This window comes from Trichosurus vulpecula, chromosome 3 (genome assembly GCF_011100635.1).
Source record: "Trichosurus vulpecula isolate mTriVul1 chromosome 3, mTriVul1.pri, whole genome shotgun sequence".
Classification (NCBI taxonomy): Eukaryota; Metazoa; Chordata; class Mammalia; order Diprotodontia; family Phalangeridae; genus Trichosurus; species Trichosurus vulpecula.
In genome coordinates this window covers 208,225,889-208,370,067 of record NC_050575.1, presented here as the reverse complement: position 1 = coordinate 208,370,067, position 144,179 = coordinate 208,225,889, and the positions used below count along the sequence as shown (strand labels likewise).

Genomic DNA, 144,179 nt, shown 5'->3' with positions numbered 1-144,179 from the left:
ATGGAGGTGACTCTGGGTTCTTGAAAGCTATGCTCATGAAGCATAAACCTTTTGGGTCTGCCAAACTGGAGAGACATTCAGTGCAGGTCCCAGTGACAGTCTGTGTATATCATCCAAGGAAGAGTGGAATCCAATTGAGGAAGTCTTCCCACCAGAAAGCTGACTACCCAGTACTGATTTCTTGGTAAGACAATCAGAGAGACCATCTACTAAAGCTCATAGATGTCATCAAGGTTTTATTTTGTTTTGTTTTTTAGAAAAGTCATATTGAGAGAAAGAGGAAAACCAAAGAAAGTATAGAATTTGCTCAGGGTTATTTTGAAATAGGCCGGGTGCCACAATGGGAAGTGAATAGCAACAACAATAACTCATTTATATAGTACTTTCAGGTTGGCAAAACACTTTAAAAATATTCTATCATTTGACTTTCAAAATAACCCTGGGAGGTAGGTCCTATCATTACTTCCATTTTGCAGATGAGGAAGCTGAGGCTGATAGGTTAAGTGACTTGCTCTGAACCACAGAACCAGTAAGTATCTGAGGCAAGATTTGAACTCAGCTCTGTTCTGACTCGATTCAATTCAACAAACATTTGTTAAGCACCTGTTAAGGCACTGTGTTAAGCCCTGGGGATATAAAAAAAGGCAAAAGATTTTCTTCCTTCAAGGAGCTTACAATCTAATGGACTCTAAGTCCAATGCTCTATTCATGACTACACCACCCAGCTGCCTTAAATGGATCTAGAATCTGAGGACTTGAGTTCAAATTCCATTTCTTCTACATACTCTCTGTATGACTTTAAGTAAGTCACATGACCTCCCATGGAACTCAGTTTCCCCGTCTATAAAGTGAAGGTCAGTCTAGATGGCTTCTGAGATACTTTCTAGCTCTAAATTTCTGATCTCTAATCCTGTAGTGGATGGACCAATGACCATGGGTGATGTAGAGAATTTATAGGATAAGAATTTATAGAATCATAGATTTAGAGCTGGAAAAGAATGTTAGAGGGCATAGAACCCAGCCCCCTCATTGTACAAATGGGGAAACTTTGCTTCTGTTTTCTCAACGAAGGAAAATGATTCCAAGACATAGAAGATTAGAACAAGATTAGTTAATAGGGAAATGAGGCTTAAGGCAAGCTAGGAACCGATGGTCCCACCAGATTTTCCCCTGGTGAGACTATATCTACAGCCCTGTTTTCAGTTCTGGGCCCCACATCTCAAGGAGAAGAGGAGCAACCTGGATCATATCCAGCGGATGACCAGTAAAGTGAGGGACTTCAACGTTATGCTATATGAATTAGGCAGCTAGTGTCTGGAGTGCTGGGCTTGGAGTCAAGAAGACCTCCCTTTGAATCTCTGCCTCAGATACTTACTAGCTGGGTGACCCTGGACAAATTATTCAGCCTCTCTCATTTTTTATTTGCTCATCTATAAAATGGGGATAATAGTAGTACCTACCTCACAGGGTTGTTGTAATAATAATAATTTTAAAAGACAGCATATGTAAAACACAATGTAAATGTTTATTATTAATAGAGTAGTAACAATGTTACTACTAATATTAGCAGCTAGGTAGCACAGTAGATAGAGTGTCAGGCCTGGAGTCAGGAAGACTCATCTTCTTGAGTTCAAATCTGTCCTCCGACATTTACTGGCTATGTGACCCTGGGCAAGTCACTGAACCCTGTTTGCCTCAGTTTCCTCATCTGTTGAATGAACTGAAGAAGGAAATAGCAAACCACTCCAATATCTTTGCCAAGAAAACCCTAAAGGGGGTTATGAAGTTAGACATGACTGAAAAATAAAAGTAATAATATTATTACTATCATGATATTACTATGAGAATGATTTTAACATCATTTCTAAAATTATTGCTATGTAATATAATTATAATATTAGTAGTCAGTAATAATAATAAAGGAAAAGAATGCTTGCCTTGGGGTAAAAAAAACTAAGGGTGAGATATAAAAGCTGTTTTCAAATATTTGAAGGGCTGTCTTATAGAAAAGAGATTGAATTATTCTGCTTGGCCCCAGATGGCAGAACTAGTAGTGGTAGGTGGAAGTTACAGGGAGGCAGAATTTAGCTTGACTTATAGATAAGCTTTGGCATATCCAGAGCTGTTCAGAAGGGGAAGGGGTTGCTTTGGGAGTTCAGTGAGTTCCCCATCACAGAAACTCCACTTGAAGTGGAGACTAGATGGCCATTTATCAAGAGTGTTGCAAAGGAGAATATTGGCAGGCATGGGTTAGCCTAGATGGCTTCTGAGGTTCTTTCCAATGCCATGATTCCAAGATCCTACAAATACCCAGACTGATGTAATCATGGATGTTTTGAAGTATGGGGGTGCTAGTGTTCTAAACTCCCCCACTCTCACAGCAGGGAGCTCTTAGGTAAGGCTGCAGATGAAACCTAAGCTAATGTATTAGGTGAATTGCTTTTTAGATGTTGTCATCAGTGGTTTTGGGAATTAATTTATTGGGTGCATGTTGTAAGAGCACAGAATTTTCCTGTGGCCCTTTCTTTGGCAATGAGATAGGGGGGTGAGTTTCAAGAATGTGCTCAACTCCCTAATCCTTACCTTTTCAATCAGGTAGAGATTTAATTTGGAAAGTAAGTGGCACTTAGGTGTGAACAGGTTTTGGAGCCAGGTGCAAAGCCTGCCTTTTGAGTCAGAGCTGGAGAGGAGAATAATGAAAACAGTAGTGAGGTCATTAACACTGAGAACCTAGGGCAAAGTGACCCCGGGGCTTTTTTCCCAGAACCCTCTGGAGTCTTGCCTTGGATCCCCTTTAGGCAATTTCATCATCTTCAGCTGGAGAACTCGGCAAGTTTAGTCTGTGAAAGCAAAGACTTGGGGGAAATGGGGTTGGGTGGAAGGGACGAGACATGGGAATTTTCAAGTCTTAAGTTGTGTAGATATTCAGCTGTCAAACCGATTTTCCTAAACATTACATGTCTGACCATATCACACAAACAAACCACCCTATTCGATAAATTCCATTGGCTCTCTACTACCTCCAAGATCAAATATAAAATCTTCTTCTTGGTTCTTAAAGCTTTTATAACTTGCACTTTTCCTACCTTTCCAGTCTTCTTATACTTTACTACTCATTATGTACTCTGTGATCCAGTAACAATGGCCTGCTGTTCCTCAAACAAGGTACACTATCTCCACAATCTTGTTCATTTTCACAGGCTGTCCTCATGCCTAGAATTCTCTTGCTCTTCATCTTCACCTCTTGAATTCCCTGGCTTTCTTCAGGTCTCAGCTAATTTCTAACTTCCTGCAAAAAGCCTTTTCCAGTTTTCCCAAGAAACCAATTCTCCTTAATCTTAATGCTTTCCCTCTGAGACTATTCCCAGTTTGTCCTATATATGTCTCATTTAGGGATATAAAATTTCCCCGAAGTATTGCTTTGGCTGCATCCCATAAATGTTGGGATGTTGTCTCACTGTTGTCATTTTAGTCGATGAAATTATTTATTGTTCCGATGATTTGTTCATTCACCCACTCATTCTTTAGGATTAGATTATTTAGTTTCCAATTAATTTTTAGTCTATGTCTCCATGACCTTTTATCAAATGTAATTTTTACTGCATTATCACCTGAAAAGGATGAATTTAATATTTTTGCTTCTCTACATTTTGTCATAAGGTTTTATGCCCTTGTACATGGTCAATTTTTGTGAAGATGCCATATATAGCTGAGAAAAAGGTATACTTTTTTCTATTTCTATTCAGTATTCTCTAGAAGCCTACCATATCTAGCTTTTCTAAAATTCCATCTATCTTAACTTCTTTCTTGTTTATTTTTTGGTTAGATTTATCTAGTTCTGAGAGGGGAAAGTTGAGGTTATATATATCTTGTTGATACATTATTGTTTACATGTTCTCTCCCTTGTTAAACTGTGAGCAGGAACTATTTTTTTTGTTTGGTTGGCTGTTTTTGTTTTTTGCCATTCCTTGTATCCTCACCATTTTTCACAGTGCTTGGCACACAGTAGGCTCTATATAAAGCTTATTCCTTCTTTTGTTGATTTGTGATTCCATCAGGGTTGGAATTCCCTCTACCAACCTCGGATGGAAACTCTTCAAAAATTTATAATTTTAGAGAATTGCCTGAAGTTCACAGAGGTTAAATAATTTGCCAGTGATCACACTGCTAGTAAATTTCAGAGGCAAAAATAGAATAGGTCTTCTTGAGTCCAAATCTAGCACCCTATTCATGACTATACCGTTTTGCCTATTAGCTGACAGAGAATAAGACATGCTCACACACACTTCTAACATGAAATAGAACATGACCAATGTGTATTCATTTGAAGGAGAAATTCCTGATTTTCACTGAAATGGATGGCGTTTGGGGGTTTTGTTGGTGATAGGTCCTGGTTCTGATTCTTTTGCTCTCCTTTATTTTTCTTCCTTCTTTCAAGCCTCTTACCTCTTACACCAGAGTAGCTTTTTGTTTATTTGTTTGTTTTTTGTAGGGGAGAAGGGAAGGCAATTGGGGTTAAGTGACTTGCCCAAGGTCATACAGCTAGCAAGTGTGTCAAGTGTCTGAGGCTGGATTTGAACTCAGGTCCTCCTGACTCCAGGGCCAGTGCTCTACTTACTGCACCACCGAGCTGCCCCCAGAGTAGCTTTAATGTTAGCATTTGACAAGGACATTTAACCCATAAGGGGGATTCTTGTGGGCAGGTTGCCTGTGAGATCTAGCATTATCACCAGTGAATTATCTTGTATTCCAGGTGTTTAGGGAGGTAGATTTAGCCAGACTGAAGGCCTCTGGAAATGCTCATGTGAGGTGATGGGATTAGAAACATGGCTTCCTGTGAACCAGTAGGGCAGGGTTCCTCTGATCACAATTGGTCTTGAGAAGGACACTAGAATGTACTCCTTCCATCCAAACAAACAGCCACCTGATGATAATCCATACTCTTACCCTTGAACTCTATCAATGGAGGAATTACACCAAACAGTTCCTCTATTGGATTCAGTTTTAGAAGCATTACTCCACCTCTCCAGGCATGGCTCATCTTTACTTCCTTTGGTCTTGGCAATTCTTTCTGATCTATGACAAAGACCCAGTTCTTGTGGACCCACAGAATCATAGAATATTAGCTTTAGAAAGGATTTTAGAGGTCATTTAATCTACCTCATAGGTGACCTATGCAAGAATTCCCACTGTGATACTTCCTATCAGATGGCTTTACCCTATCCTCAGCCCAGTCAGCTGAATTGAGTGCGCAGCCCCCTTATAACTACACAGAAAATGTATCTCACCCTTTGCTCTCACCTAATAAATTGTCAGTTGGAGGACACACCTGTGGTTTTCATGGAGGAGGGAGAAATGGATTATAGCCACGAGTCCTTTGCCTCTCATTTCTCTCCCATGTCTCCTCCTTCTTTCAGTCTCTTAGCCCCTAAGTCATAATTACCCCACGACCAGAATTCCATGTGAAGATTTCGCTTGGAAACCTAACTACCAGGGCCTCCTCATGTTTTGAAAAGTGTCTGTATAAGAGAATTCCCCTCTTTACCACCTCACAATTCTGGCCTTCCTCAGCCTGAGGAATCTTAGAATCATACAATCTGAGACTTGGGAAGGACCTTGGAGGCAGTCTAGTCCAACCTGCTCAATACAGAGCCCAGAGCATCTTTGATCCTTTCCCTTCTTGTCCTTCAATTCCCCTCTCTTAGACTATTATTATCTTGCTTCCCTCCTTTGAAGTACCCAGTATCCCCATGCAGCTTCACCATCCTGTATCCTGGGCTTCCTTCACCCACTTTCTTGTCTGCCAAATTCTTCCCCATCTCCTTCAACCATACCCTCCAGCCCTACGATTCTAGACATTACACTGACCTACTATATCTCCTTTATAACTTCACAGCATTGATTTCTATGGCAAAAGAGAAGAATGAAAATTAACACATATCTGAATAGATAAATAATCTGGCCTCTGATGGGACTATTTTCACCATAAATCACAAATTGCCCTCAGAGGAGGTTGGACATTCTTTCATAGTTCACACTAATGTGCCTTCCTGGTGGGACATAGGTCTGAGGGTTGTTATAGTAGCTCTATAGGGGAGAATCAAATGAAGGTGTTAGAGGGAGAAGAGAAGAGAGGGTGAAGAAGATTATGAGGAGAAAAATGCCACTTGTAATGAGGAGGCTGTAGAATGATCATTAGAGGAAGAATTCACTTTTCTAATTTTTAATTTTTTTGGCTATATGTGTGCAATCATAGTAAACATATTTCCAAATTAGCCATGTTGTGAAAGAAGAACCAGAACAAAAGGGAAAAACCATGAGAAATAAAAAAAGAGAGAAAATGGTAGGCTTCAATCTGCATTCAGACTCCATAGTTCTTTCTCTGGATATAGATAGTATATTCCAACTTGAATCTTTTGCAATTGTCTTGGGTCATTGTATTGCTAAGAAGAGCTAAATCAATCATAGTTGATCATCACACAGTGTTACTGTTACTGTGTACAATGTTCTCCTGGTTCTCCTCACTTGACTCAGCATCATTTTATGTAAATCTTTCTAGGTTTTTTCTGAAAGCATGTTTTATAACACAATAGTATTCTATTACATCCATATACCACAACTTGTTCAGCCGTTCCCCAATTGATGGGCACCCCTCAATGTCTAATTTTTTGCCACCACAAAAAGAGCTGCTATAAATATTTTTGTACATGTGAGTCCTATTCCCTTTTTTAATGGTCTCTTTGGGATACAGACCTAGTAGTGGTATTGCTGGATCAAAGGGTATGCATGGCTCTATAGCTCTTTGGGCATTGTTCCAAACTGCACATTTAAAAAAAGTTTAGGCTACAAACTTTTCACTTGCTTTTTTAAAATGCTAAATAGGAACAGAGATTGAGAGTGAAAAGATTCTTCTGATCCAACCCCCTCCAATTTACAGATGTAGACAATGAAGTCCAGAGAGGAATACCCAAAGTCACACAGGTGGCAGAAATCTAGCAGCCCAGATTTCCTGGATGCCTTTCATTTCTAAGACCACTGTCACTTCCTATCTCTCCTACTTTTAAAGCTCTCTCCAACCTTCTTTCAGATCTCAAAGACTGTTAGAACAGGATATCTCACATTCTCAAAATAAGTCAGAAGGTGAGACACATTCACAATGCATCATGCCATAAACTAGCTCCCGGTTTCACATCAGGCAGTCTTGGAGTAGTACTTGGGCTCCCTAACAGTCAACAAGATCCTCTTTTTGGAGAACTCAGAATAACAGTAGGTTCTATTGGTTGCTCTACTTGCTTGGGGCTAACTGTTTGATTCCTAAAGCTTCCTGGATTAGGATGTAGGAAGTGAGCTAAAGGTCTGGATCAGGAACCATTCAGCAGCAAGCTCCATCTGACTCACTAAGCTCTTTCTTCCTCAATGGCTAATCACTGGAGATTCAGCCCTGGTCCATGAGGAGATTCTGATGGGCTGGAGTAGTTGCCCACATCTCATACAGGGAGGCTGAGGCTTAATTCACAACTGCCTTGGTTGTTTCTCCCACCAAATCTTTTCTCAAACTCCAAATCTTAATTCCTTCCATGGTAAAGCAGGACAAAAGTTTTCTTTTTTTCTTTAATATTAATTTTTTCTGAACTTGAAAAAACAATCAAATATAAACATTTCTATATTCTTAAGGAACAGAAAAAGAAGAAACACATGTATATTATATATGTATACAAAATCACAAATTTCAATTATATGCACCTTATTTTTTAAAGTATATAATAGATTTATCACAAAGATGTTCTGCTTGTCTGTTCTGCCCCCCCACTTCCTTCTGTTCTCTACTATGCACTTTTTAAAAAACGCTTTATCAAATTTAAGTACATAATTCTTAATTCTTTTTTTGTAACCTTCCCTTTCCTCCAAATTCTCTCACTCCTCAAACTGAAAAACTCTCCCTTGAAACAAATAAATGTAGTCAGGCAAAACAAATACACCCACTGACCATGTCTGAAAATATATGACATTCTGCAACTCTTTTCCATCACTTCTCTGTAAAGAGTAAGGAAGCATTCTTTGTCATGGTTGGCTTTTGCATTGATGAAAGTCCCTTAAAGTTGTTTTTCTTTCCAATGTTGTAGTAACTGTGCAAATTATTGTCTTAGTTCTGTTCACTTCATCTTGTATCAGCTTGTAAGATTCCCCTCAATTTTCTCTGAGTCTTTTCTTTTGCATCTCTTTTCATACAATAATAGTCCATTGAATTAATATAGGTTGTTTGGCCATTTATGAATTGATGGGCATCACTTCAGTTTCCGAGTTCTTTTCTACAACAAAGAGTGCTATTATGAATGTTTTTGTACATCTGGGTCTTTTATCCCTTTCTTTTATCTCTTTTGGGGGATAGCCCCAACAGTGTTAGGTTAACAGTGTGCACTGTTAGTAATTTTTTTAGTATGGTTCCAAATTTCTTTCTAGAACAGCCGTACCAATTCATAGTTTCATAAACAATATATTAGAATGCCTTTCCTTACATATCATATCCAATAAATTTTCTTTTGATAAATTTCTTTTCTTCTTTTGAGAATTAACTGTCCCTATCCTTTTGTTATTTATCTATTGGAGAATGACTCTTGGTCTTTTATATTTGAATAAATTCCCTATACTTGAATTAGTTCTTCAATATCTGACCTTTATCAGAGAAGATTGATGAAAGATTTTTCCTACTTTACTGTTTTTCCTTTTAATTTAAACTCATTGATTTTGTTTGTGCAAAACCTTTTCAATTTTATGTAATCAAAATTTGATCTCCTGTGATCAAGAACTCTACCCATATTTGCAAAAGGAGCTTCTTCTCTGCTCTTCTAATTTATTAAATGATCTTTTACGTTGCAGTCATGTATCCATTTAGAGTTTATTGTTGAATAGAGTGTGAAATGCTAGTCTAAACTTAATTTCCGCCAGATTCCTTTCCAGTTTTCCCAGGAGATTTTGTAGGATAGCGAGTTCTTACCCCAGTAAAATGTCCTATAGATATCTCAAATTCAACATGTCCAAAACTGAGCTCATCATTTTCCCCTTCAAACCCTTGCCCTTCCAAACTTTGCTATTACTGTCAAGGGCACCATCATCCTAGACTCTTCACTATCTCTTGTCCCATCCCAACTCATATCCAATCTGTTGCCAAGGCCTTTTGATTACCCCTTTGTAACATCTCTCAAATATTCTCCCTTCTCTCCTCTGATACTACTACCACTCTGATGGAAGCTCACATGTCCTCATGCTGGACTATTGCAATAGCTTGCTGGTTGGTCTTCCTGCTTCAAGGCTCCACCCTAGTCCATCTTCTATTCATCCATCAAATATTAATATGCAGTGGTAAAGCAAGAAAAACATTTTCTCAATTTTTCTCCTAAATTTCTAGATCTGACCATCTGTGTCTCTGTGTCTTTCTCCCTCTCCCCCCTCTCTTTCCCTCCCTCTCTCTCTCTCTCTCTCTCTCTCACACACACACACACACACACACACACACACACCCCTCTCCATTCAATATACTCCAATGGCTCCTTGTCACCTCAAGGATCAAATATGAAATCCTCCATTTGGCTTTTAAAGCCCTTCATAATCTAGCCCCCATCTTTATTTCCAGTCTTCTTATACCTTATACTCCCCACCCCTGCCACACACTCTTCAATTCAATGACACTCATCTCCTTGCTATTCCTTGAACAAGGCACTCCACCTCTTGACTGGGCATTTTTGCTGACTGTCCTCCATGTCTGGGATGCTCTTGCTTCTCATCTTCATTTCTTGGCATCCCTAGGCTTCCTTCAGCTCCCAACTTAAATTCCACCTTCTACAGGAAGGCTTTCCCAATCCCTTGTTTTTCTAGTGCTTTCCCTCTGGTGGTTATTTCCTATTTATCGTGCATATAACTTATTTGCACAGTTATGGATATGTTTTACTTATTAGATTATGAGCTCCTCAAGGTCAAAGACTGCCTTTTGCCTTTCTTTTAATCCCCAAAGCTTACTTAGCACAGTGTTTGGCACACTGAAGGTATTTAATAAATGTTTCTTGAGAATAGTTGTGTTCTTTGCTTTTATTGAAGACTACTATGTTGATTTGCTTCTCAATATGTTTCACTGACAATTTTTTTTCTATTTTTTAACTAGTAACAATATTTTTACTGATTAAAAAATAGAAATACCTCTAGGAGAGAAGTTTTTAAGGGAAGGAACCTGTGCCTCCCTTCTCTCCATTGATTTTAAGGCTAATTCTTTTTTCTTTTTTTTGACAGGATCTGTGAACAGGCATAATGTCCGGGTATAGCGTATGAATAATAAGTTCTTGTTGAAGTGAAACAAATTGATGAATATTTTAATCCTTCCATGAAAGTTTGAAGAGGAACAGAAACATCACGAAGAGCTCCTATCTCTAGCGTCATCAGAGAATGAGCTGTCCCACATTAGTGAATTTTCTACATTAGTGGAGATCATTTATCCCTTTAAGCATTGGAACTTTTTATATTAAGCATTTTGGATGGGCATGTTTCTAAAAATGCACTTTCCTGTTTGTTTTTTAAACAGAAAATGCTGAGTATGATTTAACCTTTTCTGGATGACTCAGGGTCATCAGTATAAGTATAATTATAGCTCACATTTATATACTGCTTTATTATGTTTGAGCTACTTTCCTCACAACAGTCCTGTAAGGTAAGCAGTGCTAGTATTATGGTCCTCATTTTATGGATCAGTAAACTGAGGCTCCAAGAAATTAGGCCATGAGGTGTAGTGAAAGACCATGGGGCCTGGAGTCAAAGGCCACATGGCAAAACATTCCAGAACCCTGGGAGTCACCTCCACATCATATTGAGGCATCAGAGTAAGAGTGGGTAGAGTGTTCATAAATAAAAGAAGGCAAATAATAGTTTAGGCTCATCCCAGGACTGAAGGAAGCCTGTAAGATTTTGTCTATATGCTAATCCCAAGCTGAAGATTTCTAGGTGATGTGGAAAGTATTAATAACTGTAATGCGGGGCAGTGGAAGAATACTCCGTTGGGAGTCAGAGGACATGGGTTCAAGTCCTGGCTCTCCCACTTACTATTCACCTCTCTAGGCTTCAGTTTCTCATCTATAAAATGAGAGGGTTGAAGTAGATGGCCTCTGAGGTCCCTCTCAATTCTCAATCTAGGATCCTGTGACCTGGTCTCAAATCCTGGCTCTGCTGCTGATTCCTCGTATGACCTTGAGCACACCATTGAACCTTTTTAAATGTTTATATCCTTGCCTACAAAATGAAGGGGTTGCACCAGATGGTCTTTAAGGTCTCTTAAATCCTATGAGCTTAAGTTGGTTGGGCAATAAACATATATTATAGCAGGCCCTGTGCTAAGAGCTGAACTAAGAGCTGAAGATACAGAGATAAACAAAAGAAAGGTTCTGCTCTTAAGGAAATAACAGAATAACAGGGAAGATAACATTTAAAGGACTATGTATAAACAAGATACATACAAGATAAAACAGAAATAACCAACAGAGAAACAGCACTAGAAAAAAGGGGATTTAGGAAAGGCTTCCCAAACAGGGCGAGATTTTAGCTGAGAATTGAAGGAAGCCAGGAGTGGCTTCCCCACAGGTTACAATGGTAGAACTGGGATTCGAGCCCAGCTCTTAAGACCACAATGCCATGTGGTCTTGTGCCATGTTCTAGTATGGTGATGCTTCTAAGGGGCTATTGCTGTATAAGTACTGGTTTTGGTACCTATGCTACCTTCTTCACTGTAATTTGCTGTCACTTCTAGTATTCAAGTTTTTGAGATCCCCACTCCCCTGTCACCTATAATACATTGTTCCCAGTTTTTAAAATGTATAAACTAAATTTTATTTGCAATTTCAAGCCTTTCTCTGGGTTGAAAGTAGTCAGTCAATAAGTCAAGTTTACCAGAATTTATTAAGCATGTGTCAGGGATTGTGCTAAGTGCTAGAATACAAAGAAAGGCAAAAACAGGCCTTGACCTTAGGAGCTCGTATTCTAATGGGGGAGACCAACATGACAACAACTGGCTTAAGACAAGACGTGTAAGCAGAAGGTAACCTTTAGAAGCAAGGGTCTAAGATGAGAGAAGGGTGGAGAGAGACTAGGAAAGGTTAACAGAAGGTAGAATTTGTGGTGAGTCTTGAAGGAAGCTGGGGAAACTGAGAGATAGAAATGAGGAGGGAGAGTATTCACAGCATGGAAATGGGAAATGGAATGGAATGTGTGAGGAAGAGCAAGAATCCCCATTTTTTTTTCTGGAATAGAGATGGGAAGTAAAGTGTAAAATAAGTGGAAATGCAGGAAGGGTCCAGGTTGTAAAGAGCTTTAAATGCCAAACAGAGGAATTTTTAATTGGATCTTGGAGACTATCTGGAGCCATTGGAGTTGGGGAGAGGAGAGAAATGGGTAAACCTATGCTTTTGGCAGCTGAATGGAGACTGGATTGGAATGAGGAGGAAACTGGTTAGGTTATTGAAATAGTCCAGAAAAGAAGAGATGAGGGCCTGAAGGAGAGTGGTGCCTGTGTAAATGGAGAGAAAGGGAAATATACCAGAGATGTTGTCCACTCACATGCAAAGTGACTTTCAATTGCCTCCTATGAGACATTCATTTCCAATATTTTGACAACCGTAGTGTCCCAGGTCATGCTTTTTTTTAATAGTCAAGAAACAAGAAGCACAGTAGGATCATGAATTCTCTACATCTTTCAGTAAATTGTGTGATGGTAAAGATGTAGCAGACTGGGTAATATTACTTGCCAAAGTCTGTTTGTTTCCTACTAATATCCTCAAGGGTGCCTATGATCCAACTATTTTTTTGAAATAAAGTTATCAAAATATTTTTACTATTTAAAAAAATTTTGACTTAAGAAATAAAACAAGCATTTCCATAACATAGTAGAATAAATGAAAAGATTGCACATGAAATTGCAAATTGATTCTGTATAACTTACTATTCCTATACAGTAACATTGGAAGAATGTTGAAGTTCATAAAAGGACCTATTATTTCAGGGGAAAGTTTGGGGTCAATGAATGAATTTTTAAATTTTCCAAAGATAATCCAGTCTACTTTCCTTCTCTTGTTAAATTCTAGAATCAACACATTACTCATTTAAAGTTTTTGTTGAAAAAATACACAAACACATATGTATGTATATAGATGTGTGTGTGTGTGTGTGTGTGTGTGTGTGTGTGCACAGTGAGACAAACTGCATAGGTTGTGCATCTAACTGCATGTCATACTCTCAACAATAGGTATTCCTCAACACTTTGGATTTTTCTGGGTAGATGGTGAGATCAAACTTTTTTGAGTGGTTATATATCTCCTCTAGGAGGTCCTGTAGAGTTTCAGAGGTTGAAACACAACACAAGGTAATCTGCAAACTGGATCTCACCATCCATAGAGAATTCCTCTTCCACTTGGAGTCTGTTCTTACTCTCTTCTATGATAGTGATGAAAATCTTTAACATACTTTATTTGATAGGGTCACTAACAAAGTGATCTCTGTTGTTATATCTTTCAAAGGATCTCATAACATTTTAATTTATGCATGGGAGACATCTTATTGGAAGAGACCTTTTAAGGCAAAATTTTACTCTACTGAACCATATGCTTTTTTTTTAATAGTCAAGAAACAAGAAGCACAGTAGGATCATGAATTCTCTACATCTTTTAGTAAATTGTGTGATGGTAAAGATGTAGCAGACTGGGTAATATTACTTGCCAAAGTCTGTTTCCTACTAATATCCTCATCAAGGATGCCCATGATTCATCTATTATTTTTTTGAAATAAAGTTATCAAAACATTTTTATTATTTAAAAAAATTTTAACTTAAGAAATAAAACAAGCATTTCCATAACATAGTAGAGTAAATAAAAAGATGTTTGCACATAAACTATAAATTATGTACAACTTACTATTCCTTTTAAATATATAAGAAAGTTATCATGTACCTTCCTTTTTTTTCTTTCCCTCCCCCCATCCCTACCCTAGAGATGCTACCATTAGACACAAATATATATAATATGCATATATACACACATACATATATGTATATATAAATACATACATAATTTACATAAATATTTATATATTATATATCATATAAATAAAAGAATGAATGTAATTTATATAAATATTAAAAACATATGTAATATATATAAAATAAAAATATAATACATATTTCCATGTATCAGGTCTTTCTCTGGATGCAGATAGCATCTTCCTTCACAGGTCATTTGTAGTTAATTTGGGTATTAATAATGCATCTATTATTTAAATTTTTTATAAAGATGAAAAAGTAGGAATACAGGTTGGTGGTTATGTTGTTTCAGTTGCCTTATTTTGAGAGTAATAAACTTTGAGGTTTTTTTCCACCCACATCTTTGGTGTGGACACCTTGAGGATAAATCCTTTTAATTCCTTTACAACTCTATCACCTTCGGAATGGATCTCCTCTGTGAACCTGGTCTAGTCCAGATGATTTTCCCATTAGAGGTAACTAGGTGGTGCATTAGCTAGTACAGTGGATAGACTGCCCTGCCTGGAGAAGGAAGACCTGAATTCAAATCCAACCTCTGACACTTACTGGCTGTGTGACCCTGGGCAAGTCACTTAACCCTGTTTGCCTCAGTTTCCTCATCCGTAAAATGAGCTGGAGAAGGAAATGGAAAAATCACTTCTATATCATTGCCAAGAAAACCCCAACTGGGGTCAGTAAGAATTGGACATGACTGAACAACAAAAGATGGTGCATTGGCTAGAGCACTGGCCCCAGAGTCAGGAATACCTGACTTCAAATCCAGCCTCAGACCCTCAGTAGCCGTGCCACCCTGGGCAAGTCACTTAACCTCTACTTCCATTTCCCCAACTTTAAAATGGGAATAAATAATAGCACCTACATTCTGGGGTTGTTGTGAGGATCAAATGAAATATTTGTAAAATGCTTAGCACAGTACCTGGCACATAGTAGTCACTTAAAAACCATTTCTTTCCTGTCTCCTTCTTTCCCATTTTTGTCCTCTTCAATACCTTCTCTTTCTACTCTATAAGCATATGTGGAATTGTGGTTAGAAACCAAGTGTGGTAGCTCCTCTGTCCTTGGCAGTCAAGCGAATTCATTATAAAAAAATTCTACAAATATTTTCTATCTTTTATCAGCTTGTAGTCCTCCTTCCAGTTGTACCCTAAAATGTCATCAGAGTGGCTTTGCTTAATTGGGTCTCTTGCCAAGCTTTCTTTTAATTGGTTTTTACCATCCACTGCTTTTCTCTGTGTTTTAAGCTCATGCTCTTCATAATCTTTGACAATCTTTCCCTATAAATTTTGAAAATGAGTTTATGTTCTAAAACAGCATTATCTTTGGCTGCCATATCTCTCTGTGTAGCAAGTAAGTCAAAATTTCCTAAGGCAGTTTTACAAGTCTTTGGTTCTCCTCATTATGACTGATTTACATTGGCTGAACTTCCATATAAAAACATACAGAATTATCATAACTCATATAGCTGTCCTTTCCTCTATCCATTTCCCATTTTTATCAATAACTGACTTCAATAAGTCAGGTTGGAGTTATTTTAATAACATATCTTTATCTTTAAAATTAAAAGAATCTTCTAGTTTTGTATTAATTTTGATCTCTTCTCCAACAGGTTAAAGGTCTAACTTTACACAGACAGTTGATTCAGGAATGAATCATTAAGAAGTTGTTTCTTGCCTGTGAAAGTACAATCAGTTTCATTTTCTACGGTTTTGTGTTGTACTCACTATGGCCACCATCTCACAATTCTTTTCTCAAACAAAACATTCTCGCTGAATAGGTGTGAGGCTTCTGTGTAATCTAAAAATTTTTGTCCTTTCTCACTCCTCACTGCTGATCCACATTTCCTAACTTTTGCTATTCTTGCCTCTTCCCACCTTTGCATTAAAGTCATTGATTACCAAAGTATATGCTGATTTAATTTGGTGGGGATCTTACTGGATTCTTTAGCTGATTTCTCTAACTCTTCATTCTCTACAATAATACATGTTCATGCATGAAGTATAACTATTTTCACATAGTCTTTTTGCAAATGTTTATCATGAGCAACCAAATGGTCTATGAAATGAGTTTTCTCGTTGCCTTTAGACACACAACAAAACCCAAGTCTTCCAACTCTTTTATTTGCCTCTTCAAGGAGAACTTACGATCCATTATTCCATTAAGCTACAACTTCATAGTCTCACCTGATTTTTTTTTTATGGTAAGAATGTCAAGGTCAATAGGATTTAGTTACTTCAGTAATATATTCCCTCATTGGTCATTGGACAAAGATCTCACATTGAGAGGGCAAATAAATAAATGTTTATAGAAGGGCTAAAATAGTGTGATTCTTAACATTTTCTGCTTTTTCTACCACTCTGTCCCTGTCACTGTAGAAGTAGAACAGGGTGACACAGGACTAAGGGCCATTTTGTAGTTCTCTTTGTTACATGAGTTGTCATGGTCAAAGAATACATCATAAAGAGGCCAACATACTGGTGGTGGGGGCAGCTAGGTGGCACAGTGGATAGAGCAATGGGCTTGAAATCAGGAAGATGAGTCTTCCTGAGTTCAACTCTGGCCTCAGACACTAGCGTGTGACCGTGGGCAAGTTGCTTAACCCTGTTTGCCTCAGTTTCCTCATCTGTAAAATGAGCTGGAGAAAGAAATGGCAATTTATGGCACTGAAGGAAATGGCACTCTAGTATCTCTGCCAAGAGAACCCCAAATAGGGTCATGAAGAGTCAGACACAACTGAAAATGACTGAACACTTATTGGTGGTGAGCCTTTCTATCTCTACACAGGCTGATCCCAGGAAAGCAGACTGGTTATTGCTGGGAACACCCTTGGAACCTTTCCAACATGATAGAAACTTCCAAGGCTTGTGTTAAAATGATCTGGAGAAGAAAATGGCAAATCATTCTGGTATCTCTACCAAGAAATCCCCAAATAGGGTCACAAAGAGTCGGACACAACTGAGTATGACTGAATGCAATCTGGTGGTAAGCCTTTCTGTACCTGGAGAGGCTGGTACTAGGAAAGCAGGCTGGTTATTGCTGGGATCACCTTTGGAAACTTTTCATATGATAGAAACTTTCAAGGCTTGTGTTCCACAAACAGGGCTACCTGCACACCAAGCTGAGGCACCAGAGGAGGACTTTGTGGAGGAATCTCAAATAAAAGGAGGGAAATGGTTGCTTGTTTGTTCTAGGTCTTAGGAAATGTGTCAAAACTTTTTTTCTGTTTTAACCTCAAGTTCAAGGCTGCTAGACTTTGATATGGTATGTGGGGATAGATCAGAAACATAGAGTGATGCAGAAAAAGGAAGGAAGGAAATAAGCATTTATTAAGTACCTATTGTGTGCCAGGCACTGAACTAAGCACTTAACAATTATTACCTAATTTGATACTGGCAACAACCCCAGGGGGTAGGTGCTATCATAATCCCCACTTTATGTTTATGGAAACAGAGGCAGGCAGCCATTAAGTGACTTGCCAGGATCACACATCTAATAAGTGTCTGAGGCTGGATTTGAACTTAGATCTTCCTGACTCCAAGTCCAGTGTTCTAGCCATTGCACTATCCAGCTACCTCAGAAGAAAGAATACTGGATGGAGAGCCAGATGACATGTCTGCATTTAAGCGTTGGCTCTGCCACCATGCTGCATGTGTGATGTGGGCAAGTCACTTCCTTCCTCTGGGACTCAGTGATTTATCTGTAAAATGAGGGAGTTGGACTAGTCAGACTCTCCTCTTATGATCAATCTATCAATATATATCTTATCCATCACTAAGCTATCTTTAATCAGGATATCTGACTGCATTCAGTGGACAGAAAATGAAAAAAAGAAGGGGGTGGTAATGGTATTAGGAAGAACCTTGAATTATTGGAAATCAGAAGCCCTTTTTTGATGTACAGGGTGTTCTTAAAGTCTGGACACATGGGCAAAAATACATATTTTCAAGAAATGAAATGAATGAAATTTTATTAACATTTTATTTAATTGGAGTATTAACAAATAACATCTTCAATATGATTTCCATCATTTGTGATGCAAAGGTTGATGTGCTTTGCAAGATTCACATGAACTTGATGCAATAACTCCACACTGCTGTCAACTTTAGCACATTCACTCTTTATGCATTCAATCAAGTGTGTTGCATCTGTGATTTTCATTGAGTATACCTTCTCCTTTAGCATACCCCAGAAAAATAAGTCAAGGGGGCTAAGGTCTGTTAATATTCCAAATATTTCAAAAATATGCATTTTTTCCTATGTGTCCGGACTTTAGGGACACCCTGCAGCTTGTCCTGACTCTGTAATCTTGGGCAAATGATTTCACCTTTTAGGGTTTGGGTTCTTTATGCATAAAATGAAGGGAGTGGGATAAATGCTCTAGAATTTTTTTCCAGCTCTAGAATTCCATTTATCTATGAATATGCGGTATCCCCATTTTTTTTTTACCTCTGATGGCCAAAATAAGCAAGACAGACTCAGGTTAGCGGTAATCAAGTCCTACTGTGTTTTGAAGCCTGAAACCTGAAAGAATTCTCTTGTTATGAATAGGCAATATGAGGAACCATAGAAATCTAAAAGAGGCACCAAGAACTCCATCCAGTGTCTAGTTGTGGTACCAGTCACTGCAAAACACAAGGTATGTAGTTAGGTCCCCCACCCCTATGCCCCCAGAGCAACTAGGTGGTATAGTGGATAGGCACTATGCTAAGCACTTTTAAACAAATATTCTCTCATTTGATCCTCACAACACCCCTGGGAAGTAGGTGTTGTTATCTCTGTTTTACAGTTAAGGAAACTGAGGCAGAGGTGAAGTGATCTGTCCAAGGTTACATAGCTAGTAAATATGGATTTGAACTCAGGCCTTCCTGCCTCTAGATCCAGAGGTCTATCCATTTTACCACTGTCTCCCCTAGAAAGAAGACATTACACAAATAACTAAGCCTGTGGTAAGAACCATGAGATTTAATTGAACAAACGTTTGTTTGCTTAGAGTATCAAAGTATTTCCTTAACCTTGGTGACCCAAACTGAACATAATTCTCTAGATGTGGTTTTACTAGTGATGAATTCAGAGGAACAGGAACCTTCTTAATCCTGTAGATTATATATCTGTCAATCCAGACTAGCATTTTTTTTGGCACTGCCACATTCACTCTTTAATCTTTTCCAGATGGACTGATGCCTAGTCATACTTTCCCCATCTTGCATGTAGGAAGTAGACTTTTTGTACCCAATACATAAAACTTTACATTTACGCCTCTCGAATTTCATCTCATCAGATCTGGCCCAGCATTCTAGCCTGCTAAGATTCTTGGATCCTGTCATTCCCCATGGTCATCATTTTTTTCTAGCTTTGTGCCATCCACATATTTGATAGGCATGTTCTTTATGCTTCTATCCACAATATTGACAAAAATGTTAGCTAGCACAGGACCAATTATACATCCCTGAGGCATCGCACTAGGGATTTCCTTCTACCGTCTATCCCCAGGATTTAACACAGTGCCTGGCACAGAGAAGGTTCTTAACAAATGCTTGTTGACTGATCCTTTGCAGAGCCTGGGAGAGATACAAATCTTAGATAATATGTAGTGTCTGTTCTGTAGCTTATAGTCTGGTAGGAGTAGCATACACACAGATAGCCATAATAATAATAAGGGCTAAGGTTTATATAGTGCCTATTAGGTACCAGACACCATGCTAAGCACTTTACATATATTATCTCATTTGAGCCTCAGAACAACACCAGAAAGTAAATATTATCATTATCCCCATTTTAAAGCTGAGAAAACTGAGGCAAACAGAGGTTAAGTGACTTGTCCAGGGTCACACAGTAGTAAGTGTCTGAGGGTAAAGGTGACCTCATGCCTTCCTGTTTTTAGGCAAGGCCGTCTATCTATCTATCTATCTATCTATCAATCTATCTATTTTACCACCTATGATATAGAAGAGACACTACAAATGTGGTGTCTGAGAGGGTTGGCACATATGCATCACGGTTTTTGTATTGTAACAGAGTAATTCTTATGAAGCAAAAGCTGAGTTTGGAGTCATATGTGCTATTTACTACTTATACGATAGCAGCTAGGTGGCACAGCGGATATAGAGTGCTGGGGCAAGGAGTCAGGAAGACACATCTTCCTGAGTTCACATCTGGCATCATAAATAAATAGATTAATTTTCAAAAATTATTGTACATGTATGGTTTATATCAGACTTGCATACCGTTTTGGAGAAGGGGAAGGTAGGCGGGGGGAGGGGGAAATTTTAGAACTCAAAATCTTATAGAAGTGAATGTTGAAAACTAAAAATTAATTAATCATATCTGGCCTCAGACACTTACTAGCTGTGTGACCCTTGTCAAGTCACTTCACCCTGTTTGCCTCAATTTCCTCATCTGTAAAATGAGTTGGAAAAGGAAGTGGCAGACCACCCCAGCATTTTTGCTAAGAAAACCCCAAATGAGGTCATGAAAAGTCAGACTGAACAAAACCACAAAACTACTTTATGACCTTGGACAAAATCATTTAGCCTCCCTAGGTCTCAGTTTCCTCATCTGTAAAATGGACTAGGTGACCTTAGAGGTCCTTTATATCTCTAATGTTTGATCTAATGACTTGAGTTAGGGCCTTGGGTAGACCTGGACTGGGAGAGGGTTGGTGTTGAATAGTGCTGAATAGTGTTGAATAGGTGAACAGATCCATGTGACAGAGGAGGAAGACAGTGCAGAGATACCAACTCCACACTTTCCTCCCAACAATTTCTGTGGTTTGATAGAGGGTCACCTTTTTTTCATTGATGTTAGGGCACTCCTTACTCTTTTCTGTGCCTTACTTTCCCCAGCTGGGATACTGGGATTATATCATCAAATGAGGAATACCAATAATAACTGACGTTTATGTATTACTTTAGACTTCACAAAGTGCTTTGCAATCACTATTTCATTTGATCCTCACAACCACCCTGCAATGTGGGCATGACAGGTGTTATCATCATCCCTATTTTATAAGCAAGGAAATGGAGACACAAAAAGCTGAAGTGACTTGGGCAAGGTCGGGCACTAGCAAAAGGGCCAGGATTTAAGCCAGGGTCTTCTGACTCCAAACTTGATCAGTGTTCTTTTGATTACACCACAGACCTGTATTTCAAAAGATTTGGAAAATATGAAGAATCACAGAAGCACATTCACTGCTGTGACATTCACTTTGGAAAAACAAAGGAAATTAAATCTGCTCAGTCTTCATGAGTGACCTACAACGTGATCCTCAAACATGGACAGGTGATGAGTAACCCTGATCAACACTAAGGTGTTAAGCCATCTTCGGAGCCAGGAAAGTTGAAAGGCAGCTACCTGACACCCATGTCTTTAATTAAGTTAAGCAGACAGTCCAGGGATGCAAGCAGGTGTTAAACTTACCCTGGAAAGTGTTAATCTTCTAGTTAGCGGAAAGAGATCAAGTCTTCTTTCAGGCATTGTTTGCCCTTTCGTTCTGCTTTTTTACCTGGAACACTCCTCCTCCTTCTCTTCCTCCGTTCCTCCCAACTTAATCAAACTCATCTCCCCCCTCACTTCCCATGGATGGTTCTTTTGTTGTGGTTTGAAAAGGTCTGTCAGGGAGATTGCTGCAAACAAATCTCACCCTCTCCCCACAGCTATAAAAGGACCAAGGACGGGAAGGAAGAGAGAAGAGGAAGATCGAGAGAGAGAGAGAGAGAGAGAGAGAGAGAGAGAGAGAGAGAGAGAGAAACAGGTGAAGAAGAGAAGAAAGACGGAGCAAAGGGATCACACAGCCCACAAACATTTGTGCACACACGCACCCTGACCGCAAGAGACGGAAGGCAAGACCACACTTCAGAGCAACAGGTAAGGAGGGGAAAACAATGTATAAACTAACCTTTTCAGTCTGATCCCTGTCACCAAAAAGCCTTGTCCTTAAGGTTTCCTATCACTTTTTCCCCACTGAGGTCAGAGGATCTACAAAACATTTAAGGTTCTCCATGATCCTAAGGGTTCAGATGAACCAGTTATGGTGTCAAACCTGACAATATCAGTCCTTGGTCTTTAAAATTTTTTAAACCCTTTAGAGTTAAGAGACAAATGTTTCAAAGTGAGAGGTTGAGAGTACTAGCCATTTCTTTAGAAATAGGAACTTTATCATCTTTTAGAGACAGGGATAATAACCACACCAGTTTACATTTCTTGAGACTTTTCCTTCCAAGCCCAAATTACTCTGTAGACAATGTCTCTTCATTTGCCTGCACAACACCGCTTTGAAGAAGAGCACCCAGGATTGCTAGGGATTGACTGAAAGAGTGGGATATGACAGAGATACTCCCATCTGTTTGCCTGCCTCCCTTCATATTGTCAGTCCTTCATTATTTTTTTCCTTTAATTTTTCTTTCTTTCCTCTCTCCCTCTTCATCTCTCTCTCTCTCTCTCTCTCTCTCTCTCTCTCTCTCTGTCTCTCTCTCTCTCTCTTTCCTTTTCAAAATCTTAACCATTCCGTCTTCTATCCACTAAGAATTAAAAAAAAGCAATATTGTGTCTCTACTTAAAATTCTTTTTGCTTTGATGATACATCGTATTTTGCTGTTACTTCTTAAATTCAATATGAATTCAATTTGAACAATAATGTACTATGTACATTAGTGAAGACAGTTAAAGTCATCACTAATGTTTCATTCGGACCAGATTTTTCCCCTTAGTCTTCATTTTCCTGTTTGCTCACATCATTTAATACAATTGAGTTACTAACATTAACTGAGTAGCCTATTATTTATAAATCAGGACCAAATGACAGAATTACAGACACTTAGTTTCCCTTTCCCATAATGTTTGGTTTTAACAGGTTTTGATGATTATGAAGTTGTCCATGGTTCTGAAATCTTCCTTTTCTGTTCCACTCCACAGAATTGTAAACTTTACATTGTAGGCTTTTCTAGTTTACAGAAAGAGAGAAGGTTTAGGACTAGACACTCAGGCCAAGGCTCTTTCTGTTTCCTAAGCTTTTGTGAAAGAAAAAGATACTTTGACGCAATGATAAAACATTTCATTTTCATTCAGTCAGGTTTTTTTTAACAAGACAAGTGCTGTTTGAGATGCTGTAATATACCTATAACCTATTCAGTTATGGGTAGGGATGTATTCATTCAATTCTATTCAACTCTCTTTCAGGTCAATGAGAATCAGGTACCTACTGTGTGCTAGGCATTATCCTAGATGGCCTCAGAGTTCCTTTCCAACTCTGAGATTCAGTGATTCTCTGGTCAGCTTTGCTCTCATCCCCACTAGTCAGTTTTTCTTGTCTGTCTTACTGTTGCTAAGTTTCCTGACTTGACTTGAGCCACCAACTTCAGTCAGCCAATGAACCAAATAGGTCTGGGAAACTCTACTTTTCCAGCTGAAGTTTATCAATTAAAAAAAGGATTCCTTACAAATGCTGTTGAAACTGCTCTATAGAAGGTCATCGTTGACCTTTTCTTCCTCCATTCCCCTTTACCTCCCTGCAGCATCTGATACGAAAAGAATTCTAAAAGAAACAGAAAATCTGGATGATAGTGATACCTGCATACAAGTGACCTACAGGACTTATCCCTGCTCCAGCACCTGCTCTTTGATAATGCTGATGATTTTTTCTCTAGAGTTAAGGCTAGTTTGCAGCAAAATTGTAATCAGGATGAAGTTTCTGTTTAGCCCCTCCATATCCCTTCAACGCCCCTTGATGAGGGATGCTGTCATTAGAGCTGCAAAGAGTCTCTCATTTTGCAAATGCGGAAACTGAAGCTCAGAAAGAGGAATTGAATTGTCCAAGATTGCTGAGATGGTTTCACAGGCAGGACTAGAATGCTGGTCTCCTGACTCCTGGTTTAGAGCTGTTCCCTCATTCATCTCCCCAGGTTTCCAGGGCCCTGCCCTGTGTTATACCACCAGGGACTGTGTACTAGGGAGCTCTAGACTTTTCCTAAGCCATTCCTTGTGACTCCCCCTTTAAACTTTCCCTGTGATGTCCTATTCCTTCAGGACTGCACTTTGCCTTGGGATAATCTGAGAAACAACACAGTTTAATCCTCTATAAAATGAAAGTGTTGGATTAGATGATTACAAACTAGATTCTGTCCTGCTGTAAAAGTGAAAAAAATTCCACACCAGCTTAACAAATCAGGAAACATTGGCTCTTTCTGGAGAATCAAGGTAAATGTTCAATATTGTGAAGACTAATCAGAAAGACCCCATACTTAGACTTAGATAGGTGTCAATAATATGGTTGAGTATTAACAAGCATAGCTCTTTTAAGATCCTGGTTTTATAGCCCATATGTTGCAGATTTCTTCTGCCACCATTTCAGATATTGACATTAGCTGGAAATCTAGATATTATAAGTCATCGTTAGTAGCAGCAGAAACAAACACCCATTTTGCAGCTGCTCTGTGTAGGGCATTGGGACAGGTATTTAGAATATCAAGAGATATAAGACTAGACTCAGTTCCACCCTCAAGGAGCTGACCCCCGTGAGCAGACATAAAAGCTAACTAAAAATACCAGAAAGGCAATATGGTGTGGTGGATAGATGGCCAGGCAATAGGGTCCAAAATAAAAATAACTCAATTTTGTTTAGCATTTTGTACTTTACAAAGATTTTTTTACATGTTGTCATATTTGATCTTCCTGATAATTCTGTGAGGTTGACACTATTATCATTCCCGTTTTACAGATGGGGAAACTGAGACATAAAGATGTTATAGCTTGCCCAGCATCACACAACTAGTAAAAGTCAAAGGCAGGAGTCAAACCCAGATCCCCTTGACTACAAGTTCAGTACTCTAATCATTATGATATGTTGCTTTTGACCTGAGTGTAAATTCTGCCTCTGATGAAGCTCTCAGTGTACCCAGGCAATTCTATTAGTTTTACTTAACTGCTTTACTTTGTTACAAGAGACCTCTTACAAAATGGAAGTAATATATAAATGTTTGTAAAAAAAATACAAGGTATCCCAACAGTCACTGTGCAGCCTTAAGTTTGAACAGTTAAAGACTATATTAAGACTTTTAGGACACATTATAATAGGCAGCAGATACTAAGTGCCAAGTGATGGTTCTGAAGGTGTGTGTGTGTGTGTGCATTTGCTGTGTTGTCAGTGTGTTAGTCAATTAATATTTATCAAGCTTCTACTGTGTGTCAGGCACTGTTCTAAGCTTGTGCGTGTGATGAGTTGTGTATGTGCTAGGGTATGGGGAGTTCAGGGGATAGGGCTGAAAGCTCAAGTATTCAGAGAAGGTTTCATAAAGGATGGAGGGCTTCAGCTGGCCTTCGAAGGGAAACTAGCGTTTAAACAAGTGGAGAGAGAAACAAGTGGAAGGAGAATGGGCATAAGACAGGAACATGTGCTCTATTGGAAAGTGGGGAAGGAATAAGACCAGTTTGGTTAAAGTGAATGGTCTGTGTAGGAGGAACAGTAAGAAATAAAGTTAAAGAGGTAAATCAATCATTAATGGTCTTTAATGCCAAACTGGAGAGTTGGGACTTTATCCTGTAGGTAGGTAATGTGAGAATAATATATAGACGTATCATGGGTGACCTTGGCGAGAGCATTATTGAAGTATTATTATGTTATATATAACATGATATATATAACATATATTATTATATTATATATTAGGAAATAAGCAGACTTTGGTAAGTAATGTTACCATAGATATCTCCACCATCAAACAATTGATGTAAAGATGTAAAGAATGTATGATCTCATTGTACTTACTGTTTGTAGACTAAGAAAGAATTTGATTTGATTGAGCAAAGCTCTGGCTTGAAGGCTTTCCTCATGTCCCCTGGGTGTGTTGGTATTTTATGAAATTCCTTGAAAGATGTAACAGAGATGGCCTTGCTAGACATCCCTCTGATCATTAATACCAGGGGAGGCAAGAGATATACCACCTAAAATTTTCACCCCTCTGCACTTGTCTCTTTTGATCCTGAATAATAAATACCCAATAACTGGTACAGTAAGAGTAAAGGATTCCAGATGTGGGAAAGATCAGTTCCTTCCATGCTTCAGCAACATTTTAGAATAGTCCAGGGGAGGTTCCATGGAGGCCAGATTTGAGTTAGGACTTGAAGGATAGATCCTAGGGTCATAGATTTCAAACTGGGAAGGAATTAGAGGTCATCTAGCTCAACTCTTCATTTTACAGATGAGGGAGCTGAAGCCCAGAGAAATTAAGTGACTTGCCCAAGGCCACATAAGTAGGCTGGGCTAATATAAGCAGAGAGGTGTGTGGAGGACATTGTAGATGGGCCGAACGGTAAAGGTGAAGATGTTGGAATAGCTAATCTGGGTTTGGGAAGCACTTGAGTTAACCAGTAACATAAAAACTGCCTGAGGCTTCGTTGATAGGCACTGCTGTCGATCACACTTATTGCTACCCAGAGACATCTTAATAACTAGTTTATTAAATGCTGAGCATAGTTTCAAGGTTCACCAAAACCCAGGGGTGTGATTCAGCAACATTTTATAGGTATTTGTTACAAGGTGAGATGGATACAATAGAATTTTCTAGAGGACAGAAAGGGAAGGCAAACATTTGCACATCAAAGAACAGAGAGCAGAAGTGGGAGAACTATATCAGGTGAAACTATAAATTAGCCAATAAACACTAGGGATAAATTTAGAATTTTTAAACTAACCATTAACCCCAGTGCTATACCTAGCTACTCAACATGCTCATCTTAAGTCACTAAAAGTAATAAAAATGAGCCAGAAAGTTCTTATCACTAATCAGTTAATTATCTAAGCTAAAGTTCGGGGTCTCAGCTAAATTCTTTTCAAGCAAATTTGGCAATACTAAAATTCTCTTACCTCACCAATATGGCCTGAACAGAAGCTTTGTGTAAGGTAGTCGTAGAGGATATATCTAGAAAGGGAGGTTGGGGCCAGATAGTAAAATAGGGCAGAGTGAAAGGAGCATTGGTTTCAGAGTTAGGGGACCTGGGGGACAGCTAGGTGGCCTAGCAGTCAGAGCAGTGGGCCTGGAGTCAAGAATACCTAAGTTCAAATCTAGCCTCAGGCATTTCATAGCTGGGTGACCTTGGGCAAGTCACTTAACCCTGTTTGCCTCAGTTTCCTCATCTGTAAAATGAGCTGGAGGAAGAAAACTTCAAATGGGGTCATGAAGAGTAGGAAACAACTGAACAACAACAAGGGACTTGGCCTCAACCTTGCCCCTTTCTTACTACCCGTGTGATCTTGAGCAAGCATTATTTCACTTCCCTCTCTGAGGTCTACATCTTTGATTCTATGAGGATATATAGAGAGAAAAGAGCAGAGGCTAAGTCTCTCTCCTTAAAGATCTCGTAAGATGGGTAATTCATCAAAGAACATAAAATTTCAAGGAGGTAACAAAGCTTGGAAATGGGCAGGGGAAGGATCGTGTTCAAATTTATGGAAAGATTTTAAGGCCCAGTTCAGATGCCATACCCTCCTGATATATTCTTTGATTCTCTCACCTGAGGGTTTCAGGTTATTTCCTCCCCGCTACCCTTCAATTTTTCCTGGAGCACTTTGGCTCTCTCCTTGGCCACAGTCCAACCTACCTTGCACCAAACATCTTGTGCAGTTAGCATTCTCCCTATTAGATTGGAAGCTCTTTGAGGAAAGGGACTATGAGTTTTCCTTCTATCTTTGTATTTCTCTCTCCTCCAGGCTTAGCACGGTGCCTTAGACATTTTTCTTAGATTGGGTCTGTGGTTTCATTAGTATAATTAAACTCCCAGTGAGGAAATTCTCTCCACCAATTCAGATATGCGCCACCTAGCAGCCCCAAGCCAGAATTATTTTAAAGTTTCTATGTTACTTTGCCCTCAGCCTCTATCCCAGGCTGTTGTGCCTTGTCGCACAAATCCTTTCCTTCCTAGATCTTTTAGTCCCTTTCCTTTATTTCCTGTCACCCCTGGATTATGTAGTCGAAGGGCTTTGGGACCTCCAAGTTATTAGTATTGGCACATGGTCCTTCCTGGCGATTTGTCAATATCACCCTACTCCCTGTGGGCAAGCCTCCAACCATGTTTTGTGTCTGCAGAGCTCCATCCTGAAAGATGCCGAAGCCTTCTTGGAGCTGTCTTGGGGCCCTGCTGGTGGCCCTGCTGTTTCAGACCTCAGAGTCAGTTTATCCTCGGTGCCAACTGAGCACCCGGTGTAGAAAGGACAAGACACAAGAGGTAAGTGAGAACGGGGGGTGGGAGGAAATGATTGTCTCGGTTTGGGAAAGAGGAGCAGCATATATTATTAGGAAGAAAGGATCTAAGTAAAGGGACTCAGAGCCGGGGGGGGCACTCGGCTACCTAGCCTGGGGTTAAAGTGAAAATACAGCAGACTGAGGGAAGTTGCTATGGGAAGGGGGGTGGGGTTTGAAGTTAGGGAGCCCACCTTCTTCATGACCCTCCATGCTTCCTATAGGATATCTCCCACTTTAAACTACTTGGAAACAGTGACTCTCTAAGAGGTCATATCGTATCTCATCTATCATATTGTTATTTTAAGATCATTAGAGTCATCTTAATTGTGGGTGGAGGGGAAAGGGTTCCCATATCCCATTTCTCAGTTTAATAATTATTTCTTTTCAACTGACCTCATGTCACCTGCCCTGTCTCCCTAAGCAACTTCTCCAGAGGAAGGAAAAACCAAGATGTCATTTCCTTTCCTTTGAAAAGAGACCAGGCAGTCATAATGGCTGGCATAATTGCTAGTCTTTTTATAAAGCACTTTACAAGTCATCTTATTTGACCCTTACAGATTAGGAAGCTGAGGCCAAGTGAGCTGAAAGGACTTGCCCAGGATCACTGAATCAGAGGCAGGATTCAAACTCAGGATGGACTCCATGTCCTGGATTTGGAATCAAAGGACCTGGGTTCAAATCTTGCCTCCATCACTTAGTATCTCTGTGACCTTGGACAAGCTATTTAACCTCTCTAGACCTCAGTTTCCTCCTCTGTAAATGAGGGGGCTGAATGAGATCCCTCTAAGCTCTCTTCCATCTGTACATCTATTTAGTCCTGTGATCTTATGACTTCCAGTGAGAACAGCTCACACGTCTGAAGTGATTTACAAAAAGATAAAGTGGGGGCAGCTAGGTAGTGCAGTGAGTAGCGCACCAGCCCCAGAGTCAGAAGGAGCTAAGTTCAAATGTGGCCTCTGACACTAGACACATTTACTAGCTGTGTGACCTTGGGCAAGTTACTTAACCCCAATTGCCCTGCCTTACGCCCTCCAAAAAAAAGAAAAAAAAAGATTAAGTGACTTGTCCATAGTCACACAGCTAACATCAGAGTCCCAAATTAATCCCAGATTCTCTTGACTCCAAGCCTGGTACTCCTACTAACATAGCTCTCCTTCAAGCACATCCTCCACTTTTGGGGAGTCTGTAACCATGAATGGCTCTGGACTAGACTCTAGGAGACCTGGGTTCTAGTCTTCACTATCACTACTTAGCCATATGACCTTAAACATGACATTTAATATTTCAGGTCCTCAGTTTTCTTATCTGTTGAATGAGGGGACTGGACTAGTCTCTAAGACCTTTGCCAATTCTAAAATTCTAGGACTCTAAATTGTTAGCCTGGGATATCCCCTACTAAGCTGGATTGGGTTGGGCTCTTCCTTTTCCCCCTCTGTAGTGAGTAGACAGATTCTCTCTGCTTCATGGCTCTGGCTGTTTCCTCTATGAAACAGATGACTCGAGAATACAGCATCATACCTCCCAGTCAGTGAGTGGGTCTAGAAAGGGGTCCTTATTCTCTGTACCCCTCCTAAGATTAGAACTAAGTGGTATGGTGGCTTCACAGTTTCTCTTAGTCTGCTCATCCCAACCTACGGTGGGATTGCCAGGAAGCCTATCTCTTAGCAATAGTTTGGACTGGAGGAGAGTGAAATGCAAAATCTCCTACAGGGGGAATGCAAAGTAAGTGGGGAATGGTCTCAGACATCTTGAGCAAACTGGGTCGTGTGTTTGGTGAAGACTGTAAAGGCATAATGTGGGTACACAGTGAAGTGGTGTGGGTGGTTATGGGAACACAGCAAGGGAAAAAGGTCAGGTCCAGATATTATAAGATCAGGGCTGAGGCATGAAGCAGAGGGTCTAGAATTAGGAATTTTTCTTTTCTTTTTGAATCTGGAGGAATGGTCACCCCAGTATACCAACCTATTTCACCAACTCAGGTTTGAAGTTCAATTCCAGTCAAATCAAGACTTGGACTATTTCTTTTTTTTCTTTTTCTTTTCTTTCTTTTTTCTTTTCTTTTCTTTTTCTTTTTTTTTTTTTGCTTTATATCTTCAGAACCTGCCTAACACACTGTTGGCACTTAATTAATGTATTTTGATCTTTTCATATTCAGCACTGGATTGAGCTCAGTTGAATTGTTAAGTGTCTATTGTGTACTATGGGCCTCACTCCCCTCTCTTCTCTACCCCAGCAATGCCTCAGATCCTGCAGTCCAGCTGTTGCACTCGCTGGAGCACATGAGCCAAAAGATCTCATAAAGCGAAGAGATATCTATAGTGGCAGCCTCAGCAGTGATGGAGAGAATGTAGAGAAAAAGAGACAGGAGCTAATGCAGGGGGATCTCCCGGACCTGCTCTCTCTAGGAGTTTGGGGAGAGGACAAAGAAGTGCAAGAAGAGGGTCTGCCACTCATGCGAAAAGCTAGAGAATTAGATAACAAAAGGTCCTATTCCATGGAGCACTTCCGCTGGGGGAAGCCAGTGGGTAAAAAGAGGCGCCCTGTGAAGGTCTTTCCCAATGGGGTGGAAGAAGAATCTACAGAGTCCTATTCTGTGGAATTCAAAAGGGACATCCCCAATAAGGAATACATTGAGGTTCCTGACGTAGCTGATGATGAAGCGGAGGATTCCCCGGGACCAAATGGAGAGAACAAAAAGAAAAAAAAGCGTTATGAGATGCAGCACTTCCGGTGGGGTACCCCTCCTAAGGTTAGAACTAAGCGGTATGGTGGCTTCATGGTTTCTGAGAAGAGTCATACCCCTCTCATGACACTGTTCAAAAATGCCATCATCAAGAGTGCTCATGAGAAGGGGCAGTGAGGGGAGAGCTAGGGGGAGGGCTAACCATAGGTTTCCCATGAGGGAGGCAGCCTGTGAGTCCCTTCTGCCCCCTCTCCTTCCCCTTGCATTCCTATCTCCCATTTCTCAGGCTTGGGGTGCTACATAATCAAACCCTCAGCAGCCATGCCTCCAGCCGCTAAAGCTATCTGTCTGTCTTAAGGAAATAAAGCTCACTTGATTTCGCATTTGACTTCTGACTTTGAATGTGTGTAAAGAAAAAAAATTGTAAATACTCATCAAAGCAAATATATTGCTATAGATAGGAAGGGAAAAACAGTGGAAAGATGGCCTGGGAGGGAAGGGCTAGTTTCCGGACTGCCAGGTGACAATTTTTTCATATTTAGTGAGACATAAGGTAATGAAAATGAATGGGGGAGAAAAATTTTTGTGAGCCAAGTAGACTTCTAGAATATCGATTGGCATAACAGCTGGCATATCAGAGAAGAACTGTAATCTTGGCATCCAGAACCATTAACTAGTACTTCTGGCAACCAGGATAAACCAGTTGCTCTTATATAAAACATTTTAAGAAATATTCAGTTGAGCAAATGTTAGTGGAGGAACTTCAGATCTCAAAACATTAAGGGACAACTCCCTGGAAAGGGAGTAGGGCAGGACCAGGCCAGGTAGGGGAGAGAACACCTGGCAAATTCTATCAGTGCCCTCCAATTATCAATGTCCTGGGAAAAAGTCTTTATCTCCTCACCTTGGTTACAACTCTGCCATCACCTTACATTAACTCACTTTTCTTCTGAGGGCCTCAAAGATCCTTTGCAAATATCGTACTATACCTAATCTGAGAAAGGCAGTCTGATTACTGAGAAAGGAAAATTAAAGTCCAGAGAAGGGAATGAATGAATGTGTATTAGGTACTTGCTATATGACAATCATTATGCTAAGGTTGGGGCTACAAATACAAAAAAGAGACAGTCTGCTATTAAGGTCTTTACATTTTGAGAGAAGGAGACAACATATAGAAAGGGGTGGTGGAGAGGGAGGGATGTTTAGTTCTGGCAAGTCACAGGGATGATGAACTATTAGATGGAATGGGAAGTCATAGGGACGAGAAGTGATGGAGCAATTAAAGTCAGAGCTAAGAAGAGACCATGAGGTATCCTGACATCCAGGTTGGTCTTATATCAGTCAATCACTGACCAATCATGTGGGAAAGACCACAATAAGAGAAACTTACATTCTCCATGAGAAGACAGGGCTGATCCTCGAAACAATAAGCAATCAATTCAAGTCCAAATATAAATAAATTCTAAATCCTACATCTCTTCTGTGGATCTTGTTAACTCTTGGCCTCAGTACCCCTTATCTCTGAATTGGAGCATTTCCAAAATTACTGGTCACAATACAATGAGGGGTGAAGCAAGGGTGCCCATTATCACCTCTATTACTAGAAATGTTAGCTATAGCAATAAGACGAAAAAGAAATTGAAGGAATTAATATAGGCAATGAGAAAACAAACTATCACTCTTTGAAGATAGGATGTTATATTTAGAGAATCATGGAGAATCAACTAAAAAATTACTTGAAATTATTAACAACTTTAGCAAAGTTGCAGGAATACAAAACCCCCACATAAATCATCAGCATTTCTATATATTACCAACAAAGCCTAGCAGCAAGAGATAGAAAGAGAAATTCCATTTAAAATAACAGTAGACAATATAAAATACCTGGGAGCCTACCTGCCAAGAGAGACCCAGGAACTATACGAACACAACTACAAAACACTTTTCACACAAATAAAATCAGATCTAAACAATTGGAAAAATATCAGTTGCTCATGGGTAGGCTGAGCCAATATAATAAAAATGACAATTCTACCTAAATTAATCTATCTATTCAGAGCCATACCAATAAAACTATCAAAAATTATTTTATAGAGCTAGAAAAAACAATAACAAAATTCATCCAGAAGAACAAAAGGTCAAGGATATCAAGGTAATCAATGAAAAAAATGTGAAGGAAGAAGGTCTAGCCATACCAGATCTCAGACTGTGTTATAAAACAGTAATGATCAAACTGATCTAGTACCAACTAAGAAATAGAGTGGTGGATCAGTGGAATAGATCAGGTACAAATTACATTACGGTAAATGAGCACAGTAATCTGGTAAATGATGAATCCAAAGATCCAAACTTTTGGAACAAAAACTCATTATTTCACAAAAACTTCTGGGAAAACTGGAAAACAGTAGAGCTGCACAACATATACCATATACCGAGATAAGGTCAAAATGGGTTCATGAATTACACATAAGGGAGGATACCATAAGCAAATTAGGAGAGCATGCAATAGCTTATCTGTTAGATTGATGGATGAGGGAAAGAATTTATGACCAAACAAGAGATAGAGAGAATTACAAAATGTAAAATAGATCATTTTGATCATATAAAATTAAATTTTTTTGCACAAACAAAATCAATGCAACCATGTTGATAATTAATCAACAAACATTTATTAAGCACCTTTATCAAGCATTTATTAAGCATGCTGAGCACTGTCTTAAACAATAATAGAAAGGTTGTGGAAGAAGAGACCATTGCAACCTAGGAGCAGCTTGGCCTGGAATCAGGAGAGATTTGGGTTCACATCTTGCCTCTGAAAATTATTGGCTAGATGACCATGGGCAAGTTACTTAATTTCCCCAGTCCCAATTCCTTATCTGTGAGATTCAGGTAGTGATAGCTAAGATGCCTATTGTCTTATCTATAGAAATGAAGGGTTAGTGTGAAGTTCAAATGGGATAATGGGTATAACCGGGGGTGTGCTGGGAAATATTTGATGACTGGCTCTCTCTGGGGAAAACTGTTTGTAAGATACACTTTTAAGTTTTATCTCCAATATTAAAATTTTCTTTATCACTTTCTTACGTCTAGAATGACAATCAACAAAATAACAAATTAAACCTTGATTTGCAGCATTTGCCAATTTCCACGGTGTAAATGCTCACACTGAACATTTTAACAATGGGAAGCTTCAAGTTGACTCTAGAAAACCTTTGGATATAAAGTGCTTTCCAAATTTTAAATGTTAACTATGATTATTCTCCTGATATCATCTTGCCCCAGAACCTCAATTGCCAAGTTCCTAATACTGAGACTTTTGTGCACAAAATGGTATAACAGTTGTATCACACTATGATGCACACTAGGTTCTAAAGTCAAGACTTTACTCAAATATCTCAAACCACAGGGTAGCCAGACGCTCAACAGATTTTTTTTTCTTGACAACACGCATACATACATACACTTTACACACTTATACACATACATTCATATACGCACACCCCACAAAAGGCAGGGTGGGGCAGGCAGTGGGAAGAGTGCTGGATTTTTAGTCAGAGGACCTGAATTCAAATCTCACTGCTACTTATTAGCTGTGTGAGCCTGGGCAAGACTCTTCCCCCTCTCTGGACCTATGTTTCCTCATCTGTTCAATAAGGGTATTGGACCAGAACTCAAAAGACCCATATAGTGCTAAATCTTTGATCTCATGATCTATAGACACACATACACACACCTACCCATAACTGACCAAATGTGTAATGGAAAAAGTCCTGGATCTGAAGTCAGAAAATATAGGTTCACACTCTGGGCTCTGTCCCTTACTAGCTGGGTGACTTTGGGCAAGCCATTTTGCTCATGAGCTTCAGTTTTTTTCATCTGCAAAATGAAAGGATTGGACAAGATAATCGCCCTCCAGTCCCTTCTGGTTCTAAATCTATGTTACCATGACCTACATAGAAATAAAATCACAAATAGAAAGAAATTGGTACAATGGCCAGTCCACACAGGATTGGTTCTCTGGACACCAATGGCTGGATTTAAGCTTAGAGGATCTGAGTTCAAAGCCTAACTCTGCCCCTTCTTTCCTGTGTTGCTTTGGGTTATTTCCCTTCTGGGTCTCAGTTTCCTCATCTGTAAAAAAAAAGGGGGGGTGGAATTGAACCACTATAGTCTCTGAGGTGTCTTCTAGCTCTAAACCTATAATGCTACTATATTAACTATTCCCCTCTTCTAGGTCCTTCCTTGGACTCTAAATCTTGGGATCCTTTGCCACATCATATTGTACAATCATTGATAAAGAGTTGGAAAGGGCCTTAGAGGGCATCAAGTTAAACTATTTAAAAAAGAAATTTCTTTATTCTGAATTTCACACAAAAAAGAGCGCTTCCATATACACAAGATCGTACATGAAACCATGAATCTGTATTCCATACAACTTGCTTTTTTTTAAAAGCACATAATAAATTCAGCACATTACTTTCAAAATTGTCCCATTTGTCTGCTTCCTTCTAAACTTCTCTTCCACGCATTTAAGAATATTTCAATGTCCCTTTTTTGACATCAGTATTGCAACTCCCTCATCTTTACAGATGAGAAAACCAAGGCTCATAGAGGTTAAGTGACTTGCCCAAGGGCATGTGAGTGGTAAATATCAGAGGTGGAATTTGAGTCCAGGTCATCTGACTTTGGAATTAATGCTCTTTCCTTTATTCCTTTAGCCAGTCACCAAATCTCCTTGATTCTTCTATCTCTGATTCCCAGTGCCACAACCTCATTCCTAGAGTATCTTCTGATCTCCTCCACCACCCATTTCCCCCTTCTTTAAACCCATCCTAGACAACCCTGTTAGAGTCTTCTCCCTAATGCCCCTCCTTCCTCAAGCAGAAAAAGCATTGGTTTAGATAGAAGACACATGGCCCTAGTTCTGCCACTAGGCATGAATATGATGTTCTGGATCAGGTCTGACTCAAGCCAATTCTCTGGTAGCTTGTTTGATACTGGAAAAAAAATTAGACAACTCATAGGTTATTCAATTGTTAATAGATGAATATCAGGGTAGAACATTCAACAAGGATATTATCCATTGAGGACACCATGAGTTGATTCCTTAAGAGAAGCTGTCTTGTCTCTGAGTTGTCCATGACTGTCCACCAGTCAAAGATCCAGATACCTGGAACTCTTGGATGTTTGGTAGTTAGGTTACCAGGAAGAGATGTCAGTAGCTTGGGCCTTCAGTCCCCTGAGCCAATTAAATATGGAGAATGGTTTCAATACCTTTTGTGGAAAAACTAACCTTACTTGTCTGGGGTAGGGGAGGAGGTTGGGATATTGCTCCCACTACATATAACCTTAGGTAAGGAGTCACTTCATCTCTCTAGGCCTGTTTTCTCACCTGTGAGATAAAGAGGTTGGACTAAATAGTCTCTTCCCACTCTAGAATTCTATTATTTTACTGTCACTCCCCAACCCCAAACCAAAAATGGTTACTTACCAAACAGATCAAGGCCCTGAGAGATCCACACTCTACCTCTCCAATCTCATCTCCCACTACTCCTGCAAACAAGCTCCTCCCTTCAGTAAATAGACTCCTCATTACCCTGACACCCAACATACTGGCATTTGGATCTTGTCTCATGAAGAACCCACCACTTCTTGTGCACAGATACTTTTCAAAGTCTAGTTTGAGTCTCACCTTTTTGGTACAACTTCTTCTGTTGACATCAGTCCATAATGATCTTTGGTGGTACAAGAGAAATCACGCTGAATTTGGAGCCAGAAGACCTGGGTTCAAGTCTTTTCTCTGTCACTTATTACCTATAGGACCTAAGACACACTTCACTTGGTTTGGCCTCCATTTCCTCATCTAGATGGCCTCTGAGAGCTCTTCTAGATCTAAATCTGTGATCTGCTACTTCATCTGTCATGACCTGTTTCTTTATCTGTAAAACGGGTCTGTTGGACTGATGAGCTGCAGTTTGTAAGGTTCCTTCAGGTTCTAAATCTATAATTCTAGGATCCTTCTCTGAAGTCCGATAATGGCACTTAGTATGTTATACAATCTGGCCCTCAATAATACACCATTTGGTATGGTTATCAAGACATATAGATATATATGTGCAGACTTGCTCACCTAGCTAGACTACAAACTCCCCGAGGTCAAGGACTAAGTCCTATGTCTTCCTTCATCTCCATAGTGTATAAACAGTATAGAGAAATGATATTTGACTGGTTCAGGGCATCAGTGGTTCTAAGATCTGTGATTTTGTCAGGATGGGTATTCCCTTGATTGTACACATCCCAACTGGTGGGTCAAAAATAAGATTTATCAGCTTTCAGTCAATCTGACAATGATTGTCTCTTGAGTTAGACTGTATGGTGTTGGGATAATAGTCTCTCCATTGGCCATTATCTGACTTCCTTCCATCCTGGTAGATAACATGCCCGAGTTTACACTTCATTGCAGAGTTTTCAAGAGTCCCAGGACAGCCTCCAAGGCATGAGGACTTTAGTTGGAGATAAAGGTGAATAAAGAAATATTTCTATAGATACTCATTAGTATGTGCCCACATGCACAAGAATACTCAGATATGCCCACAGAAGGAGATATCCTTGCAGAGATTCACACACATAGACACTGATACCTCGTACAAACAAACTTTCAGCTCTAGAATGAGAAAATACTACAACTAATCCTCAGAGGAAGATGTGAGATGCCTTTGGAGCAGCCCTTACATTTGCACACAGGCATTCAACAATTTAACCCTAAATTTCTGCTATGTGTCAGTCACTGTGCCAGGCAGGTTGAGATACAAAGACAAGAGGAAAGTCATCCCTGCCTGCCCTCAAGGACCTTCCATTCTACTGCTGATTTTCATGGGTGTTCTTAACCCTTCAAACAAAACAAGGAAGCTGCACTGTGACATCTAGACATGGGGGAGTTGGAAAGTGGCCTAGTTTCTTTTTTTATTTTTTTTTCTGTTTTTTTAATTTAATTTAATTTTTTTTAGTTTCTTAAGAATAAGATAAAACTCCTTCCCTGTCTAGGAGGGTAATGCCCTGGTATGCAGCCTGGTAATGCCCAGACCCGAAGTCAGGAAGACCCAAGCTCAAATCCAGACTCAGACCCTTACTAGTTGTATGACTCTCGGTAAGTCACATCTGCCTGTCTCAGTTTTTTTCAACTATGAAATGCAGATAATATTATATACCTCCCAGGGTTGTTGGGGAATCAAATGAAATCATACTTGTAAAGCATTTAGTAGAGTGCCTAGTACACAGTAGGCATTTAATAAATGCTTGTTCCTTTCCCTTTCTAGAATGGGTTAAATGTAATCCTGCAAACAAAGAGCCTTGAGGCTAGATGGCCTTCAGGGTCCCAACTTCCGTTGCTGCACTCTTGGAATCCAGCTCTGGGCCCCAGATTTCCATCCCGATAGCATCCCTTTCCATCTGCCTCCTGGAGCCAAGGCAAAGAGAAGGGAGTCTTCTGGGGGTGTCAAAATGTCAACAGGAAAGCCATTGGTATTTCCAGACTCAAGTTTGCATCTCAAACAACCATTCACTTTCAAGAAACCAAGCAGGCAGTGATGTGGAGACAACATTAACATTTATTTGAAAAGGGCATCATAAAGACATATTGGAAAATATCCACAAACATTCCCTAAAGAATTATCTTCTTAAGTATCACCCCCCTCCCACAGTTACCTCCTCCTCCTCCTCCCTCAAGTCCACTATCTTTTCCTCCGCTCACAAATGAAGCCAATGGGCTCCAATGAATTTGAAATACAGAAACTATCACAGGAACTAATTCTGCATCCATGTATAAATACACCTATCAGTTATTATGTACACATATTAGAAACTGTGTGGCACTTGCACACCCCTACCCACCCCCGCCCATATCCACCCAGGGCCACAAAGGTCTAGATATGACATACACACACACACACACATACACACACAAACACAAACACGTTGCAATCTGAGGACAGAAGCATTTACAGGTTTTCCAGCTGGGAGTGCCTCTTGTCCCCTTTAGCTAATTAAGTGCTTTTCAGAAATCGAGAGGAGATGGAGGGAGAGCATTTCCCCCATCCCCAGATCTCTCAGAAAAAGAGATGAACTCAGTCAGCTTCTTTGGTCCTCAGGTAGAGTGAAAATTCAAGGCCAAATTCCAATTCAGCAACATACTTCTATTCTACAGTTCATTCTAGCAATCAGTCTATAGGCATTTAAGGGCCTACCATGTGCCAAATGAGAGAGGCAATATGGTGGCAGAGTGGCAGAGATGGCCTCTAATCCAGAAAGACCTGGGTCCCAGTCCTGCTTTTGACATATATGACTATGTAACCCCAGGTCAGTCGCAGCCTCGTTGTTCTCTGGATAATTCACCAAGACTAATTGCAGAAAAATTGCACAGGGAGGAGGTCTTATCACAGGTTCAGACACTGTGCCAAAAACTGTTGGGTACTAGGGATATAAAGGTAAATACAAATAACCCCTGCCTTCCAAGAGCTTACCTTCTAGTTAAGTACTGCTCAATCTTTTCTCCTTGCAGCAAATGGTTCATTGTTACTTTGAGGGTTCCTGGGATAGGGGGAAGACAAGTGACCCTAAATTGCTTGTACTTCCCAGGGTAACTCAGGCATCTTGTTTTAGCTCAACTTGTCTGGGCTACCCTGGAAAGGCCCAGTAAGAGCATGGACTCTGAGCTGGGCTCAGACTGCCCAGTTACATGGGAGTCCAGATGTAATTCAGTTTTGTAGAGGGGATTTATCTATCAGGGACAGTGGGATTGGGATTAGACAGAGACCTCAGAGAAGCTCAGGCATCCTGATCCTTGAGCTATTTCAGTTTTCCGGAAGTTCCAAGTCTTAAGCTCTACTGTATATCTGGGTTCTAGGCAACTATCTAAGAATATAAATTATAGTTGTTGAGTCATATTTCAGTTGTGCGACTCTTCGTTACCCTAATTAGGGTTTTCTTGGCAAAGATACTGGAGTGGTTTGCCTTTTCCTTCTCCATCTCATTTTATGGATGAGGAAACTGAGGCAAACAGGGTTAAGTGACTTACCCAGGGTCACACAGCTGCTGAGTATCTGAGGATGGATTTGAACTCAAGAAGATGAGTCTTCCTGACTTCAGGCCTGCCACTCTATCCACTGTGCCACCTAGCCATTCACAAATTATAGATAAGGTGCCAAATCACTTTGGTGCAAGGAGTTTCCCCATACCCATGAAATCAGAGGTTTAGCCCCCATTCCTATTGAACATTCTCTTCAAATATTAACTGCCTGGGAGCAGCTACTATAGTTTTTACCCTCTTCTTGCAGCCTGGTTTTGTTTGACCCTATCTTGGCACTACAAGTCTTCCAACCTCACTTTCTATTAAGAGAGAATTATTTTAAGGGGAATTATTGGATTTATATTCTCAAATGGGAAGAGGAAGAAGGGAGTAGAACCACAGGTCCCTGAGGTCCCTACTTGGAGGAAAACTCAGCTTACTTAAGAGAAATCAGGAGTTTCAAATATATTCATGTCTGATTAAGCCTTCCCAGGAAAGCTCTAGCTATATCCATCCTTCTCTCAATGCAGAAGCTCATCTTCTGTCCATCAAGAGTATAAGGGGCAGGGTTTCCAGCTGAGCATGATCAGACAAAATATAAGCTTCTTGAGAGCAAAGACTGGGGTTTTTTTGGTCTTAATATAACTGGCACCTAGTACTGAGTTTCATATATAGCAGACGCTTAATAAATGTTTGCTGTATGGTGAAGGATAGTTTTCCGACTGCCTCTACTCAGGAGAGGAAAAAGGCCTCATCACATGGAACGACACAGCAAAAGGGGATTGGCAAGAAAGAAGGGATTTTCCTCTCATATCCTGGGGCCAGTGGTAGGATGAGAATATAATGGCATGAAACCATCTTAAGTCCCAATTGCCACCCCAATGCTTTGTTCTAAGGCACACTGTCTGACGGTGAGGCAGGACTTTTACAGGTTCCTATGATCGAGAACTGGAAGAAACCTCAGACCACCTGTTTCCTCACTTGTAACTCGAGGACACTGGACTACCTTATTTTTAAGGTCTCTTTCAGCTCTCAACCATAGAATCCTATGATCCAACACCTTCATTTTACAGATGAGGAAACTGAGGTACAGAAGAGAAGTGTTTTGCCCCTAGTCGCACAAGTGACTAGCAGAGCCAAGATCCATATCTATCTAGCCCCTTTGAGTCAAAATTCAATGTTCTATTACAGCTTGTTGCTAATTTTTGTTAGGGTAATTTGGTCTACCTTGCTGATTAAATTAGACAATAGACAGTGTTTAACTCAGATACCAGAAGAGTCAGAAGTTGCTTCTTCACAAGGAAAAAATAAAAGTACAGAAAAGCTGCCCTTGATTTGGAGGGGGCATAGAATTGATGCCCTAAGTCAGAGGCATCAAAGCCCCATGTTGCTGGCCACAATCAGATTAAAGTGTAATTGGGAAATATTTAACAAAATAAATACAAGGACAGCAGAACAAAAATGATGCTAATGTGTGGTTTTCTAAGTCAAAATGCAGTCCCCGCCAGGGATCCTTACGTATGGGTTAGTGGCCCAGTTTCTATTTGAGTTTGACACCACTGATTTAAATCATGTATCTAGAGATACACTTTGATTTTTTCCCCCTCATAATGGTGACAACCAAGGCTAGCAATCATCTTCTAGGGGAATTAACCTCATCTGTAGGCTTTTTAGAAAAGTGTCATGGAACTATTATTATATAAGCCTGAGCTTCAGTATCCTTATCTGTAAAATAGAATGGGGATGGGGGGAGGAGGTTGACTAGATGGCCCATAAACCCCTTTCTGGCTCTAGATCTTATGATCCCCACCCCTCAGTGCCACAGATATGAGAAACATCGCTAGAGGGAGCGGGGAGGACAACTGAAGTCAAGTAAGAAAGAAACCGAGGGTCTTCTTTTAAAACTTAGTTTAGGGTTAAGAGACACAGTGCTCAGAATAATCACAAAGAACTAGTTAGTGGAAGACTAGTTTGGCCCTCAGGATTCCTATCTTGTCTTCAAAGTTTCCTCTAAGAAACTGTGTGCTTTGATGTTCACTCAAAGTTTAAGTTGCTATTTTAATAAGAAATGTTTTATTATACAAAATGGAGAGGAATTTCACGCTTATAAGTCTGGATGTCCTCCATCTTGGATTTCAGGGAACACGTGCAACCTAAAATTATATTAGGTGAGGCAGAGGGCACAGAACCAGGAGGGAATAATCCTGCTGTCATCAGAGGACATTCTTCTAGCTGGAGTGTTTTATTTGTTGTGATTAATATCTTGGGAAGCACATTGATAAGCCAGAGGAAAATAGCCAGCGTAGTAACTGGCCTTGAGATCATGCCTTAGAAGGATCAAATGAATGAACCAAGGGGGCTTGGCATAGGAAAGGAGGCACCTTGGAGGGGGGCCACATGATCATTTTCTCCAAGTATTTGAAGCTCTCTTACATGAAAAGAGAATCAGATACGTTTTGCTTGACCACAGAGGGCAGAACGAGGTACAGTGAATTGAAGGGATAAATTTAGGTTTTATGGAGTGAAAAATATCTTCAGAGTTGGAGGTTATTGAAAAATGGAATGGGTTGCCTTAAACACTAGTGGGTTCCCTTTATTCAAAGTCTTTAAGTAAAGACTAATGAATAGTTATCAGGTATGTCACATGGGAGATCCTTTTCCTGGTAGGAACCACACAACGTGATCTCTGAGAGTCCTTCCAACTCTGGAGGTGTGATTTACACCACCTCGCCTACCCACAGTACAATAACAGAGACAGAGTTGAAGGTGGGCTGCACTTTTTCCCCCAACATATCCTGGGCTTGCATAAAACTTTAGAATGGCCAAGGAGTGCTGCCTTTCATTGTACAACTTGATTTTGCAATTTTTTTTAAAAAGGGATCTTGTTTTAGAAACATACCCTATATTTCCTGATGTTTTATATTCGGACCAATATGATGAGTCCTGAAACAATAAAAACAAAGGTCTGAGGTGACAACATTATGATAGTTGGGCTCAATTTTCCCTTTTCTTCCCCAAGAAACTTCACTTAGGATGGGAGAAAATAGATCTGAATCAAATTCTCTCTTGCCTAGAACAAGATCAAATTCCTTTTTTTTTCTTCCCTTTTCTCTCCCATTCTCTCTCTTTCTCTCTCTCTCTCCTTTTTCTCTCTTTCTCTCCTCCTAGAAGGGGACAAATCACTAACCAACCTACAATTCACTCACAGCCCCAGGCTAATTATCTCAGCTATACTAATAAATGAAAATTTTGGGGTAGAGTTTAGAGGGTTGGGGGAGGAAGGAAGGTTATTTTAGAAGGGTTATTCCGAGGGAGATGTGCCTGTAGGAATCTGCCATCTGGGGCTCTAGATAAGCCATAGTCCATATGAGAGTGGTTGACCCTAGGGAGGATCAGCAAGGACAGAATGGGGCACAGAAAGGGCATTAAGACAAACTCTCGTCCCCACGTTCCCATATTTCTTGGGGACATGTGTGTATTGGTTCTGATTGGACTTTTGCAACAACTTGTTGTCACCATCATTCATAAAAGTTTGTTGGGTACATACAAGGTGCAGGGTGCATAGGGCACCTGGAAATCTAGAATTCAAAGAAGCTTCTGTTGCACTCTGGAGTCTAGAGGCATCACCTCATTTGGATAAAATATACGTATAGATTTTCTCCAAAAGACACACATACACTTCCCCTCCCCTATCCCACCCCACCCCCCCACACATACACAGGCTTGCACACTGCACTCCCAAAGCATACAACTAGCCCACTCATTCCTTGGTGGATACATCCAATATTCTCAGTGCTGGCAGGTAAACTCCTGTTGTAGGAATGGTAGTCCCAAGGACCCTCTGCCTAGGGCAGGGCAAATAACTTTCCCTATGAGGGAATGATTTAGGGCAGGGCATTGGGGCAGCCTGTCATTCCCTGCTTTTTTGGACGGTGTCTGTTGTCTTGAGCTACCTCTTGTCCTGCCCTCAAGCCTAGAACCTCTAGCAATAGGCCTATGTATGCCCCACGAGAAGAGAGACCAAGGAGATACCATAATGCAGTGTCTCAGGCAGGGCAGAGACGGTAAGAGGGCCAAGAGGGCCCACAAGCAGTGGCAGGGCTAGGTAGAGATGTTTTTCCCATCTCTGCCTACTATGAGAAGGGATCATTAGGGAATATTCTCTGGTATAACTTCTCATGATGCAGGACCCCCAGGATGCAATGTATTTGCCTCCCTGGCAATGTCAAGGCTGAAGATGGCCTCTCTTTCTCCCCAATCTTGCTAGATGTTATATCCCTTTATCAGATTAGACTTTGCCCTTAATTTCATTTTAGGTTCCCGCAATGCTTCTAAACCCTGGTCCCAAGGGTCCTATGCCATTTGAGAGGAGATAAGCCCAGGCTAACTCTTACGGATAAACTAGAACAAGAAAAAATTGCTGGTGTCAACTACTTGTGGAGCGCTGGCATCCCTGGAAAGGATGTTCCATGCTTCCTTTCAGAATCCTGGTCTTAGAGCTGCCATGGTCCCAACTCTCCCTCCACATTCCTAAGGCATCCTATTCCCTTCTACTAGCCCCTGGACCCAATTGCACAGTGACTCTTCACATCAGGTAGAGGGGACTTCAGTCTGTTGCTCAGTGAGTTTGAAGCTCTCAGTATACCTCACCCCTTCTGAAGCAGCTCTGTTAGCTGGGGATTCAGACTTCAACTTGGTAGCTGGGAAATTCCTGGAGAGAGATGCCAACATTTTCCTTTTTCCAAGCAATGCTGCCCAAGAGGTCTGACACCTCCCTTCCGTATTTCCATTTTCTGTCCAATCCTAGGCGTTAAATTGGCCTCAAAGGCCACTGAGGTCCTTGGCAGGGCCCCTCCTCTGAAACATGGTGAGCCTGTCCATGGATGGATGGTTCATAGGCTCTGCCCCAAGGAAAAAACTCCTCCAACTCATTAACCAAATGCTCACAAAGGCTCTCTGACCCTTATTGGGAGAGAACCCTAAAATCTCTCCTCATGAAGGATCCCAGATGAAACAGAAGGCAAGGCAGAGTGGGCAGGGTAGACTCCTACTGGCACAGAGGGCCTGAAAGAGAGTGTGGCGAAGCTGGGATGGTGGAGCAGGAGGAAGAGAAGGGTTGAGGGAACTTGTTCCGTCATGAAGGTGCCCACCATTTGGAAGTTATATTTCTCCCCTGAGATCTCAGTTAGGATTCCATGCTGTAGGGGATGGGGGTGGGGATTGCCTCCCCCATACCCATTCTCCACAGGGCCTCTGACTCTTGGCACTCAGTATACGCACAGATCAGGGAACTTCATCTCATAGACGGGGATAGAATGGTTCTGTGGCTGGCCGTAGGCTGCTGTGATGGTACCAGATGGGCTTGGGGGAGGTCTAAAGACAGCAAGAAGAGATTGAAGGGAAAAGTCATGACGGGTTGCAAACAGGTAAGCTAGAATCATCCTTCATCTAGGGTAAATGTGGGAGAAGACTCAGATCCCTAATCACAGAGACCACATCCATGAAGATGAAGCCTTCCTGATGCATAAATTCAATTGAGGACTTTAATCAGAGAAAGGACTTGGGATCTAGGGGAAAGCAGACTAACTCTGCAGTCAGAGGGTCTGGGTTTAAATTTTGCCTCTGATGCTTACCTGTGTGGCTTCGGGCAAGTAGTGCCTACTACTTTCTCTCCTTGAGCCTCAGTTTCCTTATCTATAAAATGAATGGGTTGGACTAGATGGCCCCTGAGGCCTCTTCTAACTCTAGCTCTATGATCCTATGATTTCATGGGCAACCATGTTTTTATGTTGTGTTCCAGGACTTTTCATGTAAGGTTAAATTCACTATGAAGTCCATAATCATAGAGCCATTCTGGGTTCTTTTCCTGAAACCATCTCCTAATTCACTGCCATCTTTCCTTCCCCAATAGTCACTCAGTATAGATTAAGGCCCTCAGCTCCAGATTATGAAAAGGAACAAGTTCTAGGCCTTCCAGAGAACAGAAGCAACACATGACAATCCCAGAGGGAAGGGTCCTGTGAAAGATCAGAGGGCAAACTCTCCTGCCCACAGTCACTTACCGGATGGTGATTTCAAAGATCTGGTTGAGCTTGCTCTGCAGCAGGGATGCCTGTACACCAAAGAAATGGATGGAAGGTGAGCTTGAGGGCCCTGACCATATCACTACACCACAGGTTCCTGTGGCCAGCTTAAGGCTAGAGGGTCAAGGGAGGGACACTTTTCCCTTTGATGTTGGATTCTGGCTCTGCTAGTTGTGATGAATGAAAACCCCAAGAGACAGTTTCTGAGTAATTAACAATCAATTTATCAGTTAGGCTAGCTAATAAATAAATTATCAGTGGTTTCTCTTGATAACCAAAGACAAAAGACACAGAGAGCCTGAAAGTCTTAAATAATGCTTGGAAGGAGATCCCCTTGACAACTGAAAATCAACTGATTGGTGGACATTTAATGAGGAAGCAGGTTAGAAGTCTTCAGCTTCTCCTGCTGAGGCTTGGTCATGAGATTCAGCCACCTCCGGCAATTTGGACAGGGTAATCCTTCTCCACCTGGACCACTCTGGCTAGCCTTCTCCTTCATGAGCTGGGTCATCCTAAATTCTAATGGAGGGGTACAAGGACAGGAGCTCATTTCCTCAGGATAAGAACTTGCCTAGACTGGGTTCTGTTTACATTTTGAACAGAATTAAGGTCCCCAGTTGGGTGGGGTCCAGCCCAAGATCTAAGAGCATGTTCCCAGAGGGTTAGGGTTAATCTCAATCAGTCATGTCCTTCAGAGGTTGGCCTTCCACAGGAGCTAGGCCTCAATGAAGAAACACAGGAGAAAAACCCTGGATCCTAATTTAATAATTGGTTATTAATAAATAGAAAAAAATGATTTCTCTTGTAGCCTATAAGAGGTAGCAATCTGTTTGGGCTTTGGTCTGCATGGGGACATGGGGAAAGGCATACCAGAGAGATCTTTGGTACCTACCTCTTTAAAAGCCAACTAGAGAGAGACAACATGGTGTAGAGGATAGGGGGGCTGGCCTCAGAGTCAGCAAAACTTAGACTCAAGTCCTACCTCTGACACATACTGGCTATGTGAGCCTAGGTAAGTCTCAGGGCCCTCAGGCAACTCTCAACGACTATAAATTGAGGAGAAGTTGCTTATATGCAGTGGTAGAGGGGATTTCCTCAATGGGAGATGTCTATGTCAAAGAAAATAGAGGTTCCAACCAAAAAATTCTTTTAAAGGAGCCAAGTAAGTCATTCAAAGGTGACGGCATGGAATCATTGACCAAGAGAAAGAAGAATGGAGTCAATACAACTTAACAAATATTTATAAAGCACCTACTGTGTGCCAGGCATTATGCTAGGTGCTGGGTATATGTAGAGAAAGAATGAAATAGTTCCTGTCCTCAAGGAGCTTATCTTCTTGGGACTGACTGATCTTGTTCAGTGACCTAGGGAAAAACCTCTTCCCACCTTCCTGCCCCATTCCCTTTCTGCTTCAGGAAAATAGTTATCCTCTGCCTCCCAGGATGAGGATAAAAAGACTAGGGTAACATGGGCTAAGAGAACACTGGTTGAAAGAGGAGGAGAGAAATGCGAGATTTTTTGCATTTAATTTGGAATTAGAGGACAACATTCCAAACCTGACTTTGCCATTAACGAGCTGTACATTGTTTTTGTTACTGACGGCCCCTCAAATTTTGGCCATACCAGTTCATGAAGGCCATCCATGGTGGCATAAAGCGTTTCAATCTGCTTTGGGGGAGAGGGTACCCATAGCCATGAAATCAGGAAAGCATGAAGTATTAAAAAAAATAAACTATCTTCTCTCTTCTCCCTCTGAAACATCTTCCCACTGATTGCTTTCTCTTAAAAAACTTCAGTATATTTATTCACCAAGCCACTTTGTTTTTTCCTTCAAATCTTTCCTCCATGATCCCTGTTTCTAAGAAAACCAGTCTCAATTCCTAGATATTCCTGACATGGTCAGTTTTGCCAATCATCATAGAACTTGGCAGTCTCAGTCATTTGTCTCCTGAGGTGCCCATATTATTTCACCATGGCTGCCTTCTTGAGAGAAGGAGCTACTGGTTAAGGTTTCTCTACCTTGTAACTCCATATCCAAATTAATTGACCCAAAAGACTGAACAATGATGGGGCTCTCTTGGTACTTTGGGGGATGGTACTCAACTCAAATACTCCAAGAAAGCTATGATTCCATTACTGAGAGTATTCCTTTTAACAATGGTGATCTCAAGCCATCCACATCTGCCTAAGGTCATACATGTGCATCTCTTGGCAAGTGAGTAGCGTTTTTTGTTCCAACGTGTCTAATGATGTTCTTTACTTCACTGATACCAGATGATGACGAGTTACGAATATCAGAAAAAATACTAGTGTTGATCCATCCCTGATGGGTCACCCTGTTCCTATGAGGAATGGGGTTGGGGGCAGGGGAGGGCACAGGAGAAGCCGAGCAAGCTTCTGTTTGGTATTAAAGTTCAGTGCTGATCCTTGCTAGCCCTAAGGGCTAGACACCAATCTCCTCTTGGCTTCCACACTCACCCGGGCCCCACAGTGGGCAGCAATCTCCTCAAAAGGTGCCTTCTGGAACTTCTCAACCACCTGCCGCCGTCGCTCACGCTCTTGTTCCTCCACGGCCACACTATCCACTGGAGTACAGGAAGCTTAAGTTAGTACCTTGGGAATGGGCAGCTAGGTGGCACAGTGCATAGAGCACTGCCCATGGAGTCAGGAAGACTCATCTTCCTGAGTTCAAATCTGACCTCAGAAACTTACTGACTGTAGCAAGTCACTCAATTCTGTTTGCCTCAGTTTCTTCCTCTGTCAAATGAGCTGGAGAAGGAAATGACAAACCACTCTAGTATTTTTGCCAAGAAAACCCCCAATGCGGTCACGAAGAGATGGATATGACTAAAAAACAACTGAACTCAGCCAGTGATTCACACCATATTGAATAGGTATCATGAGGTAGAAAGAACCCCGAATTTGGAGTTAAAGAACAAAAATTCCAAACCTAACTTTGCCATTAATGAGCTGTATCATCCTGGGCAAGTCATGGCTTCAGTTTAGTTTCTTTCTCTATAAAATGGGAACACTATATGGCATTTGCCCTGTCACTTCAAACTGTTGCAATTCTCAAGTGTGAAAATATGTGTGAAATAAATTTGTAGACAATCGAGTGTTACAAAAAAGGCAAAGTATATTATTATTACCTAGAAAATTCTGAGAGAATGAGATAGGGGGAAAAAGTAGGGAACACCTAGAACATGGGGCCCTGAGCCATGGCACAACATGAGGACATCTGGAAGAAAGAGCAGAGGCAAAAGGGAGAAAGGAGAGAGTCAGGAGATCAGAGCTCTAGTCCTGAGTCTGTCACTAACTCACTGTATGACCGTAAGCAAATCACATGACTTCTTTGGTCCTCAGTTTCCTCATCTATAAAGTGAAGGGATGGAATAGGTACCTTCCATCCTACATGTTCTATTAGTCTGTAGTTTTATAATAGGAGGCTAGAGATCAGTGACACCTCCTTTCCAATTCTGCCCAGCACCAGCCCATAGTGTACAAATACAGGTAGGTTTCCAAGGAACTACAATGGAAAGCCACCCACCATAAATGCTGGTAGATACTTCCTCATCCGCAAACATAGATCTGTATGCCTAAGCCTCGACCCATTAAGTGTGGACAGATCTATCCGGGCTGACAGAGCTCACAAATGGCTTTTTGGACGTACAGACATTTGAATCCCACAGTCACTGAACTGTCTTGATGGAATGCTGCCATCGACACAGCACCCGCTCAGCATCTCCGTCTCAGGACCATGGATTTGACTGTCAATGCACATCGACTGCCATCAATTCCCTCACCCTATCCTCTTTGCCACCATATAGCAGAAACCCCAACGGCAGGATTAAGGGCTGGAATGGAAAACTCACCAACATGACTCAATGTGAACAGTATAACTCAATTATTTCTACAGAAAATATATTTTCTGAATCAAAAATCTGACAAATATATTCATTATGAAGCTTTAATGAAAGGGCACTTTTGAACACCATATAATTAATTACAAAGACCAAACCTGCCCCCAGTAAAGAGAGGAAAAAACATATCTGCTTCCCTTCTTTGCAGAAGTTGAGGACTGTGGGTGTAGAACATTACATATGCTATTAGAATCAATGGGTATATTTGTTAGTTATGTTGAATTGTTCCCCCACAGACACACTTTTAAAAAATTCTTCATAACAAGATATGGCTCTACGAGTAGGGGAAGAGAAAGGGATATATTTGGCAATGAAGGTGATAGGAAGAAAGAAGGAAAGAAAAAAAGTACTTTTCTATTCTTGAAATTGGAACTATACAGGAAAAATATAAGACATTTGATCACCATATACATATCTCCCATTAACCTCAGTGGTCCTAACTTACCAATGGCCTTCTTTAGGGTCTCATAGGTAATCTCCTCAGCGGGCACTCTCTGTAGAGAAAAGAGATGATGTTTTTGAAGCTTAGCTTTCTTAGGAAAGGTGAAAGGAGGAAGGAGATGCCCAAGGATACTGGGGTCTTCCTGGCTTTGGAATTCCCTAGTGCCCTCATCTACCTAAGTCCCAGGCTAGGACAGTAAAAGCCACTTAATTTGGCAGGAGGGCATCCCTAATATGAGATACTCTTCTAGAGTGGTGAGACACCTACCAGGGACCAGGCAGCCCCATTGTATGCAACGCTAGCCAGCTGTCTACAAACACACACACACACACACACACACACACACACACATTACCCTTTGACCCAGCAATAACACTTGTAGGTCTATATCCCAAAAAGATCATAAAAATGGGAAGAAGGGCCCACTTGTACAAAAATATTTATAGCAGCGCTTTTTGTGGTGGCCAAGATATTGGATATTGAGGGGATGCCCATCAATTGGGGAATGGCTGAACAATTTGTAGTCTATGAATATGATGGAATACTTTGTTCCATAAGAAATGATGAGCAGGAGGACTTCAGAAAAACCTGGAAAGACTAACACAAACTGCATGTAAACTTGAACTTAACATGAGTGAAGTGAGCAGAACCAAGAGAACATTGTACACAGTGAGAACAACATTGTGCAATAACCAACTTTGATAGACTTAGCTTCTTCTCAGCAGTGCAAGGGTCTAAGACAGCCCCAAAAGGCTCATGATGGAAAATTCTATCTATATTCAGAGAAAGAACTATGGAGGCTGAATGCAGATTGAAGCAGACTATATGCTCTCTCTCTTTTTTTTGTTTCTTCTTTCTTGTGGTTCCTCCCATTGGTTTTAATTCTTCTTTACAAAATGACTAATGTGAAAATATATTTAATATGAATGCATATGTAGAGCCTATATCAGATTACACACTGTATTGGGAAGGGGGAGGGAGGCAAGGGGGAGAAAATTAGAACTCGAAATCTTATGAAAGTGAATGTTGAAAATTAAAAATAATCAATAAAAAAATAAAATATCAGTCCTCAGGGAAAAAATTTCAGAGATTGGCTAGGAGGGAGCAGTTTGATTAGACCTTGACTTAGATCAGAAAGCTTAGCTAAGAAAGTGAGTCACTATGAGTCACTGACCCTCAAAAGAAAGAAGCAAGTTCCCGCCTCTAGATCTATGATAATGGCATTTGGCTCCCCATTAATAGGAAAGATTTGTCATCAATTCCCTCACCCTATCCTCTTTGCCACCATATAGCAGAAAGCCTAACAGCAGGATTAAGGGCTGGCTTAGAATTCTATTTCAGAAAGACCCCCACAAAGAATCTGTCTTTTGTATTCATTACCAACCCAGTTTTATCAAACTTTATGTGAGGAGACCACTATGTTATCTGTTTTTAAAATCTGTTTGAGTCAGTTTAAGATATTTAGAACAGAAAAAAAGGATTAGGTACCTTTAAGAAATATGTTGGCATGACCACCATTCTGAAAATTATAGGCTTAGCAAAGAAGTGATCCAAGGCTAATTAAGCATTTTAAAAGAATGTAGAAAGGGGCAAAAGACAAGAGATAAAGGATAAGAAACTTTCCCCTATCGACTATTCCCCCATATGGATTGTCTCCCTCCATTAAAATGCAAGAGCTCTCTCTTTGCTTAGTAACGTGGTTGCTAAGGTAACTTTTTGTGATTGAAAGGAAATCACTATGGGCTTTGATGTAGGATATATTTGGACAGAGAGAAGCATGTGATATTTTCTTCATCTTCTGTTTCTGACCTGGAAAAGGAAAGAACAGGGAATGGGGAACAAGGGAACTGAGACTCGGTTGTCCTTCAGTCAAAAAATTGTTAGTTTTGGAATAAGTGATAAATTTATCATACATAATGAGGTATATGTGTTTATTTTGAGACTAACAGTAGCAGCAGTGGCCCACATGCTGCACTTCAGGAATGGCTTAAAGCCAATCATAAATTTATTGATCTTTCATTTCTTTTTGGCTTTCCTTTTGAGTTGACTTTTCATGTTATGGAAGGTACTTATCACTTGGAGAGATACTGATGTTCTGTTAGCCTCCTTGATGGGGGTGGGGGAGAAGAAAAAGAGAGGAAGAGGAGTTGGGCCTAGCAAGTGGGGAGGACCTGAGGTAAATTCTGTAAACTGATCAGAATCCCTAAAGACTCATGGTCTTAAATTACATGCAGAACTGGTCTGAGAAGTTTATAAAGATCAGACTACATGGCCTAAAATTGAGGAGACCAAGAGGTTGCCTAGGTTGGCCAAAGACCCTTAAATAATCAATTAATTAATAAGCATTTATTTTTGCTGTTACTATTGTTATCATGTCACAGAGTCTTGGTTCTTTGCAGAATCTGACACAGGGCAGAAGGAAATAATTCCATGTCCTCATCTGTAAAAAGGGGGAGCTGGATGAAATGGTCTCTGAGGTTCCCTTATAGCTTGAAACCTCTCATTTTAAAGTATGATTTTAAAAATGAAATCCTACAGCAAATAATCTTTCAAATAGACTGCAAGTTTGTGGGCAGTACTCTTACACTTTTATAGTTACATACCTGGCATCTAGCACAGTGCGTGGCACAAGGGGGGTCCTTAATAAATGTTCACTGAACTGAACCCAATTGGTAGCACATATCACTGATTTTATAATAGGGATCAGTAGGAAAACAGGATTCACTTAACAGAAATTTGTTTTACATACATAAATTAATGAATAAAAAGTATTTACTAAGCAGTTACTCCGTGTCAAGTACTGTGCTACTAAGCAATATGGATTTAAGAGGACACAGAAATAAAGTCCAAAAACAGTATATAGTTGAATGTGAAGAGAAAAGGTAAACTAGCTCCCTCTCCTGGTCAGGATGGTACATAAGAAAAGAAAGTAATTTACCTCTTCCTTTTCTGGGCTGTTCCTTGATTCTACCTCCACCTGAAGGGAAATGGTTTCACCAATGCTCTTCCTCTTGGACAAACGATCTTCATCTGGAAAAGAAGGATATCCCAAAACTCAAAGCATCTGGAGGAAGCCATGAGAACTAGGCACTGAGATCCCCAAGGATTGTTCTCCCTGCCCTCTTAAAACTTCTCCCTCCTTCCCCCTTAAACCTTTACTGATTCATTCTCTCTCTCTCTCTCTCTCTCTCTCTCTCTCACACACACACACACACACACACACACACACACACACACACACAAATGCTAATAGAGAGAATAGCCCAGCCAGGGAGCACTCCAGGGTGAGGCACAGATTTTGAAGTGTAATGGGAGTTTGTTGGAACTTGGGCTCTGCTCCAGATTTTCTGAGCCCATCTGGGACGGGGACTTGACTCTCTAGGGCTTGGATTTCCCTTCTGTTTAATGGAAACAGGAAACCCAAGAGGTCTGGTTAGAGATCTTTAGGAGATTCCATCCTCTGACTGGGGAAGGTTTAGCAAATCTCAGTTGGTATGAGATTTGTTAACCATAGGCCAGGTTATTCCTCGAACATGTTACCCCTAAAGATGCTGGACTGATGGGTAAACCCCCAATGTAGTCAGCAGATTTCTTACTATGGATTTCCTCAGGTCTTTACAAGCTCTGAGTGTCAGGAAGGGTTGCCAAGGAAGGCAACCTGTGGACCAAGCCCTAGCTGGGAAAAGTGAGGGGGATGAGAATGGAAGTCCTTGTACTCCAATTCCTACCTGTCAGCTGAGGGATGTAAGGTGTGCAGAGCCTGTCAGAATTGTAGCCACTACCCCCCAGGACTTCACTGATCTTACTCTGACGGAAGAGGAGCTCAATCACCACTTGGTCGAGGCTCTGGGACAACCTGAAAGAAACAAATGGGAAAGAGGAGAGGAAGAAAGAAGGCAGAAACATGGACAAATGGGAGAGCCGTACACTCCCACTATGTCCTTCTGGTCTTCTTTATCCAAAAAAGGAAGCCAGATCTTTTGAACTTTTGTGCTCTAGGCCACTAGTCTAGGATTCCAGGACCAGATGAGTAGCCAGATGATTGATAAGGCATAAACTAAGGTGATGCTTCCCTTAAGCATCTGTAAGAGATGAAAGTAATATTACTCTGCAGGCAATATAGCACCCTTTAGGCAATAACATCACCCTGTAGGCAAAGGGTCCCCTATGTAGTGCTGATATGGTACATGGATAATGTCTTACCAAGGGTGATCCTTCCAGAATTCACTCCCCTACGAGTATGGTCGATGTTCTTAAGACTGTCTCACCCATTATGGCACATAAAAGGATGGCAAGCCACCTGGTGCTTGAGGCTTGTGTAAGAATAAGAGACCAGGAAACTCAACCTGGGACCCCTACACTAAAGTGTGTGTGTGTGTGTGCGTGCGCGCGCGCGCGCATGCGCTCCAATGCACGTATGGTGGAGGAGGGAGTTATCCTACTTTGTTCTCCTTTCTGTCAATTATCTGGGTATCTGTAGGGCTGGATGTTCTCCCTTGCACTTAGGGCGCCTTCTCTCATTTTAATAGGTACCTCCATCATCTCTGAATCCAACAGAGGCCACCTTCTCACCTGGGTCTCTCCACAAACACGTCTTCTGGGAGCAAGTATGGGGCTTCCTTCTGCCTGGTCTCTATAACCTGGAATGTGGGAAGCAATCGATAAACAGAGCTGGGTCTAAGAAAGAGAATGAGCTCAGAAGACACAGGTGACATCAGGGTCTCTTGTTTCTTTTTTTGCCATTTCCTACCACAATTTCCTCAAAAGAGTGGACTGCAAAGCATCGGTGTGAAATTCAGAGAAATGCCGATGTTCCAAGCGGCCTAAGAAATGTTAAGTGGCCTCTAGTATCATCGATGACATTTCAGTCATCTTAAATCCTCGAGGGCCAGTTTCTACTTTGCCCTATCTCCTTCAACTATGAAAAAACCACTATGAATGTCATTTAGCAACCAGTTGTATTGTGACACAGTGAACTGTTAAGGCACCTCTGGTATCACTGGGCAGTGACATATGACCCTGTGTTTGCTCATTCCTTTCTGCCAGTTTTTTTTTTTTTGCCATGGAACTGAAAGGTGGTTAGGTTACAGAGGATGGAACATGCTGGGTATCAGTATATAGGGATGCTTTACTAGACTATTTGTGATTAGCAAGGGGAATACACTACAATGATCTACTTACAGGACCATGGATTTTGAACTTAGAGAGTATCTCATTCAACCTATTCATTTTACTGATGTGAAAACTCGGACTTGGCTGAAATGACGTGTCCAAGGTCACACAGTATAATAAGGAGAGCTAGGATTTGAACTCAGGTCCTCTGACTCAAAATGCAGGGCTTCACCAAGCTGTTTCTCTCTTTTATTATTAGGAATTAGATTTATTCCTGGCAGAAATAATAGAAGAGGCCATCCAGCATACTGATTCCTTAACAATTGTGCTTTCCCCAGGTACACTCCTTCCCCCCTCTTCCAATCTAGGCAGGGAAAAGTACAAAATCTTTGGTCTAGTAACACAGAAGATCTTTCATGATCCGGCTCTCCATCAGCCAGTGTTACCCCCACTTCACGGCCTCGCTGCTCCAATCAAACTGGCTTGCTGACTCTTCCCCCTACGTGACATGTCATCTCTCACCTCTGCACTTTTGCTAACACAGTGCCCCCTCATTTAGAATGTTCTCTTTCTTCATATTCACTTCTTAGCATCCATAAATTTCCTTCTGCTGGCATGGGAGATATAGTGCTGGGCGTGGAGTCAGAAGATCCTAGTTCAAATATGGCCTTAGACACTTATTGGCTATGTGACACGGGCAAGTCACTAAACTTCTCTGCCTCAGTTTCCTCGACTATAAAATGGGGATGGTAACAGCACCAACCTCCCAGGGTTGTTGTCAGGATCAAAGGAGATCATGTTTGTAAAGTGCTTAGCACAAGTGCTTAGCTGTTATAAGTGCATGTTATCTATTCCCCCTCCCCCTTCTAGGTACCACTCAGGTACCACCTCTTCACAAAAGGCTTTTCCCGATTTCCCAATTATTAAAGCTCTCTCCCTCTAATAAATTTCTTCGTATGCGTTTATACATAATTTAAGTGTGTACATGTTCTATCCCTGCCAAAAAAGTCAGCTTCATGACAGCCAGAACTACTTCGGTGTTGCCTTTGTATCCCCTGGAACCAGGTACGTAGTAGGTGCTTAATAAATGCTTGTGAAATTGTGTGTGATCCTGGGAGATTCACAAAGCCAAGGGTCTCCTGAGCGCTCAGAAGCACGAGGGAAAGGGCAGCTAGGTGGGGCAGTGAATAGCACACAGGCCCTGGAATCAGAAGAACCCAAGTTCAAATCTGGCCTCAGACACTTAGTTGCTGTGTGACCCTGGGCAAATCACTTAACTCCATTGCCTCAAAAAAAAACACGTGGGAAAAGGAAAAAAAAGGCTTAGCAAATTCTTAGACAGGGCTACCAACCTCATGGATGTGCTGGCAGAAAGCAGGCACAGCAGTAAGCTGACTGATGAGGTTCAAGTAGGCAGCTCCTAGAGCATAGAGGGCACAGCGGTTGTACACAGGCAGATTTTCTTCATTGATATGGGCCACTTCCTATGCCAACACAAAGACAAACCCACAAGGATATTTAGTCCACACCTTCTACCAAATCCTGCCACACACCATCCAATTTACCTTACCATTTTCTGGAAAGTTTACTTTTTCCAGGATTCATCCCTGAATCATAACTAGCAATTTTTTATGTCAGGGACAACCAGCATAAAACACAACCTTGATCGACTAGGAAAGGGAAATATAAGACCTTGGGACATTGCCCCACTGTGGGAAGCCAGAGACTCTAGGATATTATTAAGTCAGCAGACTATTTGTTAAACTTTATCGTTTCTAAATTTTTTTTTATCATTTTACTGAAAGATTGTGTCTTCAGCACCCTCAAGTATGTTACCCTGTGGCAAAGCCACAGCCACTCCATCCTAGTTTTAGCTCTGAAGTCCTTCCCGGTTTATAAACTATAACTTGTAAGAGGATGGGGGAAACGGCCACTTGAATCACTGTAGAGTATCCAAAACAAAGCAGGTGCATGAAGGTTTCATCATTTTTTGGTAACAAGAGCCTCATTCGGCTAGAGCATCTTGAGGTCAGTGACTTTCCCAACTTTTCAATGCTGCCTTCAACCTCCTTCCTACTTTTCTGCATCCTCGACAGCCCTCTTCGTCATCATCTTCTTGCTATTCTTCATGCTACATTGACAACATTCATTCTATTAGATAGGACGCTGTCCAATTCATTTAAAAGGCCATCAGTCCCTTTGTGGGGGCTGAGATTCCCTCCCTCCTTAAACTGAGATAGCCCGCCACTTATCAGAATAAGAACAGCTGACTGAGGAAGGGAAAGACACCCCTCTCCCATCCTACCTTCTACCCTCTGCTGATTCTGGCTTTGAAAGGTATGTAGATTAGGAAACTGGAAGCTAAGTAGGACCTTATCAGCAATGATAAGCTAGGCAGTCTCTTGTTCACATATAAATTACTAAGGTTTAACCACACTTGCAGAGAAGAGAACATCATGGAAGCTTGTCATGGAACACACTGTGCCACAGAAATCCCATTTTTACCTCACAATGAGAGATAAGCCAGGCTAGAAGGAGTGGATGATGGAGAATTGGTTGTTTGGGGGGCTGTTTGGGGGATGCCACTGAGTGCAAGGGTAGATCCTAGGGTACAACCTAGATCTTTGGGCCTATGCATAAGTGGGCTTAAGGAACCCTTCCTAGTCTGTAGCTGTCTCAAAGGTTATATTCCAGGTCTAGGCTAGTTTAGGAAGTCTAAGTCATCCTCTCAAGGAAGTAAATTGGTTTTAAGGTCCCCTAGGATTCATAAAAAACTCTGAAAGATTTCTAAGAGGCCCAGATTCATCCCTTTGGAGGAGTTTGGGACAAGGGCAGATAGATGTGTGCATGCGTGTGTGTGTGTGTGTGTGTGTGTGTGTGTGTGTGTGTGTGTGTGTGTGTGTATGTGTGTGTGTGTGTGTGTATGGACGAGGGTCTCTTGGTAGCCTTTCACTGAAGAAACTTGCCCAGGTCTTGAAGAGGAAAATCCATGGATTTTTCTCAACCCACATCTCTAGAACAGACTAGTGGACCTTGGAACGTCCAAAGCTGTCCCACAAATAAGGAGGTAACCCAATGGCAGCCTCTGCGGGATGGCAAAACAAAGGGGAATGTTAAAACCACAGATTGGTGGGTGGCAGGAAGTGGAGACTCAGCCTCCATAATATCTCTTGAATCCATTCTGTCTTCCCCACTCTCACAGCTACCATCCTACTGCAGGGCATCCTCATTTCTCACTAGGATTACTGTCACAGCATCTTCATTGCTTCCCCATACACAGCCTCTTTCTTCTCTAACCCATCCCCCTCATGGCTGCCAAAGGCATATTCCTAAAGCACAGGTCTAACTATGCCATTTTCCTGCTGAAGAAGCTTCAGTGGCTTCCTCTAGGATCAAAATATAAACTCCTCTGTCATTTCAAGTCCTATACAATCTGGCTCACTTCATATCACCCTCCTTGTGATGAGAAACATCATCTCGGTCTTCTTATGCTCTAGCCAAACTGGCCTCCCTGCTATCTCCAGGACAGGACAAGCAATCTCCCATCACCATGCTTTTGCATTGCCTGGAATGCTCTCTCTCCTCATCTCTACCTTCAAGAATCCCTTTAAGATTCAGTTCAAGTACCACCTCTTTCAAGAGGCCTTTCCTAATTTCCTTAGTTGTTAGTCCAGCCCCTTAGTGGCCCCTCAACCACTGAAATTAATCCTTTCAAATTTGCTTTACATCTATATTTTATATCTGCTAATCTATGTAAATGTTTCCTCCCAAGGGAACATAAGCTCCTTGAGGGCAGGGATAGTTGTCATTTTCATCTTTGTATTCCCAGCGCCAAGCACATAGTAGGCACTTAATAAGTGTTTAAATGAACCAAATGTCATTTTCGTCATGACTTCCCTGGAAACTCACTGGTGCTTTCCCCAAAGAGGTCCTCCCTGTCATCCCAATTCCAGACTTTGCGCAGCACTTTCTCTCCCTTTGGCTCTTTACCAATATGGCCTCACCTGGACAGCCAGCACCAGGCGAATGAGGTCCACCACCACTTCCTCATTGGCCAGCTCGATGCTGATGAGCGCCAGCATGCTGTAAAGAGCCTCGTAGTGTTTCTGAACATTCGTCTCCTCCTTGCAGCTCATGTAGATGTGTCTGTAGAGCTGCTGAGAGTGCTGCCAGTGGGGCAATGAGACACAAAGAGCAGGATGGGAGATTTGCCTTCAGCCTGGAGGGTGCCCCAAGGCAGTCGGTGCTCTCCAGGAGAAGGCAGCGAGAACATATCACTCAAGGGAGTCAGTGCCTCCAAGAGAAGGCACCAAGAACTGAGCTTGGAAGCTTGATTGTACGGACAGGCTCAAAGCAGACATGGGTTGGGTTATTCCCTATTTTCCCCCAGAGACAAATTCTAGGGAAGGACTAGAGGGCCTGGTTCAGAGGTGGGTCCACCAGAGGTGTCCTTCAGTCTGAAGCTCAGTGCTAAGGCTAACCTTCTGCTAGGTCCTTCTTGAAAGTCACACAAAGAAGGAAAAGCTGGCCATGTGAGTTAGGCACTTCTAAGGAGGTGACAAGAGTGAGGAGAACTCACAAGGGGTGAAGGAGAAAAAGAAAGGCAGGATTCTTGAGTAAGGAGAAAAGTCAATAAGTGAACTTAGGGATCTGGAAGTTTGGGGAGGGAGAGAGGTCATTTATAGATACTGCCTTAAGACCTGACCTAAGTCTTGGGGAGGGAGGGGGAGAAAATTTAAAACTTATGGAAATGAATGTTGAAAACTAAAAATAAACTACTAATAAAAGACCTGACCTAGGTTAGGAAGCCAGATGTGGAAGTAGGGATGGGCAGGGGTTACAACAGCCTTGGGAGGGGGGGGGCAGGTTTGCATACCTTCTTCATGAACACAGTGTCTTGCCGTGAGCACTTGTCCACCTTCAGTTTTAGGACTGAGATGTCACTGAGGGTGCTGCGAGGAGAGGAAATGAGGGGTAGAGTACTACTTGGATGCTAGATGACTCATAAGTAACTGTCCTCTCCTCTCCACTTTCTGGGTTCCAAAGCCCTAGCAATTTCTACCTCACTCCAAACATCACCTTCATTTGACTGGAGGAAAGAGGGAGGCTGAGAACTTTGCACAGCTCTGCTTCACTTCTATCCAATTCACACGAGTCAAGATATCTCCCTCATGATGCCATTGGTCCTCTTCGAAAATGAAGGTCGAACAGCAATGTGATGATATGATTCCATGATCCTGGTTCTTAGGTTCATAGGAAGTTTAAAGGGACCGTAGAAGACATCTAGTCCAGGGGTGGGGAACCTGTGGCCTTGAGGCCACACGTAGCCCTCTAGGTCCTCAAGTGAGGCCCTTTGACTGAATCCAAACTTCACAGAGCAAATTCCCTTAATAAAAAGATTTGTTCTGTAAAACTTGAGGACCTAGAGGGCCACATGTGGCCTCAAGGCCGCAGATTCCCCACCCTTGATTCTAGTCCATCCCTGTCATCATCCAGACAAGAAAACCAGGGCCCTGGAAGTACGGTGACTTGATCAAAGTCACATTGGCAGCAAGGATTAAAGCGGGGATGCGGACCAAGGTTTGAGCCAAACCCAGCACTTTTCCCACTGTACCCCAGCTGTCTTCATTTTCCTTGGCCCATCTTCTCCCAGATTTCTCTTCCATTCTCTTTACCTACCGCCTCCCAGTGCTTTTCCACATTCACCGCCTCCTCTTTTCCCTTCTGACCCCCTGAGGCAAGGGAAGCTCTCCAGCCTTGACTTTGCTCTTTCCTCCCAGCTCTCCCATGTTTTAGCCTTCGCCCCTTTCCTTCAATCCCTCAGCCCCCCATACTCATGGCAATCTCTCCTGTTTTCCCTTCCCGTCTACCCATCTGGCCCAATCCCAGGGTCACTGACTATTCCTATCCCTCACGCAGCCTCTGCCCATGAGAAATGACCATGATGACAGTAACAGTAACACTAGCCAGAATTGACACAGCACCTAATGTGCGCCAGGCATCGTCTGAGTCCTTTACAAACCTTTTATTTCATCTTCACAGTGACCCTGGGAAGTAGGTGCCATTATTATAGCCACTTTGTAGCTGCCCCAGGTCACACAGCTAATAAGTGTATGAGGGTGGGTTTGAATTCAGGGCTTCCAGGACTCCAGGCCCACCACTCTATCCACTGCACCACCTTTCTGCTATGACATTCTATTGTCTTTACAGAGGTGTGTCCAGGCTTCCTCGGTGGACAAGCCTCTTCAAATTTCACAGGTGTGTTCTGCCAGAGTGTGAAACCCCTAGGATCAGGTGGAGAGGGGCCCTTGACCCCTCATTCCCAAAGGACATCCCATTCACCTGATGGTGGAGAACTTGTGGCGGTTGCCATGACGATCGATGAAGCTGATGAGGATTTCCAGGACAAAGAGGCGGATCTCAGCATCCTCCATGAGAGCGGCCGAAAGAAGCCGGTCCAGGAAGGAGCTGGGCAGGGCGGTCAGCATGTTGCTGCACTGGAAGCCGGTGGATACCTGCCAGGTGGCCAAGAAAGGAAACGTTGAAGGATACTTTCTTTTTGGAAGGGGGAAATGGAAAGGAAGGGAATAAAAGTTTCCATAGCACCTACTAGGTGCCAGGCGCTACGTGAAGCACTTTTATTTGACCCTCACAACAATCCTGGGCAGTAGGTACTGTTATCATCCCCATTTTATAGTTGAAGAAACTGAGGCAGACAGAGTTTACCAGTTTGCCCAGCATCACACAGCTAGTCTGAGGAGGGATTTGAACCCAGGTCATCCTGACTCCAGGCCCAGCACTCTAACAGCTGATGTGGAACAAGCAATGGGAATTAAACTTAAAAACTCTTTTCTGAGTCCCATCCCACCCATTCCCGGAGCTTGGGGTGGGGGCAGCCGTGTGTCTCCTCCCATGCAGTGCTACGATCCTCAACATTTTTGGCAGTTGGGTGGCACAGTGAAAGATCTGACTTCAAATCCGGCCTCAGATACTTCCTAGCTGTGTGACCCTGGGCAAGTCACTTAACCCTGTTTGCCTCAGTTCCCTCATCTGTAAAATGAGCTGGAGAAGGGAATGGCAAAACCACTGCAGTATCTTTACCAAGGAAACCCTAAATGGGGTCACGAAGAGTTGGATACAATGCAACAACAACCACAACCACGACAACGTGCCCGTACCTGGGCAGTGAACATACAAAAATACAAGTACTTCCTGTCCTCAAGGAGCTTATACTCTATTTGAAAGCAGTAAGTGGAGGCCTTCACTGTCCCAGAGGAAGAACTTGTTTTGAAACAATAGATTTAATAGGGAGGCTTTAAGGCAGGGCAGTGAAATGAGGGAAATTGTGTTTACCAGAAAGTTGTCATAGAGGTTCATGTGTAGAATGAATTGGAATGCGTCAAGATAATAAGAGCAAGTGATCTAGTACTTCATTGGTGAGGTGATCAAGGCCTGGGCTGAGCTGAGAGCTTTAGCAATAAAAAGGAGGGGGTATATCTGAGAACTAAAGACAGGAGCTGGGAAGAAGACAGGCCAAAGGAAAAAGACCTATATGCTGGGGAGAGAGAAGCAGGGGTAAGGAGGGCAAGTATTCTGAGGAAAAATCAAAAGGGATCATGGAAAAGCAAATGTTATTTTTGAGCTCTTAGAAGGAAGATCTTACTTACAACATGAGGACAGAGACCTCATGTTGTAAGACCTTACTTACAACATGGGGACAGGGCAGTCTTACCTGAAGGAGGGATTTCAGCAGCATGATCTGGGTCAGCCGGTTCCTGTTCTCCCTATGGACCAGAGACACAAACACCAGAATGTCGACATAGGAGCACTCGCTGAATTTGGCAGCATTCCCTTCTGCTAGCCCAACTCCCACCCCTTAGAGCTCAGCTCTCAACAAAGGTCATCTAGCAGAGTTAGAGCCGTGAGGCCCAGATCAGGAAGCAGCTAGGATCCTCCCAGACCTGAAGAAACATCCTTTGAGATCCCTTAGCAAAAGGTGAAGGGAGAGGGGAGGGGAGGGGAGGGGAGGGGAGGGGAGCAAAACAGCAGCTGTGTTGAATGAAGCCACAACAACAACAGGAGGCCCCAAACAGCTGAGTGATTCCAAAAGCAAGAGTGAGGAGCAGAGGACAAGAAAGAAAAGAGAAAGGGGAAGGACGGGAGGAAGAGAGGGAGGGAGGAAGGGAGAGAAAAAGGGAGGGAGGAAGGGAGAGAAAAAGGGAGAGAGGGAGGAAGGGAGAGAAAAAGGCAGGGAGGGAGGAAGGGAGAGAAAAAGGCAGGGAGGGAGGAAGGGAGAGAAAAAGGGAGGGAGGGAGGAAGGGAGAGAAAAAGGCAGGGAGGGAGGAAGGGAGAGAAAAAGGCAGGGAGGGAGGAAGGGAGAGAAAAAGGCAGGGAGGGAGGAAGGGAGAGAAAAAGGGAGGGAGGGAGGAAGGGAGAGAAAAAGGCAGGGAGGGAGGAAGGGAGAGAAAAAGGGAGGGAGGGAGGAAGGGAGAGAAAAAGGCAGGGAGGGAGGAAGGGAGAGGAAAAGGGAGGGAGGGAGGAAGGAAGAGAAATCAAGCCAGAGCTAAAGAAGGAAAGATCAGAAGAAGGGTGGTCAGGAGGAGAGGAGAATCTAGTCAAGTTAAATCCGGAAAATTAGAAACTGAGGGATGAAGGGAAAAAAAGAGAGGTTTTGATGAACTCACCCGGTCTTTCCAGTCTCCACGGGGTGATGGAGAGAGGGCAATGGGACCTTGCTCATGATGAAAAGCATTACTTCAGAGCGTTGATAGGTGGGCAGTGTGCTGGCAAAGGATCCTAGATGGGGATGCAGGGCAGAGAGGGTGAACTCTAGCTGGGCTGTAAAGATGGGAGGCTTCACATGGTGAGGCCCTTCTACACAGAATATTGCTCAGCAATGTTGTGAAACTTTGGAGAACGAGCAAGAAAAACAATTCTTTGGAAGGGGTTAGAAACCTTACTGCCTTGAGGGAGGAGGGAATGTACTAGATGACTGAAGAGCTTTTTCCATCTCGGGATTCTCAAGGTATAACCGCTGTAATTGTGTTAAAATCAGGGCTAAAGGTCTGGGGAGCAATGTTCTCCTTTAATTCTACTCCCACACGTCTGAATAGCTGGAAACTCAGTGTTCAAGCGCTGTCACCCTCTTTTTTCTTCTTTTCCCTTCCTCCCTCTCCCCCTTCTTTCTCCCCCTTCACCCCTCCCTCCTACCTATTGAAACCAGAAGTCACTGGTAGTGCTCTCTCTCCCTCTCCCTTGAAATTAATTTGCATAACTTTGCATTTCTGTTTACTTGTTCATGGGTTCCCAGACTTAAGAGATAGAAGGACCTCAGAAATCACTGAGTCTAACTCCCTCGTTTTACGATGAGGAAACTGAGGTGCAGAGAGGAATGGCCTCCCTAAACTACCTCACATTCATTTTGTATCTATGCTGCATATACTTGTTAGATTTGCATGTTGTCTCCTCTAGGAAGCAGGGATTGTTTCATTTCTGGCAGGCACTAATTGCTTGTTGATTGTTCAAGGACTTACAGGTACTAAGGGGCAGAGAGAGGGAATGTATTGTTTCCAAACAGAACATAAGCTCCTTGAGGGCAGAGACTGTTACAGTTTGGTCTATGCATCCTCCAGTGCCTAGCATACAGCAGGTACTTAATAAATTCTTGTGTTAAAATCAGGTATGGGGAGGGTGACTTTTTGTTTTCTTACCTCAAGCCCTGTTTAAGATCTATATTAAGACAGCCTGCCTCTCTCTCTCTCTCTCTGTTCCTCTCTGTGTGTGTCTGTCTGTCTGTTTCTCCATGCCTATAGAAAACTTTCCAGGTTTTTATCAACATTACTCCAGAACAAAAAAAAATAGCTAGATTCATTAAACAAGCTGTGGAAGGTATAGGGCCTGCCCCTCCTCCCCTGACACAAAGTTTAGGAAGGAGGTGAAGAATTGCTCTTGGAAGTCTCATCCTTCAGGATGACACTGATCCCTGCCTCAGGGGCTCCCTCCCCACCCCCACAGGCCAGCCATCAGTCCCACACCAGTGGTCTTGATCACGGCCTCCTGGAACATTCTCTCCTCATGCTCCTTGATGATCTTGGTGCCAACGCTGATGGCTCCATCATAGCTGCCAGTCAGGGCATAGTCGATGCTGAGCCGCAGCTGCCTCAGCAAAGTATTGAACATCTCCAGCACTGTGGGACCTGAAGAAGGTAGTGAGAGAAGAAAGGAGAAAGTAAGGCCTGGCATTCCCCTCTACCTTCCCCTTCCCATAATGCAACCCAGCCATTTCTTGTACAGTCATTTTTCAATTGTGTCTGACTCTTCGTGACCCAATTTGGGGTTTTCTTGGCAGGAATACTGGAGTGGTTTGCCATTTTCTTCTCCAGCTCATTTTACAGATGAAGAAACTGAGGCAAATGGAATTAAGTGACTTGCCCAGTGTGAGGGGTCAGACTTGCCCACAACTACTGAGTCCAGATTTGAAATCAGGTCTTCCTGATTCCAGGGTCAACACTCTATCCATTATACATAACGCAACCCAGTTATAGACCGCTAGTAAATGAAATGTTCTTCCAAGCATCCTTAGAAGCAGAGGGTCACAGAAGGAAACTCAAAGACCACCTAACCTCATTTTACAAATTAGGAAACTGAGGCACAGAGGGAAATGGAGTATAGTGTGAGGAAGAGCAAGGCAGCCAATTTGACTAGCCTGTCAGATGCATGGAGGGTAATGGTATGCACTAAGATTAGGGAGGTAGGATGGGGACAGGGTGTGAAGAACCTTAAATGCCCAACAGAGGGGCTTATATCTGATCTTAGGAGTAACAGGGAGCTGTTGGGGTTTATTGACTAGGGGAGTAACATGGTCGGATCTATGCTTTAGGACAGGGCTGTCCAATCTTAGGTTTTTATTGAAACAATAGACAATATATTTTGATTTGCCATTTTCGTGAGAGCGCTGCAGTAGCTCAGCTTCATTTATTAAAGCATTTATGTGAATTTCTATACTTGTAGGTGGGCTGCATAAATCGCACTGCATTTTGGACAGGCCTGCTTTAGGATAACCACTTTGATGGATGTGTGCAGAACAGATCAGAGTGGGGAGAGACTTTAAAGGAGATGAATTAAGAGGCTACTGAAGCCATTCAGGTGAGAAGCAACGAGGGCCTCTTGGTCATGTGAGCGGAGAGAAGATGACAGGTATGAGATGAGGAGATAGAAATGAAAAGATGTGGCAATGTGGGGCTGAGTGAGAGTGAGGAGTCAGGCTTGGAGACCTTTTTAACCCTCTCTTTTAACAATAGGAATTGGAAGAAAGTATCTGGCCAAAGGAAATTCTCTTCTTCGCCTCTTCAAAAGGGGCTCTAAGCTCCAGCTGTCTTCTTTCCCTTGGCATTCTCCTTACCCACAGAGCCAGTAGCAGCAATGACAGCTGCCTCAGACAGGACCTCCACGATGCCCGCCCGGACGGTGGCTGCGCTGCGGCTGTTGGCATCCAGGTGACTCAGGAGCTGCTGGATCACGAGGTGGGAATGCTGGGGCTGGGAGGGAGATGAGAGGGGATGGCACTGGCCCTGACCCCAACTGCTGCCCATCTTCACCAGGCTAGGCTGTTCCTGTAAGTCCTAGGGTCCTCATCCTCTAACCCAAGGGCTCTTATCCTTTTTTTCTGTCCTTGACCTTTTTGGCAGCTTTGTTAATGTCTACGGACAGCTTCTTGGAATAATATTTTTTTGGAGGGGGGAAGGCAGGGCAATTGGGGTTGAATGACTTGCCCAAGGTCACACAGCTAGTACGTGTGTCAAGTGTCTGAGGCTGGATTTGAACTCAGGCCCTCCTGACTCCAGGACTGGGGCTCTACCCACTGCGCCACTTAGCTGCCCCAGAATAATTCTTTAAATAACTGAAGAAAAAGATCAATTTAGATTAGAAGCTAGTTTAAATAAAGATGTAATTTTCCCCATCCAAGTTCACAGATCCCCTGAAATCTAGCCACGGGCCCCGCGAGGAGGCTTTTAAGACCCCGCTCCTGAAATGAGCTACTCTCCTCTGAATAAACTGAACCGAGGCAGTGGGGGAATGCGAGCTCCCAAGGCGGGTCAACAGCAGAAAGCTCAGGCATTTTGAATTCCAGCCTCTCGTTCATCCCAGTTAGTGTGACACGTCGGTGACAAAGCCAGGTTATCGTGGCCACCCTATTTCTTTCTGGACAACTCAGCTTCATGTCATATGTCACCATCATCTTCTCACAGCTTAAAGTACCTAGCCCAAAGTCACACTGCCATGGGAGATAACTTGGCTTAGAAAACTCAGCTAAGAGCCACCACATGAGGCATCGTGCCCACTACCTCTACGGAGTCTTACTTCCTGCCGGCTATATGCAGCATAGCTCTAGGCCGAGGGAGCCACCATACCTGAACTGAATACATGATGATTTTAAAGCAACGGATGGCAAACACCTTGGGTTCCCAGAGAGAATGGTTATCTAGGTGACTGTGGAGGGAGAAAACATGGGAAAAACAAGAGTGTGATGTATTATGTGGCATCAGCTTAGTTTGGGGTAGAGAAATACCCTCCCCCTAACCCAAGAGGCCTAGCAGAATACAGTGGTCCTGATTCCCAACCCAATATACAGCTCTGTAGATATGCAAGCAAGGGCTTACGGGTAGAAGTAAAAGATGGGGAGCAAGGGGGACATAGGAGTAGTCCAAAACTTAGAGTGAGGACATGAATTGGGGTCAGAGGGGCAAACAGCTGTGGATTCAAGGAAGGGAGCTGGCTTTCTGCCCCCATTCCTGCCCTGTAAAGGCCCTGAACATCTATGACCTTTGGAACCACCCTTCCAAATCAGATGCCTGTCAAGATACTGACTCCTCCAACCAGGCATGCTTTCTCCCTCCCTTGGAGTAGGGAGTTAAGTGGGACACATTAGGAGAACATGTACCAACAGGACAGAGTTAGAATGAAGACTCATAAATCTATCCTGCCAGTGGCCTCTGGGTAACCCTAGACTACCCCTTGGTCTCTTCTGATCACAGAAGGCGGAGCTGCAACTCCTCTTTCCTTTCACACAGGAAGGAGGGAATAAGGGGGAGTCTGAGGGGCTCGAGCATTTCAAAGGTTAAGTGTCTTAACCTTGCAGCATCTCAATTTTCCTTATAGCCGTGGAATTCAGGAAGAAACTCACATGAGTACAGGCTTGATGGCATTTTTGATGTTGCCATAGGCGGCCCTGCCCAGCAGTTCTCGGAGGCATCTCTCAGCCAGCTCTGCTGGGCTCTCTTTTTCTTTCTCTGTGGCCTGTAAGGGTGAGGGCGACCTGCTGTGGAAACACAAACAAAGTAGGTGTCAGGATGTAACTGAAAATGATGAGAAAAGACGTGGGTGGAAAGGAGATGCAGCAGGTTGTGATGCAAAGATGCCTCACTTCTTTCTCCTACACATGTAAGCCAATAACAAGCTGTGTAACCTTCCAAAGTCACTGTACATCTCTGGGCTTCACAGAATTCATTTATTCACTCGCTCATCCATCCATTCATCCATCCATCCATCCATCCATCCACTAAACAAGTCTTCATTAAGGACCTGCTATGTCCCAGGAGCTGTGCTAGATGTCGGAATTATCACAGAATTTCAGAGTTGGAAGGGACTTTTACAGTCATTTAGTTCAACCAAAACCTCAAAAAAAATTAATTCTCCCTGCAACATGCCCAACAAATGGTCATTGAGTGAAAGGGAAACCAGCTCCCACTTCCAGGCAGCCCATCCTCTTATTTCTGACCATTAGGAAATTTCTCCTTATATTAAGAGTAAATGTCCCTCTTGGCAACTTCCATGCACTGTTCCAAGTTCTGCCCTCTGGAGCCAAAAAGAACAAGTCTAATTCAACCCTTGTCTACATTACGGCCCTTCAATCCCCACCCCAGCCCTGATCCCCTAAACCTTCTCTTTATTGGGCTAAATATTCCCAGTTCTCTCCAGCAATCCTCATATGGTACAGGCTTGAGATCCTCGACCATCCTGGTTGCCCTCCTCTGGGTGCTTCCTAGTTTCTCTGTGTCTTTCTAAAATGTGTCTTCCATACTATTGTGCAATGAGAAATGGCGAGCAGGATGCTCTCAGAAAAACCTGGAAAGGCTTCATGAACTGATGTAAAGTAAAATGAGCAGAACCAGGAGAACAGTGGATTATAACAGCAATACAGTATGATGGTCAACTGTGAATAGCTTAGCTATTTTCAGCAATATAATGATCTAAGACAATCCTGAAGGACTTATGATGAAAAAATGCTCTCCATCTCCAAAGATAGAATTGATGGAGTCTGACTGCAGACTGAAGCATGCTTTTTATTTACTTTATTTTTCTAGTTGGTTTTTTTGCCTGTGTTTTTTTTTCACAGCATGACTTATATGGAAGTGTTTTACATGACCGCACATGTATAACCTATATCAAACTGCTTGCCTTCTCAATGAGGTAATGGGGGAGGGGAGGGAGGGAGAGAATCTAGAACTCAAAATCTGAAAAAAACAATGTTAAAATTCTTTTTACATGTAAGTGGGGAAAAATAAAATATTAAATTAAAAGAAAATATGGCTCTCCAGAACTAAACGTATCACATAGGTGATCTTACCAAGAAAGCAAACACAGGGACTATTACCTTCTTGTTTTTGGAAATTATGTTTCTCTTAATGCAGCCCAGAAACAAGTTCACTTCTGGGGAGGGGGAGTACCATATCATGCTGTTGATTCATGTTAGGCTTGAAGTCCACTAATAACCCCCCGATCTTTCTTAAACTTTTATCTAACCATAGCCCCCTCATCTTGTACTTATGAAGTCAATTTTTGGAACTAGGGTACAAGACTTTGCAGTCATTCCCATTCGATTTTAATTTCCTCAACAGAAAAATGAGGAAACTAGAGTTGATCATCTCTAAGATCCTATGGTTCCATAGCCTACGGTAACTTCTCACTACCCTCAACCTCAAGGTTGTTCTCATTCAACTGAGCACACAAGAAGAAATGGGCATTCGACACAGGTGGTGAGGCTTGAGAAGTGAAAGTTATTAGACACAAGGGCAGGCAATTAAGGGAAGCCAAGAACGTTTCTTTCCTGGAGCTCTATCTATGAGAGCACACTCCTTGATCTGGGCAGACTTTTGTCAGGGTAGGCAATTTCCTCAGCCTCGAGGGCCAAAAATGGGGCTAAGCCAAGTCCATGAGCGCCCTCAGGTGTTTTTAAGGCATAGGCAAGGGAGAAGGAAGAAATGGGTTTGAGGAGGTGGGGAGGGGGGAAGAGAGAGAAGGGAGGGAGAGAAAGGAAGAGAAAGAGAAAAGGGAGGGAAAGAGAGAAAGTGAGAGAGAGAAAGAAGAAGAGAGGAAGACAGAGGGAGAAGGGAGGAAAAGAGAGAGCAGGGAAGGAAAGAGAGAGAAGGAGAAAGAGAGCAGGGGGAAGAGAAAGAGGAGAGGGAGACAGAAGAAGAGAAAGAGAGAAAAGGGAGGGGAAGAAAGAAGGCAAGAGAGAGAGAAAGAAGAAGAAAGAGAGAGTGAAGGGAGGGAAAGAGAAAGAGAGAAGGAGAAATAAAGAGAGAGAAGGAGGGAGAGAATAGGAAAAAGAAAGAGAGGAAGAATGAGAAAATGAATCATAGGTTGATTGATTCAGAATAAGAAGAGACCCCAGATGTCACCTAGACCAACCTCCTTATTTTACAGAAGAGAAGGCCTATCTGGGGGCCTTGTGACTTGCCCACGGAAACGATTAGTAGAGACAGTATTGTAACACTCAGGTCCTACGGCTTCAAATTCGGCACTCTTTCCATTGTAGGAGGGAGAAAAGAGGTGGAATCATCATCAGGTGTTACTCTATAGTAGTACCAGAGCTCCAGACAGCTTGATATAAAGGAACAGAAGGGTGGACTTGGTGGCGGGGGACCTAGGTGTGAATCCTGGCTCCCATGCTTACTAGCTGTGTAACCATGGGCAAATATCTTTTCAGAGCCTCAGTTTCCACATCTGTAAAATGGAGATACTAGTATGTGCCTGACCTTCCCCTTAGAATCACAGACCTAGGGGTAAAGGGGCCTCGGAGGCTGTTAGCTCAATCATCTCATTTTCTGCACGAGGGAGCCGAGACCCAAGGAATCGGACCTGCCCAAGGGTTGATTTGTAAATCGTAAAGTGCTATATAAGTGTGAATTGTTATTCCTGCTGTTACTATTGCTTCTTATCCTTGGACAGTGATAATGACTGACATTTAAATAGTATTTTAAAGTTTATAAAGCACTTTTCATATCACACCTCATTTGAGTTTCACAATAGTCCCATGAGGTAGATACTAATGACATTATTATCCCCATTTTACAGATGGAGAAACTGAGTCTCGGGGAGGTTAAGTGACCTGCCCACAATCACACAGCCAGGAAATACTAGAGGAGGATGTGAACCCGAATACAATTCAAGCATTCTAATGACAAGACTATGGATCAAAGTAGGTAACTGTCTGCCCCTAGTTCTCCAACCCAGCTCGCCAGACCACAGCACCGTCCCTGTAGAAGACTCTGCCGGTGTGCTGCTGTTCTATAATCAACCACTAGAGGGCACTCATTGCAAAGCCTGTCTAGTCCCTGTTGGCATCTTGCTGGCTCCAGCCCTTCGAGACCAATTGTTCCAGTCTTGCTGTTTGAAACTTCTGCCACACTTGGAACTTGCCTCTGCTCAAACTGGTGAACATGGCCCAGTAGACAGACTGCTTGCTGAACCTGGAGTCAGAAAGACCTGGGTTCAAATCCTGTTTCAGACACTACCTGTGTTAGGTATCTTGGGCAAGTTTCTTAATATTCCTGGGTGCTTGGTTTCATTATCAATTGCCTTTCAGAGTTTGGGTTCTGAACTAACAGAGAGCAGGGGCCAAACAACACATTTGCCTCCACCACACATTGTCACTTCACTATAATACACAAATGAGATAAGGAAGCGAGGCTATTTAGACCAAAGACTGACCTTAGAGCCTAGAAGCCCTGGGTTCAAGTCCTGCTCTGACATATACAGTCTATGCAATCCTGGCAAATTATCGAACCTTTCAGTGGCCCCTGGCAGCTCCCTAAGTCCACAATTTGCAAAACAGTTGGCAATGAGCACTAGTTCAGAGAACTTATGAAATCACATGCCTAGAAGAGGAGACTAGGAAGGGGAAACATGGGACCTCACTTTTTCTTTATTTTTAATTAAAAAAAAATAACTTTCCTATTTTACGGTTTTTAACACTGACACATAGAGAAAAAAGAGAATACCTCCTCCCCCAAATCTCCAGTCCAAATGTAGTTTACTTCACTTTTTCTTTGAGACAAAGAAGGGTTCTTGGGAGATGACTCAGTAAGATGCACTGGTATAAAATAACAAAAGGCAGCAATAATCAAACTCCCTTTGGCAGTGGCAGCTCCTGGATCAGAACCCAGAGCTGGAACTTCTAGCTCTAATTCTCTGCCACTGTTGCTAGGTGGATCAAGAGAGCCAGCCTTTTTAAGGAGCCTGTAATGGCATCAGGAAGGGAGGAGGGAAGGTCAGGGAAGGTGAGTCCTTAGTCAGCAACCACAGCCCGGGAAAAGCATCTTACCAAAAAAGAAAAATTTCCCCCCAAAACTGTCTCTGGCTTGCTGTGCTAAAATAATCTGACTCTCTGAGTCTTCTTGTCTGTTCAAAGTCCATACCAACCACTGGCCTCCGGAGAGTTCAAGACTATTATTATCCTCCCCTTACAGATGCAGAAATTGAGGTATAGTGTGACCGAGAATAATAAAAGAAAAATGAAGGTCAGGACCAAGGTCACCCAAGGAGCCAACTGCCAAATGGACAGTGGAAGCAGGCTTCGATCCTGGGAGCTGTCCAAGGAGCCCAGGTTCCCTGGTTCTCATGTGTGGAGTGGCTCGTGGTCCTAGGGGCCAGGCCAGGGGCTAGCTTCTCTCACCCCATCCCATACAGAGGCACCCTCTCTCACCTCTCCGCTTCCTCTACATGCTGCAGGTTGAACAGCAGCGAAGGGACAATCTTGTCCATGTGCTGTGGGTCCCAGATGTTGGCCTGCAACTCATCATTCACTGTCTTCCTCACCACCCCTTGCAGGCCTTTGATGCCTGACATACGGATCCTGTGGGGGGAAAATGGCAAAGTGGTGTCAAGGGGCTTCCAGCCCTACAGATCAGCTGATTATGAGCAAGAGGCTGCAAAAGGAAGTGCCCTGGAGGTGAGGACAAGGTTGCCAGAGGAAGCAGGGACAGGCCTGCATCAGCAAAACTCTTCTACTTCAAGTGACCAGATGTCCTGAAAAAAGTGAGATGATTCTAAATTTAGATTCCATCCAGAATGGACCAGAGTCTTAGAATATGCTAGTTGCCCATTTCAAGGCCTGCCCAGCTCCTTGTGGCACCTTGGTTCCAGCCCTCGGTGAGCAGTCCTTCCAAACTCTGCTGCCAGATTTGGAACCCGCCTCTGCTCAAACTAGGGGAGGTGGCAGCTTGGCACAGTGGACAGATCTTGGAGTAAGAAAAACCTGGATTCAAATCTTGTTTCAGACACTTACTATCGGTGTGATCTTGAATGAGTCCTTAAATTTCTAGGCCTCGGTTTCCTCATCTGAAAAATAAGGGGGCTGGACAAGGTGGTCTCTGATTTACCTTAGGACTTGGAGGCTCAGTCAGAAACAAAACAGAATATGGCAAAGACAACATTGTTCATATTACTGTTGGGGTGATAGGACCTGGACCCCTAAAAGGAAAAGACTGTGTCTGAAAGCAACCCAGTCCCTAAATTTTCACATACATTTGAGCAGCTCAGATCACTGGCACCTCCGCCAAGGCACCTGGCCCACTGCAGCCCAGCTGGATCACCTAGCTGCCTTACTTGACATTCCTTTTACTGCCTCACTCAGCCCTCCCCAGACTACTTGCCTATACTGTTCACTCCTTAATCTCATCCAGATCCTTTCATTGCCCTTTTGTATATAAGCATCAATCTGGCCCCTGTTGGTGTTACAATAAGCCTTGCCACTCGGCTAGGAGATGGTTTAAGTGTGTGAGTTCATTCCAGGTGAATGCTGCCCTGTACCCTGACATTTTGGGGTTCCCAGCAACCCACAACTGCGTCATTACTATGCCCAGTTTGATGTCAGTTGCCAGCAAGCCAGTAATGTCTGTAGAACAGAAGGCTGCAGAATGCCAGCCACCTCTTTCCCATGATGGAGACTGACTGCCAAGAAGCCTGACCTTGGTTGTAAGGACATTTCTATCTGGCCATGCTCATATCTACAGGGGAAATTTCATTACAGAAAGAACATGAGAATTTGAGGCAGAGGAATCAAATTCCAATTCGAGGTCATCTATTTGCTTCCTGTGTGACTTCTGGTATCAGAATAGAGACTAGTATGTGCAGGGGGCACGGGTAGGGAGTGGGAAGAAGACAGTGACAGGAACCTATTACCTCCTTCTAATAACCTGGAATGGCTGATTTGGGGTAGAAGCATATGCCTGCCCACAACTTCTGAGCACACATCAGAGATTTAAGTTCCTAAGGGTGGAATTTATTATTTTTAAAATTAATTTTAATACTAATAATTTTATAATTTCTTTTTATATCATCTATTCCTATATTAACTATATAAATTATATAATATGGTTGGTATGATTGTTGTCCTTTGTTCTCAAAGTGGACCAAAATGACATCACTATGCTTGATTCAAGATTCAATGTGTTCGACTGTGACTGATCGGGCCAATACAAGCTTGGAATGCTCTACCACAGGTTGGGCACAAATAGTCCGTGTGAACATTTAACATAAATTATAAATTTATAATTTTATTATTATTAGTAGGTACATTTATTAAGCACCTACTGTGTCCAGAAGCAGGAAGGTAATAACTCTCTTTCCTGTTTTCTTATGCTTTACTCCCTTCCAGTGACACCAGCCCCCTTGTTGTTCTCTGTACATGACATTCAGTATTCCGACTTGGAGTATTTTCTCTGACTATCTCCCTGCCTGAATTCTCTCCTTATTCATCTCTGCCTCCTGGCTTCCCTCAAGTCTCAGCTAAAGTTTTACCTTCTACAAAAAGCCTTTCCCAGTCTTCCTTAATCTGAGTGCCTTCCTTTGAAACTCCCCCCAGTTTTTCCTGTCTGCAGCTTGTTGTTTGCCTGTTCTCTGCCCCATTAGACTGTGAGCTCCGTGAAAACAGGGACTGGTTTTTTGCCTTTCTTTGTATCGCCAGCACTTAGCACAGTGCTTGGCACACAGTAGGTACTTAATAAATGCTAGTTGACTGAGTGACTCTCCCTACTCCACTCCATCTACATTCAGTTTTGAAAATGATTCTCCTAAAGTACAGGCAGGACTTTGTCACTTCTCTACTCAACAAACTCCAGCGGTCACCTACAATCACCGGGATCCAAAGGAAAGTCTTCTGTTTGGCATTTAAAACCCTTCACGGTCTGCTTCACAAGACTGCCTTCTGGTCTTCTTAGATCTCATTCTCTCCATGTACTCTATAATCCAGCTACATCTGCCTCCTTGCTGTTCCTCATACAAGACATTCTTATCTCCCGACATCATCTTTCCTCACCTCAGGCTCTTATCTTTCCTAGATTCCTTCAAGGCCAGGCTCAGATCTCACCTACTGAAAGAGGCGTTTCCTAGAATTCCTTTCCCCTCTCCCAGCAAACACCTCTACAGGTGCCTTTCCTCTGAGACGACTTCCAACCTACTTAGTATATGTCCCATAAAGACATAGTGATTTACGTGTTTTCTCTTCCCATTAGAATGCCCAATCTTTAGGGACTATTTTGGGTTTTCTTTGCCTCCTTGGCACTTAGCACAGTGCCTGGCACATAGTAGGCACTTAATACTTGTTGACTGACTGATTGTAGCCTGACCTCATCAGACAACATCTAGAATATTTTTCTGGGCACCCACATTTATGGAGGAATTTTGATTACCTAGACAGTATCCAAGAAGGCAGCCAGAATATGGAAAGACCTTGAAATCAGGCCATATGAAGATCAGCTAAAAGAAATAAGGATGTTTAGCTCAGAGAAAAGAACTTATTGGTATGTGGATGGTGGGAGTGGGGAGGAAGATAGCCCTGTGAAGCAGCTACCTCTAACTAGTACCTGCTCCATAATTAATAGTCTTAGAGAGTTGTCTGAGGCACTGAAATATGAAATGACTTACCCAGGGTCACACACTCACTATGTGTCAGGGGCAAGACTTGAATGTGAGTCTGCCTGACTCCTAGGCCAGCTCTCGATTCCTCCCTCTTATAACACTGCTTCTCAATAATAATTATAATAATGAAATAAAAATAAAAATAGTATGTCTATGATAAGAGGGATGTCCAGGCCCTTAGCTTCTTAAAGGAATCCTTAAATTTACTGCCATTTCCTAGCTCTTTTGGAGTAAGGTGGATGGTGGATTTAATCAAAGTGTTAACCACTGGAGGGTGAAAAAGCTCATCATTTCTTACATACTTGTAGTGGGCTCTAGCAGCAGCCACTGAGGAATCATGGTACCTGGAGTTTGGTGGCTTGGTCTGGGAAGAAGGAAATTAGGATGTGGTACAGCTGGAAAGAAGGAATGAGGCTCTCTTCCTGAGCCTCTCTACATTCTTGTTCCTGGCTTCCTGAGGCAACATGGCAGCTACCTTATGGACTCAGGAAGCCTTCATTTACCACCCTCTGAGTCACTTTGCAACCCACAGAGTCAGTGATAGAGAACCAATTAACAAAAGGTAAATTAACAAGGGGAAAGGTTAGGTTCTCTCTACACTTCAATCCTATAAAAGTAGCCTGAGGGGTAACCACTGCCAAAGACTGATTCAGATGTCCATTTTATTTCGATGTCCTAAGACAAAAAGGACAAACTCCATCAGTAACACGTTCCTCCCTCCCTTCTCTTAAGTCATATTGTACTGGCTGTCTGCGTCACACAGTCTGTCCTTTTATCATACATTCTCTTGTTCTCTAATTGCTGCAAATTAACTAGAAACTAGGATCCTCCAAAATATATCGATTGATTTTTGTACACATATGTGCTTGTATGTATGAATGTGTATTTCATTGAGTATATTTATGTGGGCATGTATTTATGTGCATTTCTATCTGCGTTTATAACTGGGGGAATATGTTTCTACGTGGGTGTCTCTGTGAAAATATATATTTTATATATTAATTATGTAATATATTTTATATATTTTACTAACTTAAGATTATATAGTAATATAATATATGATATATGAATAATGTATTTCATATATTAATTATATATTTTAAAGTGAATAATATATACATACATATATGTGTATATATATATACATATATATAAGTTTATATGAGCCCATATTAATAGCTCCCATGAAACAGACAAAAAAACCAGCATCTCACATTTACAGGAAACTTTAAAAAGTATTTTCTTCACAACAGCTTTGGGAAGTAGCATACGTATTATTAATCCCCATTTTGTAGATGAGGAAACTAAGGCTTGAGAGAAGTGAAGGGACTTACCCAATGTCACACACTGCTAAATCGGGTGGGGGCTTGAAACCAGGTCATCTAATTCTAGATCTTGTGTCTTTCCATTATATCATGTGACTGCAGTTCTGTAACTATTTGCCTATATGGGGGGTGGTTGATGTGTGTAACTTAATGGGTGCTGACCCATGAATGTGCCTATGTGCATATTTATATATGACTCTGTGTTTGTGTTGTACCAGTTTAGCCTTTTTCCTTGGTGTTTTCCTATATCACCCCTATCCAGAAGGTGTCAAAGGGTGTATGTGGTTTGCACAGCCTTGGGGGATTTAGGTAAATGGAACTGACAGAAAAGTTCATTAGTTCTGTGCTATAGCAGGACATTTAAAACCAATAGAATAGACTACCATGGCAAGTGGGCAAAGAAAGGCCCACATAAGGAAACATAGGAAGAGCTGGCTTAAGACACAGCAAGGGATGGAAGATTGATACGAGTTCATAAAGACCCTAAATCTATAGGGGCAACTCATGGTGATGCTAAAGACATCAGAAAGACCCTCCAGTGACTGTCAAGAAGAGGGAACAATTGGTGAGAAAATGGCTCATTCCACAGGAGTCAGACTAGAGATTGCTCCTCACGATGTGTGATAAGACTCTCCTCCCTTCTCGATGACTTTGAGTGGGATGGCTAATAACTCTCCTCTGCAAATGGCCTCTGGGCTTGTCCGGTCCCTTGGTGAAAGTAAGACTAAGAATTTGAATTTTAAGGGAAGAAGCTGCAACCATGACAAAGATGGAAGTTCAGACTTCACTAAAAACATTGCCAGCCACTCAGGAGTTTAAATGTTTTATCTTATTACTAACAGTTCAGTGAATGTACTCTGATTTATAAGGAGTATACAGTTCCTTGAGTCACAAATTGGAAAGGAGAAAAAAATCTTAATAAGAATGGGGGCATGAGTCAAATATTGTGTGATAATCTATATATTTTAAACTCCATACTAAATGAGGCAAGATAGAACCTGGGCAGCCAGTAAAACAAAAAAGGTTGAAGGGGGAAAGAAAAGGCTGAGTTCACTACCCCCATCATAGATTCAGGAAGGCAACTATGAGCTTGAGCTTAAAGTACCACCTGGTGTAGAAATTGCCATCTGAGTAGCTACTCCTTTCAACTGAAAGGCCTTACCACCTGCAGGATGTATGGAAGGAAGATGTTTCAATGAAGAAGAGAAATATCTGCACCTTTACATATAGAAAACTGTATTTAGATTAATATGTATGTGTATTAGTATCAGGGGCATATCTATGCATACCTATGTGAATTTATGGGGTTTATGTCTGTGCTTGTTTGTCTGTGGATATTTATACTGAGAGAAAGCATCAGGGCATAAGATCAAAAAAGGTCTATATCGGTAACTATGTGTATCTGTGTATGTATCCTGTGACTATGTGCACATACAAATACATGTGCGTGCATGCGTGTGTGTTTTTTCTAGGCAATCAGCTCTCAAGTTGGTTTTGAGGGCCACCTTAACCTTTGCTCAAAGATATACTTCAAATATGTGGCACTATTTTGTCAAGGGAGGTTGTTTCATCATGCTTCTTCCCGTTAAAAAGTCTTTTAAAAGCAAATCTATTTGGGGTATAGTTTTACCCAGACTCCCAATCTAAGACCCCATGCAGTTTTTCCTCCCTTTACTTCCTTAATTTTACTGTTACTTTTTTCACATCAGTAACATCTAGAGGGAGGACAACAATCATGGGTTCTGAGGCAAATTACAGTGAGTGGGCCAGATTTGTCTGTTTTTGTAACAAAACTTGAAAAGGCATGGCTACCCATGTATACATAATAAAGAAAGAATGTATAGATAGTAACGGCAGGAATGTTGCTGGCTAAGGGCAAGATAATGACCTTGCCCCTTCGGACTTAATTTTATTCCCCCTACACATCCACACACATTCACTCATTTGTTTGCATTGCACAATGGCAGATGTTTTGGAATGCAGACACTGGAAGACCCTGGAACCCAAGAAGCCTTGGTAGTTTATTGGGAGGCTAGCATCTATAATGAATGCTTATTAAGATGTAGTTTAAACATTGGAGATTAAACAAAGAGACACATAACTAAGTGGTGAGACTCATATCTTCCAGGTTCCTACTTCTTGAGTCTCTCTCACCAAGCCTATTTTCTATATCTTGTTCCTTTTTTGTGTTTTTTTTTAAAAGTAAGCTTACTTTCTACACCGGCTGAGTATTCTCAGAAAGAAACTGGTTGCTCTAAGTAAGAGAAATACATAAACTAAACCTGAGGGCACTACTAGGAAATGGCCCAGCTCTGTGTTCTAAAGAGGTTGGCACCTGGGACAAAGAATTTCCAGCTAGAGATTGAGCATTTTCTAGCAAAGACTCTGAAAGGAATAATCAGACTGTTTCCTGAAGGGAAAAAATGGAAATGTTTGGGTTTTTCCCCTAAAATGGATTTTTGCTAGTATGATGACTGTTTGTAAAAGGTTTAGAGCTGGCAAAAAGCCTATGTGCTTTAAAATGAGAGAGTAAGCCAGGGTCCATTATGAGGAATGAGAAAGAGCTAGCTCTCCAGATAAGGAAGCTAGCTGAAGCTAGAAAATGAAAATATACAGAAGCTCCAGAACCATATACTCAGTGGAGCTATGCTCAGCCTTAGCAGCACCCACAAGACAAGCAAAGGTGCAGGGGGCAAGCACAGAGAGAGCAATACAATGACGTTACTGGAAGTCAGAAGCTCTGCAACATCAGAGATTTCTTTCCCTCCAACAAATGCATGCCTCAACCCCATACATTCTCGTGTCTAGATATCTCTCCAGTGATCTTTATAGGTGTCCACAGTAGATGGTCTGCGTAGTTGAGACAAACATGCCTCAGGTTTATGGGGAAAACATTTTGTTGCTACTTTTCTTACTATGTTATTTCATTAAATGCCTTTACTTTGAAATAGTTACATCTACTGTCTAAACGATAAAGGTAAATGCATTGATAGGGGCTTATAAACTATGGTTTTGAATGGATATAGACCCAGAGTACCTTGAACTTGGACTAGTCTTGTCTTGGGGAAGCATTCTGTAAGGTGTGTGTGTGTGGAGGTACGCTATATACATATATATATTTTAAACGGTAGGAGGATAATCAGACATTCCTTAAAGATCTCTCTATGCTTAGTCATTAGCAGAGCAGTGTTCTGATTCCTCAGCCTTCCTCCCCACCACCTACTCACTTGGTCTTGATCTCCAAGTCATCATGGCTGGAATGACACATTTCACTGAATCGTGACACGAAGAAATCATAGCTCCGATGATAGGAAGGAGTGTCCTCTTCTATGTTGGCAAACTTCACAAACTTCCCAGAGATAGAAAGCGAATATAAAGGAAAAGAGGAAGAGAAGTAAGAAATTTGAGCTAAACTCCCCCCTCAGTTCTCATCTCTACCAAGTATACTTTTTTTAAAAGTTAAGAGCTATTTTTGGTTTTGTTTGCCTCTCAGACAGTTCTAGGGAGATCTGAATTCTAAATCTCCACGTGACCTTCAGTTAGTTCCTTCACTTTTGCACACTGACCTGTCATGCTATTGCAATTGGAGTAAAACCCTTTGACCTTCAAATCTCCTGTGTCTAAGATGAAGGGTGAGGTGGGAGGATGAGTGAAATTCTAAGTTACTAGGATTCTGGTAGTTGCTATACCAACTACTCCTCAAGGCCCAGATCAAATGTTACTTATTCCATTTAGTCTTCCCAGATAACCTTGAATGGAAGTGATTTCTATCAACCCTATACTCTGTACTCTGTGTCACTGATATGTTACTTACATTCACTACTTCATTGTGAATTCCCTATGGACCAGGAATATGTCTTAAACAACTCTGTATCCCATACATCACCTAGCACAATGCCTGAAGTAAGCACTCATTGAATGTTCTGGATGGATGGATGGATGGATGGATGGATGGATGGATGGATGGATGCATGGGTGGATGGATGGATGGATGGATGGATGGATGCATGGATGGACGGATGGATGCATGGATGGATGGATGGATGGATGCATGGATGGATGGATGGATGGATATCAATCTGGATTTGAAGTCAAAGGACCTGAGTTTGATTCTTGGTTCTATTGCTTAATAGCTGTGTAGCCTTGGGTATTTTAGTCATTAAACTCTAGTTGTTATTCAGTTGTGCACAACTCTTCATAACCCCTTGGGGTTTTCTTCGCAAAGAACTGGAGCAGTTTGCCATTTCCTTTCTTTAACTCATTTTACATAGGAGGAAACTGAGGCAAACAGGGTTAAGTGACTTGCCCAGAGTCACACAGCTAGTAAGTGTCCAAGGTCAGATTTGAACTCAGGAAGATTTTTCTGACTCTGGACCCAACACTCCAACCACTGCACCGTCTAGCGACACAATTAATCTCTGGGCTATTTAGTTTATCTGAAAAATAAGGATCATACTGTTAGAAAAAGGCTTTCAGAGGTCATCTACTCCAGCCCATTTATTTTACAGATGAAGAAATTGAAGCCCTTAGAGAAGTTAAGTGCCTTTTCTGAGGTAAAAAAAGTTAGTAAGTAGGACAGTCAGAATTAGAACCTAGGTCCTCATTTCAAATCCAGCTGTCTCTAAAGTTCTTTGTAGATTCCCAAGTCATAGTCTCCTAGAGATTATAATTAGTATCACTGCTATCAGTTTGGTATCCTGGAGAAAGGAGACTTTTAAAAGGTTGTATAAAAGCAACAACTGATGCTTAAGGCTTACAAAGCACTTTACATACGCTATCATATTTGATTCTCATGACAACCCTACAAGGGACATAGTCTACAGATGAGGAAATTGAGTCTGAAGGAGATCTAGTCTTTTATTATATATTCTCTTGTTCACTAATTGCTTCATAGATGTAAGTCTCTCCTCCCCCTCCCCAACCGACTATAAACACCTTGTGGGCCGGGATCATGTCTTACACATCTTTTATGGTCTATGGTACCTCGCACAGAGCTTGGCCCAAGGAAGGCACATATTGAATCCCAGTGGACTGATGGAGGAGTGAGTGTATGTGACATAGATAGTTATCCAAATCTTAGTTGGCCTTCAAGGTTCAGCTTAAGACCCACCTGATTCAGAGAGCCCTCGCGGACTGCTGCAGCCAATAACAATCACTTTGTTGGATTTATAGCAAGTTGCTATGGACAGTTTTGTATTTTTTTCCTAATATGCACAAACACACACACATATATACTAGTATATATATATATGTATATATACTAGTATATATGTAAGTATATATAGTATATAGTATGTATGTGTGTGTGTGGAGTATGTGTGTATATATGCACACATATACATATATATGTGTATGCATGTATGTATGTATATATGTATCCTGTCTCCCAGACTAGGCTAGAAATTCCTTGAGGATACAGACCAGATCTTGTAGTTTTTTTCCCCTAGCTCCTACAATGCTCCAGATAGAATGAGTATTTTCAGCCAATGCTAAATGGTCAAAAGACTAGAGACATGAAATACTTCTCAATTACTTGCACTGACGGAGGGTCAATATGATTAAGATTGTCTCAACCCCTGCATAATCCATGTGCACCTTCAGCACCACAATTAATGACAGAGTTTGTTGAATTCTTTTGCTTTCAGGACTCAAATAACTTATCCTGGCATTCAAGACCTTCTACCATTTATGACATTAAATCACACTAACCCCCTCCACAAACTCTATACTTCCAACTTAATTGGATGATCTTCCCTGGCATGCATCTTATGCTTGCATGCCTTCCTGCCTTTGCTTGTGAAATTCCCCATGCCTGGAATGCTTTCCCTCCTCCCTCCCCCCTATCTCCAAAGCAAGAGAAAGAATATTAGCTCTGGAATCCAAGGACCCAAATTCAAATCCCACCTCTGACAATACATATGTGACCTTGAACTAGTTCCTTACTCTTCCTAGGTCTCAGTTTTTTCATCTACAACATGAAGAGAGGTGCACCAGATGGCTTCTGAGAACACTTCCAGCTCTAGAACGATGATCTTATAATAATCCACCCATGAGAAATTCACTTCTCTCTCAAGGCTCAGCTTAAATGCTCCCACCTCTAGGAAGCTGAGCCTTTGGAGTAAGAGGCATTTTCACAGGCCAGGAAGACGAGAAAAATATTTACCAGCTGAAAGTAACCTCTTCCTCTTTCAGACACTAAAATGTACTCTGTTTGTACCTCTCTTATGCACTTGGCACATTCCATTTTGTATTTCAAGTATGTGTGTACGTCTTAATTCTCCTTCTAGACTTCAGACAATCAACAAGCATTTATCAAATGCCTACTATATGCCAAGCACGTGCCAGGTGGTGGAAATACAAAGACAAAAGTAAACAGACCCTGCCCTCAAGGAACTTACATTCTATCCAGAGAGCAAGCTCCCTGAGGACAGGGGCTGTGTATTATCTGTCTCTGCACCTACTCTTGCTCCCTAGGGACTAGCACAGCACTTCATGTCATAATAGTGTCTGGAGAATGAAAATGCCCGCAGCCCATTCTTTAGATAGGGAGTGGGGGAGGGGACAAGGATTTATTAAGCACCTACTATGTGTCAGGCACTATGTTAAGCACTTTGCAAATATTATCTCATTTGATCTTTACAACAACCCTGAGAAGTAGGTGCTATTATTAACCTCATTTTACAGTAGAGAAAAAGATAGAATTTAAGGAAATATAAGATAAGGAAACTGAGGCACAAAGAGATTAAGTGACTTGCCCTGGGTCATACAGCTAGTAAGTGTCTGAGGCCAAATCTCAACTCAAGTCTTCTTGGCTCGAGCTAGCAAATCTTCATTGATAGCAGTTGTTGTCGTTGAGTCATTTCAGTCATGTCCAATTCTTTGTGACCCCAATTTGGGCGGCTTTCTTAGCAAAGGTACTAGGGAGGTTTGCCATTTCCTTCTCCAGCTTATTTTACAGATGAGGAAACTGAGGCAAACAGGGAAAGTGACTTGCCCAGGGTCACACAGCTAGTAAGTGTCTGAGGGCAAATTTGAACTCAGGTCTTCCTGACTCCAGGCCTGGCACTCTATCCACTGCTCAATAGCAGAGCCATGGTCTAATCACTCTCCTGACTCCCTCTGTTCAAATCCTTCCATTGATACCAACAACCTGCATGACTTTGGGCAGGTCACTTAAAACAATCTCACTTAGCATCAGTTTTCTCATTGGTAAAATGAGGGGGATTGGCTAGATGGTTTCCGAGGCCTTTATTCCGTCAGTGACGTCATTTTCCTGGAGCCAACATCACAGCATCAGCCTCCTTGTTACCTTGCACCTGTCACTGCCAATTCCCACTTTATGCACGGCTTTGATTCATGTACCAAAGATGCCAGACATCTCTTCTATAGAGATGACAACTGTCAAGAGGACGTCCAGAATGATAGCCCAAGACTCTGAAGGGTGGAACACTTCAAAAACCATCCAGGCTCTGAGACTCAGCCCTTTCAAGATTACCCCCTCAGCACGATCTAAACGGATGAGAGTGCTAAGCTTGCTCAGACCTGCTACTGTATGGCGCCTCCCCCCCCCCCCCCCCCCCCAAGGCTGAGAGGGACAAAGGAAAAGAAAAAAGGAATCTTTCAGCCCTCTAGAGTCAGGGTGGCTTCTTAGTCTATCTGGAAATGGAAGCTAAGCTGATCCGATTCACTGTGTCACTCCATCTGGGTTCTTGAGGGAATATCTGATTTTTTCTTGCAAAGAAAATGTGTCCTGTTTTGTTTTGTTTGTGGCTAGGCATACTGAGGCTGGGTGATCTCCGTAATCGAGAAGCCAACCTATAATCGAAATCTCCATGTTCTGCATGCTCACAGCAGTTCTGTTCACCCCCAAGCAGTTTCTTTCAACTCCAGACATAGAAACAGGGCTATATTCCGTCTACTGAGTGCACCCATTTTCTTCAATTAAATTACAGTCATCCCTTCCATATCGTGGGAGTTAGGGGCATGGTGCCCCCTGCAATCTGGAAAATCTGCATAAAATTTTTTGGCCCTCTCTTGGTACCATAGAAGAAGTATGAATTATCATGGTATTAAAAGATAAAATAGGTTAATGTTATACAAGATTATACACATAATTTATACATTTCTGAGTTTCTAAACTTTTTCTGTGTCATCTGCTGGCCTTCAACTGTTGTCTACGGCTTCTGCAAAACTCCCCAAAAATTCCCATGAAATTTCTTATGCTGACCTGTGATATTGAAACAAAGATGGGGAAAGTCACAATGTGGAAGGGATAACTGTATTCAGTTTAACAAACATTTGAACATTCAGCCTATTTATCAATCAACAAAATTTTATTAAGCTCCTACTACGTGTCATCAGGGACACAAAAACAAAACAGTCTCTGCTCTCAAGAAACTTACGTTCTCCTGGAAGGAGGGAGGGAGAAAACCACATGTACACAAGTAAATATGACGTATATGAAGTAATTTTGAGAGGCAGATTTTGCACAGTGGATAGAGGACAGGATCTAGAGGCAAGAAGACCTGAGTTACTAGTTGTGTGACCCTGGGCAAGTCACCTGATCTCTTTGTGCCTCAGTTTCCTTATTTGTATAATGAAGATACTAACAGCACCTACCTCATGGGATTGTTGTGAGGATAAAATGGGATAATATTTCCAAAGCACTTTCTAAACCTTAAAGTACTATGAAAATCTTAGCTATTATTATTATTCATTTCAAGAGGGAACAAGTGCTGAAAACTGGGGAAGGAGGGATCTTGATAGGTCTTGTGTGGGAGGTGGCAACTGAGTTCATAGAAACACAGTTCACAGAATCCTGGCTCTAAAGCTGGAAGGAACCTTGGAAGCAATCTGGACTAAACCCCCCATTTTACAGATGAGGATACTGAGGCCCCAGGAGGTTAAATGATTGGCTCAAATTCACAGAGGCATGTAAATATGTGTGTGTGGTGGGAGGGTGGGGGGATAGGATTTGAACTCTTATCTTATGACCATAGAGCCTGTGTTCTTTTCACTGAATCCCATAGGCTGAGGTGAAAAGAGGGAATTTCTCAGACTGGAGGTGAGTGGAGTGGTTCTCTTGCTTGCACAAGGAGGAACTGGAACCCCTCTCATCGGTCCATTCAGAGGGAGCATATCAGGGATACTACAAAGAACAAGATTATCAATTGCTCCTCTCTATGTATCTGACAACCTTTATTCCTTTTAGCTCCACAGTCTTCACTCCAACCAGAAAAATGTTTGAACATATCCTGTAACTCTTCCCCTTCAAGTCACCATGCAGCTCTTTCCTTTCTCTTAATGTATGCCCCAATATTCTTCTCCACCAATCCTACGCCTTCTTGAAAATTCCTTACCCTACCAATTGGGGAATGGCTGAACAAGTTGTTGTATATGATTATGATGTAATACTATTGTGCTATAAGAATTGACGAGCAAGATACTCTCAGAAAAACCTGAAAAGACTTATATGTACTGATGCAAAGTGAAATGAGCAGAACCAGAAGAACATTGTATACAGCAAAAGCAATATTGCGTGATGATCAGCTGTGAATGACTTGGCTATTATCAGCAATACAATGATCTAAGACAATTCTGAAGGATTTATGGTAAAAAATGCTATCCATCTCCAGAGAAAGAACTGATGAAGTCAATGCAGATTGAAGCATACTTTTTCTTTATTTTTCTTGGAGTTTTTTGTCTGTGTTTTCTTTCACAGTATGACTAACATGGAAATAGGTTTTCATGACTGCATGTGTATAACCTATAGCAAATTGCTTGCCTTCTCAATGAAGGGGGTAGGGGAGGAAAAGGAGAGAATTTAGAACTCAAAATTTTTAAAAAATAAATGTTAAAAATTTTTCACATGTAATTAGGTACAAATAAAATATTAAAATTTAAAAATAAATAAAAATTAGTACTTAAAAATCCCTTGCCTAATCTACAAGGTAACAACTAAATGTTAAATGCTGAATGTTAAAAATTGTTTTTACATGTAATTAGGGGAAAATAAAATATTAAAGTTTAAAATTAAATAAAAATTAATGCCTAAAAATTCCCTTGCCCAATCTACAAGGGAACAGCTAAATAAACTGTGATCTATGAATGTTAGAATATTACTATACTCTAGGAAATAATTAATATGGCATGCAGAGAAGCATAGGAAGACATATCTGAACTGATGCAAAGTGAAGCAAAGAGAAACAGGAAAAAGAATATTCACAATGACCATAACAACATAAATGAAAAGAACAAAGTTCCTTCCAGAGCCTTGCACTTGTGCCTCTGGGAAGCTGAGCTCTGATAGAAGAGCTTCACCTCATGTTGCCTGACACTACATCTCTACACCATTTACTGTCTTCATGTGATGCAGCCTGCACTTCAGTCGCCATCCTCATCTCTCCCACCAGGACCTTGCATTTGGTCTCTAGGCAGTCAGGCTCTGATTGATTATTTTTCATCCTAGTTTGTAATGAACCAGGCTTCCATGCTATTTCTCAGCCATTTCTACACCATATATGAAACCCCACCTTTCCAGCTTCTCCATTAGAATGTAAGCTCCTTGCAGAGAAGTACTATCTTACTTGCTTGTATTTGTATTCCGAATCCTTAACATAATGCCCAGCAAATAGTACTTACTAGTTTATCTGTCTATCATACTTTACCAAGAACAGAATGATTAAAACCAAATGCTATGGAATTAAACCCCTCCTGGATCATTGCCTTGTCATGGTGAAGGGGCCTGAGTATCTCAATGAAACTATGAGCTATGCTGCACAGGGTTAACCAAGACAGTGGAGAGTTCAGACAAAAGGTTATTCACTGGAGAAGAAAATGGCAAACCGCTCCAGCATCTTTGCCAAGAAAACCCAAAGGCCAGTATTAAAATATTAAAACATGACATCGGAATGGCATGCCATGGCCGACAGGGTCACAAAGAGTTGCACACAACTGAACAACAATAATGAAATTAAAATTACCAAGTTTTGGTCCCAAAAAAGAACCATGAGAAGATGTTTCCAACTAATTCTTTGGGGAGATAGTATACTCTGAGTATAGAACACTGCATATAATGTCAGACTATTGTGAAACATTTGCGAGTTTTGTTAAACTGTTTGGGTTTTTTTTGCCCTGTTTTTAAAACCTTTATCATAAAGGCCTGCTCTTTGGGAGAGGGAGGAAGGAGGACTATGTAGCACAATGTAGGTGATATAAAAATAGATATCAACAATGGATTTTAAAAAAATAAAATAAAATAAATATTTGCAAGGCTCTTCTTTATAAAGCATTACCCAAATTGTCTCCCAGGACTCCAATACTTCCTCTCCCCATTGTCTATTCTTCCCACATAATTAAAGGGGCCATTCCTTGACTAACTTCTTAAAGAGGCCTATTCACTGAATGGGTGTTACCTCACTCACAGTGAGCACCAGAAAAGACCTTAGACTAAAAGGGCCAGAGTCTCCCAACACACCCTGGGCCATCTCCAATCGTCCTGGTGAATATCAGTCCACTGGACCCAGATGGCTCTGGAGGAGAAAGTGAGGCTGGTGACCCTGCACAGCCCTCCCTCACTCAAATCAAAGTCAACTGCAGGTTATGTCATCACTTCCCTGATGTCATGGTCCTCTTCGAGAACAAAGGACAAACACAACAATTTTTCCCACATCCACAAATTCATAATACATGTGTCTATGGGGTCTTGGAGTTAGGGGGGCCTGAGTTAAAATATAAGCTCTGCATTTACTAGTTGTGTGATTTTGGGTAAATATTTAAAACCTGTGAGTCTCAGTTTCCACTTCTGTTAAATGAGGATAATAAATGCCTATCTTTCCTACCAGCCTCGCAGGGTCATGGTGCTTTTTTAAGCCTAGAAGTGTTATATGAAGCAAATTGTTGCTATAGGGGGCAGCTAGATGGCGCAATGAGTACAGCACCAGCCCTGGAGTCAGGAGGACCTGAGTTCAAATCCAACCTCAGACACTTGACAAATTTACTAGCTGTGTGACCTTGGGGTAAGTCACTTAATCCCATTTGCCCCACCTTTCCTCCTCCAAAAAACAAACAAAAAAATTGTTGCTATAGTTTTACAAAAGAACAACAGATTATTTATTCTTGTGTTCACTACAGCTTCCCAGGAGATCTACTCCTCAGCCTCCCACTATAATCCAGAGCTCCTGGGACCTGTAGAGTTCTGCCTCTTCCTCACTGAAAACACAGATGCCAGCCCTTTAGGGCCTGTACTCAAAGACAGAGATCATACAGTCTCTGCCTAGGGATCATTCATCACAGCCCTGTTTTATAGAGCTGTTTGTGCTGATTTCTTTGTCCCTGTATGTCTTTATCCGCCTCTTAGAGCCTGAACCCTCCTGCTTACTTAGAATCCTACTTTTTGCTCCTTTCTCTTCTTCTGCACATTTCTATCTAGATATAAAGCAGGATGGTTCATGAGGAAATTGTACTGGAGAGGGTCCTGGAAGACATTTCTGACTCTGGTACTTACTAGTAGCTATGTAACATTAGGCAAGTCACTTAACCTCTCTGAATTTCAATTTCCTCATCAGCAAGAGAGGGCATTGGACTAGATCATCTCCTAAATTCCCTATCAGAATACAGTATGATGTTCATAAAACTATGTTTCTATATTCATGAGCTCTTTCATTCCTTTGTTTTTATACAATGTTTACTTTAAATTTTTTTCATTCTTTTTATATATTTTTTAACATTATCTATATTTCCCAATGTATCTGTCCTTCCCTATTCTGGGAAGTAATCCTTTATATAAAAAAGGAATAACAAACAGAGGAAAAAATTCAGTAAAATTAACCAACAAATTGAAAAAAGTGAGATATTATAGGATGTGTTCCATACCCATAGCCCTCCATATCTATATAGAATTAAGCGGAGGTGCCATATTATGAGCCCTTTTCTATACCCAAAGACATCACAATGTTCTTGACATTTGTCGAGCCAAAACTCTCATTCCTGGTCACTCTTGGACTGCCGTGGCCTGCTATCACCCAACATAACCTCAGAGTTATCCTTGACTTTCCCATCTCCCTCATCTCCCATATCCAATCCTTTATTTATCAAGTCTTATTTCCTCCTATCCATCCCCTTCTCTTCACTCACACATATATGGTCCTAGTTCAGTCTTTCATCATCTCTCACCCAGATTGTAAGAACATACCAGTAATCTAATTGGAACCTAGGTTCAAATCCCTGCTCTTCTACTGACTAGCCTAAGCTTGCTTGGCATCATTTGTATGTGAGGCAGAGAATTATAATAATAACTACCAACTTTGCAGGCTGATTATAAGGATCAAGGGATGCGATGTATATAAAGTGCTTAGCAAATCTTGGAGTGTTTTATAAATGTCAGCCGCTGACATTAGTGATACTCAAATAAGATAATGTACACAAAATGCTTTGTTAACTTTAAAACCATATGGATCCTTAGCTGCTGTGTATGAATGTCAAAACATTTATGCACAGGTAGTTTCCAGACAAAGAACGAAGAGGGAGGAAAGGGTTTCATTAGCAGTTAGAGAGAAAAATACAGAAAAACTCCTTCTGCTGGTTGGGGGGAAAGCAAAAAATGGAATTCTACAGCTCCCAGGTAGAATCTCTGTGTTTTCCCCATAGAGAGAACCTAGAAAGGTCATTGTGCAGGAAGCTGGAGAGAGAGAGATATGGAAATGTTGCCTTTGCTGGCAATTTCTTCCTTGTGGTAGTCAAATGAGGGAGAGATTAAAGAATAGCAGAATTGAGGCTAGAAAATTTGGTAAGGCTATTTTAGTGCTAAAAAACTGCAAAGCTAGGAGTGGTCAGAACAAATTGCTTGAAGCTGGGCTGGGGTGAGGGTGGGGTGTTAGGAAGATTTTTAATACAAAGTTAACTAAGAGAGTGAAAATAAGACTTTTTTTTTTAAGAAAAAGAGGGAAATTACTAAAAATGGCAAATAGAGGTAGGCTATGTCCTTTATCTCTTAGCCTTCTGAGTTTGTTTCTTTTAAAAATCTGCCCTAAATATAATCATTAAACTCCTAAGTTCAAATCTGGCCTCACTTACTAGCTGTGTGACCTTGAATTAGTCATTTAATAGTGTTTGCCTCAGTTTCCTCATCCATAAAATGAGCCGGAGAAGGAAATGGCAAACCGCTCCAGTATCTCTGCCAAGAAAACCCTAAATGGGGTCATGGAGAGTCAGACACAAAGACGGAAAAACATCATTTTTAGGCTCCATGCTAAGCACTTTATAAATATCTCATTTGATATTTGATATAAATTATCTCATTTGATTCTTGCAACAGTCCTGTGGGGTAAGGCACTATTTTACAGTTGAGGAAACTGGAGCAAACTTAGGCTAAGTGACTTGTCCAGGGTCACACAGGTAGTGAGTGTCCAAGGTCGTATTTGAACTCTGGTCTTCCTGACCACGCCAGAACTCTGTCTACCCACTGTGCCACCTAGCTGCGTAATATGAACTCAAGAGCAGCTGGCTACGGATTAGAGATGCCTATACTAGGTGATCTTCATGGTCCTTTCCACCTTGGATTCTGTTCTAAATACTAATCACCAGTATGTTCCTTCACAATCAAAGAAATCCCCCTCACCCACTATAACATCAATGCGATATTCACGGTGCTTACAGTGGCTATGAATATGCTGATGCAGTTCTGAATCGCAAAATATAACAGACTCTCCACATGGAAGGCAGAACCAAAACATTTATCCAAACACCAGAAAGCCGAATCCATTATAGCAATAAAGACGGTAAAAACGCAGGGGGCCCCGCCGTTCCCAAACTGTCCCCCTGCTCGGGCCTTCCCTCAAACCAGCTCCCTTAAGCAAAATCACTCCCTCTCTCACTCACACTTAGCTGCTTTGCTTCCTCTCTCTTTCCCAGCTCTAACTGCTCTCACCAACTTCCTCTCAGCTCTGCTCCACCTATTTAGCAAGCTCCTCCCACCAAACGTGACTTAGGCTTCTGTGTGACCCAGGCAGGTCACATGGGCCTATTAATGGATGGGAAGATCTTCAAATTTACATTTGAATTTACATTTTACAAAATTACACCACCACCACCACCACCACCACCCCCCCCAGAGTTCCCTACCCACCAATGAAATCACAGGGTTGACCCTTATCTCTGTCAAGGGCAGGGATTATTTATTTCGTTTTTGACTTTGTATTCCTAGTGCCTGGCATAGCATCTGGCACGTGGTCAGTGGTTCATAAATGCTTGTTGAATGATTATTATTGGTGAATATTTTATGTGAGGGAAGTCATTAGATGGGCCAAGGACATAAGACCTTGCCTGCAGGTTTAACGTGAGTGCGTGTGCATGTGTGTGATGTAGCTTTACCAGCATTTGGTGGTCAATTTATTGACCACTTGCCCTTTCTCCTACTTATTTCCTCAATCATCAGCCCTCTCAAGTTCAGTCTCCACCCCTAATTCTTACTCATTTACCCCATCTATTACTGAATGAAGTAGATTAATTACTTGTCACAGGCAAAATAACACAGCTTGGTTTGACGGAAAGAGTACTTGATTTGGAGTCCACTTTGACTTTGGTTCAAATCCTTTCTCTGCCACTTACTGCCTCTCTGACCTTGGACAAATCCCTCAACCCTTCTAGACCTTAGTTTCCTCATCTGTTAGATTAGATGACGTCCCTGGACCCTTTGAGGTCTAAACTTATGACCTGCTGTTAGATGGCTAACAGCTCTTAACTGTTCTACAATTGCAACATGAATTAACTCAGCAAGACTTAATCAGAAACCTTCCAAGCTTTTCATATGTGATATGTGGTTGTAGTTCAGTTGTTTTTCAGTCATGTCCAACTTTTCATGACTGCATTTGGGATTTTCTTTGCAAAAAAAAATACTGGAGTGTTTTTCTTCTCCAGCTTATTTTATGGGTGAGGAAACTGGGGCAAACAAGGTTAAATCATGTGCCCAGGGTCACACAGCTACTAGGTGTCTGTAGAGCAAAACAAAGACACAGCAATGGTAGTAAATAGAAGTTGAGTAAGAGAATCTTTCTCTTTTACTTTGGAGGGGGGAAGACAGGGCAATTGGGGTTAAGTGACTTGCCCAAGGTCACACACCTAGTAAGTGTGTCAAGTGTCTGAGGCCAAATTTGAACTCAGGTCCTCCTAACTCCAGGGCCAGTGCTCTACTCACTGCACCACCCACCTACCCCTGAGTAAGAGAATCTTAAAACAAACCTGATCCAGCCCCAACCTCCCCTGCCCCATCTGAAAGATGAGTGAACAGAGATGGAGTGACTTGTCCAGCTTGTTAATGGCAGAGCCTGCACTAAAACCTAGCTCTCCTAACTCTACAGTAGAATTTTTTTTCTGCTATGTTGTCTTAAGTATATATATTTCAAGATACATGTGGACAAACTGTCTCATGAACATTCATTTATTTAACTTCAGAAAGGATGGGCCGGGCATCACTTCCCCCATGTTATTATGGACAAGGAGAAACATGACTTCCTTTAAGTCCCAGCTAAAATTCCACAATCCCAGATTGTAAGCTCCTTGAAGGCAGAGATTCTCTTTTGTCTCTTTTTGGATCCCTAGCAGTTAGCCTGGCACATAGTAGGCACTTAATAAATGTTGATTGATTGGTTTAGGGTTAGAGAATGAAGAATTGAACTTAGTGATCCAGATACCCAAGAAAAGTTGGTTTTTTTTAAAGAAATCTGAGTGCCCTGCTCCTTACCTTTCATGGTGGCTAGGATACCCTAATAGGCCCTGCCCTCCCCACCCCTCCCCCCACCTCCCCCTACCTCCTTCAGGCTCTGCTTACCGAATTTGTGCCTAGGATCTGCAGATTGGGCTTCTCAGACTCCAACAGCTTGGCCACCATCTTGAGGAAGCTTTCTACAAAGAGATTGATGCTCTGACAATGGCAGGCCATAAGCAACTGGTCCAGAGCCTCCATTGCAATGCACACATAGCTGGGGAAAAGAAACATCATGGATATTATTGCAGTCTAGATGCACTATTCAATGCCTCAATAGACTTTGTCCTGGTCTTGGAAGCCTGAGGCAGCTCCCAGGAAACAATAGGCTCAGGTCTTCTCATTCCAACTCCAGTGAATGAGACATACTATTTGATAAGGATACATAGGGGACAGGAGTCAAAAATATATAGCCCTGAATGTCTTCCAAGGTCACTCAGTACCTTAAGACTAACACCCCCATTTCTTTCAGTCATCATATGACATTCACTCAATGCTCTTCACCATCCTGACTGCCCTCCATCAGTTTATCAATACCCTTCTTAAACTATGGCACCCAAAACTGAACACAATACTTCAGATGAGACCTGACAAAGGGACTTTCACCCTCTCATTACTGGAATCAGAGGTTAGAGTACAGAAGGGCTTAAAGGGATGATGTGGCCTTTTGTCTTTCAGTTGTGTCCAACTCTTCACACCCCATTTTTTGGGAGGGCAGTTCTTGGCAAAGATATTGGAGTGGTTTGTCATTTCTTTCTCCAGCTCATTTGACAGACGAGGAACTGAGGCAAACAGGGTTAAGTGACTTGCCCAGGGTCACACAGCTAGTGAGTATATGAAGCCAAATCTGAACCCAGGAAGATGAATCTTCCTGACTCTGGGCCCAGTACTCTATCCACTGCACCACCTAGCTGTCCATGACATGGTCTAGTTCCCTGCTATCAGGTAAGTCAAATATTATTGCCATTTTACAGATAATATAACTGAGGCCCAGACATGTTCAAATTTCCTATAATCCTAAATGCTGCACCTAAGGTCACACAGCAAGCAAATTATGTGGAGGTATAGATTAGAATTTAGGTCTCTTGACTTTTAGTGCAATCCTCTTTCCCCTGTATTGATTCACTAACAGATTGCTAGAAGTACTTACTCATTGAGGCAAGACCTAGCTATTAACCATACTCTTCCTCCCTCTCCTAGTCTTTCTCTATAACCCAGAAACCTCTTCACCCAGTAAGTTTACATCACCTCATGGACTTCACATATTGGGCGTACCCTCCAGCCCCGGGGACTCTCTCTCTGGGAACTTTCACTTTAAGGAGGCCCTCCAGGCGAGCAGTCCTCATTCCTCTCTAAGCTGCAGCTAACTCACTAGAGTTTCTCTACACTGCCCCGAGACTCAGGTAATTTCACCTCCACCCACATCCCCTTTTCAGTTTTCTTTTATGTATTATCTCTCCCCCACCCCAATTAGAATGGGAGCTCTTTGAGGGTAGAAACTGTCTTTCTTTTTGCTTGTATTTGTATTTCCAGAGTTTAGCATAGTGCCTGGCACAAGTGTAAGAAATGTTTGTTGATTTGTTGACTTGGGGAAATATCAGAAATACGGAATCCACGCCAGAAGAAGAGTGTATATTTATAGATATTTACATTTATATAGCGCTTTGAAGTTTGCTAAGCACCATCTATTATCTCACAACAATCCCATGTGGAAACTACCATAAATCTTATATCCATTTTACAGATGAAGAACAGGAGGCTCCAAGAGTTTGTGTGACCCATCTAATCCAATAAATATTTATTAAGTACCTACTATGTGCCAAGCAGAGATGGCTCAGAGGATAGAGCACTGGAGTCAGGAAAACCTAAGTTCAAATTCATCCTCACAGACACTTACTAGCTACGTGACCCTGAGCAAGTCACTGAATCTTCAGTTTCCTCTGCTATAAGATGGGGGTTACAATACTACCTACCTCTCAGGGCTATTGTGAAGATTAAATAAGAGAACATTTGTTTCAGTGGTGCACAATTCTTCCTCTAGTCCTGTGCTTAGTCCAATACCTAGCACATAGTAGGTGCTATAGAAATGTTTACTCCCTTCTCCTTTCCTCTTCCCCATCCCCTTCAGTACGGAGCCCAAGGTGACAGGTAATTAATAACATGGCTAGTATTTGTATCCGTGTCTTCTGTCTCCAAATCCAGATATTTTGGGGACAGGGAAGCTTTCATACTGTTCTACCAAATTCAGTCACTCAATTTTTAAAATTAAAGGGAAAACGCACATGCATTTCTTCTGCAATACTTCGAAAGGGGGAGAAATGAGGACAAAGGGAAATTACAGGATCAAAGGCTCCTAGCTCTGAAGCTGAGAGGGCCCTCAGAGGCTGTTTAATCCAATTCGTTTATCTTACAGATGAGAAAACAAGCCCAGAAGCTTTAAGTGACTTGCCCAAAGCTGTAAAGAGGGCAGCTACAGAGAGTGGCAAGGTGGACAGAACACTAGGCTTGGAGTCTGGAGGACCGTAGTTTAAATCCAGCCTCAGAAGCTTCCTATCTGTGTGATTCTGGGCGAGTCACTTACCCCTGTTTGCCTCAGTTTCCTCACATATAAAATGAGCTGGAGAAGGAAATGGCAAAACACTGTAGTATCTTTGTCAAGAAAACTCCATGGACAGAGGCCTGCAGGGTCACAAAGCATTGGATACAACTGAACATAAAGGTAGTAAGTGGCAAAGCCAGGATTTGAACCCAGGTCCTCTGACTTCAGGGCCACTGATCTTTCCATTGTGCCTTGCTTTGATGTGTTCCCAATTAGTTTCTAAAACCTAGAGATGAGAAGAAAACTCATCATCTACAAGACCTCATTCTTCCAGGGTTCTCCAGTTTCAGTTTCTTCAAATCTATGATGCAATGCTTTTCTGGCTCTGTTTCCCATATCTATATTTCTCTGTCTCACCAAGGACTGAGAGATTTGGTCAAGCACTTAGTGACAGGAGGCAGCATGGTGCAGACACAAGCTTGGGAAAGGGGGAGTTTGCACCCCTGGGACTTCCTTCCCTATTCCTGGCATTCCTACTACTTTCCAGGCTCTTTGGTAGATACTAGAGATAGGAAGGCAACAAGCTTATTGGGGAATATGACACATGCTCACATAAGTGGATACAAAATATGTAAAAAATAATACACGGTCTTTAGTAAAGACTCATATGATGATCACGTGGATCTTCATAGCAACCAGATTCAAATAATTCAATTCACTTAAATCCTTGTTTCCTAGCATTGGCACCTGCCATGGCTACCCCTCTCTTGCTGCCATCCCCAATCTCTGTAAGCTCAAGCACCACATTCTACAGGAAGCCTGTCGTGCTGCTGGTGCCCTCCTTCCCTCACGGGCATCCTATCTAATTGCTGCTTACTCATTGTTTTCAGTAGTGTACAATTCTCCATAACCTCATTTGGGGTTTTCTTGGCAAAGATACTGGAGTGGTTTGCCATTTCCTTTTTCAGCTCACTTTACACATGAGGAAATTGTGGCAAACGGAGTTAAGTGACTTGCCCAGGGTCACAAAGCTAGTGTCTGAGGATGGATTTGAACTCAGGTCTTGACTCCAGGCCCAGCGCTCTATCCACTGTGCTACCTCACTGCCCAATTTAGGCAGCTGCCATCCGTAAAATCAAGTAATTCCTAATCTTCCTCTGAAGAACCAGAGTAAAGGGCACCCTCAAAAAAATGTATCATGATAGAAGGGGTGGGGAACCAGCAGCCTCCAGGCCACATGTGGCCTTCTAGGTCCTTGGGTGCAGTCTTTTGACTGAGTCCAAGTTTTACAAAACAAATCTTTTTATTAAGGGTATTTGTTCTGTGAGGTTTGAATTCAGTCTAAGGGCCACACTTGAGGACCTAGAGGGCCACATGTGGCCCTGAGGCCACAGGTTTCCCACTCCTGGGCTAGTCGTTTGTCAAGAGGAAGGGCTAGTCTGTGTCCTTTCGGTATGCTTGTGATGTTGAGAAAAATCAAGGAAAGCTCCCAGAAACCTGGGTAGATTTTTCCATATTCAGCTTCTGGAAGGGCATGAACAAGAGGCATAGAGGGTAGGTAGATATGGATGGGTTGTATTCTTCCCCTCTGCATCCCTAAAGGGAACATTTACATTGCTTTGATCACAGAGGCATAGAGGCACTAAGATTCACACACCAATCAAGGAAATTCTAGGCTAACATCGAATGGAGTGGAGGAAGCATCCAGGTACAACTTGGTTTCTTCATCTCACAGTCATACCTCTAGCTTGGAGGGCTCCTTGAGGGCCGTGTGAGGCTTGTTTAATTTTTGTCTTCATATCCTCAGATCCTAGCATAAACCTGGTCCATAGTATAGGAGGTGATTAATAAATGCTTGTTGATTGGTTAATTATTGACCAGTACTCAATTTAACCCTATGTTTCCCTGCTGAGCGCTCAGTAGAAAACTCATCTTTCTTCTTGTTAGCCCCTTCTCTAGGCAAAAGGCTTGGCAGGCAGGCAGAGGAAGTTTGAGCAAAGCTAGCCTAGCCAGCCCTGCCCCTTAGGCTGAATCCTCCAGGGTTTTAAACTGTCTGCCTCAGTTTCTTCATCCATAAAAAGAGGATCAATCCCCCAGGGTTGTTGTGAAGATGAAATAATATTTGTAAAGCACTTTGATACAGAAATGCTACCATAATCATCATTATTATTCTCCTGTGGGTCAGGGTCTTCATATTTCACATTCCTTGGATCCTGGGCAAAGGAATAGGTTGTAGGAATCTCAACAACATTTAACAGGGGCTCTGAATCTTTTTGAGTACTCTGGATCCTTTGGGAGTCTGGTGAAGCCCTTTCTCAAAATAGCATTTTTAAATACATGGGATTACCAGCCAAAATGAGAAGGAAATCAGGAATCTTGGGGGGAAATTTTACAGCAAGTTTCTTTGATAAAAGCCTCATTTCTCAAACACATAAGGAACTGAGCCAATTGTATAACAACAAGAACTATTCTCCAACTGATAAATCATTGAATGATATGAATAGGCAGTTTTCAGAAGAAGAAATCAATGTTATCAATAGTTATATTAAAATGCTCTAAATCACTAATAACGAGAGAAATGTTCATTAAAACAGCTCTGAGATACCACCTCATACCCATTAGATTGGCTAACATGACAGAAAAGGAAAGTGACAAATGCTGGAGGGGATGTGGAAAAACAGGTACAATAATGCACTGTTGGTGGAGCTGTGAACTGGTCTAATTGTTCTGGAGAACAATTTGGGACTATGCCCAAAGGGCTATAAAACTGTTCATATAACTTTGACTGAACAATGATGCTACTAGGTGTGTACACCAAAGATTTAAAAAAAAAAAAGGAAAATGGCTCATTATTTACAAAAATATTTCTAGGAGCTCTTTTCATGATGGTGAAGATTTGGAAACTGAGGGGATTTACATCAATTGGGGATTGGCTGAACAAGTTATGGTTCGTGATTGTAATGGAATACCATTGTGCTTAAAGAAATGATGGACAGGATGATTTCAGAAAAACTAGGAAAGACTTACATGAGCCAATGCAAAGTGAAGAGAGCAGAATATTGTACCCAGTAACAGTAATCCTATAATGATAATCAACTATGAAAGACAGCTACTCTGACTGATACAATTACACAAGACAATTCTGAAAGATTCATGATGAAAAATATTATAAAATAATCAAAAATAAATGTTACAAAATTATAAAGAATGGTAATGGCCTCTAAGGGGAGATATAAGAGGATACCCCCTACCTCATTCTTTCGCAGAGGTGGGGACGTACATTGTGTATATTTTCAGACTTTTTTCTACATACTGATGAGTGTTTTTCCCTCTAAAAATATTATTTGTTACATGGGAAGTCTCTCTGGGAAGGAGGAGGGCAAGGAATCCTAGAAGAAATTTTGGTGACTTAAAAAAAAACCCTAACAAATATCAGCAAAAATTTATTTATCCCTGAGTACAAGGTGCTCAGCAGTTAGCCTTCAAACAGTATATAGACAGACTCAACCTACTAAATATTAAATACTACAAGTATCCCTTTTAGTAATACTAAAACTACTAAATTTTAGTAATTTATGCTAGATGTAGTATATTAATTTCATACTAAATCTGCTATTTCTGCCATTTCTTGGCCTGTGGCTATTAGATTACACAGTTAGGCTCTTACAGAATAATAGGAAAGATGTGAATACAGACAGTCTTGGACTCTGGCTGCTTTGTATTCCTTCCCATGGAATATATCTTCCTTCCCCTCCATCCCCTACCTCCTGCCCCTAATTTATTATAGGCTGCCTAATGCATCTGCCCTTCACTATATATTCCAATTTCCACATAGAATGCAGAAACAGGTGCCCTCACTGCTGGAGCCAGGCAGTGACTCAGGGAGGCAGCAGGAGTGGGGAGAAGGAGGTACCTCTGCTGACTGGTCATTAGAAAGCCTTGAATCTTTGGTCCATCCAATCAGCTACTGAACATCTCATCATCATCACTACCAAAGGAATGAGCCTTAACTTTTGACCTTTCTTCTTCAAGACTGCCCTTGAACTTTGGGTAGGAAAGCAAAGGGAAGAACAGAGAAGAGACAGCAAAGAGGGCCAAGACTAAGTAGATTCATCTTCTACAAATATTCACAACTCAAGTCCCTAGTGGGGAAGGAAAGGGGACTTCAAATACTTGGACATCTGAAAGGCAATGTTTTAAAAGTTTCATTGAAGTCTTTTGTTTTTATATCATGAGTCATTTCTGGAAGTAACTCACTCCCTTACCCTCACTACCAAACTGAACACTCCCTTGTTGGGATTCTTTTTGGACCACATCTATGATTTCATTAGTATAGAGAACTGCTATCATGAAAACTTCCTTCACCAATGCAAGTCAACATATATTCTTCAGTATATAGTCTAAGAGACTTGCCTAGGGTCAGAATCAGGAAGGGAACTTAGGTCTTCCTGACTTTAAAGCAGGCTTTCAGTTACTCCTCGGCTGCCACCACAAATATTGTTTTCCCCCCAACAATCAACCTCAACATTGCTCTTAATATCAAATGAATGGTTTGAATTGAGAGAAATAATTATTAATAACCAATGATTTAATGAGATCCACAGTTTCCCCTTTTCTAAAGTCCTGATTGCAAAAGTTTAGTCTCTTGAAGGACATTGGTGATAATAAGATTGGAGTAACTTTCAGATCCCACCCAGGTAGGAAAGCCATTGTTCTCTAGTCAAATTTGAGTGCAGATAAATTCTTTGACTAGATTTCCCAAGTCTGGGAGGTGGGGTGGGGGTGGTCTAGGTATAGGGATAGTCTCTCTTTGACCTGAAGTACTCTCTGTCCCTCATTATAATATTCATTCTCTCATTAACTGTTAACCAATCAAAGTTGATTGCCACCTTTGGTAACACCCCTCTTCCAAGGAGTATATAAGCTACAAGCCTGAAGCCATGATTGCCTTTGGCATTTGAGAGTGCCACGGGCTCTGTTACCCAGAGATTATGCCTCTTGAACTTTTTAAACATCGCAGAATGCCTTTACTTGGGATAAGGAAATTTACAGGCAATGAAAAAAAATGAAGGCATTGGTTCAAAATTCCCTGGGTAGGTTTTTTTTTTTTTTTAAAGAGATCTGGGCCATCTGAATCATCCCCCAGAGTCCTCATAAATTTAAAGAAGGCAAGGAAAATTATTGTTAATTAAATGTTGAATGCTTACACTAGCTAGCATGCTGTCGCTTTTCTTTATGTGTTCTAAGTACGCTTTACAACACATCAGGGTCCCTCATATAATCAATACATATCTACATTTATGCCCATTTTATTAGACTGGGAGTACAAATGTACTCTTTTAAATGATAATTAGGGTTTATAGTTGCTGTATCTTTGCATTTATGTTGGTTGTATTCATGATTTATTTGATGCAGAAGCCTTAGTCATGAATGCAACCTCCAATTATAATAATGTTCCCATGGAGAAATAGGATTTGATTTATGTTTTACTTTCCAGGAACCCACATTGGAACAAGATGGGAAGTACTTGTGCAAGTACAGTAATGTAAGGTAGGAAAAAAAGGAAAGGAAAGATAGGCACCAAGATTTGGGGACAGACATAGGGTTAGGCACTCAGAGAGAGATAAGGAAAGAATGAACAGGATGGTGGAAAAAGAAGACTGATTTCCACTTAGGAAACTGGAAAATTCTGCTCCCCATTCACAAAATGGCCATTTGTACTTATTAAATCGATAACTCACTTAATTAAAGAGGGAGAACTTCCTTAAGAACTGTCACTCCAAGTGTACCTAGCAAAGACCTTATATGTCCAACCCCAACTCCTTTGTCCAGGCTACTTATTCCATTCCCATCATCTTCACCTGTAGGGATACTGCCCCACTGGAAAATTTTGTGCTTGCTACCACCCCTACCACCACTGCTCCCCCTTCTTGTACCCCAATCCTCAATTTTGCCAGCCTTGTCAAACTTTTACTTTCTTGAATCTTCCCAGTTTCCTCCATCCACTGACAATGTTGAGTGGGATGTATAGTCACTCCTCTACATGCAGACTTGAAAACAAGTCTTGAGCCCCTGTGTCATAGCAGGGAAGTAACAGCAATCAAAACATTTTAAAAAATTAAATATATTTTTTTAATTTATAATCACCTTTGTCTATGCTTCTTGCTAAGATTTAGATGAGCTGAACTCCCAAGACAATCATGTAAAGACAGAGCAGGTTTGATAGGGATGATAGTAAATTTGGGTCTGAATAGGCCACAGGTATTCTCAGTGACAGCTATATAGTTGGGGTGGGGAGGAATGCTAAATTAGGAAAACAGAAGACAACTTCTCTTTACACTCAAGATCTGGTGATAGAAATAAACCCAAACCAATGTTTGATTAAAGAGATAGCTAACATGTCACCTGAATCTCAGGTCAGTCCCTGTTGGTATCTCTTCGATGAATAATTGAGAAGTATCTGATAATTTTCATAAAGTGTCCTCCTACTGTGGCTCTAACCATACTCTATTAAGAAATTAGTGCTCTGCCTCCTCCCACTGCTTACCCATATCTATGGCGGCCCACATCACGGATAAGCCTTTCAGAGAGGTAGGCACCAATCCGGTCTAGCTTCTCTGGAGCTGAGAGGGCATAGAAGGTCAGCTTCTCCATGTTGGTTTTCACGAGGCCATCCTATAAAGACACAGATAGTACGTGGTCATACTTACCATTCCTACACCTAGGAAAGTTCTTGAATCAAAATGTAAATAATGATGACCTAGATTCATTGAACATATCACTGGGTGATAGATTGAAATATGACAGAACATCTCACCGCCTTAGCAATGACCTACAAAATCTGGAAGAGGGTAAAGCAGCATAAAGAGAATATCATAATTCCTGGAGTCAAGACTGTGAAATGCATAACAATGAGACTACTTTAGAGGCTCTACCACTTCCCATTCCAACAACAGGAAGGTTTCTTCTGTTTCTGATCATTAATATACATGTGTTTATTTACTTATCTGTCCATCTATCTATCCATCTATCTATCCATCCACTTATCTATCCATCTATCCAACTATCCATCCTTCTATCCATCCATTTATCTATCTATCTATTCATAATTTCATGATCAATGCTGTAGATCTAGAAGTAGGTGGATGACGAAGGATACTGAATACCTAATAGAGGACAATTTTAAAGCAAAAGTCGGTAGGATTGATCTCCTATCCCTACCCCTCCACCTCCAACACGCTGCATTTAGTTCCTTTGCCCATCCTACAACCCTTGGCTTCCTCTCCATCAATCAGGAAGCCTCTTGTCTGAATGGTAGGTCTTAAACACAGTGCTGGACTTGGAGTTAGGAAGACTTGCCTCTGACATTTACTAGGTCTGTGACCAAGGACAAGTCACTTAAAATAGCATACAATATATTTAAATGCTTATTATGTACCAGGTACCAGGCTAACTTAAGCTCTCAGAGCTTCCTCATCTGTAAAATGGGAATTAAGAATAACTGTAGAACAGATCTTGTACAGTTGTTGTGAGGCTCAGATGGGATAGCATAAAGCATTCTACAAATGTCATTCATTATTGTTAGTGGTGCTCTAATCTTATTACTATATAATTGGTGAGCAAGCTATTTCCATCCTCCCAACCAAAGGAAAAAATGAAAGTAGTACAGAGTTCCCACTACTCAAAAATCAGAAGGAGTCAATGTGATAAATGGCACCGCCAAAGTTCACAAAAATAGTCCTATTTCTTACAGGCCAGTGATTGGATTGTCTGTCTGGATATGCTAAGAGACAAAGGGCCCTAAGGAGACACGCTGGCAAAAACAGAGATCTCCACTAAGTAGTCTTCCCAGACACAGGCTTGCTCTATTATTCCAGAAGGATGAGGGGAGCCTCATACCAGCATCTGGCAGAATGCCAGATACGAGCATTTGGGGGAAGCTAGTAACAGGTGGTAATGATACAGGGGATAGATTTGTTTTGCCCAACCCCAGAGGGCTGAACTAGGAAAAATGAATAGAAGTTAGAGGCAGATTTTTGCCTTAATAAGGGGAAAATCTAGCGATGAGGTTTGCCAAATGGTCTGCCTGTCACTGAAGACCCATAATCAGAGCTACATTACAACTTTTCAGGGATATTGTAAAGGTGGATTCATGTAGGGGGATAGACTAGATCAGGGCTGGGAAACCTGTGGCCTCAAGGCCACATGTGGCCTTCTAGGTCCTTGGGTGTGGCCTTTTGACTGAGTCCAAATTTTACAGAACACATCCTTTTACTAAGGGGATTTGTTCTGTGAAGTTTGGATTCAGTCAAAGGGCTGCACCTGAGAACCTAGAAGGCCACAGGTTCCCCACCTAAGGACTAGATGAATTACAAAATCACAAAAGTATTAGACTTTGAAGAGATTTAAGTAGCTACTTAGCCCAACCCATATCTGAATGGAATTCTCACAGTAACAAGCTGGCAAGAGGTCATCCACCCTTTGGTTCAAGGCTTCTAATGAGGAGGAATCCCCTTCCTCAGCCTCAGGCAGCCCACTAGACTTTCGGACAGCTCATGACTTCTGAGGTCCTTTCTGGCTTTGAGATTCTATGGGTCTATGACAGGAAGGGAGGACAACCTACCTCTGGGTCTTCAGGGAAGATGTTGTCAACCAGCCTCTTGTATCGTGGGCGAAGGGCACCACAACAGCCACACACACCTGGAATGAGAACAAAAGAGCCTTTGAGAAATGCTTCCCAGGCACTAAGGGCTGGGTGTTGGAGAACAGAGAAGTTCGTGAATTAAAATTAATGCTAGCTCTGCCTTTCACATAGCCCACCCTGGCCCAAATACATCCTGAATTTTGCACAATGCCAACCTATTTCTGATTCTGGCCTCCCCCTCCCCTTTTAACCAGACAAGAAAAAAGACCTGAACCAGGGTAAGATGAACAGATGAGAAGGATGTTCTCAAGGTGAGCCAGGCCCCTAAATAGAGTCCTGATGGGGCTGGGCTCCTGCAAGTAGTATCTTTCACAAGCAATTCAAGTGCCACCCCAAAATATAGCAGCAAAACATGCCCCAAATCTGGGACAGGGTTTTAAAACAAACTGTTCTACCCTTTCATTACTCAAATGGATCTGCAGTCTCAGTGATTCCAGATGTTCCCTCCAAAGAAGAAGAGAACAATCCATCTATGTCTGCCCATCCTATACAAATCCATAATTTCATCATAGGAGGTCCACCCAAGGTGCTGGAGACTTTCCTCACTTTCTTCTGACATCTGACCATCCATACAGAAAAAACCAAGTGGATGAAGAAAAAAATTATACAAAATTTTTGTTCAACTTTGGGAATAAGGGTTTTGATTGGGAGGCTACCCACCTACTTGCTCCATTCAGACATTCATTCCCAATTTCTTCATATTCTTCCCATTTTTGCTTTAACTTTTCCTCTCCTCCCTCCAACAAAAGCTTCCCCTTCCAAACTCTACATTTTATTAGAACATTCTCATTAAGACAATTACTTTGTAAATGTTTGTCAAGTCGAATTCACCAAAATGGTTGCTCAGAAGGGAGTAACATTAGAAGGGAAAGCTTAGGTCTATTTTTGGTTGATTAACAAGAATCATTAACATTTTTAGAAAACAGGGAAAATGAAGTCTAAAATCTTAATGCAAGTTGGCTTTACCTCATTTTTTGTATTATTGTTGCAGGTCTGGTAGGATTGATTGTTGTAATAAACCCAACTTTCACAATAAATACTAATGGGTAAGTAAATCTAAAAAAAACAATTACTTTGTAAATGATGACAAACAACAGATTATTAAAACTTGAAAATGTGTTGTTGGTGGAATTTTTGCTGTTTTAAAATAAAAGGATCTTCAAGTTGGAAGTGATCTCAGGTTAACCTCTCACCCCACGTGGGAATCCCTTCTATGATATCTCTGACATAGAGCCACTCAGCCTCTGCTTAACAGTTCCAACAAATAAGGGCCCCATATTAAAAAAAAATTCCACCCCACAGAGTCATATATTTAATACTAAAGTTACCTCAGAGGTCATCTTGCCCACCCTCTCTTTTTACAGAGTGGAAACTGAGGCCCAGAGAGGTTAAGAGACTTGCCTGAGGCCACACACAAGTCAACCAATTAAAGATTAATTTGAGTTATAAAGCTCCTCTTTTAAAATTCAATAGGACGATTAAACTTAGTATCCATTCACACATTAGTATGAATTACTTTTGTTATCATGCTTGCAACAATAATAACAGCTAGCATTTATACAGCTGTGATCAGTGCTTTACAAATATTATCTCATTCGATCCTCCCAACAACCCAGAGACATAGGTGCCATTATTATCCTCATTTTACAGTTGAGGAAACTGAGGAAAACAGAGGTTAAGTGACTTGTTCAAGGTCATACAGCTAGGAAGTGTCTAAGATCAAATTTGAACTCAGGTTTTCCTGCACTATAAATTGCTAATAACACAGCAAATGTCATATGGGGATCATGTTACCCGATATTTAAATCAATACCTGAGATCAAGGATAACAGTGAACCAGGAGTTTGGCTCAGAAGGTGAGTTTATTGAGTTCATGTCTCACTTCTATGGGTTGAACTTTTGAAAAATCACTATCCTTGATAGGCTCAGTTTCCTCATTATAATATAGTCTCTGAGGTAATGTTCATTTCTAAATCTATGATCCTATTGTCGAGTCCTGAAATAAATCAAACTCCTAAGTGGAGGAATAAGGTGTTTTTAATCACGATACCAGGGTCACAATCTGCCACCCAGGAGGATGTTCCATCAGGAGACTTACAGGAAAGTCGTATTACATAGCGAGGTGTCATGACGACACCCCAGCTGCTCTTGGAAATCTGGGCAAGGAAATCCACTTCATTCGGTTTGGTTTTTTTTTATCCTTCATGATCTGACACCATAAATCCCAATGAGGGATGCAAGGACATCAAAAGCCATTTGGCAGCTGATTTGACTCAAGCTGGCCTTGTTTACATGCAGGTCCCAGGGTGGGGACTTAGCTCAATGTAATGAAAAGTAAATGCCTCCAAGAGTAGGGATGCAAGGACATTACTAGAATTCTGACATTACTAGGATTGTTCAGAGGGAGTAGAAGATAATAGGTGATATTACATTTGATATTAGCAATCTTTCTGTCACTGTCATGGTAGCTGTTGGAAAAGGAAGCCAGGCCCAGGTGGAATGGGGGATTTTGGACAAGCAGAAGCCAGTTTGGGGCACTGGCCACTTGTGATGCACAGAAGAAGCAAGAGTTAATTCCAGAAAGGGAGACGCCATCTCCTAGACCAGAGCTGTCCAAAATGTGGCCGACCTGCAGCCGGCTTGAGGTCCGCAGTGCAATTTATGTGGGCCGGCCTACCAGCATAGAAATTTACATAAATGCTTTAGTAAACGAAGCCGAAGCCAAGCTACCCCAGAGCTCTCACTAAAATGGCAAATCAAAATATATGGTCTATTGTTTCAATAAAAACCTAAGGTTGGACAGCCCTGTCCTAGGCAATATGTGGCAATTTTACCATAGCAGCTACTAAGCCCTTAAAAATTATCTTCTGTGATGTGATTTTCAGCATTCATGCCACAGAATACCAATGCCTGAATTAAAATATCAGGACTAGTTTGGAAGTCTACAAATGTCAACTTCTCCCAGTGCCACCCTTTTTCCCAATCTGCATTGGTCTAACCTTTCCTGCGCTGCCCCGGTTTTCCTCATCCTATTGTTCCCTGTCCCCTAAGCTGGGAAGAGAAAGAACAGCTAAAGGAAAAAAGGAAGAGAAAAAAAAAGAAAAGAGAGGAGCAAGCTCTCTGTTCTGCCCTTCTCCCACTGCCTGCGTTCTTCTTTGTCATTTCAGTATTCATTGATTTCCTTACTCCCAGGGACAGAGACTGACATAGCTGTCCTCTGGAGGGCTGAGAGTTTGCTCGGTTACTTTTTATTGTTTGATCTCACCTGCGAATGTGGAGGGTTTGCTTTACACGGCTCAATAGGCCCTGTGAGTTGTTCTGTATTGTTAATCCCTTGTGAGGGCCAGGGGTCTGCTTTCTATTACTGTATATTGTCTAGCTTCATCTCTCCACTAGACCTTCAGCAGGGGCTGCATCTGTTCCCTTTGTATCCTTCACCTCACTGAGCATAGCCCTGAGCACAATAGGGATTCATTCATTTTTTCCGTTCATTTATAGCTTAGTAAATATTCCCCCAGTAACAAATCATCCAACAAATACTGATCAAGGACAGACTTTCCCTCTTGGGAGTTGACGCAGGCTAGTGGTTGAGGCCTTAGTGGGCCTGAGCAAAGATGCTTCCCCAGGAAAGAGGAGCGAAGTTCAAGCTGGGATCCAAGTGAAAGCACAAGTCAGAAGCCAAGCTCTGTCAGACACTGGAGTTTCTAGGAGACAGCAAAAGTCCAATGGGCTAAATGGAAGTGGGAGTAGGAGCTAGACATGTCAGGACACCTCCTGATCTCCATGTTTGTTCACTTCTCTATCAAGGGTTGTCATCGAAAAGAACCAACCAGGTTATCACAGATGTCTGAAACACTCTTTCTCCTTCTTCCCTATTACTGAGTCAGTGGTTGTGTTGTCATGGAGGTAGCACCGTGTCAATGGACAGAGAATTGGCCTTGTGGGTGGTCAGGAAGACCTGGCTTTAATTCCACCTCCTGGCTATGTGACCCTGGACAAGTTATTTTACCTCTTAGTGTTCCCAGGCAACTCTCACAAGGGTTTAAAAACCTTTTTTTGTGCCATGGATCCCCTTTGGCTATCTGGTGAAACCTATGGATCTCTTCTCAAAATGTTTTTAAATAGATAAGAAAACCAATTAAGTTCAAATAAAGATGTAATATTTTTTCCCCATCCAAGTTTGTGGTCAGAGGACTCCATGTTAAGAAACTCTGCTTTAAAACTATAAGCAATAAGAAAGGACAAATGAACATTAGTAGAAGAATTTCCTAACTGGGCACTCCCTTCCATAGATAAAGTCAAAGGTCTGGTTAAAAGATACATACATTCATACATATATGTATACTTATACGTATACATATACATACACGTATAGAGACAGAGAGACACAGAGACAGAGACCCTTAACTTCCTCAAATACTATGACTGTACCAAGTCTCAGGAATCTGTAAGTATATCACCAGCATAGATTATTAACCTATTTTCCCAGTCGGTCTTGAAAAACTAACTTTATGGAAATTTGAAAGACTGCAGGGTCATTGAACAAACCTAAATATATCACCTAGTATTCAAAAAGGCCATACTGAGCTTAGGAGTCCATCTTCCATATGTTGTTTTTCCCCATCTGAAACATATTGAATGCTCCCAGGAGTTCCAATTTGATAAATATCACAGCCCCTTTCCAAAACTGGTCCATCAGGTCACACTATATCAAGAGTAGGCAGTCTTGGTCCCAGATGACATTGTTCAAGATTCTAAGGCACTGGCAGTCCCATAATTTGTTTGTCCTCATTTTTACAAACAGCAATAGGAAGAGAGAGGGCCAGATGGACTCTTTCTACTATCTGTAATACCCTGTTATAGTAATTGGGCAGCTAGGTGGCACAGTGGATAGACTGCCGGGTCTGGATCAGGAAGACTTCAGTTTAAATCTGGCCTCAGACACTTCCTAGCTGTGTGACCCCGGGCAAGTCACTTAACCGTGTTTGCCTCAATCTCCTCATTTGTAAAATGAGGTAGAGAAGGAAATGGCAAACTGCTCCAGTATCTTTGCAAAGAAAACTCCAAAAATAGGGTCACAAAGAGTCAGACACAACTGAAACAACAAACAAGTTATAATAACTAGCCTGTTCTGAGCCTAGGGGGCAATCTAATAGCCCCTAAGAGCTACTCTTCTTCAGCTTTTAGGGAATTAATTTTAGATGAAAAGTTCTAAGTTTAGTTACAATTTCTCTGAGTTCACAGCTGGGAAAATTCCTCCTGCTTAGGCAGAGATTGAACTCTCTTCCTAACCTTACATTCATATCTATTTCTAGTAAATCCCTGGCCTCTGTGGTTGAGACAAAATTCAATTTACTGGAAATATTTGAGTATAAAACCAAGCAAATTACATAATAGTGTCTTCAGATAGACAGGCAATGGGAGAGAAAGTTGGGGAAAGAGTTGACCTCTGCCTGGGACTTTATCCAGCCTGGGTCCTCTTCTCCAAGACGCCTGCAGAGCCAATGACTCTCCTCCATATCACCCTTTTCTACCACAGCACATTCTTTCCTCTGATCCCCAAAGTCGTACCAAAAATGCCATGCCTGCTCCAGCCTTTCAAATCCAGACGCTCAGAACCTCTCCCTCTGGTTTGGAGATAGCTTCTTCTTTTTATACAAATTCATCAGTGTGTGAGACAGTTTCTCACACAAATGCTTTGATGTTATGACTTACCTAAGGTCACACAGATCCTTGCCTCTAAAGTCAAGGGTCTTTCTACAACTATATCTCTTAAAGAATTGCCTGGGGCACTAAGGGGTTAAATGCCTTGTCTATGGCCATACCACCAAGTAAGGATGTAGGGAGCTAGGATGTGAACCCAGACTTGCTGACTCCAAGATCGTCTCTCATGGCTCATAGATTTAGGTTTGAAAGGACTTTACTGGTCATCTTGTCCAACCCTCTCAGGTTACAGATAAGTAAACTATGGCACAGAGAAGTTAAGTTACTTGTCCAACATCACACAGGTAAAGAGCAGAAAGAAGGATTTGAACTCAGGTCTCTTTCCAATGCATGATTTTACTGAATTTTGTGTCCTGAAAAATATATCAAGCACAGTGCACCTTGACATTTAAATCTGTTGCCTGAAAACTCTCACCTTTAGTTCCTTGCACTGTCAAATAAGTAAATTGGCAGCAATTCATTTATTCATCCTACAAACACAGTCACTCATGCCAATCTCAGTGCAGCCAGAGGCTCCCCAGCCTTGCTGTCTAGGAAACAGATGTTGTAAATGAACAATTCTAATTTGGTGCAATAAAGGACTGCAGCTGGCACAGTCAGTTAAAAACTCACCTGTTATGATCCTGGGTAAGTTCATTGCTCCCTCTGGGACTGAGTTTCTTCCTCTATAAAATGAAGGCATTGGACTAGATGACCTCTGAGGTCCCTTCTAGAATTAAATCTGTGAACTAGTTTTGACCCCCCCCCATTTAATTTTAATCTCTAGATGGCTTATTGAGTTGCCTGTTTAAGCAATTTGTTAAGTGATTCATCCAAGGTCATGCTACCAGTGCATTTTAGAGATAGGACTCGAACATGGATTTTCTTGACTGACAGGTTGCCTCTCTACTAAACTTGCTGTGTCATGATAGGTGTTCCTTGGTAACAAAGGCAACAGCCAGCCTCACTCACCTGTGTCCTTCTTCGCCTGCTGAAGTAGAAGTATACCCCACCCCCCACAACCTTTCACTCAGCCAGCCTTTTCCATCTGCTCCATTCACTCCCTTGTTCAGCTCCATTCCCCAGATAACTGAATGAGGTGTCTAGGGCAATGGTGTCAGACTCATATGGATTCCTGTGGGCTATATACTGACTTAGAAAACCACAAACTAACATCTGTGTTGTGTTGTATTTTTATTTCTTTTGTTACACTTGATTTGTTCAGTTGTTTTTCTGGTCCTGTCTGATTCTTTGTGACCCAGTTTGGGGATTTCTTGGCAAAGAAACTAGAGTAGTTTGCCATTTCCTTCTGTAGATCATTTTACAGATGAGGAAACTAAGCAAACAGGGTTAAGTGACTTGCCCAGGGTCACACAGCTAGTAAGCACCTGAAGCTGGATTTGAACTCATGAAGATAGTAAGTCTTCCTTAATTCAAGCCCAGTGCTCTATCCACTGCGCCACCTAGCTGCCCTTCATTTTGCTACACATGTCCCAATTTTATTATAATTTGGTTCATGTAGCACTCCAGAATTTTGCCAGCACTTGCCACCTGGAGTTTGACACCTCTGTGCTAGGGAATATCTCTTTCCCTGTAGGTTACACCCCAAGTGAGTTTCCCCCATCTCCTCCCTCCACCTTTGAGGCAGGTAAATTTTTTTCCATCATAGTTCTGCATAGTTTATTCCCAGTCACTCCCAATATTTGTGCTTCTTAAACTTGTACACCGCAACATCCAGAAGAAATCAAACATAGTAGCATAATTTTGGAAAAACCCAAGGACATTGACTACTGGAGGAAGAACTTACTATCTGACAAAAACTGCTGGGAAAAATGGAAAGTTTCCAGTTCCAAAAGCTGGAAGAGTAAAGCAATCAAAAAAAAATCATATTTAGAATATCTCACACAATATATCACAATAAGCTCCAAGTGGATACATGAATAAGATCTAAAAGGTCAGACCATGAATAAATTAGAGAAGAGGAAATAACCTTTCACAACTATGGATGGGGGGTAAGTTGGCAAAATAAGGGAGAAAATCAAAACCACTAAAACAGAGAATTTAATTACAGAAAATTTAAATGTTTTTTGGACAAACAAAATCAATGCAGTTAAAATCAGAAGAGAAAGAGTTAATTGGGAAAAAAATCTTGACTGCAAATTTCCCTGACGAAGGTCCAAAAATCAAGCTATATAGGCAATTGATTCAAACATATAACAAGAGCCCTTCCCCAGTAGCTAAATGGTCAAGGATATGAACAGAAAGTTTTCTAGAGAAGAAATGAGAGCAATCAACAACCAAATTTTAAAAAATGCACCAAATCACTAAACAGAAAGGGGGGAGATGCAAGTTAAAACAAGTTCTAGGTTCTACCTCACACCATTATCATTGGTTCAATTTTATTTAGAAGCATTAACTAAGGAACTATTATATGTAAGGCTTTGGGAATTGGAAGACAAAAAGTACAAGTCCCTGCCCTCAAGGAGCTTACATCCTGCTGATAATAACTTGACATTTATATAGTGGTCTAAAAGTGGCAAAGCACTTTATATACATTACTTGAGCTTCATGACAACTCTCTAAGAAGATACTAGACTTTATTATTCCTATTTTATGGACAAAGAAACAGCCTCAGGCAGGTCAGACAGCTTGCTCATGGTCACTGGGTAGTCAGTATCTGAGTTAGGATTTGCCCCCAGATCATAACTCTAGCTCTAGTGATCTTATCCACTATACCACACAGATGGTTTAGGTTTGTTCTCTTTCCAACACAGCTCCTACCTTCTACAGAGAGTGGAGGGATGGGACCACCTCTCCACCTGATACTTTCCTTAATCACTGGTACATGTCTATTTTGCTTAGCCTAAAAGTGCCAGGGTCTCCCATTGCATCCTGGGTCATCTCCAGTCATCCTGGTGAATATCTGGCCACTGGACCCAGTTGGCTCTGAAGGAGAAAGTGAGGCTGGTGACTTTGCATAGCCTTCTCTCACTCGAGTGAAAGTCAACTGCAAGTCATGTCATCATTTCCCTGATTCCATGGTCCTCTTTGAAAACGAAGGACAAACACAACTGATTTGGCACCAAAACAGTATGATCTAACTAACTACCAGACAGCGGGACCCTAATAATGGTGAAGCTCCATGCCGTATTGCCAATTCCCAGCAGAGAGTAACAGAGCCCAGAGAGCAGTAATTGTCTCAGACTCCTAAAGCTCCAGCAACACTGAAAGGTGTGTTTGAAAGTCTTAAGGTTACAAAACCCTGGTCTATAAAGCTCTTGGATCTAACAGTCCTGGCATCATATAATGTCTGGGGCCTCCAGACTTCTTTCCATGTGGTCGTGTCGGGGAAGGGCCAGTACAGCCCAGGGACCATTATATCTGGCCCACCTTCACTTCCTGAGCAATTCATTCCACCTAGTCAGTCACTGACTCTTGTGTTCATTCATCATAAATAAAGCACCTACAGTGCGCCAGAGATGTCAAATAATTAGCCCAAGGTCACATAGGTCAGAAATTGTTGTTTTTGTTTTTAGACTTGAAAGGGAATTTACAGGTCATCCAGCTCAATTTCCCAAAACTATGTTAGAAAAGAGGAAGCTGGGGCCAGGAGGTATAGTATGACCTGTCCAAGGTCACTCAAATTCTAGTTGTATTATGTTTTGATCTTTAAGAGTGGAAAGCAAATTCACAGATTATCTGGCCAAATTTTTCATTTTAGAGTTGGGGGGGAAGGGGTGCCTGAGAAAAATGAAGTGACTTGCCCAAGGTCACACAGCAAGTAGTAGAAGAGTAATTTCCACCAAGTCCTCTGGTTCCCAATCCAGCACTCTTTCTCTTTCTTCCATAACATGCTGCTTTGGGTTCTTGGTTTTTTTATACTAACAGGACCACTGCTTGAATTCCTGATTTCATAGCTATTCCGTTCTCTATAAAGGTTAGATGGAGAAAGGACAAAGCCCTTTTATAAATATAGGTTTCAAAAGAAACTGCAGATGTGGGCTAATTGGCATTGATTCTTGGTATTTTGTACAAAGAGCTTTCATACTGAGGGTGAGCTTCAAAGAAAAATGAATGGCTAATTGACATCATGGTCACCCAGGTAACTGTATCCTGATATATCACTAGATTTGCAGATTTGCTTATCCCATTTTCTCCATATTTTTTGGTCTGACTTAGGAGAGGAGAGAAAATGGCTAAAGAGATATTTTGGAAGCCTGCACAGGGTATATATAAAGCCATCTGTTGCTGAATAGATTTCCTGGCTAGGTAATCAGAGTGAGCAGCAGGAGGTCATGAGGCAAATATATAGAAAAAAAAGTCTTCTACGTGACAAGGCAAATACTTAGAAAAATTCTGACATTAAGCCAAACTACTTCTGTTTAGCCCAAAGCACTACTAAACTTTCATGTGCCTCAGAAGGCTTTTGACAATACAAAAAAAATTCAAAGTGAATTGCTAGCAAGGAATTGATTATCCTGGAAATTTAGCCCAATAGTAGAGTAAATCAAGCAGAGACTGAACAAGAGTTGATAATAGTAAAAGAAGGTAATCTGTGCTTACGTATTATTTATCTTCAAGTCTTGTTTCAAATAACATTTGTCTTAACGCTAACATGCAACAATAAGTTATTTAATCAATATATATGCTATTATTTTAACAAAATCATATGTTTATTACATATTTGGCCCTTGTTGCAACTAACAGAATTGCAGGCCCAATGACTTCAGAGGGAAAAACTATACCCTCAAGGGGATATCCCTAACAGATTTAAAGAAATTTCAGTAACGGCAAATGTCATTGAGGTTTCTCAACAGCACTAGAAGCAACCTTAATTATAGGTTTTAATAAGTCTAAAGGGAGAGCATATGATGAAATATAAGTTTCCCCAATATTAACTCACCTGAGTAAGAAAAAGTCAAGCTAGTGGGAATAAGCCTGTGAGAAGATCTTTGCCAGTCATGTTTGTTAAGAGGGGGAAGGAGGAAGGACACCATAGGCTCTAAGAGTTACAGCTAGGATTTAGAACCTCAGGACTATCTACATCTAGACCTCAGTTTCCTGATCTGTAAAACTGGGAAAGGGAAGTACTAAAAATAATAGCTAACATTTATATATGGCTTTAAAGTTTGCAAAGTGCTTTTCATGGGCCAGCTAAGTGGCACAGTAGGCAGAGTACCAGGCCTAGAATCAGGAAGATTCATTTTTCTGAGTTCAAATCTGGCCTCAGATACTTACCAGCTGTGTGACTCTGGGCATCTAACCCTCTGTCTCAGTTTCCTCATCTGTAAAATGAGCTGGAGAAGGAATGGCAAATCACTCCAGTATCTTTGCCAAGAAAACCCCAAATGGGGTAACAAAAAGTTGGACAAGTTTTTTTTTTTTGAAAAGTTGCTTTTTGGACAAGTTGCCAAATCCAATGAGCTTTTAAAATCCTCCTTTTCAACATCTTTGCAGATTTTGACATTTAACTACACCCCCACTCCCCATAATCTCTTGTACTTTGGCTGCAGAGTTACCACAGCCTCAGTTCTCTTGTTCCTCTAATCAGGGGTGGGGAACCTGCAGCCTGCCCTCTAGGTCCTCAAGTGCAGCCTTCTGACTGAATTCAAACTTCACAGAACAAATCCCCTTAATAAAAGGATTTGTACTATAAAACTTGGACTCAGTCAAAAGGCCGCAACCAAGGTCCTAGAAGGCCACATGTGGCCTCAAGGCTACAGGCTCTCCACCCCTACAAGAGTCTAACTACTCCCTGTCTGCCTTCTTTGCCAACTTATTGTCCTCCTCCTGGATCAAGAGAACCAAAATAAACTCAAGATCAAGGCAGGAGACAGTAGCCAGAGATCAAGATAAGAGTTACAGGTCAAGACTAGGCAAGCAACAGGGGGAGCAAAAGAAGAGACAATATCCCAGGGACAAGATGTTCTTGAAATAAGGCATTGGCTCCCTCAGACAGGAAACCTTTTATATGCTTTCTGCTGTAGCAAGAACTAATGACTGTTTCTAGAGTGTGGTCAGAACCAAGCCTGAAGACTCAAAGGCTGCTATAATATAAAACTATGTTAGTTTGGGTGATCCTGACACTAACCCACCTCCTCCCATCAAATTCTGCTCCATCACTTTACTCTTATTACAGAACTCATATGAGGTGGTACTCAGCTATCTTGTATTTTCTGACATATTGCCTGTTAATGTCAAACCAATGAATCTATGTATGTTTCTACTCCCCGAGCAAATAATTTGTTCTTTGAAGAAAGAGAGCTGAATCTTATTTTCCTCTGGATTCCCACAGTGCCCAGTACATCACTTCACTCCCTGAAGGCTTTGAATTAAAGTTTGAATAACTGAGTGCATCATCTTTGCCTTTGATCACTAGGAGATTATAGAGAAGTCACTTCCTCTCTCTAGCCTTTCATTTTCTCATTAGTGATAAATATCATCATCATTCTCATCATTCCTTAAGAAAAATGCATTTTTTTTGTAAGGAATTCAAAACGCTCCATTTTCTGATCTTTGCAATATCTCTCCCCTCAAGCACGGGGACTAGGGTTTAGACCAGCCCTCTTCAACAAAATCTATTAATTTCTTTAAAATCTGTAATAACATTTCATCCACTGCTACCCATGCCAGCATCCTATTAAAATGAATTGGAAAAAAATCAAACAAAGGACTGTCAGGAAGGAACAAAGAAAAGAGGGCCTCTATTACAACTAAAATAATCCTACTGCAGAAATCTCCAACATAATTTCCTTTTAGAGATTATTATGGTCCTTTGAGCCGAATGGAAACAGATTTCACCCAAAAAAATCCCCCAGATTCTGTGTCCTCCCCTAACCCCCAAGTTATTGTGTGTGTATATATACATATATATATATATGTATGTATACGTGTGTGTATCTAATTATATCTAATTTATAGATATAATGTGTAATATCTTTTATATCTTTAGGATAAGATCTACATTAAATTACCGTATAAATATATAGTATACACATTATATAATACATATATCTAAATATAATACCAATATATGTATTATACACATCTTTGGCTCAATTGTAAGCTTCTTGAGGGCAAGGACTACTTCATTTTTTTGTCTTTGTCTCTCTATCAATTAGCACAGTGTCTAGCATAGAGACAGCACTTCATAAATGTTTGTTACTTGACTACATGACTGAATTAAAAACCCAACTATAATACATTCATTCATTCATTCAACAAATGTTTATAGAGTATATGCTGTATCTTCCACTAAGGTCCTTTTCAGCGCTCCCTCATGGTGCAGAGGTGTGGAGGGTTCAAGGCAGCTTCAGAGCATTTTCTCTGACTGGCCCCCATACCTAGAATGCTCTCCCTCCTTGTCTCCACCTCCTGGCTTCCTTCAAGTCCCAGGTAAAATCTCACCTTCTATAGAAAGCCTTTTCCAATCCCCCTTAAGGCTAGTTTCTTCCCTTATAGATTATCACCAATGTATCCTGTATACAGCTTGTTTTTCCATAGTAGTGCATGTTTTCTCCCCCAGTAGACTGTGAGCTCCTTGAGAAGAGGGAATATCTTTTACCTTTCTTTGTATCTGAAGTACTTAACAGTGCCTGGCATATAGCATGTGCTTAATAAATGTTTACTGACTGAAAGACTATGCCAGCTTAACAGAAGCCCTGGGAAAGCCCTATACTACTAAGTTTCGTGTATAGACTTGATGAGAGGACTCCATGTTTTTTATCCGAAAACCAACTTTGGTAATTTTAGTTTGGAAAGGTTCACTAGAATGGCCACAGGGTGAGAAATTTGTATGGATGAAGGGAGTGCCCATAATGAAGAAATCACAGATTCATGAAGAATTAAAGTATCTAGGCTAGGTTAGCACTGTTGTAAATGATATGGGGAATGGTTCCTGCCTCCTAATCAGGGACACAAGACATACACTTTGTTGTTGTTCAATTGTTTCAGGTGTGGCAGACTCTTCATGACCACAATTGTGGGGTTTTCTTGGCAAAGATACCAGAGTGGTTTGCCATTTCCTTCTCCGGCTCATCTTACAGATGAGAAAACCGAGGCAAACAGGGTTAAGTGACTTGCCCAGGGTCACACAGCTAGTAAGAGGCCAGATTTGAACTCCTGAAGACGAATCCTCCTGATTCCAAGCTCAGTGCTCTACCCACTGTACCACCTAGCTGCCCCATAGAAATTCAATCCAGAATACATTATGTACCTTGAGACAGTATGTGATTAAAGGCCAAATGAGGGTTATTGGGAGAAAAAAAACAGGATCTAAAGGGTGGGGGAGATCACTTTGGGCTAGATTGGTCAGCAAAGAGACCGATCTGAGCTATCCAAACAGAGATTTGGAGCCAGGTCCTTCAACTTCAAATCTAGAAACACTATCCACTACCTTTTCTACCTTTCCAATCTTCTTACACCTTACTCCCTTCCACGTGCTTTACAACTCAATAACTTTGGCCTCCTTGCTGTTCCTTCCACAAGACACTCTATCTCCGGCTGTCCTCTATGCCTAGAATTCTCTGACTCCTTGTCTCCACTTGCTGGCTTCCTTCAGGTCTCAGTTAAAATTCTACCTTCTGCAAGAAGTCTTTCCCTATCCCCTTAATTTTAGTGCCTTCCCTTTGAGATTATCTCCAATTTGGCTTATTTTGCTTAAGATTCGGCCCTCTGCAGAGAGCCACATCTAAGACGCATTTGCAGGGAGGTACAAAATACAGAGGGTAGCATGGTTTGTGAAGATTCTAGCCCCTTGTTGGAATTTTCTAAATCACCATAAAAGATGAGGGACATAGTAAGAGTGTGAGCAGAGATTGAAGAGGAAGAGAAGTACCAGAAAGAAGGAAGAATGTGTGCTTCCTGCTGGCTGTAGGCTTAAGAGGGATTAAACATCAGCAGAGTCCTCCCTAGGGAGAAGGAGGCTTTGCTTAAATCTACAGTCAAACTGTTAGCTGCAATTAACCTCTATCCCTGGCCTTTGTTAGTTTTCTTTATTCTTAATATATTTTGCCTCCTTTCCTACAAACCTCGATTAATCTGCTCACTGCCTTCATTAAGAAAGGGTATTAAGGAGGAAAAAAAAAAGAAAAATCCAATTTGACCAAACATCACCAGCTCAGTTCTTTAAATGTGAAATTCCAGTCTCTGCTCACACAGAATGTCACTGTTCTTGGCAAATAACAGACAAGAACTCCCCATCTTCCCATAGTCCCTCTCCTAGGACCACAGATGTCAGAAAATGAGAAATTAGATAGAATGTCCTGGGAATTTATCAAAATTATTTAATGAGAAAGAGAGAGAGTTGGAAGCAGAGAGAGGAAAAGTAAAGAGGCAGAGATGAGGAGAGAGGGAGAGAAAGACAGGGACATAAAAAGCATGAGAGAGAAGCAGAGAAGGAGAAAGAGATAGATGATATGAGGGAAGGGAGAGGGGGGAGAGGAGGAGAAAAAGAATCAGGAAGACAGGAGACGGAGAGAAACAAAACCAGAGTTAGACGAAAGAGGCAGAGGAAATGGGAAGAGGGGAGAAAAAGCCAGGGAGATAAGAGAGGCAGAGAGAGAAGATGAGAAGAGAGACAAAGAAGGGTAGCATAAAGAAGAAAGGAAAGAGGGAGGAACAGAAAGAGGAAGTAATGGAGGGAGGGACAAAGGAGATGCGGGGAGAGAACGAAACAAGGAAACAGAAAAGAAAGAGAGGAGAAAGGGATCTTTCCATTTCATTTTACATAGAGCTAGGAAGAGATTTAGAAGAGATGATCTCTGGGGTCCATTCCAACTCTTGGAATCTAAATGCTAAATCTAGACAGAACCCAGGTGCCTGCCCATCAGATGTCATGAATTCATCAGTTACTAGGCACTTACTATGAAATGATTGAGGAAACAAAGTTCAGGTTTCTGAGCATTTCAATTTATTAAGCACTGCATGCCAATTACCTAACAAATTGGGACCAGGCCCCTTCCTCAGCTTGGGGCTGGATCCCCAATAGAGGCGGGAGACAGACTTTTACACATTAAAAATAATCAAATAAGGCCAATTAACTAAAAGTTAACAATGCAAAATTAGGCAATCTGATTTGTAATTGGATGAAAGATCAGGGACTTTCCAAGTTGGGAGGGGGAAAGCAAACAAATGCAATTGCTCGAATTCAGAAAAAGAGGAGTCTCACCCCCCCCCACCCCAAGTATCTCTAAACAATCAAAGGAACGAGAGGAAACAATAACTGATTGATCAGTATGGAGTCAGTTTTCAGTTAAGACATATGGATTGCTTGAGATGTACAATTCTGAAAAAACTCCTTGCATCAGTCTTTGGATCTGACTGGGTTTCTGGTCAGAACCTAGGTCCTTAGTGTTAGAAACATACTTACATTGTCTAGGAATAAATAAGATTTGTTGGGAAGCCAGGAACATTTTAATTATAATTTACATTTATTCCCCCTGAATAAATGGGTACCTCCCTTAAACAGAGTACAGAAGAAAGTACAAAGGATTCAGATGGACGCCAGTCCTTTAATAGACCCTCACCTCAAATCTCCCGCCAGGCTCTTCATTGGCCAGATACAACCCCCCGTGACTGCCTAAGTCACGCCCTCCTCAAATGGCTTGTTTAATCATGTGTACAAGTCTCTGACCTTTCACCTGACTGACCTGAGGCCTGGTTTCTACTAAAGGTGGGGTGGGGGAGGGGGAAAGGTACACCTTCAATTCTGTGGAAACAAAACTCCCCCTCTCATTTCTTACACTTAGTTAAGGGTCCCTAAGAAGCAGGTAGGGGTGGTCCAGCTTTCCAGACACACAGGTCTGGGTTCAAACCACACAATAAAAATTTCTCCCAATTCCTACACGTTTTCTCACAAGAAAGAATTTGGACTAGCCCATAATTGAATAGAAAGAGAACTGAGCTAGCTCCAGAATTGAGTCACAACATGCAGTCAGTGGTATTCACTCAATTCCCACAATTGCCCACTTGCTGTGCTAATCCCCTCAATTCCCTCCTATCTCAGGTGGCAGATGTGACAAAGGAATAGTTCAGTGGAGTTGTGAGTGAACCCCTGGGGTACTTCCTCCAGCCCTGCAAACCAAAGTCTATCCCTTCCTTCTCATCCTACATGACTTTTCCCCGTATCATAGGATATAGATCTAAAGCTGGAATGGGCCTCAAAGGCTCCACAGTCCAACTCCTTCATTTTACAGAGAAGGAAACTGAGGCCTAGGGAGGTAAGTGCCTCAACCAAAGTCACACTGATAGTAAGCCTCAGAGGTGAGTGAAATTTGAATTCAGGTCCTCTAACTGTTCTTTTTGCTGTGCCTAGCTATCTCTACTACCCTGTGCACTGGGCGGCCTTCCTTCCTTTAGGTCTTCACATTCAGTGGGTATCTGTGCAGCATTCTAGTCATCTATATGTTATCCTTGACTATCAGTTTCCTGGGCAGCCAGGTGGTGCAGTGGATAGAGTTGACAGGCCTGGAGTCAGGAAGACCTGAGTTCAAATTCTGCCTCAGACACTTAATGTGTGACCCTGGGCAAGTCACTTAACTCTGTTTGCCTCAGTTTCCTCATCTGTAAAATGAGCTGGAGAAGGAAATGGTAAACCACTCTAGTATCTCTGCCAAGAAAACCCCAAATGGAGTCACTGAAAGTCGGATATGACTGAAAAGACTCAACAAGTGATCTCACTGATGTCAATACTCCTTCCAGTGTTACAGCTTGCAACCCGGTCATGCCCCCTCATCTTCTGTGACTCTTATCGGAGCTCCCCAATAAACCTTCCCCATGGGATTCACTCAATGTATTGACTCTTCTGAGTCTTTTGACATTCTATGGATACCAATGGACCATCAAGCTGTTTACTGGCCATCACTCACTCTCACCACCTGACCAGGCCACCATATTTTTTGGATCTCCATCTTCCTGACCATATCTTTTAGGCCACTCCTCTATCATGATTCATGATTAGGAACATGTCGAAGCCTACTCTTCTCCACCATGCATTTCTCTATTGCCCTTTGGGTGTCTCTCAAGTTCAATTCTTCAGAGACCAGCATAATACAATAGCTCTGGAAACACTACTGTTTTAAAAAGTGGGTCATTGTCTCAGAGAGAAGCTTGGAGGTCATTAAAAGCAACAAGCAATTTCTCAAAGGCAATGCAGTCTGCCAACATGCTGTTGTATTCTGGGCCGAGCTCATCGTCCAGGAATGAATAAATGAAAAGGCATTTATTAAGCACTGAGTGTATGTAAAACACTGTGATAAGTACTGGGGATACAAATTGAAAAGCAAGACACTTCCTACTCTCAAAGAGCTCATATTCTAGTAAGGAAGGCAATACATAAGAGATTTCAGCTATACGTCTGATGGACGGTGGACAGTAATGCATCTTCTTTAATGTTAATTCTACTGGGAAAAAACATGCCCTCTTTTGCTGGTGAAGCATTTGACAGTACCAAGGACTTTGATGGTAAGAACATTTTCCCCCTGGTCTTCAGTAGTATCCTAGATCTATATACTGAGGGACTAGCTCTGGGTGGTCCATCCAAAGATGTACAACAAGCATTCTTCATCTATCTGGTTGAAGGAGGATCTTCCCAGTTATTCCCTCCCCTATCCCAAATCCTAGTGCATTCCCTCTGAAACTGCCTTCCATTTACATATTATATATCTTGCAAATACATGATTATTTGTACATCATCTTCTTTATTAGAATGTGAGGTCCTGCAGGGCAGAGACCATATTTTTGCCTTTCTTGGTATCCCCAGCTCTTCGTACAGTGCCCAGCACACACTAAGTGCTTAATTAACATTTGTTGACTAACTGCAGTTCATAGTCTTAGAGTTGCCTGGGACATAAGTGACTCACCCAGAGTCATTCAGCCAGGATATGTCAACTGGAACCCAGGTCTTTCTGACTCTGAAGTCCATTCTCAATCATACACATCAGAAGCGTCAAACATGCAGTCCAGACCACAATACTCTAGAATGCCCCAGAATCAGAATAAAATGTAATTGAGAAATATTTAATAAAATAAATCAAAATACAATGAAACATAGATAACATTACATTTTAAAAGTCAATACACAGCCTGCAGGGATGCTTGTGTATGGCTTAGTGGCCTCCATTTCTATTTGTGTTTGACACCCCTGGTCTACCTCACTCACACTGCCATTTTCCCTAAGTTGTCTACAAAATTGCTGTTTCTGTGTAATTGTTCTCCGGTTCTCCAGTTTCTGCTCACTTCACTTTGCATCAGTCACACAAGTCTTCCTAGGTTTCTCTGAAATCATTCTCTTCATGTTTTCTTACAGCACAGTAGTATTCTATCACATACATATACTGTAACTTGTTCAACCATTCTCCAATTGATAGATATACTCTCAGTTTCCAATTCTTTGCCACCACAAAAAGAGTTGCTATAAATATTTTTGTACTTATGGATCCTTTTTCTTTCTTTGATTTCCTTGGGGGAATAGCCCTAGAGGCAGTATTTCTGGGTCAAAGTTGTATGCACAGTTTGACAGCTTTTTGGGCATAGTACCAAATTGCTTTCCGGAAGGATTGGACAGCTCCAACAATTCTCTCACTTTCTCCCCAGCATTTTCATTTTCCTTTTTTGTCATCCTAGTCAATCTGTGTGTGAAGTGGTATCTCAGAGTGCATTTCTCTAATTATTAGTGATTTAGAGTGTGGTACTTGAGAAATCAGGTACTGCTAAGAAGACCCCTGCCCCACAGCCCCTGATAAAACCCCGGTTTGCATAAGAAAAAATGGACTTAGATCTTGCCATTTGGCATACAGCAAATGTCCGTGGGGCCCCATAACTGCTCTGAGGAATGTCAATAGATAAGACTCAGAGACAGAACTAATTAACCAGAAAAGACTGACCCTAACAGTCTCTTTGTTCCCTGAGTAGGCTCAGAGATGTCTCTATCTTATGTCAACAAACCCAGATGGATCATCCCTTGGTCCGTCCATGGCCATTAAGGGTGAAAACCTTAGCCCCAGACATTATCTTGAATTATGTGACTTTTCCTTATCCTGACATTTTATGGGCATATACCATTTTGTGGAATGTTAATGGCAAATTGGACACAGAGATCCTGGGTTGTAATTTCAATTGACACTTTGTCAGCTATCTGATTTGTTGTATTTACAATCTATTCCATTAAGGAAGTTCCTCTTCTTGTATCATGGTCATAAAATTGAGGTAAAGCAGGCTTGCCGGGTCTGCTAAAATAACATATGTAAATTTCAAGAGATAATCAACCACTGCACCTTGATTTCTGTATAAATATGATCCCTTCAACCCTATTCAAGGACGTTCTGATTTGGGCTGCTTATGCCCTGGGATGGATGCCAGCTAATAAATTCTCCATTTAAAACTTATACTCTGTGGTGTGTCTTGCTCACTGTAGGTACAACAAGAGCATTTTTTTTCATATGGCTGTTAATAGTTTGGATCCCCTAGTTTTTTTAAAATTATTTTCAATTTCAAATTCTCTCCCTCTCTCCATCTCCTCTATCACTCATTAAGAAGGCAAGAAGTATAATACCCATTATACATATGAAGTCATGCAAAATCTATTTCCACATTTGCTATGTCGTAGGGAGAAAAAGGCAAGAAAAATTTAAAAAGTGAAAAAGAATAAGCTTCAATTTGCACTCAAGAGTTCATTGGTTCTCTCACTGGTGGTAGATAGCATTTTTCATCCTGAGGCCTTTGGAATTGTCAATCCCTTTAGTTGTTGGGTTTTTAAAAAAAATTATCTTCAGTGATTCTGGGAAGATGACAGAGTAGGTCAGAAAACTTTCAGCTCTCCAAATTTCCTAACATTGACTCAGAGTAGCAGAAATAAACATGGGATAAAGCAGTTGTACAAAGACAATTCTAGAAGACCCAAGGAAAGACCTGAGCTCCAGGGGCAGAGGTTTGGCCTGAGTAAAGTGCAAATACCTCCATCCTGACTCTGCAAAATCAATAAACAACATGGCCTGGGGGTAGGTGGGTTGAGAGGCAGCCTCAGCCTTAGAAACTTTCACCTTAAAGATCATATGGGGGTCTGACAGCTGAGTAGGAAAAGATGGAAGGACCTTTCACCGTTAAGGGACACCAAGCACAGCAAACAAGTCAGGTCTGTGCCTTCAGGGAGAAGGAGCTAGTATGGTGAGTGCAGTAGCAAGGGATAGGAACCCTGTGGGCATTTGCAGGAGGGTAGAGTCCCTCGTTTAAGTTCCAGGGCAGAGAGGAGAGCTGTAGTTTGCAGCCACCTACTACTATGTGTTAGACAGTTGCCACCAGGCATCACCCCTTGCCTTCTCTACATTTCAGTTCCTTTAATATGCCAAATGTTCTCTTCTAATTAGGCATTTTTTTTCTTTTCTGGTTCATTGCTTTGGTTCTTGCCCAACACTTCACTGGTTGCTGCAGATGAGACAAAGATGACTAAAACATAGTCCCTGTCCTTTAGGAGCTTATATAGATAACCAAATAATGAATGCTAATGATTGTGGGTATAGAAATTCCAAATGATGATACAGACAACAAGCCCCATAGGAGTTCAGAAGTAGGTCAGATCACACTTGCTGAATCAGTGAGGGAAGGCTCCATGGAGGAGGTGAGGTCTGAGCTGGGCCTTGAAGGGTTAGGATTTAGATAGGTCTGGCACCTTGCCCACAGAAGATTCTCAATAAATATTTGTTGATTGATTCTACATGTGGAGACAATGGTGGGGAGGAAAAAGCAAAGCTATGAATGGTATGTTCTGGGAGCAGTGAACAGAATTCTAGAATTCTTAGAATTAGGAGAATCCTCGGAGCATCCAGTCCACCCTCCCTACTAATGCAGTAATGTCCTCCAAAATATCTCAGATGCAGGATTATCAGGACAAAGTAATCTCCCCAGAGTAAAGGATTTTCTTACATGCAACAATCCAGCTTCCAGCTCTATACCTTGCACTAACTGTCCTGCATGCCTGGAATGCACTGTGTCCTCCTCTCTGACTTCCTTCAAAACTCAGCTCATGCTCCAACTTCTACACGAAGCCTTTCCTTCTCCCACCAGTTGGAGTGCCCTCTTCCCAAAACTACCTTGCATTTATTATATATATTCATATAATGTCTCCCAATAGAATATAAACTCCCTTAGGGCAGGAACCATTTCATTTTTTGTCTTTGAATTTCTAGTGCCTAGCACTATGCCTGGAACAATATTAGGCTCTTAATAAATGCATATGAATTGATTGATCGCCATAGAGGGAGGCAAGCCCAATAAACATAGGGATCTATTCTGATCAGGCCGGTCTACTGAGCATACCAGAAAAGCTGTCATTTTGTGCCTCATTTTTTAAGTTTATACTTTTAAAGTAAGATATAATTGTTAAAATTTAAACATGAAATTTAGTTGAGCATTAATGTCTATTTGATGAACACAAATATCATCATTTACAATTAGTCAATAAATGTTTGCTTTAAAAAAAATTCCCTGGGTGCCAGCCCTAATGAAATACGGTGTTTAGGCCTGGATTCTGATTCTAACACAATCATCAGTCACAATTGAACTTTCCAGATCTGCTTAGGGCATCATGAATGCTCCCATAGATCTACTATCTTCCCCAGTTTACATGTTCCCCCTAGTTGAACAGAACACAAACCATCTGGGTCTGCCTAGTCTGTGCAAGTCTTGTCCATGCCCTCCCATAAGTTCCCATAGGGGCGCTAAAACCTTCTGGAAGTGAACTTGGTTTCTTTTGTACACCCAAACTCTACAATCTTTTACTAAACACCTCTTCCCTTGAGTGTATTCTCACTCTTAATAAGGATACAGGCATATGCTTCTCAAAGGAGCTATTGTCACACTAGGGAACTCCCAGTCCCCTAAGAAAGTATTAGGAAATTCCTTCCACCCAAAAAGGAAGACCTAAGTCGTAGGATTATTGATTTAGAGTTAGAAGGTCACTTAGAGGTCACTACATTCCATCTCCTCATTTTACAGATGAGGAAGAGAGGTGAAGTAACCAACACAAGGTCAAGTGAGTATAACTGTATGACAGCAGGTAAATCATAGGGAGATACTTGAGGCACATAGGGCTTAAAGTGACTTAGCCAGGGTCACACAGCTAGTAAGTGTCAGAGGTGGGATTTGAATCCACATCTCCCGGACTCTATCTACCCTAATCCAGCACTATCCACCATGACTGACATCTTTTACTACAATGAGAATACAAGTTTAGAATTCAGGCATCATGCAAGGCATAGTCTGTCTACTGACTACTTGGACCAAAGAGATTCTCTCCTCTCTCCTTTTAATTTCAACTCTCTTCTCTGCCTCTCCCAAAATCTTGGGCTTATCTGTATCAAATAGACTAGAACCCATACAACTTCAGATCCTTGTTATTTGGAACCCTCATCTGGTATTCAAAGGTTAATTGATTATTAACTTTAAAAAATAGGTGTCATATGTCTTGACAGTGAAATTATGCTCTTAGATGAATAAGTATGTGGATGCTTGTGTGTCTGTGTCTGTGAGTGTTTGTATATGTTAGATCTATAAAAGGTTGTCTTGGTATCCTCAGTGAATAGCATAGTTTCCTGGTATGTAGTATGAGTGAATGAAAAAACATCCATTAAGTGCTTACTATGTGCCAAGTACTATGGGTATAAATAGTGGGGGGTGGGGAAGGCTGGGAATAAGATAATACTGTCTCTAGGAATTCACACTCTATTTGGAGGAGAGAACACGCATGAAAGAGTTCAGCTGCAGAGCCCTAACTTCTACGGGTATTGAATCAGGGTGAATGACAAGGCCCAAGGGTCCTTAGTGTATACCAGAAGGCCAGATGATAATGTCCAGGGGTCCAGGAGGCCTAGAAATAGGGTAGATAGGAAGGCCCAATGAACTTTAGATCTCAGTGCCAGGTAGACAGAAAGGCCTGGTGGTCTTTTTCAGTTGGTGACTCCCAGTTCATCCAAGTTGTACAAACAGCCATGTAGTTCTTCCCTTCTGGCAGCTCCAGATAGGACCTAGGCAGTGCAGGCTTTTAGTGGAGGGACAAAAAAGAAAGGGGAAAGGGGGCCCCTGCTGGTAGTTCTTCCTGCCTAGTCACGAAGATATTACAATTATTAATATTAATTTAAAATGTTTATAATATAAATGCTTGGTTGATTGGACATGTTAATAGTATTATTCCCTAGTTTTCTGCAAAATTCAATTCAAATGCCACCCCCTATATGAGGCCTTTTCACAATTTCCCCTCCCTGCCACCAGCTGTTGGTAGAAACAAAGGAAGGAAATAAACACGCATCCCTCCCAAAAATTATCTTGTGTTTATGTATTTACTGTGTATGTATGTCCATCATTGAGGTGACCAAACCTGGTGTAGAAGGAACCCATTTTTCCTACCTAATGTTACCAACCACTGACTGACTACTCTAGGCAAGCCCAAGAGCCCCAGGACTAGCAGTGCCTCCAGAACACCAACCCTGCTATCAGGCCAGACCCTGCAATCATCTTCCAAGGGAACTTATGAAGGTTCAATCTGTCAAATGTTTCTGCAGGTGCCACAGTCCCTACCTCCTCATTAGCCATAGCTCCTGAAGACCCAAAACAAGAAAATTAATTCCACCAAAATCCTTGGCATTGTCAAATGGATCATCATCAGAAACATATAATTTTATCTATAGAATGACATTAAAGAAGAGGCATTACTTTCTGTTTTGCCACTGTGCCTAAGGATACCTGACTTGTAGCTGAAACTTCTTCATGTGTTGCATCCTCCATTAGAAGGTGAGATCCCTAAAAGTGGGGACTGTCTTGCTTTTCTATTTGTATTCCTAATGCTTAGTGCAATGTTTTGCACACAGTAAGTGCTTAATAAATGCTTTTTCAATTAATTCATTTATATATGGGCAGTATGGCACAGGAGATGTAGATCTAGCTTCAACAACAGGAAGGCCTGGGTTCAAGTCCTATTCCTGACATATGCTTATGTGACTATTGGCATGTCACTTAATTTCTCTGTGGTCTAGGTCAGGACTTCTAAACTTTTTCCATTGGTAACCCCTTTTTGTGTTTCAGCAGGCTTCCATGGTGTTGCATGCATGGCCTGAGGGCATGTGCAGTGCAAAGTGTGCAAGCTTTGTGTTCAGAACCAAGGCTGCAGTGAAGTTGTGCAACAAAGGCAAGTGTTGCCAGAAACACCTCAGATTCATTACATGTTAGATTTGGAATTAATTTTTGGTCATTGCGCATTCTGAAACCTTTTAGTGTCACCAAATATGGTGTCTTGACCCACAGTTTAAGAAGCGCTATTCTAGGTAACTCTTTAAGACCATAAATTGCAGAGAATGGGCCAATCTGCATTGGCAAAGAAGGTTTTTCAGCCCTCTATACCAATGAAATCAGGGACCAGTCACTATTCCTAAGTGTTATATATACTTATACAGTCAATCCTTAAATTTCAATTCCAAGAAAATGGTGAAAATCAAAAACACAAATGTTGCCACATTGAACCTATGGGAAAGAGGAGGTTAGATTCCTGTTTTCACCAAAAACTGTCATCTTTCTCCAGAGATTGCTGAAAATACACTTTTCTGCATATAGGGAGGGTCAGCGATGTCAGAAGAACCTGAGGTAATAAAGGGAAAAGGACAACCTGCCATCTCTAATCTCCCTTTTGCCCTTAGTTGAATGGTTCCAAATGAAAAGCATATGCTTAGGGTGAGTCTCCAGTCTATTTTCAGGGTGTTTGGTACTACACAGGCAGGGTCCAGGACCTTGGGAGCCCAGGAGAATGGGCAGCAGATAAGGCAGGCCTTTTGGCACAGGCAAGAGGGCCTGGGTGACCATCTCATTTACCCACAAACTTTGCTCTCTTTTTTTCAATTCCCCTATCACCCACTTGAGAAGTTATTTAGCACTTTCTGGAGTGGACTCTAACATTTTATGAATACTTTCCTCCTTTTTGTGGATATAAACTCTCATTTGTTTCTTCTACTGTGTATAGTCACACATTTGAGGTTGCCAATTCGAAAGTGAAAATGGAGTCACTAATAAAATCACCCGAATATTTGAAGTCAGGGAAAGTTAAACCCAGGAATGTTGAGGATTGACTGTATATGCATATATCTCTCCCTTTGGATTGTTAGCTCCTTGAGGACAGGAACAGTTTCATTTTTATCCTTGTGTCCCCAGCAGTGTTTGGCACACAGTAGGTGCTTAATAAATGCTAGTTGATTAATTGGTTAATACTTTACCAGCTAATCCTTGAAAATCTAAAAAAAAGTTTTTAAATTATAACTTTAAATAGGAAGGCAACATGGTATAGTAGCAAGATTGAGAGACTTGGAGTCAGGGGGCAGAAATCTGAGATCTAAAGGTCTGCTTTTCCTATCTGCGAGACCTAAAGTGAGTCATTTCACCTTTCTAAGGTGAAATGTTTTTGCTCTTTGCTCAATTGTAAAATGGGAAAATACTTGTACTAATGAACATCAAGCTGTAGATTAAAATGTGATCTATTATTATAGCTTTATTAGCCCTGGTTGGAGAAACCCAAACAGAAACAAAGGCCCAGAGCGTTCCTGATTTTTTTTTTTGGATGCTTCATTTATTTAACTCAACTCAAGAAGCCTCAGCTAATGAAAGGTCTCTGTGTCTGCCATATTCAAACTGCTATTAGTGCCTCTGTGTTCTCAGAGCCTAGAGAGGCCTGCTGGATAAGAGCCCGGTTTCAGGCTCCCTGCATGAGGGAGTGAAAACAGGGATTAAGGCAAGAAACAGACCTGCCAACTTCTCAGGACAAAGAAAAGGTTCATTGGGAGCATATCAGACGTGAGGTTCAGCACTCGATTTCTGTTCTACTTTTTGGCTCTGAAGTCTCTTACATAACCACATAACAAGGCTCTGACTCAACTTAGCTAGTACTCTGTTGCTATCAGCCCTGCCTCCCTGACCCTTCTCTTCAGAATGTGCTCCCTGCCCAGAGGATGGAGGGGAACCTTGCAAGCATGAATCCTAAAATAAAAAGCTGGCTCTTCGGTGGTTGTCCCTGGCTGCATATCCTCATGGTGTTCCCTCGTTTCATTCCAAGCTCCCCTCCTACAGGAGACCTTTCCTGATCCTCGCCCCCAGCCGTTGGTGCTTCCCCCTCCCAATTATCTTGTACTCAATTCATTATCTATCTTGTACATTCTTACACGTGAGCTCTCCTGGGTGAATGTCAAAGGCAAGGATATTTCATTTTTGTCTTTGGATCTCCAGCATCTGGCACAGAGCCTGGCACATAGCAAGCACTTCACGAATTCTAGTGACTGATTGAAAGAAGCACTATAGCTGTAGAGGAGAGGATGCTGGGCATAGTATCAGGGATGCTGGGTTTAAATCTAAGCTTGGACTGTAAGTACCTGTGTGACCTTGGGTAAATCACTTAACTTACCTTTGGGCCTCAGTTTTCTTATTTATAAAAACAAGAGACCACTATGGTCCCTTCTAGCTCAAAATTTATGATCTGTGAACATTTATTGAGCACCTACTATCAATTGGACGGCTAGGTAGAACAGTAGACATAGGACCTGAGTTCAAATTCAGTCTCAGATACTCCCTAGCTGTGTGACCCTGGGCAAGTCATTTATCCCCATTTGCCTCAGTTTCCTCATCTGTCAAATGAGCTGACGAAGAAAATCACAAAGCACTCCAATATCTCTGCCAAGAAAACCCCCCAAAGAGTTGGATACCACTGAAACTACTCAACTATTGATTAATCAATCAACAAGCCTTTATTAAGCATCTACTTAGTATCTGACACCGTGCTAAACGCTGTGCTGCACGGAAGGTAGAATCAGATGCCATGAGTCTGGCTAGATAGGCTGGAGGGCCTATATTTTAGAGGGCCTTTAATTCGCAAAGGGCATGTCACTTTAGGCAATGAATGTGATGTATTCCCGAGAAATGTGCAAATCTATTTTTCCTTTTATAAAGTCAAACTACATTTAAATGCAAAATGGAAGCTCGCTTTTTAAAAGAACCTTGGTGATAGACACTAAGCCTCCTTTGGCTATCACCCCAAATTTCCTTCCCTTGTAATGTGAGAGAATAAATATGTGAAGAAATCTGTATTTTTCTATCCTGGGTTCTCCGTAAGTGGGTACACTTGTATCAGATGGCTTATAATTTTGTGATATCCTCTTATAGTAATGCATAAGAAAAGGTCTATTTTAATATACTCTTGGGGTTTGGGTTTTCACATTTATTTTAGAAAGACAATTTTCTATTAAGATTAGTTAACTCTTGTAAATGAAATGCCATTCTGAGCCCACTGTCTCCTGATAAATGCATTTATTCAATATATATTGAGTGCTTGGGTGCTTAATGGAGGAGGCAGCATTTGAGCAGGATCCTGAAGAATAAGGTAGGATTTTGAGGTAGAAAAGATACAGATGGTGTTCCAGGCAGGAGAGTAGCATGAACAAAAGTCTGGAAGCAAGAATCTGCAAACAGGAAGGTGGATCTACCTGCCTCTCTGTTTATAATAAGTTGTATTATCAAATTTTGTTTTTGAATCACAGTCAGTGTTATATATAACCCTGCCCCCTCCCCCGAGAACTGAATCGTCTCTTGTAACAAAAAAAAACTAAATCAGCTTGATAAAGGGGAAATATTTGGAGTCAAGAGAATGTGATTTCACATCCTGGTTCTTCCATTTAATTCTCATATAACCTTAGGAAAGCTGTTTACCTCTCTGGGTCCTGGTTTCTTCCTCCATAAAAAGAAGGGGTTGGATTCAGTGACCATTAAGGTCTCTTCAATTCTAAATTTTTTTTCAACAAGACCTGTGATTTCATTGATACAGGAAGCATCTCCTGAGAAACTGTCTCCCAATGTGGATTGGTCTTGGCTTTGTTGCCTGGGGCAGACACTTAGAGGTGGTTAACTGACTTGCTTGGGGTCACTAAGCCAGGATGTGCCAGAAGAGGTAGCCCATTTGACAAAGGGCTCTTTCCACTCCACCCAATGACCACTCATCAAATTCAAGCCTCACAATAACCCTAGACCAAGCAGACATTCTAAGTCCTGTTTTTCTAGATTAAACTTTTTAAAAAGGAGGCACAGAGAGAATGGAATTACAGAAAGAGAGATTAAGTGACTAATAGGTAGTGACAGAGCTGGGACTGGAACCCAAATCTCCAGGCAACCAGCTTAGACCAGGATGACATGCCAAGTCATCACACCATGTTGACTTAGCTTTGGGCAGTTGTTGAACTTCTCCAGGTAAATTTGTTTGCCAGATGCCACAGCCCAGGTCTCCTAATGGAATCAAAACACTCAGGAGATCGATGGAAACAATATAAAGGGAGGGTGCTACTGCTCCCCAGGACTTTGCTTGTATTTGACAAGCAGCAAAGATCACATCTGCTATACTGAAATGTGACTTAGAATTTCAATTCAAGGAGCACGTAGAGGCTGGCCCTCTCTATCCTGACACAAAGCCCTGAGTACCAGGGCCAGGATCTTGCTGGCAACTGAGAGTAGAGGAGATGTCAACACAGTTGCCATGGGGAGCTTTTTTCATCCTTATCCTGGAGGAGTTTGATCGTTGTGGTGCATCTAAAATTCAAATGCCCTTTCCTCCTCCACTTACTCCCTATGTTGGAGAACCTGTCACTTCATCAAACACCCATAATGTCATGCCTGTGGGGACCCATTCTATGGTCATCCTATTTTCCCAGGGAGGTCACCAACTATAACTCATGAAGTTAGGGAATTGTCCAAGGCTCAGAAGTTGTGTCAGAGGTGGTATTTGAACCCAGGTCTTCCTTTCTCCAGGTCCAGAACTCTATCCATTATGCCTCTCTGTTTCTTCTATTGAGGAAAGATCCAGGCAAACATCTCCCCTCTCTGATGACAGATGTCAGCAGGTTTTCCACTTGGTCTTCAAGCTTCATAGTTCCTCCCAACTGATCAATTGATTAACATTTATTAAGCAACTACTATGTGCCAAACTGTACTAAGCACTGGTAGCAGTGGTGCCACTACATCTAGCCAGCCTCAGCCATGTTTCACTTTACACCCCTGCCATCTTCCTACCTGCCACTCGAGTGCTATACCTTCTGGACCAGAGCCTTCTGTGGAACTGATCTGTCCTTGTTTCTATGCTGCTTAACATTTCTATCAATGACTTTGATGAAGGCAAACTTATCAGGTCTGCAAATGACACTGAGCTGGGAGGGATGGCCAACACATTGGGTTAAAGAGTCAGGATTAAAAGGATTTTGACAGATTAGAACATGGACCACATTGAATAAAATGACTTTTTCAGAGAAAAGATAAAGCCTTGAACCTAGAATTAAAGAAATCAGCTTTGTAAGTACAAGATGTGAAACATTTGCCTAGATAACAATTCATGTTGGGGAAGAAAAGCTGGAGGTTTTCAGTAAACAACAAATTCAATGAGAGTCTACAGTGTAGTAAGACAACTAAAGGTGCTGAGGTAAGAGATGTTCCGTTAGTGTCCAGAGTCAGGGAGGTGATAGTCTTACTCTTCTGCTGTGGCCTAACCACATCTGGAGAATTTTGTCCTTCAGTAGGTACCATATTTTATGACATTGAGAAAATGGAGAACATTTGGAAATGGGGAACCAGGGAACTTTGAGATGACGAATTATTTTAGGGAAGTGGGAGATGCTTAGCCTAGAAAAGAGAAGGCTTAGGGGGACATAACAACTATCTTCAACGATTCATTGAAGAGTCCTCCTGTTGAAGAGGGATTTGTCTTGTTCTATTTGGGACTAGAGGGAAGAACTAGGAAATAGCAGTGGAAATTGCAAAGAGACAACTTTAGGCTCAGGGTTAGGGGAAAAAATGAAACAAAAACTTCTTAACACTTAGAACTCTCCAGAAGCAGAATTGTCTGCCTTGAAAGGTGATGGGTTTCCCTTCACTTGAAGTCTTCAGGCAAAGGCTGTGTGACCCCCATGTTGGGAATGCTGTGTAGAGGGTTGCTCTTGACTTCTGAGGTTCTTTCCAACTTTGAGATTCTGCAATGTCAATATCCACGCACAAGCTTCTTCTAGATCGAAGCTTCTTAACCTTATCGTGGGTCATGTATCTCTTTGGCATCAGTCTGGTGAAGATGTCTATGGACCCCTTCTCAGAATAAGGTTTTTAGATGTACAAAATAAAACACATAGGATTCCAAAGGAAACCAATTATATTGAATAACAGTTACCAAGAATGTTTCAAGAATAAGTTATGGTATCTAAACATAAAATAAAATTTAATTTAAGGGGCAGCTAGGTGGCACAGTGGATAGAGCACTGACCCTGGAGTCAGGAGGACCTGAGTTCAAATCCAGCCTTAAACAACGACTAGCTGTGTGACCTTGGGCAAGTCACAACTCTGTCTAAAAAAACAAACAAAAAAACAATTTAAAAAACAAGTTCATGGACTCCAAGGTAACAACCCCGCAGCATCAAAGGATCATAGTTTTGTAGGATTCACAGCTGGAAGGGATGTTAGAGAAGAACTAGACCAAACTCCTTCATTTCGCATAAAGACACTGAGACTAAGTGACTCATCCTAAGTCACACAAATAGCGAGCTAGCATTCAAAAGCATATCTTCTAGATTTCCAATGTCACATCCTCCATACACATGCAATAACTTACAATTAGTAAGAATCTTCTGGATTTCAGAATTAGTCTCCACAACAACACCAATCACCATGGGACTCATTAAAAAAAGAGATAGTTCTTCAGAGCAGAGTCTCGGTAATGTTAGCTTATTTCTAGCGTTATTATCCAAAGCACTTTGTAAATATTATCTTATTTCCTCCATTAGTATTTACTCTGCAGACAAAAAAGCTGGGACATGGAGAGCAAGAACTGGCTGAAAACAAGTCACTTTGTGGGTTAGAGCAACGTCAAGGCAAAAATCTGGGTTTCTGGGGTCTGGGGTTCTCTCTGTGCCCCATGACTGGACAATAGCAAAAGCAGAGGCAGGATTCAAGACTCCAGGATGCCCATGCTCAAAGTGCTTTGCAAACCCTAAAATTCCATGTAAATTTCAGTGGTTATTATCACTCATGCTCCTGGACTTTGAAAGCCCTCATGAAAAGGCCATGTATGTTGGTTTTTACTAAAAGGTAGAGCCACAGACAAGTTACAGTTGCAATAGAACCACACACATACCACACACACACACACACACACACACACACAAGCACGCACACAGCAGAGGAAGTATGTCATAATGCATAGAGAGCCAACCTTAGAGTCAGAAAGGTCTGGGTTCCAATGATGCATCTAACATACTAGCTGTGTGACCCTGAGCAAGTCATTTACCCTCTCAATGCTACTGTTCAACTCTCAAGACTATTAACTGCAGAAGAAGCACTAATATGCATTAGCAGCTATGTGGTATAGCAGATAGAATACCTGGCCTAGAATCAGGAAAACCTGGGTTCGAATTTTTCCTCAGACATTTTCCAGCTGTGTGACCCTGGGCAAGTTACTTAATCCTGTCTGCCTCAGTTTCCTCATCTGTCAAATGAGCTGGAGAAGAAAATGGTAAACCACTCTAGTGTCTTTGGCAAGAAAACTCATAAAGAGTCAACCAAGACCGAACGATAACAGCAGAAGGAGCTTCCTATCTGGGAGTTCCCTATACCAATGAAATCACAGGTCTGGTCCAAAATATTCTTACTCATTCTCTCTGTCACACACACACACACACACACACACACACACACACACACACTCAGTAGAAAGTAAGCTCCTTGAGGGGAAGGACTGTTTCATTTTGTATCTTTGTATCTTTTTGTCTTTGCACTCCTGGAAGCTAAAGCCCAGTCAGTGCTTGAGATATAAACAGGCAAGCACTGATTGATAGGTATAAATCCTTAGGATAATATGGACAATGTGGAGATTTGTTCATATTTGTTACAAGTATTCAGGGTTTCTTTTTTTCCTTTTTCAATGGGGGGAGGTTGAGTAGAAGTAGGAGGGAGAGAAGACAAGTTTTCATTAATTGAAAAAAAAGTTTATTTTATTTTTTAAAAATCCTTGAGATCACAGAAAGGACAACAGAGTCCTCCTTCTCCTCTTCCTCTAAGACCTTGAAGGTCCTACACTCTTATTTTACAAATGGGTAAGCTGAGGCCCAGAGAGGCCATACAGGTGCTGTTAGGGTTGGGATTTGAAGCCAGGTGTTCTGACTCCAAATCTAGTATTCATTCTACTACACCAGGCTGCCCCTACACATCTATTAAATTTTATTTTTTGACATAAAGTATTCTCAATAACCACTATATGCAAAACAACTCTATTAATCTTTAATGGAGCCACTGTTAATTCCTGACAATAAAACAAGCTGACAGACACATATTGCCATCAGTTCCCTTTTCATAGACTCTCAAAGGGTCTCTGAGCTCTATTTGGATTTTTGGCGCAGTTAGGACTACAGCTATTGAAAACTAAACTACCGCTCTCTAGAACCAAGAGGAAAGGACAGCTAGTGGCAGAGAATGGACTTTCAGAGTTGGAAGGGATGTCAGGTTATTGAGTCCAGCCTAGTCCTTAAGTGTGAATCTGCAGTAGAGCCACAGCTTCATATTGGGGAAGATGGTATTGGCTGAGTACAGTTTATGGCACGTATCAATCCCTTAGCAAAATGCTTTTGCTTTCTTTCAGCCATTCCCCACTTCATTTATCATTCAGCTGCCAAAGTCATTTCCCTAAAGCGAAGCTCTGACCGCGTCATTCCCCTATTCAGTACACTACGGTGGGGACCCAAAAGGCCAGTTCCAGTTGTATAATCCTGCTAGTTTTTCCTCTTCCTCCTCCTCCCTAACCATGTGGGGAGTCAACAGCCTTACATGTGGGCCCTCTGTCCAAAGGAATATAAATTTTGAATGCTTATACTTCACAAGGAATCTCAGGGTTTGGGGACTAGATTTTTTTCTTCCCTATTCATTTATTCTTTTTTTTTAAACTGGGACAATTAACTCTTTTGTCTGGTGTAGTTTTCATTTATGATTTCTTGAAATATAGCTGTGAAAAACCAGGCTTTGATAAAGCCCGTTGGGATTCAAATGAAGCTACTTAATTATGTCTTTATACTCAGATCACTCTGGCTCTCACTGATTGGCCAATAATAGATCCCAGTCCGAACTTCACTTGCTCGTTGTTTGGGTTTTGATAGCTCAGAGTGAGTGTAAGTAGCAATTGTTTCTATTCTGGCTAGAAACTCTGAGGGTCTTCCCTTCCCTGATTGATTGTTTTGTGAATGCAGAGGAGACCACCATTTACCTCAGTTCTTACCTAGTCATTAACTATTGAATGGGTGTTGTCTCAGACAAACTGAGACCCTTAGCTTAAAAAGGCCAAGGTCTGCCACTGCATCCTGGACATTGCCAGTCATCCTGACCTATGTTTTGCCACTGGACTGTGGATGACTCTGGAGGAGAGAGTGGGGCTGATGACTTTGCCCACCTCTGCCTCACTGAAATCCAATTCACTTGCAAGTCATGACATCACCCTTGATGTCACTGGTCGTCTTCAAGAATGAAGGACAAACAACAAACTAGAGTGACTCCCTATTATGTGTAGATCAAAATATAAAATCTTCTGTTTGGCCTTTAAAATTCTTTTTATTTTGAATTTAATGAACACCCTCCAAAAAAAGAATTTATATGAAGTGGAACGGAAAGAGAGGATACGTGAAACCCAGGAAGGATTACATACTGCTTGGTGTTTGTGAGTATATAACAAATTCAACATGTCGTTTTCAAAATTGTCCTGCTGGTCTGTCTCCTTCCAAATGTCTTTCTGTTCTTTTCTGTACGTTTCTTTTCTTCTTCTTGTTATTTTAAAGCAATGTTATTGCTAGCTCATCTTGTCTTCTCCCACCACATTCCCAAATAAAAAAAGCAAAATGTTACTTTGTAACAAATAAGCATCATCAAGCGGATCTGTGTAGCTTTTAAAGTCTTTCACAATCTGGCTCCAACCCACCTGTCCAGCCTCATTGCACATTAATCCATTTCACGCACTCCACTGGCCTTCTTTCTGTTCCTCATACATGGAATTCCATTTCCCATCTCTGGACCTTTGCCCAGGCTGTCCCTCATGCCTTGAATACACTCCACCCACATCTGCCATTTAGAATCTCCAGTTTCCTTCAAGGCTCAGATTAAATACCTCCTTCCTCCCAAACTTCCTCCCTTTTGTAAATATACCTATTAATAACTGTAGCTAGCGTATATATATGTATATATATATATATATATAGATGTATGTATATAGCACCTACTATGTGTCAGGTGCTGTGCTAAGTGCTTTACAAATATTATTTCATTTGTTCCTCACAATGCTGAGAGGTAGATACTATTACTATTCTCATTTTATAGATGAGGAAACCGCTAGTCGGTATCTAATGCCAGATTTGAACTCAAGTCTTCTTGACAATAGGCCCAGTGCTCTATCCACTTTGCTCCCTGGCTACCTCTATATGTACCTATTGTCTCCTTCCAGTTATATTGTTAACACCTTAAAGGGAGAAATAGTCTCATTTCTACAGTGCCAGGCACACAGCAAGCACTTAATAAATGCATGTTGGTTGCCTGAATTCTTCTACAATATCAACCTTCTTCTACAACATGACCTTCAGTCCCTTCCAAGTGAAGTTTGACTCTTCCCACTTGTCAGTGCTTTTTCCCTCTTGAAATTTTCTCAGGCTCTCTTCTCTGTACACAAACATGTATTATCTCCCCAGTTTCTTTTAATAAATTCATAATCACATTTCAGGTATAGTAATAATAATGATTAACACTTAAGGTTTGCCGAGGACTTTATGAGCATCGTCTCACTTGAACCCAACAACCCTGTGAGGGAGGTACTAGAAATATTATTTATCCCTATATTATAGCTGAAGAAACTGAGGCCCAGTGACTTTAAGGGACACACCAACAGTCACATAGGAAATTAATTAGAATTTGAACTCAAGTCTTCCCAATTCCAAGTCAGTCTCTGGGCATGTTCTCTAGCTATTCCCCACACTTACATCACTCTCCCACCTCTACTCCACCTACTGACCCCCCTGACTTCATCTGACTCCAGTACAGAATTCTTTCCACTATACCATGTCACCCTTCCCATCTATATACAAAGCCCCAATCTCCCCCTGAAATCCATCTCCACATCTCCAAGTTGTTGCTGGACATTTCTACTTGGTACCTCAAACTGAAATGCCTTAAATTAAATTCATTTCTTCCCTGATATTCCTTCCATCTTCCCAATTTTTATTTGTATGTTTTTAACTAAAATTTTGTTGATAGCTTCTTTTTCCAGCATCTATGTTTCCTATCAAATCCCTCCTACTACCTATTCTGTCAATGATGCCACTTTGCTCCCAGTCATCTAGGCTTGAAACCTGAACCACCTCTGATTCTTCCTTCTTTCCCTTGTTCCCCACTTCCAGTTATTTGCCAAATCCTGTCAATTCTACCTTCATAATATCTCCTGCATCTAATCCCTATTCTCCATTCATGTAGCCATGACCCTAGACTATACCCTTCTAACTTCTAATCTGGACTATTGGCAAAAGCCTCCTAAAGGGTCACCCTGCATTGTTTGGGGAATGGTTAAACAAGGTATGATACAAGAATGCAATGGAATGTGGTATAGGAAATGATAAATATGATGAATACTTGGACACGTGGGAAGACTTATATGAGCTGATGCAAAGTGAAGTAAGCAAAACCAGGGAAATGACATACACAACGACATTAACAATGCATATGGAAAGAATAGCAACTATAAAACAATCAAAACTAAAGCTATAAAATTATAAAGAACAAGCTTGGTCCCAAAGAAAAGATATGAGAAGGAACTTCAACCAGTTTAGCATAATGCAGACAATGCCAGGCTTTTTTCAATATCATGGTTAATCTTATGGAACTTTTTTATTCTTTGTTACAAAGGATGGCTATCTGAGAGGAGAAGGAGGATACACTGGGGAAAGTAGCTAATAAAAACAAAATATGTCAACATAAATTTTATTTGTTTATTTTTTTTAAAACAACAACTTTGTATCCCCTGAAGTGCTAAGTCCTACACGTGAGCTCAATAAATATTTACCATAATAATAAATGAGGAAAAACATCAACCTGCATTTAGTCTCTCCTTTTGAAAATAGATCCTTCACACAGATGCCCAAATGATCTTTCTAAACACAGGTCTATGTGACATCACTATGATACCTCATTGCATCTGGATAAAATGAGTTTTCCATAATTTAGTATTTAGAGTTTTCCTCGGTTTTAATTAAACCTACCTTTCTCTCCTTCTACCCATGTACTCACATATCCTCTAGCTGATTATAAGCAAATAATACATTTATTTATAATAATAATTTTTCCAGGGGAAATGATGTTAAAAGAAAATTAATTACTACTTGCTTTGTCACCTGACCCCAAGGACCACAGGACTTTTCCATATGACTCAAAGCAGAAACTTCTTATGTAGGTTGTATCCCCCATTGGAATATGAATTCCTTGTGAGCAGGGAATGGCTCCACTTTTCCATTTGTTCACTCAGCACTTAATAAATGCCTGTTCACAAAAGGTCAAAAATATCAAAGGAATCAATAAAAAATGTGAAGAGAAAAGGCCTACTAGCTTTCAAACTATGTTACAAAATGACAATTATCAAAATAATCTAGTACTGGCTAAGAGACAGTGTGATAGAAATAGAGTAGAACAGATCAGGTACACAATATACACAGTAGTAAATGACTAGGATAAGCTAGTGTTTGATAAACCTAAAGACCCAAGCTTTGGGGCAAAAATTCAGTATTTGACAAAAATTTCTGGGAAAACTGAAAAACAGTTCAGGAGAAACTAGTCATAGACCAATATCTCATGCCATATACCAAAATAAAGTCAAAATGGGCATGTAATTTAGACATAAAAGATGATATCATGAGTAAATTGGGGAACATGAAAATTTTTACGTCAGATATATGGATAAGAGAAGAGTTTAGAGAAGAAACAGAAAGGATCAAGGGAAGCAAAATGGATAATTTTGATCAAATGAAATTGAAAAGGTCTTGTACAAGCAAAACCAATGCAGCCAAAATTAGAAGGAAAGAAGGAAACTGGGGGAAATTTTTTTACAGCAAGTTTCTCTGATAAAGGTCTTGTTTCTCAAATGTAGGGAGCTGAACCAAATTTATAAAAATAAGTCATTACCCAATTGCTAAATGGTCAAAGGATACAGACAGGCGATTTTCAAAAGAAGAAAGAAATTAAAGCTATTAATAGTCCCATGAAAAAATGCTCTAAATTATTATTGATTAGAGAAATGA

The 144,179-nt window shown here is 41.5% G+C and overlaps 2 protein-coding genes across 3 annotated transcripts; one reads left to right on the top strand and one right to left on the bottom strand.

Moving 5' to 3' along the window:
• Window positions 1–28,153: 28,153 nt before the first annotated feature.
• POMC (proopiomelanocortin) lies at window positions 28,154–31,153 on the top strand. The gene is made up of 2 exons (XM_036752861.1): window positions 28,154–28,276; window positions 30,527–31,153. Exons 1-2 carry the CDS (start codon window positions 28,154–28,156, stop codon window positions 31,151–31,153), a joined length of 750 nt encoding a protein of 249 aa, XP_036608756.1.
• Window positions 31,154–38,563: 7,410 nt separating this feature from the next.
• EFR3B (EFR3 homolog B) lies at window positions 38,564–106,125 on the bottom strand. Of its 2 annotated transcripts, XM_036749525.1 has the most exons (22): window positions 106,045–106,125; window positions 103,969–104,096; window positions 94,949–95,099; window positions 81,351–81,472; window positions 73,584–73,733; window positions 68,781–68,915; window positions 68,008–68,086; window positions 66,999–67,134; window positions 65,632–65,793; window positions 64,282–64,393; window positions 63,330–63,381; window positions 61,940–62,112; window positions 60,474–60,549; window positions 59,602–59,763; window positions 56,950–57,081; window positions 55,058–55,125; window positions 54,214–54,341; window positions 53,424–53,515; window positions 50,489–50,537; window positions 48,602–48,708; window positions 46,103–46,152; window positions 38,564–45,413 (listed from the first exon to the last, which is right to left on the bottom strand). In XM_036749525.1, exons 2-22 carry the CDS (start codon window positions 104,073–104,075, stop codon window positions 45,308–45,310), a joined length of 2,349 nt encoding a protein of 782 aa, XP_036605420.1. In that variant the 5' UTR covers window positions 104,076–104,096; window positions 106,045–106,125; the 3' UTR covers window positions 38,564–45,307. The 2 variants fall into 2 exon arrangements, with proteins under 2 accessions (XP_036605420.1, XP_036605419.1); XM_036749524.1 differs by lacking the exon at window positions 73,584–73,733 and having other exon boundaries at window positions 43,761–45,413; window positions 106,045–106,076.
• Between the last annotated feature and the right edge of the window lie 38,054 nt (window positions 106,126–144,179).

What these genes read in the sequence shown, in the direction of transcription:
- POMC (XM_036752861.1), top strand. Translation starts at nt 28,154, where the DNA reads ATGCCGAAGCCTTCTTGGAGCTGTCTTGGGGCCCTGCTGGTGGCCCTG. An exon ending in GAAAGGACAAGACACAAGAG is followed by an intron (nt 28,277 to 30,526) that starts GTAAGTGAGAAC and finishes TCTCTACCCCAG; the next exon opens with CAATGCCTCAGATCCTGCAG.
- EFR3B (XM_036749525.1), bottom strand. Translation starts at nt 104,075, where the DNA reads ATGGAGAAGCTGACCTTCTATGCCCTCTCAGCTCCAGAGAAGCTAGAC. An exon ending in GTGGGCCGCCATAGATATGG is followed by an intron (nt 95,100 to 103,968) that starts GTAAGCAGTGGG and finishes TCTTTTCCCCAG; the next exon opens with CTATGTGTGCATTGCAATGG. An exon ending in ACAGCCCAGAAAAGGAAGAG is followed by an intron (nt 50,538 to 53,423) that starts GTAAATTACTTT and finishes TTTTCTCTACAG; the next exon opens with AGAGTGCCCGCTGAGGAGAT.